This window comes from Periplaneta americana, chromosome 5, assembly GCF_040183065.1.
Source record: "Periplaneta americana isolate PAMFEO1 chromosome 5, P.americana_PAMFEO1_priV1, whole genome shotgun sequence".
In the NCBI taxonomy this organism is placed as follows: domain Eukaryota; kingdom Metazoa; phylum Arthropoda; class Insecta; order Blattodea; family Blattidae; genus Periplaneta; species Periplaneta americana.
The window spans coordinates 193,705,262-193,849,440 of record NC_091121.1 but is presented as its reverse complement, the minus strand read 5'-3'; positions in this window follow the sequence as shown (position 1 = coordinate 193,849,440).

The window sequence follows — 144,179 nt, the reverse complement described above, 5'->3', positions numbered from 1 at the left end:
AATAATGGCCATACCGAGGAACGGGATGCGGCCCTGTATTCCCCCTTGACTTACTTCTTACGCGATAGCATCAAAATGGCAATCGCGAACACTTTCTGATTTTCGAGAAAAAAAGGGTAAGGGTTTAGACCACCCTTCCGCCGGCATTCTTTCCGCCATAACTCCGCAGTACGTGTAGTCACAACAAAGCCGAGGGGTGCGTTGAATACAGCTCGTCGAACTCTATCCCCAGTATAAAGGACAACTCTCTATCCCCCTGCGTTTGGACGGGAGAGGCCGGCAAAGTTTCAAAAAATGGTCATTTTGACCTTCCAAAAGAGACTTTTTTCTACACAAGGGAAACGAAGCGGCTCAGAGACCCGCCCTTTTAACTGTAGCATCCCCGCATCCTTCCTAGTAATCTGCGCTAATATCCGGAAAATCCGCCGCACTTTTTTCTAGCCTTAATTTTTGGGTACCTGAAATATTTGAGTCCCTAATTCCGGAAATAATGGCCATACCGAGGAACGGGATGCGGCCCTGTATTCCCCCTTGACTTACTTCTTACGCGATAGCATCAAAATGGCAATCGCGAACACTTTCTGATTTTCGAGAAAAAAAGGGTAAGGGCTTAGACCACCCTTCCGCCGGCATTCTTTCCGCCATAAGTCCGCAGTACGTGTAGTCACAATAAAGCCGAGGGGTGCGTTGAATACAGCTCGTCGAACTCTATCTCCAGTATAAAGGACAACTCTCTATCCCCCTGCGTTTGGACAGGAGAGGCCGGCAAAGTTTCAAAAAATGGTCATTTTGACCTTCCAAAAGAGACTTTTTTCTACACGAGGGAAACGAAGCGGCTCAGAGACCCGCCCTTTTAACTGTAGCATCCCCGCATCCTTCCTAGTAATCTGCGCTAATATCCGGAAAATCCGCCGCACTTTTTTCTAGCCTTAATTTTTGGGTACCTGAAATATTTGAGTCCCTAATTCCGGAAATAATGGCCATACCGAGGAACGGGATGCGGCCCTGTATTCCCCCTTGACTTACTTCTTACGCGATAGCATCAAAATGGCAATCGCGAACACTTTCTGATTTTCGAGAAAAAAAGGGTAAGGGTTTAGACCACCCTTCCGCCGGCATTCTTTCCGCCATAACTCCGCAGTACGTGTAGTCACAACAAAGCCGAGGGGTGCGTTGAATACAGCTCGTCGAACTCTATCTCCAGTATAAAGGACAACTCTCTATCCCCCTGCGTTTGGACGGGAGAGGCCGGCAAAGTTTCAAAAAATGGTCATTTTGACCTTCCAAAAGAGACTTTTTTCTACACAAGGGAAACGAAGCGGCTCAGAGACCCGCCCTTTTAACTGTAGCATCCCCGCATCCTTCCTAGTAATCAGCGCTAATATCCGGAAAATCCGCCGCACTTTTTTCTAGCCTTAATTTTTGGGTACCTGAAATATTTGAGTCCCTAATTCCGGAAATAATGGCCATACCGAGGAACGGGATGCGGCCCTGTATTCCCCCTTGACTTACTTCTTACGCGATAGCATCAAAATGGCAATCGCGAACACTTTCTGATTTTCGAGAAAAAAAGGGTAAGGGTTTAGACCACCCTTCCGCCGGCATTCTTTCCGCCATAACTCCGCAGTACGTGTAGTCACAACAAAGCCGAGGGGTGCGTTGAATACAGCTCGTCGAACTCTATCTCCAGTATAAAGGACAACTCTCTATCCCCCTGCGTTTGGACGGGAGAGGCCGGCAAATTTTCAAAAAATGGTCATTTTGACCTTCCAAAAGAGACTTTTTTCTACACAAGGGAAACGAAGCGGCTCAGAGACCCGCCCTTTTAACTGTAGCATCCCCGCATCCTTCCTAGTAATCAGCGCTAATATCCGGAAAATCCGCCGCACTTTTTTCTAGCCTTAATTTTTGGGTACCTGAAATATTTGAGTCCCTAATTCCGGAAATAATGACCATACCGAGGAACGGGATGCGGCCCTGTATTCCCCCTTGACTTACTTCTTACGCGATAGCATCAAAATGGCAATCGCGAACACTTTCTGATTTTCGAGAAAAAAAGGGTAAGGGTTTAGACCACCCTTCCGCCGGCATTCTTTCCGCCATAACTCCGCAGTACGTGTAGTCACAACAAAGCCGAGGGGTGCGTTGAATACAGCTCGTCGAACTCTATCTCCAGTATAAAGGACAACTCTCTATCCCCCTGCGTTTGGACGGGAGAGGCCGGCAAAGTTTCAAAAAATGGTCATTTTGACCTTCCAAAAGAGACTTTTTTCTACACAAGGGAAACGAAGCGGCTCAGAGACCCGCCCTTTTAACTGTAGCATCCCCGCATCCTTCCTAGTAATCAGCGCTAATATCCGGAAAATCCGCCGCACTTTTTTCTAGCCTTAATTTTTGGGTACCTGAAATATTTGAGTCCCTAATTCCGGAAATAATGGCCATACCGAGGAACGGGATGCGGCCCTGTATTCCCCCTTGACTTACTTCTTACGCGATAGCATCAAAATGGCAATCGCGAACACTTTCTGATTTTCGAGAAAAAAAGGGTAAGGGCTTAGAACTCTATCTCCAGTATAAAGGACAACTCTCTATCCCCCTGCGTTTGGACAGGAGAGGCCGGCAAAGTTTCAAAAAATGGTCATTTTGACCTTCCAAAAGAGACTTTTTTCTACACGAGGGAAACGAAGCGGCTCAGAGACCCGCCCTTTTAACTGTAGCATCCCCGCATCCTTCCTAGTAATCTGCGCTAATATCCGGAAAATCCGCCGCACTTTTTTCTAGCCTTAATTTTTGGGTACCTGAAATATTTGAGTCCCTAATTCCGGAAATAATGGCCATACCGAGGAACGGGATGCGGCCCTGTATTCCCCCTTGACTTACTTCTTACGCGATAGCATCAAAATGGCAATCGCGAACACTTTCTGATTTTCGAGAAAAAAAGGGTAAGGGCTTAGACCACCCTTCCGCCGGCATTCTTTCCGCCATAACTCCGCAGTACGTGTAGTCACAACAAAGCCGAGGGGTGCGTTGAATACAGCTCGTCGAACTCTATCTCCAGTATAAAGGATAACTCTCTATCCCCCTGCGTTTGGACAGGAGAGGCCGCCAAAGTTTCACAAAATGGTCATTTTGACCTTCCAAAAGAGACTTTTTTCTACACTAGGGAAACGAAGCGGCTCAGAGACCCGCCCTTTTAACTGTAGCATCCCCGCATCCTTTCTAGTAATCTGCGCTAATATCCGGAAAATCCGCCGCACTTTTTTCTAGCCTTAATTTTTGGGTACCTGAAATATTTGAGTCCCTAATTCCGGAAATAATGGCCATACCGAGGAACGGGATGCGGCCCTGTATTCCCCCTTGACTTACTTCTTACGCGATAGCATCAAAATGGCAATCGCGAACACTTTCTGATTTTCGAGAGAAAAAGGGTAAGGGTTTAGACCACCCTTCCGCCGGCATTCTTTCCGCAATAACTCCGCAGTACGTGTGGTCACAACAAAGCCGAGGGGTGCGTTGAATACAGCTCGTCGAACTCTATCTCCAGTATAAAGGACAACTCTCTATCCCCCTGCGTTTGGACGGGAGAGGCGGCAAAGTTTCAAAAAATGGTCATTTTGACCTTCCAAAAGAGACTTTTTTCTACACAAGGGAAACGAAGCGGCTCAGAGACCCGCCCTTTTAACTGTAGCATCCCCGCATCCTTCCTAGTAATCAGCGCTAATATCCGGAAAATCCGCCGCACTTTTTTCTAGCCTTAATTTTTGGGTACCTGAAATATTTGAGTCCCTAATTCCGGAAATAATGGCCATACCGAGGAACGGGATGCGGCCCTGTATTCCCCCTTGACTTACTTCTTACGCGATAGCATCAAAATGGCAATCGCGAACACTTTCTGATTTTCGAGAAAAAAAGGGTAAGGTTTTAGACCACCCTTCGCCGGCATTCTTTCCGCCATAACTCCGCAGTACGTGTAGTCACAACAAAGCCGAGGGGTGCGTTGAATATAGCTCGTCGAACTCTATCTCCAGTATAAAGGACAACTCTCTATCCCCCTGAGTTTGGACGAGAGAGGCCGGCAAAGTTTCAAATAATGGTCATTTTGACCTTCCAAAAGAGACTTTTTTCTACACAAGGGAAACGAAGCGGCTCAGAGACCCGCCCTTTTAACTGTAGCATCCCCGCATCCTTCCTAGTAATCTGCGCTAATATCCGGAAAATCCGCCGCACTTTTTTCTAGCCTTAATTTTTGGGTACCTGAAATATTTGAGTCCCTAATTCCGGAAATAATGGCCATACCGAGGAACGGGATGCGGCCCTGTATTCCCCCTTGACTTACTTCTTACGCGATAGCATCAAAATGGCAATCGCGAACACTTTCTGATTTTCGAGAAAAAAAGGGTAAGGGTTTAGACCACCCTTCCGCCGGCATTCTTTCCGCCATAACTCCGCAGTACGTGTAGTCACAACAAAGCCGAGGGGTGCGTTGAATACAGCTCGTCGAACTCTATCTCCAGTATAAAGGACAACTCTCTATCCCCCTGCGTTTGGACGGGAGAGGCCGGCAAAGTTTCAAAAAATGGTCATTTTGACCTTCCAAAAGAGACTTTTTTCTACACAAGGGAAACGAAGCGGCTCAGAGACCCGCCCTTTTAACTGTAGCATCCCCGCATCCTTCCTAGTAATCAGCGCTAATATCCGGAAAATCCGCCGCACTTTTTTCTAGCCTTAATTTTTGGGTACCTGAAATATTTGAGTCCTAATTCCGGAAATAATGGCCATACCGAGGAACGGGATGCGGCCCTGTATTCCCCCTTGACTTACTTCTTACGCGATAGCATCAAAATGGCAATCGCGAACACTTTCTGATTTTCGAGAAAAAAAGGGTAAGGGTTTAGACCACCCTTCCGCCGGCATTCTTTCCGCCATAACTCCGCAGTACGTGTAGTCACAACAAAGCCGAGGGGTGCGTTGAATACAGCTCGTCGAACTCTATCTCCAGTATAAAGGACAACTCTCTATCCCCCTGCGTTTGGACGGGAGAGGCCGGCAAAGTTTCAAAAAATGGTCATTTTGACCTTCCAAAAGAGACTTTTTTCTACACAAGGGAAACAAAGCGGCTCAGAGACCCGCCCTTTTACTGTAGCATCCCCGCATCCTTCCTAGTAATCAGCGCTAATATCCGGAAAATCCGCCGCACTTTTTTCTAGCCTTAATTTTTGGGTACCTGAAATATTTGAGTCCCTAATTCCGGAAATAATGGCCATACCGAGGAACGGGATGCGGCCCTGTATTCCCCCTTGACTTACTTCTTACGCGATAGCATCAAAATGGCAATCGCGAACACTTTCTGATTTTCGAGAAAAAAAAGGGTAAGGGTTTAGACCACCCTTCCGCCGGCATTCTTTCCGCCATAACTCCGCAGTACGTGTAGTCACAACAAAGCCGAGGGGTGCGTTGAATACAGCTCGTCGAACTCTATCTCCAGTATAAAGGACAACTCTCTATCCCCCTGCGTTTGGACGGGAGAGGCCGGCAAAGTTTCAAAAAATGGTCATTTTGACTTCCAAAAGAGACTTTTTTCTACACAAGGGAAACGAAGCGGCTCAGAGACCCGCCCTTTTAACTGTAGCATCCCCGCATCCTTCCTAGTAATCTGCGCTAATATCCGGAAAATCCGCCGCACTTTTTTCTAGCCTTAATTTTTGGGTACCTGAAATATTTGAGTCCCTAATTCCGGAAATAATGGCCATACCGAGGAACGGGATGCGGCCCTGTATTCCCCCTTGACTTACTTCTTACGCGATAGCATCAAAATGGCAATCGCGAACACTTTCTGATTTTCGAGAAAAAAAGGGTAAGGGCTCACCCTTCCGCCGGCATTCTTTCCGCCATAAGTCCGCAGTACGTGTAGTCACAATAAAGCCGAGGGGTGCGTTGAATACAGCTCGTCGAACTCTATCTCCAGTATAAAGGACAACTCTCTATCCCCCTGCGTTTGGACAGGAGAGGCCGGCAAAGTTTCAAAAATGGTCATTTTGACCTTCCAAAAGAGACTTTTTTCTACACGAGGGAAACGAAGCGGCTCAGAGACCCGCCCTTTTAACTGTAGCATCCCCGCATCCTTCCTAGTAATCTGCGCTAATATCCGGAAAATCCGCCGCACTTTTTTCTAGCCTTAATTTTTGGGTACCTGAAATATTTGAGTCCCTAATTCCGGAAATAATGGTCATACCGAGGAACGGGATGCGGCCCTGTATTCCCCCTTGACTTACTTCTTACGCGATAGCATCAAAATGGCAATCGCGAACACTTTCTGATTTTCGAGAAAAAAAGGGTAAGGGTTTATACCACCCTTCCGCCGGCATTCTTTCCGCCATAACTCCGCAGTACGTGTAGTCACAACAAAGCCGAGGGGTGCGTTGAATACAGCTCGCCGAACTCTATCTCCAGTATAAAGGACAACTCTCTATCCCCCTGCGTTTGGACGGAGAGGCCGGCAAAGTTTCAAAAAATGGTCATTTTGACCTTCCAAAAGAGACTTTTTTCTACACAAGGGAAACGAAGCGGCTCAGAGACCCGCCCTTTTAACTGTAGCATCCCCGCATCCTTCTAGTAATCAGCGCTAATATCCGGAAAATCCGCCGCACTTTTTTTCTAGCCTTAATTTTTGGGTACCTGAAATATTTGAGTCCCTAATTCCGGAAATAATGGCCATACCGAGGAACGGGATGCGTCCCTGTAACCCCCCTTGACTTACTTCTTACGCGATAGCATCAAAATGGCAATCGCGAACACTTTCTGATTTTCGAGAAAAAAAGGGTAAGGGTTTAGACCACCCTTCCGCCGGCATTCTTTCCGCCATAACTCCGCAGTACGTGTAGTCACAACAAAGCCGAGGGTGTGCGTTGAATACAGCTCGTCGAACTCTATCTCCAGTATAAAGGACAACTCTCTATCCCCCTGAGTTTGGACGAGAGAGGCCGGCAAAGTTTCAAATAATGGTCATTTTGACCTTCCAAAAGAGACTTTTTTCTACACAAGGAAACGAAGCGGCTCAGAGACCCGCCCTTTTAACTGTAGCATCCCCGCATCCTTCCTAGTAATCTGCGCTAATATCCGGAAAATCCGCCGCACTTTTTTCTAGCCTTAATTTTTGGGTACCTGAAATATTTGAGTCCCTAATTCCGGAAATAATGGCCATACCGAGGAACGGGATGCGGCCCTGTATTCCCCCTTGACTTACTTCTTACGCGATAGCATCAAAATGGCAATCGCGAACACTTTCTGATTTTCGAGAAAAAAAGGGTAAGGGTTTAGACCACCCTTCCGCCGGCATTCTTTCCGCCATAACTCCGCAGTACGTGTAGTCACAACAAAGCCGAGGGGTGCGTTGAATACAGCTCGTCGAACTCTATCTCCAGTATAAAGGACAACTCTCTATCCCCCTGAGTTTGGACGAGAGAGGCCGGCAAAGTTTCAATAATGGTCATTTTGACGTTCCAAAAGAGACTTTTTTCTACACAAGGGAAACGAAGCGGCTCAGAGACCCGCCCTTTTAACTGTAGCATCCCGCATCCTTCCTAGTAATCTGCGCTAATATCCGGAAAATCCGCCCGCACTTTTTTCTAGCCTTAATTTTTGGGTACCTGAAATATTTGAGTCCCTAATTCCGGAAATAATGGCCATACCGAGGAACGGGATGCGGCCCTGTATTCCCCCTTGACTTACTTCTTACGCGATAGCATCAAAATGGCAATCGCGAACACTTTCTGATTTTCGAGAAAAAAAGGGTAAGGGTTTAGACCACCCTTCCGCCGGCATTCTTTCCGCCATAACTCCGCAGTACGTGTAGTCACAACAAAGCCGAGGGGTGCGTTGAATACAGCTCGTCGAACTCTATCTCCAGTATAAAGGACAACTCTCTATCCCCCTGCGTTTGGACGGGAGAGGCCGGCAAAGTTTCAAAAAATGGTCATTTTGACCTTCCAAAAGAGACTTTTTTCTACACAAGGGAAACGAAGCGGCTCAGAGACCCGCCCTTTTAACTGTAGCATCCCGCATCCTTCCTAGTAATCAGCGCTAATATCCGGAAAATCCGCCGCACTTTTTTCTAGCCTTAATTTTTGGGTACCTGAAATATTTGAGTCCCTAATTCCGGAAATAATGGCCATACCGAGGAACGGGATGCGGCCCTGTATTCCCCCTTGACTTACTTCTTACGCGATAGCATCAAAATGGCAATCGCGAACACTTTCTGATTTTCGAGAAAAAAAGGGTAAGGGTTTAGACCACCCTTCCGCCGGCATTCTTTCCGCCATAACTCCGCAGTACGTGTAGTCACAACAAAGCCGAGGGGTGCGTTGAATACAGCTCGTCGAACTCTATCTCCAGTATAAAGGACAACTCTCTATCCCCCTGCGTTTGGACGGGAGAGGCCGGCAAAGTTTCAAAAAATGGTCATTTTGACCTTCCAAAAGAGACTTTTTTCTACACAAGGGAAACAAAGCGGCTCAGAGACCCGCCCTTTTAACTGTAGCATCCCCGCATCCTTCCTAGTAATCAGCGCTAATATCCGGAAAATCCGCCGCACTTTTTTCTAGCCTTAATTTTTGGGTACCTGAAATATTTGAGTCCCTAATTCCGGAAATAATGGCCATACCGAGGAACGGATGCGGCCCTGTATTCCCCCTTGACTTACTTCTTACGCGATAGCATCAAAATGGCAATCGCGAACACTTTCTGATTTTCGAGAAAAAAAGGGTAAGGGTTTAGACCACCCTTCCGCGGCATTCTTTCCGCCATAACTCCGCAGTACGTGTAGTCACAACAAAGCCGAGGGGTGCGTTGAATACAGCTCGTCGAACTCTATCTCCAGTATAAAGGACAACTCTCTATCCCCCTGCGTTTGGACGGGAGAGGCCGGCAAAGTTTCAAAAAATGGTCATTTTGACCTTCCAAAAGAGACTTTTTTCTACACAAGGGAAACGAAGCGGCTCAGAGACCCGCCTTTTAACTGTAGCATCCCCGCATCCTTCCTAGTAATCTGCGCTAATATCCGGAAAATCCGCCGCACTTTTTTCTAGCCTTAATTTTTGGGTACCTGAAATATTTGAGTCCCTAATTCCGGAAATAATGGCCATACCGAGGAACGGGATGCGGCCCTGTATTCCCCCTTGACTTACTTCTTACGCGATAGCATCAAAATGGCAATCGCGAACACTTTCTGATTTTCGAGAAAAAAAGGGTAAGGGCTCACCCTTCCGCCGGCATTCTTTCCGCCATAAGTCCGCAGTACGTGTAGTCACAATAAAGCCGAGGGGTGCGTTGAATACAGCTCGTCGAACTCTATCTCCAGTATAAAGGACAACTCTCTATCCCCCTGCGTTTGGACAGGAGAGGCCGGCAAAGTTTCAAAAAATGGTCATTTTGACCTTCCAAAAGAGACTTTTTTCTACACGAGGGAAACGAAGCGGCTCAGAGACCCGCCCTTTTAACTGTAGCATCCCGCATCCTTCCTAGTAATCTGCGCTAATATCCGGAAAATCCGCCGCACTTTTTTCTAGCCTTAATTTTTGGGTACCTGAAATATTGAGTCCCTAATTCCGGAAATAATGGTCATACCGAGGAACGGGATGCGGCCCTGTATTCCCCCTTGACTTACTTCTTACGCGATAGCATCAAAATGGCAATCGCGAACACTTTCTGATTTTCGAGAAAAAAAGGGTAAGGGTTTATACCACCTTCCGCCGGCATTCTTTCCGCCATAACTCCGCAGTACGTGTAGTCACAACAAAGCCGAGGGGTGCGTTGAATACAGCTCGCCGAACTCTATCTCCAGTATAAAGGACAACTCTCTATCCCCCTGCGTTTGGACGGGAGAGGCCGGCAAAGTTTCAAAAAATGGTCATTTTGACCTTCCAAAAGAGACTTTTTTCTACACAAGGGAAACGAAGCGGCTCAGAGACCCGCCCTTTTAACTGTAGCATCCCCGCATCCTTCCTAGTAATCAGCGCTAATATCCGGAAAATCCGCCGCACTTTTTTCTAGCCTTAATTTTTGGGTACCTGAAATATTTGAGTCCCTAATTCCGGAAATAATGGCCATACCGAGGAACGGGATGCGTCCTGTAACCCCCCTTGACTTACTTCTTACGCGATAGCATCAAAATGGCAATCGCGAACACTTTCTGATTTTCGAGAAAAAAAGGGTAAGGGTTTAGACCACCCTTCCGCCGGCATTCTTTCCGCCATAACTCCGCAGTACGTGTAGTCACAACAAAGCCGAGGGGTGCGTTGAATACAGCTCGTCGAACTCTATCTCCAGTATAAAGGACAACTCTCTATCCCCCTGAGTTTGGACGAGAGAGGCCGGCAAAGTTTCAAATAATGGTCATTTTGACCTTCCAAAAGAGACTTTTTTCTACACAAGGGAAACGAAGCGGCTCAGAGACCCGCCCTTTTAACTGTAGCATCCCCGCATCCTTCCTAGTAATCTGCGCTAATATCCGGAAAATCCGCCGCACTTTTTCTAGCCTTAATTTTTGGGTACCTGAAATATTTGAGTCCCTAATTCCGGAAATAATGGCCATACCGAGGAACGGGATGCGGCCCTGTATTCCCCCTTGACTTACTTCTTACGCGATAGCATCAAAATGGCAATCGCGAACACTTTCTGATTTTCGAGAAAAAAAGGGTAAGGGTTTAGACCACCCTTCCGCCGGCATTCTTTCCGCCATAACTCCGCAGTACGTGTAGTCACAACAAAGCCGAGGGGTGCGTTGAATACAGCTCGTCGAACTCTATCTCCAGTATAAAGGACAACTCTCTATCCCCCTGCGTTTGGACGGGAGAGGCCGGCAAAGTTTCAAAAAATGGTCATTTTGACTTCCAAAAGAGACTTTTTTCTACACAAGGGAAACGAAGCGGCTCAGAGACCCGCCCTTTTAACTGTAGCATCCCCGCATCCTTCCTAGTAATCAGCGCTAATATCCGGAAAATCCGCCGCACTTTTTTCTAGCCTTAATTTTTGGGTACCTGAAATATTTGAGTCCCTAATTCCGGAAATAATGGCCATACCGAGGAACGGGATGCGGCCCTGTATTCCCCCTTGACTTACTTCTTACGCGATAGCATCAAAATGGCAATCGCGAACACTTTCTGATTTTCGAGAAAAAAAGGGTAAGGGTTTAGACCACCCTTCCGCCGGCATTCTTTCCGCCATAACTCCGCAGTACGTGTAGTCACAACAAAGCCGAGGGGTGCGTTGAATACAGCTCGTCGAACTCTATCTCCAGTATAAAGGACAACTCTCTATCCCCCTGCGTTTGGACGGAGAGGCCGGCAAAGTTTCAAAAAATGGTCATTTTGACCTTCCAAAAGAGACTTTTTTCTACACAAGGGAAACGAAGCGGCTCAGAGACCCGCCCTTTTAACTGTAGCATCCCGCATCCTTCCTAGTAATCAGCGCTAATATCCGGAAAATCCGCCGCACTTTTTTCTAGCCTTAATTTTTGGGTACCTGAAATATTTGAGTCCCTAATTCCGGAAATAATGGCCATACCGAGGAACGGGATGCGGCCCTGTATTCCCCCTTGACTTACTTCTTACGCGATAGCATCAAAATGGCAATCGCGAACACTTTCTGATTTTCGAGAAAAAAAGGGTAAGGGTTTAGACCACCCTTCCGCCGGCATTCTTTCCGCCATAACTCGCAGTACGTGTAGTCACAACAAAGCCGAGGGGTGCGTTGAATACAGCTCGTCGAACTCTATCTCCAGTATAAAGGACAACTCTCTATCCCCCTGCGTTTGGACGGGAGAGGCCGGCAAAGTTTCAAAAATGGTCATTTTGACCTTCCAAAAGAGACTTTTTTCTACACAAGGTACACAAGGGAAACGAAGCGGCTCAGAGACCCGCCCTTTTAACTGTAGCATCCCCGCATCCTTCCTAGTAATCTGCGCTAATATCCGGAAAATCCGCCGCACTTTTTTCTAGCCTTAATTTTTGGGTACCTGAAATATTTGAGTCCCTAATTCCGGAAATAATGGCCATACCGAGGAACGGGATGCGGCCCTGTATTCCCCCTTGACTTACTTCTTACGCGATAGCATCAAAATGGCAATCGCGAACACTTTCTGATTTTCGAGAAAAAAAGGTAAGGGCTTAGACCACCCTTCCGCCGGCATTCTTTCCGCCATAAGTCCGCAGTACGTGTAGTCACAATAAAGCCGAGGGGTGCGTTGAATACAGCTCGTCGAACTCTATCTCCAGTATAAAGGACAACTCTCTATCCCCCTGCGTTTGGACAGGAGAGGCCGGCAAAGTTTCAAAAAATGGTCATTTTGACCTTCCAAAAGAGACTTTTTTCTACACGAGGGAAACGAAGCGGCTCAGAGACCCGCCCTTTTAACTGTAGCATCCCCGCATCCTTCCTAGTAATCTGCGCTAATATCCGGAAAATCCGCCGCACTTTTTTCTAGCCTTAATTTTTGGGTACCTGAAATATTTGAGTCCCTAATTCCGGAAATAATGGCCATACCGAGGAACGGGATGCGGCCCTGTATTCCCCCTTGACTTACTTCTTACGCGATAGCATCAAAATGGCAATCGCGAACACTTTCTGATTTTCGAGAAAAAAAGGGTAAGGGTTTATACCACCCTTCCGCCGGCATTCTTTCCGCCATAACTCCGCAGTACGTGTAGTCACAACAAAGCCGAGGGGTGCGTTGAATACAGCTCGCCGAACTCTATCTCCAGTATAAAGGACAACTCTCTATCCCCCTGCGTTTGGACGGGAGAGGCCGGCAAAGTTTCAAAAAATGGTCATTTTGACCTTCCAAAAGAGACTTTTTTCTACACAAGGGAAACGAAGCGGCTCAGAGACCCGCCCTTTTAACTGTAGCATCCCCGCATCCTTCCTAGTAATCAGCGCTAATATCCGGAAAATCCGCCGCACTTTTTTCTAGCCTTAATTTTTGGGTACCTGAAATATTTGAGTCCCTAATTCCGGAAATAATGGCCATACCGAGGAACGGGATGCGTCCCTGTATTCCCCCTTGACTTACTTCTTACGCGATAGCATCAAAATGGCAATCGCGAACACTTTCTGATTTTCGAGAAAAAAAGGGTAAGGGTTTAGACCACCCTTCCGCCGGCATTCTTTCCGCCATAACTCCGCAGTACGTGTAGTCACAACAAAGCCGAGGGGTGCGTTGAATACAGCTCGTCGAACTCTATCTCCAGTATAAAGGACAACTCTCTATCCCCCTGAGTTTGGACGAGAGAGGCCGGCAAAGTTTCAAATAATGGTCATTTTGACCTTCCAAAAGAGACTTTTTTCTACACAAGGGAAACGAAGCGGCTCAGAGACCCGCCCTTTTAACTGTAGCATCCCCGCATCCTTCCTAGTAATCTGCGCTAATATCCGGAAAATCCGCCGCACTTTTTTCTAGCCTTAATTTTTGGGTACCTGAAATATTTGAGTCCCTAATTCCGGAAATAATGGCCATACCGAGGAACGGGATGCGGCCCTGTATTCCCCCTTGACTTACTTCTTACGCGATAGCATCAAAATGGCAATCGCGAACACTTTCTGATTTTCGAGAAAAAAAGGGTAAGGGTTTAGACCACCCTTCCGCCGGCATTCTTTCCGCCATAACTCCGCAGTACGTGTAGTCACAACAAAGCCGAGGGGTGCGTTGAATACAGCTCGTCGAACTCTATCTCCAGTATAAAGGACAACTCTCTATCCCCCTGAGTTTGGACGAGAGAGGCCGGCAAAGTTTCAAATAATGGTCATTTTGACCTTCCAAAAGAGACTTTTTTCTACACAAGGGAAACGAAGCGGCTCAGAGACCCGCCCTTTTAACTGTAGCATCCCCGCATCCTTCCTAGTAATCTGCGCTAATATCCGGAAAATCCGCCGCACTTTTTTCTAGCCTTAATTTTTGGGTACCTGAAATATTTGAGTCCCTAATTCCGGAAATAATGGCCATACCGAGGAACGGGATGCGGCCCTGTATTCCCCCTTGACTTACTTCTTACGCGATAGCATCAAAATGGCAATCGCGAACACTTTCTGATTTTCGAGAAAAAAAGGGTAAGGGTTTAGACCACCCTTCCGCCGGCATTCTTTCCGCCATAACTCCGCAGTACGTGTAGTCACAACAAAGCCGAGGGGTGCGTTGAATACAGCTCGTCGAACTCTATCTCCAGTATAAAGGACAACTCTCTATCCCCCTGCGTTTGGACGGGAGAGGCCGGCAAAGTTTCAAAAAATGGTCATTTTGACCTTCCAAATGAGACTTTTTTCTACACAAGGGAAACGAAGCGGCTCAGAGACCCGCCCTTTTAACTGTAGCATCCCCGCATCCTTCCTAGTAATCAGCGCTAATATCCGGAAAATCCGCCGCACTTTTTTCTAGCCTTAATTTTTGGGTACCTGAAATATTTGAGTCCCTAATTCCGGAAATAATGGCCATACCGAGGAACGGGATGCGGCCCTGTATTCCCCCTTGACTTACTTCTTACGCGATAGCATCAAAATAGCAATCGCGAACACTTTCTGATTTTCGAGAAAAAAAGGGTAAGGGCTTAGAACTCTATCTCCAGTATAAAGGACAACTCTCTATCCCCCTGCGTTTGGACAGGAGAGGCCGGCAAAGTTTCAAAAAATGGTCATTTTGACCTTCCAAAAGAGACTTTTTTCTACACGAGGGAAACGAAGCGGCTCAGAGACCCGCCCTTTTAACTGTAGCATCCCCGCATCCTTCCTAGTAATCTGCGCTAATATCCGGAAAATCCGCCGCACTTTTTTGTAGCCTTAATATTTGGGTACCTGAAATATTTGAGTCCCTAATTCCGGAAATAATGGCCATACCGAGGAACGGGATGCGGCCCTGTATTCCCCCTTGACTTACTTCTTACGCGATAGCATCAAAATGGCAATCGCGAACACTTTCTGATTTTCGAGAAAAAAAGGGTAAGGGCTTAGACCACCCTTCCGCCGGCATTCTTTCCGCCATAACTCCGCAGTACGTGTAGTCACAACAAAGCCGAGGGGTGCGTTGAATACAGCTCGTCGAACTCTATCTCCAGTATAAAGGACAACTCTCTATCCCCCTGCGTTTGGACAGGAGAGGCCGCCAAAGTTTCACAAAATGGTCATTTTGACCTTCCAAAAGAGACTTTTTTCTACACTAGGGAAACGAAGCGGCTCAGAGACCCGCCCTTTTAACTGTAGCATCCCCGCATCCTTTCTAGTAATCTGCGCTAATATCCGGAAAATCCGCCGCACTTTTTTCTAGCCTTAATTTTTGGGTACCTGAAATATTTGAGTCCCTAATTCCGGAAATAATGGCCATACCGAGGAACGGGATGCGGCCCTGTATTCCCCCTTGACTTACTTCTTACGCGATAGCATCAAAATGGCAATCGCGAACACTTTCTGATTTTCGAGAAAAAAAGGGTAAGGGTTTAGACCACCCTTCCGCCGGCATTCTTTCCGCCATAACTCCGCAGTACGTGTAGTCACAACAAAGCCGAGGGGTGCGTTGAATACAGCTCGTCGAACTCTATCTCCAGTATAAAGGACAACTCTCTATCCCCCTGCGTTTGGACGGGAGAGGCCGGCAAAGTTTCAAAAAATGGTCATTTTGACCTTCCAAAAGAGACTTTTTTCTACACAAGGGAAACGAAGCGGCTCAGAGACCCGCCCTTTCAACTGTAGCATCCCCGCATCCTTCCTAGTAATCAGCGCTAATATCCGGAAAATCCGCCGCACTTTTTTCTAGCCTTAATTTTTGGGTACCTGAAATATTTGAGTCCCTAATTCCGGAAATAATGGCCATACCGAGGAACGGGATGCGGCCCTGTATTCCCCCTTGACTTACTTCTTACGCGATAGCATCAAAATGGCAATCGCGAACACTTTCTGATTTTCGAGAAAAAAAGGGTAAGGGCTTAGAACTCTATCTCGAGTATAAAGGACAACTCTCTATCCCCCTGCGTTTGGACAGGAGAGGCCGGCAAAGTTTCAAAAAATGGTCATTTTGACCTTCCAAAAGAGACTTTTTTCTACACGAGGGAAACGAAGCGGCTCAGAGACCCGCCCTTTTAACTGTAGCATCCCCGCATCCTTCCTAGTAATCTGCGCTAATATCCGGAAAATCCGCCGCACTTTTTTCTAGCCTTAATTTTTGGGTACCTGAAATATTTGAGTCCCTAATTCCGGAAATAATGGCCATACCGAGGAACGGGATGCGGCCCTGTATTCCCCCTTGACTTACTTCTTACGCGATAGCATCAAAATGGCAATCGCGAACACTTTCTGATTTTCGAGAAAAAAAGGGTAAGGGTTTAGACCACCCTCCCGCCGGCATTCTTTCCGCCATAACTCCGCAGTACGTGTAGTCACAACAAAGCCGAGGGGTGCGTTGAATACAGCTCGTCGAACTCTATCTCCAGTATAAAGGACAACTCTCTATCCCCCTGCGTTTGGACGGGAGAGGCCGGCAAAGTTTCAAAAAATGGTCAATTTGACCTTCCAAAAGAGACTTTTTTCTACACAAGGGAAACGAAGCGGCTCAGAGACCCGCCCTTTTAACTGTAGCATCCCCGCATCCTTCCTAGTAATCAGCGCTAATATCCGGAAAATCCGCCGCACTTTTTTCTAGCCTTAATTTTTGGGTACCTGAAATATTTGAGTCCCTAATTCCGGAAATAATGGCCATACCGAGGAACGGGATGCGGCCCTGTATTCCCCCTTGACTTACTTCTTACGCGATAGCATCAAAATGGCAATCGCGAACACTTTCTGATTTTCGAGAAAAAAAGGGTAAGGGTTTAGACCACCCTTCCGCCGGCATTCTTTCCGCCATAACTCCGCAGTACGTGTAGTCACAACAAAGCCGAGGGGTGCGTTGAATACAGCTCGTCGAACTCTATCTCCAGTATAAAGGACAACTCTCTATCCCCCTGCGTTTGGACGGGAGAGGCCGGCAAAGTTTCAAAAAATGGTCATTTTGACCTTCCAAAAGAGACTTTTTTCTACACAAGGGAAACGAAGCGGCTCAGAGACCCGCCCTTTTAACTGTAGCATCCCCGCATCCTTCCTAGTAATGAGCGCTAATATCCGGAAAATCCGCCGCACTTTTTTCTAGCCTTAATTTTTGGGTACCTGAAATATTTGAGTCCCTAATTCCGGAAATAATGGCCATACCGAGGAACGGGATGCGGCCCTGTATTCCCCCTTGACTTACTTCTTACGCGATAGCATCAAAATGGCAATCGCGAACACTTTCTGATTTTCGAGAAAAAAAAGGGTAAGGGTTTAGACCACCCTTCCGCCGGCATTCTTTCCGCCATAACTCCGCAGTACGTGTAGTCACAACAAAGCCGAGGGGTGCGTTGAATACAGCTCGTCGAACTCTATCTCCAGTATAAAGGACAACTCTCTATCCCCCTGCGTTTGGACGGGAGAGGCCGGCAAAGTTTCAAAAAATGGTCATTTTGACCTTCCAAAAGAGACTTTTTTCTACACAAGGGAAACGAAGCGGCTCAGAGACCCGCCCTTTTCACTGTAGCATCCCCGCATCCTTCCTAGTAATCAGCGCTAATATCCGGAAAATCCGCCGCACTTTTTTCTAGCCTTAATTTTTGGGTACCTGAAATATTTGAGTCCCTAATTCCGGAAATAATGGCCATACCGAGGAACGGGATGCGGCCCTGTATTCCCCCTTGACTTACTTCTTACGCGATAGCATCAAAATGGCAATCGCGAACACTTTCTGATTTTCGAGAAAAAAAGGGTAAGGGTTTAGACCACCCTTCAGCCGGCATTCTTTCCGCCATAACTCCGCAGTACGTGTAGTCACAACAAAGCCGAGGGGTGCGTTGAATACAGCTCGTCGAACTCTATCTCCAGTATAAAGGACAACTCTCTATCCCCCTGCGTTTGGACGGGAGAGGCCGGCAAAGTTTCAAAAAATGGTCATTTTGACCTTCCAAAAGAGACTTTTTTCTACACAAGGGAAACGAAGCGGCTCAGAGACCCGCCCTTTTAACTGTAGCATCCCCGCATCCTTCCTAGTAATCAGCGCTAATATCCGGAAAATCCGCCGCACTTTTTTCTAGCCTTAATTTTTGGGTACCTGAAATATTTGAGTCCCTAATTCCGGAAATAATGGCCATACCGAGGAACGGGATGCGGCCCTGTATTCCCCCTTGACTTACTTCTTACGCGATAGCATCAAAATGGCAATCGCGAACACTTTCTGATTTTCGAGAAAAAAAGGGTAAGGGTTTAGACCACCCTTCAGCCGGCATTCTTTCCGCCATAACTCCGCAGTACGTGTAGTCACAACAAAGCCGAGGGGTGCGTTGAATACAGCTCGTCGAACTCTATCTCCAGTATAAAGGACAACTCTCTATCCCCCTGCGTTTGGACGGGAGAGGCCGGCAAAGTTTCAAAAAATGGTCATTTTGACCTTCCAAAAGAGACTTTTTTCTACACAAGGGAAACGAAGCGGCTCAGAGACCCGCCCTTTTAACTGTAGCATCCCCGCATCCTTCCTAGTAATCAGCGCTAATATCCGGAAAATCCGCCGCACTTTTTTCTAGCCTTAATTTTTGGGTACCTGAAATATTTGAGTCCCTAATTCCGGAAATAATGGCCATACCGAGGAACGGGATGCGGCCCTGTATTCCCCCTTGACTTACTTCTTACGCGATAGCATCAAAATGGCAATCGCGAACACTTTCTGATTTTCGAGAAAAAAAGGGTAAGGGTTTAGACCACCCTTCCGCCGGCATTCTTTCCGCCATAACTCCGCAGTACGTGTAGTCAAAACAAAGCCGAGGGGTGCGTTGAATACAGCTCGTCGAACTCTATCTCCAGTATAAAGGACAACTCTCTATCCCCCTGCGTTTGGACGGGAGAGGCCGGCAAAGTTTCAAAAAATGGTCATTTTGACCTTCCAAAAGAGACTTTTTTCTACACAAGGGAAACGAAGCGGCTCAGAGACCCGCCCTTTTAACTGTAGCATCCCCGCATCCTTCCTAGTAATCAGCGCTAATATCCGGAAAATCCGCCGCACTTTTTTCTAGCCTTAATTTTTGGGTACCTGAAATATTTGAGTCCCTAATTCCGGAAATAATGGCCATACCGAGGAACGGGATGCGGCCCTGTATACCCCCTTGACTTACTTCTTACGCGATAGCATCAAAATGGCAATCGCGAACACTTTCTGAATTTCGAGAAAAAAAGGGTAAGGGTTTAGACCACCCTTCCGCCGGCATTCTTTCCGCCATAACTCCGCAGTACGTGTAGTCACAACAAAGCCGAGGGGTGCGTTGAATACAGCTCGTCGAACTCTATCTCCAGTATAAAGGACAACTCTCTATCCCCCTGCGTTTGGACGGGAGAGGCCGGCAAAGTTTCAAAAAATGGTCATTTTGACCTTCCAAAAGAGACTTTTTTCTACACAAGGGAAACGAAGCGGCTCAGAGACCCGCCCTTTTAACTGTAGCATCCCCGCATCCTTCCTAGTAATCAGCGCTAATATCCGGAAAATCCGCCGCACTTTTTTCTAGCCTTAATTTTTGGGTACCTGAAATATTTGAGTCCCTAATTCCGGAAATAATGGCCATACCGAGGAACGGGATGCGGCCCTGTATTCCCCCTTGACTTACTTCTTACGCGATAGCATCAAAATGGCAATCGCGAACACTTTCTGATTTTCGAGAAAAAAAAGGGTAAGGGTTTAGACCACCCTTCCGCCGGCATTCTTTCCGCCATAACTCCGCAGTACGTGTAGTCACAATAAAGCCGAGGGGTGCGTTGAATACAGCTCGTCGAACTCTATCTCCAGTATAAAGGACAACTCTCTATCCCCCTGCGTTTGGACGGGAGAGGCCGGCAAAGTTTCAAAAAATGGTCATTTTGACCTTCCAAAAGAGACTTTTTTCTACACAAGGGAAACGAAGCGGCTCAGAGACCCGCCCTTTTAACTGTAGCATCCCCGCATCCTTCCTAGTAATCAGCGCTAATATCCGGAAAATCCGCCGCACTTTTTTCTAGCCTTAATTTTTGGGTACCTGAAATATTTGAGTCCCTAATTCCGGAAATAATGGCCATACCGAGGAACGGGATGCGGCCCTGTATTCCCCCTTGACTTACTTCTTACGCGATAGCATCAAAATGGCAATCGCGAACACTTTCTGATTTTCGAGAAAAAAAGGGTAAGGGTTTAGACCACCCTTCAGCCGGCATTCTTTCCGCCATAACTCCGCAGTACGTGTAGTCACAACAAAGCCGAGGGGTGCGTTGAATACAGCTCGTCGAACTCTATCTCCAGTATAAAGGACAACTCTCTATCCCCCTGCGTTTGGACGGGAGAGGCCGGCAAATTTTCAAAAAATGGTCATTTTGACCTTCCAAAAGAGACTTTTTTCTACACAACGGAAACGAAGCGGCTCAGAGACCCGCCCTTTTAACTGTAGCATCCCCGCATCCTTCCTAGTAATCAGCGCTAATATCCGGAAAATCCGCCGCACTTTTTTCTAGCCTTAATTTTTGGGTACCTGAAATATTTGAGTCCCTAATTCCGGAAATAATGGCCATACCGAGGAACGGGATGCGGCCCTGTATTCCCCCTTGACTTACTTCTTACGCGATAGCATCAAAATGGCAATCGCGAACACTTTCTGATTTTCGAGAAAAAAAGGGTAAGGGTTTAGACCACCCTTCCGCCGAACACTTTCTGATTTTCGAGAAAAAAAGGGTAAGGGTTTAGACCACCCTTCCGCCGGCATTCTTTCCGCCATAACTCCACAGTACGTGTGGTCACAACAAAGCCGAGGGATGCGTTGAATACAGCTCGTCGAACTCTATCTCCAGTATAAAGGACAACTCTCTATCCCCCTGCGTTTGGACGGGAGAGGCCGGCAAAGTTTCAAAAAATGGTCATTTTGACCTTCCAAAAGAGACTTTTTTCTACACAAGGGAAACGAAGCGGCTCAGAGACCCGCCCTTTTAACTGTAGCATCCCCGCATCCTTCCTAGTAATCAGCGCTAATATCCGGAAAATCCGCCGCACTTTTTTCTAGCCTTAATTTTTGGGTACCTGAAATATTTGAGTCCCTAATTCCGGAAATAATGGCCATACCGAGGAACGGGATGCGGCCCTGTATTCCCCCTTGACTTACTTCTTACGCGATAGCATCAAAATGGCAATCGCGAACACTTTCTGATTTTCGAGAAAAAAAGGGTAAGGGTTTAGACCACCCTTCCGCCGGCATTCTTTCCGCCATAACTCCGCAGTACGTGTGGTCACAACAAAGCCGAGGGATGCGTTGAATACAGCTCGTCGAACTCTATCTCCAGTATAAAGGACAACTCTCTATCCCCCTGCGTTTGGACGGGAGAGGCCGGCAAAGTTTCAAAAAATGGTCATTTTGACCTTCCAAAAGAGACTTTTTTCTACACAAGGGAAACGAAGCGGCTCAGAGACCCGCCCTTTTAACTGTAGCATCCCCGCATCCTTCCTAGTAATCAGCGCTAATATCCGGAAAATCCGCCGCACTTTTTTCTAGCCTTAATTTTTGGGTACCTGAAATATTTGAGTCCCTAATTCCGGAAATAATGGCCATACCGAGGACCGGGTTGCGGCCCTGTATTCCCCCTTGACTTACTTCTTACGCGATAGCATCAAAATGGCAATCGCGAACACTTTCTGATTTTCGAGAAAAAAAGGGTAAGGGTTTAGACCACCCTTCCGCCGGCATTCTTTCCGCCATAACTCCGCAGTACGTGTGGTCACAACAAAGCCGAGGGATGCGTTGAATACAGCTCGTCGAACTCTATCTCCAGTATAAAGGACAACTCTCTATCCCCCTGCGTTTGGACGGGAGAGGCCGGCAAAGTTTCAAAAAATGGTCATTTTGACCTTCCAAAAGAGACTTTTTTCTACACAAGGGAAACGAAGCGGCTCAGAGACCCGCCCTTTTAACTGTAGCATCCCCGCATCCTTCCTAGTAATCAGCGCTAATATCCGGAAAATCCGCCGCACTTTTTTCTAGCCTTAATTTTTGGGTACCTGAAATATTTGAGTCCCTAATTCCGGAAATAATGGCCATACCGAGGACCGGGTTGCGGCCCTGTATTCCCCCTTGACTTACTTCTTACGCGATAGCATCAAAATGGCAATCGCGAACACTTTCTGATTTTCGAGAAAAAAAGGGTAAGGGTTTAGACCACCCTTCCGCCGGCATTCTTTCCGCCATAACTCCGCAGTACGTGTGGTCACAACAAAGCCGAGGGATGCGTTGAATACAGCTCGTCGAACTCTATCTCCAGTATAAAGGACAACTCTCTATCCCCCTGCGTTTGGACGGGAGAGGCCGGCAAAGTTTCAAAAAATTGTCATTTTGACCTTCCAAAAGAGACTTTTTTCTACACAAGGGAAACGAAGCGGCTCAGAGACCCGCCCTTTTAACTGTAGCATCCCCGCATCCTTCCTAGTAATCAGCGCTAATATCCGGAAAATCCGCCGCACTTTTTTCTAGCCTTAATTTTTGGGTACCTGAAATATTTGAGTCCCTAATTCCGGAAATAATGGCCATACCGAGGAACGGGATGCGGCCCTGTATTCCCCCTTGACTTACTTCTTACGCGATCGCATCAAAATGGCAATCGCGAACACTTTCTGATTTTCGAGAAAAAAAGGGTAAGGGTTTAGACCACCCTTCAGCCGGCATTCTTTCCGCCATAACTCCGCAGTACGTGTAGTCACAACAAAGCCGAGGGGTGCGTTGAATACAGCTCGTCGAACTCTATCTCCAGTATAAAGGACAACTCTCTATCCCCCTGCGTTTGGACGGGAGAGGCCGGCAAAGTTTCAAAAAATGGTCATTTTGACCTTCCAAAAGAGACTTTTTTCTACACAACGGAAACGAAGCGGCTCGGAGACCCGCCCTTTTAACTGTAGCATCCCCGCATCCTTCCTAGTAATCAGCGCTAATATCCGGAAAATCCGCCGCACTTTTTTCTAGCCTTAATTTTTGGGTACCTGAAATATTTGAGTCCCTAATTCCGGAAATAATGGCCATACCGAGGAACGGGATGCGGCCCTGTATTCCCCCTTGACTTACTTCTTACGCGATAGCATCAAAATGGCAATCGCGAACACTTTCTGATTTTCGAGAAAAAAAGGGTAAGGGTTTAGACCACCCTTCCGCCGGCATTCTTTCCGCCATAACTCCGCAGTACGTGTAGTCACAACAAAGCCGAGGGGTGCGTTGAATACAGCTCGTCGAACTCTATCTCCAGTATAAAGGACAACTCTCTATCCCCCTGCGTTTGGACGGGAGAGGCCGGCAAAGTTTCAAAAAATGGTCATTTTGACCTTCCAAAAGAGACTTTTTTCTACACAAGGGAAACGAAGCGGCTCAGAGACCCGCCCTTTTAACTGTAGCATCCCCGCATCCTTCCTAGTAATCAGCGCTAATATCCGGAAAATCCGCCGCACTTTTTTCTAGCCTTAATTTTTGGGTACCTGAAATATTTGAGTCCCTAATTCCGGAAATAATGGCCATACCGAGGAACGGGATGCGGCCCTGTATTCCCCCTTGACTTACTTCTTACGCGATAGCATCAAAATGGCAATCGCGAACACTTTCTGATTTTCGAGAAAAAAAGGGTAAGGGCTTAGACCACCCTTCCGCCGGCATTCTTTCCGCCATAACTCCGCAGTACGTGTAGTCACAACAAAGCCGAGGGGTGCGTTGAATACAGCTCGTCGAACTCTATCTCCAGTATAAAGGACAACTCTCTATCCCCCTGCGTTTGGACGGGAGAGGCCGGCAAAGTTTCAAAAAATGGTCATTTTGACCTTCCAAAAGAGACTTTTTTCTACACAAGGGAAACGAAGCGGCTCAGAGACCCGCCCTTTTAACTGTAGCATCCCCGCATCCTTCCTAGTAATCAGCGCTAATATCCGGAAAATCCGCCGAACTTTTTTCTAGCCTTAATTTTTGGGTACCTGAAATATTTGAGTCCCTAATTCCGGAAATAATGGCCATACCGAGGAACGGGATGCGGCCCTGTATTCCCCCTTGACTTACTTCTTACGCGATAGCATCAAAATGGCAATCGCGAACACTTTCTGATTTTCGAGAAAAAAAGGGTAAGGGTTTAGACCACCCTTCAGCCGGCATTCTTTCCGCCATAACTCCGCAGTACGTGTAGTCACAACAAAGCCGAGGGGTGCGTTGAATACAGCTCGTCGAACTCTATCTCCTGTATAAAGGACAACTCTCTATCCCCCTGCGTTTGGACGGGAGAGGCCGGCAAAGTTTCAAAAAATGGTCATTTTGACCTTCCAAAAGAGACTTTTTTCTACACAAGGGAAACGAAGCGGCTCAGAGACCCGCCCTTTTAACTGTAGCATCCCCGCATCCTTCCTAGTAATCAGCGCTAATATCCGGAAAATCCGCCGCACTTTTTTCTAGCCTTAATTTTTGGGTACCTGAAATATTTGAGTCCCTAATTCCGGAAATAATGGCCATACCGAGGAACGGGATGCGGCCCTGTATTCCCCCTTGACTTACTTCTTACGCGATAGCATCAAAATGGCAATCGCGAACACTTTCTGATTTTCGAGAAAAAAAGGGTAAGGATTTAGACCACCCTTCCGCCGGCATTCTTTCCGCCATAACTCCGCAGTACGTGTAGTCACAACAAAGCCGAGGGGTGCGTTGAATACAGCTCGTCGAACTCTATCTCCAGTATAAAGGACAACTCTCTATCCCCCTGCGTTTGGACGGGAGAGGCCGGCAAAGTTTCAAAAAATGGTCATTTTGACCTTCCAAAAGAGACTTTTTTCTACACAAGGGAAACGAAGCGGCTCAGAGACCCGCCCTTTTAACTGTAGCATCCCCGCATCCTTCCTAGTAATCAGCGCTAATATCCGGAAAATCCGCCGCACTTTTTTCTAGCCTTAATTTTTGGGTACCTGAAATATTTGAGTCCCTAATTCCGGAAATAATGGCCATACCGAGGAACGGGATGCGGCCCTGTATTCCCCCTTGACTTACTTCTTACGCGATAGCATCAAAATGGCAATCGCGAACACTTTCTGATTTTCGAGAAAAAAAGGGTAAGGGCTTAGACCACCCTTCCGCCGGCATTCTTTCCGCCATAACTCCGCAGTACGTGTAGTCACAACAAAGCCGAGGGGTGCGTTGAATACAGCTCGTCGAACTCTATCTCCAGTATAAAGGACAACTCTCTATCCCCCTGCGTTTGGACGGGAGAGGCCGGCAAAGTTTCAAAAAATGGTCATTTTGACCTTCCAAAAGAGACTTTTTTCTACACAAGGGAAACGAAGCGGCTCAGAGACCCGCCCTTTTAACTGTAGCATCCCCGCATCCTTCCTAGTAATCAGCGCTAATATCCGGAAAATCCGCCGAACTTTTTTCTAGCCTTAATTTTTGGGTACCTGAAATATTTGAGTCCCTAATTCCGGAAATAATGGCCATACCGAGGAACGGGATGCGGCCCTGTATTCCCCCTTGACTTACTTCTTACGCGATAGCATCAAAATGGCAATCGCGAACACTTTCTGATTTTCGAGAAAAAAAGGGTAAGGGTTTAGACCACCCTTCAGCCGGCATTCTTTCCGCCATAACTCCGCAGTACGTGTAGTCACAACAAAGCCGAGGGGTGCGTTGAATACAGCTCGTCGAACTCTATCTCCAGTATAAAGGACAACTCTCTATCCCCCTGCGTTTGGACGGGAGAGGCCGGCAAAGTTTCAAAAAATGGTCATTTTGACCTTCCAAAAGAGACTTTTTTCTACACAAGGGAAACGAAGCGGCTCAGAGACCCGCCCTTTTAACTGTAGCATCCCCGCATCCTTCCTAGTAATCAGCGCTAATATCCGGAAAATCCGCCGAACTTTTTTCTAGCCTTAATTTTTGGGTACCTGAAATATTTGAGTCCCTAATTCCGGAAATAATGGCCATACCGAGGAACGGGATGCGGCCCTGTATTCCCCCTTGACTTACTTCTTACGCGATAGCATCAAAATGGCAATCGCGAACACTTTCTGATTTTCGAGAAAAAAAGGGTAAGGGTTTAGACCACCCTTCAGCCGGCATTCTTTCCGCCATAACTCCGCAGTACGTGTAGTCACAACAAAGCCGAGGGGTGCGTTGAATACAGCTCGTCGAACTCTATCTCCTGTATAAAGGACAACTCTCTATCCCCCTGCGTTTGGACGGGAGAGGCCGGCAAAGTTTCAAAAAATGGTCATTTTGACCTTCCAAAAGAGACTTTTTTCTACACAAGGGAAACGAAGCGGCTCAGAGACCCGCCCTTTTAACTGTAGCATCCCCGCATCCTTCCTAGTAATCAGCGCTAATATCCGGAAAATCCGCCGCACTTTTTTCTAGCCTTAATTTTTGGGTACCTGAAATATTTGAGTCCCTAATTCCGGAAATAATGGCCATACCGAGGAACGGGATGCGGCCCTGTATTCCCCCTTGACTTACTTCTTACGCGATAGCATCAAAATGGCAATCGCGAACACTTTCTGATTTTCGAGAAAAAAAGGGTAAGGGTTTAGACCACCCTTCCGCCGAACACTTTCTGATTTTCGAGAAAAAAAGGGTAAGGGTTTAGACCACCCTTCCGCCGGCATTCTTTCCGCCATAACTCCACAGTACGTGTGGTCACAACAAAGCCGAGGGATGCGTTGAATACAGCTCGTCGAACTCTATCTCCAGTATAAAGGACAACTCTCTATCCCCCTGCGTTTGGACGGGAGAGGCCGGCAAAGTTTCAAAAAATGGTCATTTTGACCTTCCAAAAGAGACTTTTTTCTACACAAGGGAAACGAAGCGGCTCAGAGACCCGCCCTTTTAACTGTAGCATCCCCGCATCCTTCCTAGTAATCAGCGCTAATATCCGGAAAATCCGCCGCACTTTTTTCTAGCCTTAATTTTTGGGTACCTGAAATATTTGAGTCCCTAATTCCGGAAATAATGGCCATACCGAGGAACGGGATGCGGCCCTGTATTCCCCCTTGACTTACTTCTTACGCGATAGCATCAAAATGGCAATCGCGAACACTTTCTGATTTTCGAGAAAAAAAGGGTAAGGGTTTAGACCACCCTTCCGCCGGCATTCTTTCCGCCATAACTCCGCAGTACGTGTGGTCACAACAAAGCCGAGGGATGCGTTGAATACAGCTCGTCGAACTCTATCTCCAGTATAAAGGACAACTCTCTATCCCCCTGCGTTTGGACGGGAGAGGCCGGCAAAGTTTCAAAAAATGGTCATTTTGACCTTCCAAAAGAGACTTTTTTCTACACAAGGGAAACGAAGCGGCTCAGAGACCCGCCCTTTTAACTGTAGCATCCCCGCATCCTTCCTAGTAATCAGCGCTAATATCCGGAAAATCCGCCGCACTTTTTTCTAGCCTTAATTTTTGGGTACCTGAAATATTTGAGTCCCTAATTCCGGAAATAATGGCCATACCGAGGACCGGGTTGCGGCCCTGTATTCCCCCTTGACTTACTTCTTACGCGATAGCATCAAAATGGCAATCGCGAACACTTTCTGATTTTCGAGAAAAAAAGGGTAAGGGTTTAGACCACCCTTCCGCCGGCATTCTTTCCGCCATAACTCCGCAGTACGTGTGGTCACAACAAAGCCGAGGGATGCGTTGAATACAGCTCGTCGAACTCTATCTCCAGTATAAAGGACAACTCTCTATCCCCCTGCGTTTGGACGGGAGAGGCCGGCAAAGTTTCAAAAAATGGTCATTTTGACCTTCCAAAAGAGACTTTTTTCTACACAAGGGAAACGAAGCGGCTCAGAGACCCGCCCTTTTAACTGTAGCATCCCCGCATCCTTCCTAGTAATCAGCGCTAATATCCGGAAAATCCGCCGCACTTTTTTCTAGCCTTAATTTTTGGGTACCTGAAATATTTGAGTCCCTAATTCCGGAAATAATGGCCATACCGAGGACCGGGTTGCGGCCCTGTATTCCCCCTTGACTTACTTCTTACGCGATAGCATCAAAATGGCAATCGCGAACACTTTCTGATTTTCGAGAAAAAAAGGGTAAGGGTTTAGACCACCCTTCCGCCGGCATTCTTTCCGCCATAACTCCGCAGTACGTGTGGTCACAACAAAGCCGAGGGATGCGTTGAATACAGCTCGTCGAACTCTATCTCCAGTATAAAGGACAACTCTCTATCCCCCTGCGTTTGGACGTGAGATGCCGGCAAAGTTTCAAAAAATTGTCATTTTGACCTTCCAAAAGAGACTTTTTTCTACACAAGGGAAACGAAGCGGCTCAGAGACCCGCCCTTTTAACTGTAGCATCCCCGCATCCTTCCTAGTAATCAGCGCTAATATCCGGAAAATCCGCCGCACTTTTTTCTAGCCTTAATTTTTGGGTACCTGAAATATTTGAGTCCCTAATTCCGGAAATAATGGCCATACCGAGGAACGGGATGCGGCCCTGTATTCCCCCTTGACTTACTTCTTACGCGATCGCATCAAAATGGCAATCGCGAACACTTTCTGATTTTCGAGAAAAAAAGGGTAAGGGTTTAGACCACCCTTCAGCCGGCATTCTTTCCGCCATAACTCCGCAGTACGTGTAGTCACAACAAAGCCGAGGGGTGCGTTGAATACAGCTCGTCGAACTCTATCTCCAGTATAAAGGACAACTCTCTATCCCCCTGCGTTTGGACGGGAGAGGCCGGCAAAGTTTCAAAAAATGGTCATTTTGACCTTCCAAAAGAGACTTTTTTCTACACAACGGAAACGAAGCGGCTCGGAGACCCGCCCTTTTAACTGTAGCATCCCCGCATCCTTCCTAGTAATCAGCGCTAATATCCGGAAAATCCGCCGCACTTTTTTCTAGCCTTAATTTTTGGGTACCTGAAATATTTGAGTCCCTAATTCCGGAAATAATGGCCATACCGAGGAACGGGATGCGGCCCTGTATTCCCCCTTGACTTACTTCTTACGCGATAGCATCAAAATGGCAATCGCGAACACTTTCTGATTTTCGAGAAAAAAAGGGTAAGGGTTTAGACCACCCTTCCGCCGGCATTCTTTCCGCCATAACTCCGCAGTACGTGTAGTCACAACAAAGCCGAGGGGTGCGTTGAATACAGCTCGTCGAACTCTATCTCCAGTATAAAGGACAACTCTCTATCCCCCTGCGTTTGGACGGGAGAGGCCGGCAAAGTTTCAAAAAATGGTCATTTTGACCTTCCAAAAGAGACTTTTTTCTACACAAGGGAAACGAAGCGGCTCAGAGACCCGCCCTTTTAACTGTAGCATCCCCGCATCCTTCCTAGTAATCAGCGCTAATATCCGGAAAATCCGCCGCACTTTTTTCTAGCCTTAATTTTTGGGTACCTGAAATATTTGAGTCCCTAATTCCGGAAATAATGGCCATACCGAGGAACGGGATGCGGCCCTGTATTCCCCCTTGACTTACTTCTTACGCGATAGCATCAAAATGGCAATCGCGAACACTTTCTGATTTTCGAGAAAAAAAGGGTAAGGGCTTAGACCACCCTTCCGCCGGCATTCTTTCCGCCATAACTCCGCAGTACGTGTAGTCACAACAAAGCCGAGGGGTGCGTTGAATACAGCTCGTCGAACTCTATCTCCAGTATAAAGGACAACTCTCTATCCCCCTGCGTTTGGACGGGAGAGGCCGGCAAAGTTTCAAAAAATGGTCATTTTGACCTTCCAAAAGAGACTTTTTTCTACACAAGGGAAACGAAGCGGCTCAGAGACCCGCCCTTTTAACTGTAGCATCCCCGCATCCTTCCTAGTAATCAGCGCTAATATCCGGAAAATCCGCCGAACTTTTTTCTAGCCTTAATTTTTGGGTACCTGAAATATTTGAGTCCCTAATTCCGGAAATAATGGCCATACCGAGGAACGGGATGCGGCCCTGTATTCCCCCTTGACTTACTTCTTACGCGATAGCATCAAAATGGCAATCGCGAACACTTTCTGATTTTCGAGAAAAAAAGGGTAAGGGTTTAGACCACCCTTCAGCCGGCATTCTTTCCGCCATAACTCCGCAGTACGTGTAGTCACAACAAAGCCGAGGGGTGCGTTGAATACAGCTCGTCGAACTCTATCTCCTGTATAAAGGACAACTCTCTATCCCCCTGCGTTTGGACGGGAGAGGCCGGCAAAGTTTCAAAAAATGGTCATTTTGACCTTCCAAAAGAGACTTTTTTCTACACAAGGGAAACGAAGCGGCTCAGAGACCCGCCCTTTTAACTGTAGCATCCCCGCATCCTTCCTAGTAATCAGCGCTAATATCCGGAAAATCCGCCGCACTTTTTTCTAGCCTTAATTTTTGGGTACCTGAAATATTTGAGTCCCTAATTCCGGAAATAATGGCCATACCGAGGAACGGGATGCGGCCCTGTATTCCCCCTTGACTTACTTCTTACGCGATAGCATCAAAATGGCAATCGCGAACACTTTCTGATTTTCGAGAAAAAAAGGGTAAGGATTTAGACCACCCTTCCGCCGGCATTCTTTCCGCCATAACTCCGCAGTACGTGTAGTCACAACAAAGCCGAGGGGTGCGTTGAATACAGCTCGTCGAACTCTATCTCCAGTATAAAGGACAACTCTCTATCCCCCTGCGTTTGGACGGGAGAGGCCGGCAAAGTTTCAAAAAATGGTCATTTTGACCTTCCAAAAGAGACTTTTTTCTACACAAGGGAAACGAAGCGGCTCAGAGACCCGCCCTTTTAACTGTAGCATCCCCGCATCCTTCCTAGTAATCAGCGCTAATATCCGGAAAATCCGCCGCACTTTTTTCTAGCCTTAATTTTTGGGTACCTGAAATATTTGAGTCCCTAATTCCGGAAATAATGGCCATACCGAGGAACGGGATGCGGCCCTGTATTCCCCCTTGACTTACTTCTTACGCGATAGCATCAAAATGGCAATCGCGAACACTTTCTGATTTTCGAGAAAAAAAGGGTAAGGGCTTAGACCACCCTTCCGCCGGCATTCTTTCCGCCATAACTCCGCAGTACGTGTAGTCACAACAAAGCCGAGGGGTGCGTTGAATACAGCTCGTCGAACTCTATCTCCAGTATAAAGGACAACTCTCTATCCCCCTGCGTTTGGACGGGAGAGGCCGGCAAAGTTTCAAAAAATGGTCATTTTGACCTTCCAAAAGAGACTTTTTTCTACACAAGGGAAACGAAGCGGCTCAGAGACCCGCCCTTTTAACTGTAGCATCCCCGCATCCTTCCTAGTAATCAGCGCTAATATCCGGAAAATCCGCCGAACTTTTTTCTAGCCTTAATTTTTGGGTACCTGAAATATTTGAGTCCCTAATTCCGGAAATAATGGCCATACCGAGGAACGGGATGCGGCCCTGTATTCCCCCTTGACTTACTTCTTACGCGATAGCATCAAAATGGCAATCGCGAACACTTTCTGATTTTCGAGAAAAAAAGGGTAAGGGTTTAGACCACCCTTCAGCCGGCATTCTTTCCGCCATAACTCCGCAGTACGTGTAGTCACAACAAAGCCGAGGGGTGCGTTGAATACAGCTCGTCGAACTCTATCTCCTGTATAAAGGACAACTCTCTATCCCCCTGCGTTTGGACGGGAGAGGCCGGCAAAGTTTCAAAAAATGGTCATTTTGACCTTCCAAAAGAGACTTTTTTCTACACAAGGGAAACGAAGCGGCTCAGAGACCCGCCCTTTTAACTGTAGCATCCCCGCATCCTTCCTAGTAATCAGCGCTAATATCCGGAAAATCCGCCGCACTTTTTTCTAGCCTTAATTTTTGGGTACCTGAAATATTTGAGTCCCTAATTCCGGAAATAATGGCCATACCGAGGAACGGGATGCGGCCCTGTATTCCCCCTTGACTTACTTCTTACGCGATAGCATCAAAATGGCAATCGCGAACACTTTCTGATTTTCGAGAAAAAAAGGGTAAGGATTTAGACCACCCTTCCGCCGGCATTCTTTCCGCCATAACTCCGCAGTACGTGTAGTCACAACAAAGCCGAGGGGTGCGTTGAATACAGCTCGTCGAACTCTATCTCCAGTATAAAGGACAACTCTCTATCCCCCTGCGTTTGGACGGGAGAGGCCGGCAAAGTTTCAAAAAATGGTCATTTTGACCTTCCAAAAGAGACTTTTTTCTACACAAGGGAAACGAAGCGGCTCAGAGACCCGCCCTTTTAACTGTAGCATCCCCGCATCCTTCCTAGTAATCAGCGCTAATATCCGGAAAATCCGCCGCACTTTTTTCTAGCCTTAATTTTTGGGTACCTGAAATATTTGAGTCCCTAATTCCGGAAATAATGGCCATACCGAGGAACGGGATGCGGCCCTGTATTCCCCCTTGACTTACTTCTTACGCGATAGCATCAAAATGGCAATCGCGAACACTTTCTGATTTTCGAGAAAAAAAGGGTAAGGGCTTAGACCACCCTTCCGCCGGCATTCTTTCCGCCATAACTCCGCAGTACGTGTAGTCACAACAAAGCCGAGGGGTGCGTTGAATACAGCTCGTCGAACTCTATCTCCAGTATAAAGGACAACTCTCTATCCCCCTGCGTTTGGACGGGAGAGGCCGGCAAAGTTTCAAAAAATGGTCATTTTGACCTTCCAAAAGAGACTTTTTTCTACACAAGGGAAACGAAGCGGCTCAGAGACCCGCCCTTTTAACTGTAGCATCCCCGCATCCTTCCTAGTAATCAGCGCTAATATCCGGAAAATCCGCCGAACTTTTTTCTAGCCTTAATTTTTGGGTACCTGAAATATTTGAGTCCCTAATTCCGGAAATAATGGCCATACCGAGGAACGGGATGCGGCCCTGTATTCCCCCTTGACTTACTTCTTACGCGATAGCATCAAAATGGCAATCGCGAACACTTTCTGATTTTCGAGAAAAAAAGGGTAAGGGTTTAGACCACCCTTCAGCCGGCATTCTTTCCGCCATAACTCCGCAGTACGTGTAGTCACAACAAAGCCGAGGGGTGCGTTGAATACAGCTCGTCGAACTCTATCTCCTGTATAAAGGACAACTCTCTATCCCCCTGCGTTTGGACGGGAGAGGCCGGCAAAGTTTCAAAAAATGGTCATTTTGACCTTCCAAAAGAGACTTTTTTCTACACAAGGGAAACGAAGCGGCTCAGAGACCCGCCCTTTTAACTGTAGCATCCCCGCATCCTTCCTAGTAATCAGCGCTAATATCCGGAAAATCCGCCGCACTTTTTTCTAGCCTTAATTTTTGGGTACCTGAAATATTTGAGTCCCTAATTCCGGAAATAATGGCCATACCGAGGAACGGGATGCGGCCCTGTATTCCCCCTTGACTTACTTCTTACGCGATAGCATCAAAATGGCAATCGCGAACACTTTCTGATTTTCGAGAAAAAAAGGGTAAGGATTTAGACCACCCTTCCGCCGGCATTCTTTCCGCCATAACTCCGCAGTACGTGTAGTCACAACAAAGCCGAGGGGTGCGTTGAATACAGCTCGTCGAACTCTATCTCCAGTATAAAGGACAACTCTCTATCCCCCTGCGTTTGGACGGGAGAGGCCGGCAAAGTTTCAAAAAATGGTCATTTTGACCTTCCAAAAGAGACTTTTTTCTACACAAGGGAAACGAAGCGGCTCAGAGACCCGCCCTTTTAACTGTAGCATCCCCGCATCCTTCCTAGTAATCAGCGCTAATATCCGGAAAATCCGCCGAACTTTTTTCTAGCCTTAATTTTTGGGTACCTGAAATATTTGAGTCCCTAATTCCGGAAATAATGGCCATACCGAGGAACGGGATGCGGCCCTGTATTCCCCCTTGACTTACTTCTTACGCGATAGCATCAAAATGGCAATCGCGAACACTTTCTGATTTTCGAGAAAAAAAGGGTAAGGGTTTAGACCACCCTTCAGCCGGCATTCTTTCCGCCATAACTCCGCAGTACGTGTAGTCACAACAAAGCCGAGGGGTGCGTTGAATACAGCTCGTCGAACTCTATCTCCTGTATAAAGGACAACTCTCTATCCCCCTGCGTTTGGACGGGAGAGGCCGGCAAAGTTTCAAAAAATGGTCATTTTGACCTTCCAAAAGAGACTTTTTTCTACACAAGGGAAACGAAGCGGCTCAGAGACCCGCCCTTTTAACTGTAGCATCCCCGCATCCTTCCTAGTAATCAGCGCTAATATCCGGAAAATCCGCCGCACTTTTTTCTAGCCTTAATTTTTGGGTACCTGAAATATTTGAGTCCCTAATTCCGGAAATAATGGCCATACCGAGGAACGGGATGCGGCCCTGTATTCCCCCTAGACTTACTTCTTACGCGATAGCATCAAAATGGCAATCGCGAACACTTTCTGATTTTCGAGAAAAAAAGGGTAAGGGTTTAGACCACCCTTCCGCCGGCATTTTTTCCGCCATAACTCCGCAGTACGTGTGGTCACAACAAAGCCGAGGGATGCGTTGAATACAGCTCGTCGAACTCTATCTCCAGTATAAAGGACAACTCTCTATCCCCCTGCGTTTGGACGGGAGAGGCCGGCAAAGTTTCAAAAAATGGTCATTTTGACCTTCCAAAAGAGAATTTTTTCTACACAAGGGAAACGAAGCGGCTCAGAGACCCGCCCTTTTAACTGTAGCATCCCCGCATCCTTCCTAGTAATCAGCGCTAATATCCGGAAAATCCGCCGCACTTTTTTCTAGCCTTAATTTTTGGGTACCTGAAATATTTGAGTCCCTAATTCCGGAAATAATGGCCATACCGAGGAACGGGATGCGGCCCTGTATTCCCCCTTGACTTACTTCTTACGCGATAGCATCAAAATGGCAATCGCGAACACTTTCTGATTTTCGAGAAAAAAAGGGTAAGGGCTTAGACCACCCTTCCGCCGGCATTCTTTCCGCCATAACTCCGCAGTACGTGTAGTCACAACAAAGCCGAGGGGTGCGTTGAATACAGCTCGTCGAACTCTATCTCCAGTATAAAGGCCAACTCTCTATCCCCCTGCGTTTGGACGGGAGAGGCCGGCAAATTTTCAAAAAATGGTCATTTTGACCTTCCAAAAGAGACTTTTTTCTACACAACGGAAACGAAGCGGCTCAGAGACCCGCCCTTTTAACTGTAGCATCCCCGCATCCTTCCTAGTAATCAGCGCTAATATCCGGAAAATCCGCCGCACTTTTTTCTAGCCTTAATTTTTGGGTACCTGAAATATTTGAGTCCCTAATTCCGGAAATAATGGCCATACCGAGGAACGGGATGCGGCCCTGTATTCCCCCTTGACTTACTTCTTACGCGATAGCATCAAAATGGCAATCGCGAACACTTTCTGATTTTCGAGAAAAAAAGACCACCCTTCCGCCGGCATTCTTTCCGCCATAACTCCGCAGTACGTGTAGTCACAACAAAGCCGAGGGGTGCGTTGAATACAGCTCGTCGAACTCTATCTCCAGTATAAAGGACAACTCTCTATCCCCCTGCGTTTGGACGGGAGAGGCCGGCAAAGTTTCAAAAAATGGTCATTTTGACCTTCCAAAAGAGACTTTTTTCTACACAAGGGAAACGAAGCGGCTCAGAGACCCGCCCTTTTAACTGTAGCATCCCCGCATCCTTCCTAGTAATCAGCGCTAATATCCGGAAAATCCGCCGCACTTTTTTCTAGCCTTAATTTTTGGGTACCTGAAATATTTGAGTCCCTAATTCCGGAAATAATGGCCATACCGAGGAACGGGATGCGGCCCTGTATTCCCCCTTGACTTACTTCTTACGCGATAGCATCAAAATGGCAATCGCGAACACTTTCTGATTTTCGAGAAAAAAAGGCTTCAGCCGGCATTCTTTCCGCCATAACTCCGCAGTACGTGTAGTCACAACAAAGCCGAGGGGTGCGTTGAATACAGCTCGTCGAACTCTATCTCCAGTATAAAGGACAACTCTCTATCCCCCTGCGTTTGGACGGGAGAGGCCGGCAAAGTTTCAAAAAATGGTCATTTTGACCTTCCAAAAGAGACTTTTTTCTACACAAGGGAAACGAAGCGGCTCAGAGACCCGCCCTTTTAACTGTAGCATCCCCGCATCCTTCCTAGTAATCAGCGCTAATATCCGGAAAATCCGCCGCACTTTTTTCTAGCCTTAATTTTTGGGTACCTGAAATATTTGAGTCCCTAATTCCGGAAATAATGGCCATACCGAGGAACGGGATGCGGCCCTGTATTCCCCCTTGACTTACTTCTTACGCGATAGCATCAAAATGGCAATCGCGAACACTTTCTGATTTTCGAGAAAAAAAGACCACCCTTCCGCCGGCATTCTTTCCGCCATAACTCCGCAGTACGTGTAGTCACAACAAAGCCGAGGGGTGCGTTGAATACAGCTCGTCGAACTCTATCTCCAGTATAAAGGACAACTCTCTATCCCCCTGCGTTTGGACGGGAGAGGCCGGCAAAGTTTCAAAAAATGGTCATTTTGACCTTCCAAAAGAGACTTTTTTCTACACAAGGGAAACGAAGCGGCTCAGAGACCCGCCCTTTTAACTGTAGCATCCCCGCATCCTTCCTAGTAATCAGCGCTAATATCCGGAAAATCCGCCGCACTTTTTTCTAGCCTTAATTTTTGGGTACCTGAAATATTTGAGTCCCTAATTCCGGAAATAATGGCCATACCGAGGAACGGGATGCGGCCCTGTATTCCCCCTTGACTTACTTCTTACGCGATAGCATCAAAATGGCAATCGCGAACACTTTCTGATTTTCGAGAAAAAAAGACCACCCTTCCGCCGGCATTCTTTCCGCCATAACTCCGCAGTACGTGTAGTCACAACAAAGCCGAGGGGTGCGTTGAATACAGCTCGTCGAACTCTATCTCCAGTATAAAGGACAACTCTCTATCCCCCTGCGTTTGGACGGGAGAGGCCGGCAAAGTTTCAAAAAATGGTCATTTTGACCTTCCAAAAGAGACTTTTTTCTACACAAGGGAAACGAAGCGGCTCAGAGACCCGCCCTTTTAACTGTAGCATCCCCGCATCCTTCCTAGTAATCAGCGCTAATATCCGGAAAATCCGCCGCACTTTTTTCTAGCCTTAATTTTTGGGTACCTGAAATATTTGAGTCCCTAATTCCGGAAATAATGGCCATACCGAGGACCGGGATGCGGCCCTGTATTCCCCCTTGACTTACTTCTTACGCGATAGCATCAAAATGGCAATCGCGAACACTTTCTGATTTTCGAGAAAAAAAGGGTAAGGGTTTAGACCACCCTTCCGCCGGCATTCTTTCCGCCATAACTCCGCAGTACGTGTGGTCACAACAAAGCCGAGGGATGCGTTGAATACAGCTCGTCGAACTCTATCTCCAGTATAAAGGACAACTCTCTATCCCCCTGCGTTTGGACGGGAGAGGCCGGCAAAGTTTCAAAAAATGGTCATTTTGACCTTCCAAAAGAGACTTTTTTCTACACAACGGAAACGAAGCGGCTCAGAGACCCGCCCTTTTAACTGTAGCATCCCCGCATCCTTCCTAGTAATCAGCGCTAATATCCGGAAAATCCGCCGCACTTTTTTCTAGCCTTAATTTTTGGGTACCTGAAATATTTGAGTCCCTAATTCCGGAAATAATGGCCATACCGAGGAACGGGATGCGGCCCTGTATTCCCCCTTGACTTACTTCTTACGCGATAGCATCAAAATGGCAATCGCGAACACTTTCTGATTTTCGAGAAAAAAAGGGTAAGGGTTTAGACCACCCTTCAGCCGGCATTCTTTCCGCCATAACTCCGCAGTACGTGTAGTCACAACAAAGCCGAGGGGTGCGTTGAATACAGCTCGTCGAACTCTATCTCCAGTATAAAGAACAACTCTCTATCCCCCTGCGTTTGGACGGGAGAGGCCGGCAAAGTTTCAAAAAATGGTCATTTTGACCTTCCAAAAGAGACTTTTTTCTACACAAGGGAAACGAAGCGGCTCAGAGACCCGCCCTTTTAACTGTAGCATCCCCGCATCCTTCCTAGTAATCAGCGCTAATATCCGGAAAATCCGCCGCACTTTTTTCTAGCCTTAATTTTTGGGTACCTGAAATATTTGAGTCCCTAATTCCGGAAATAATGGCCATACCGAGGACCGGGATGCGGCCCTGTATTCCCCCTTGACTTACTTCTTACGCGATAGCATCAAAATGGCAATCGCGAACACTTTCTGATTTTCGAGAAAAAAAGGGTAAGGGTTTAGACCACCCTTCCGCCGGCATTCTTTCCGCCATAACTCCGCAGTACGTGTGGTCACAACAAAGCCGAGGGATGCGTTGAATACAGCTCGTCGAACTCTATCTCCAGTATAAAGGACAACTCTCTATCCCCCTGCGTTTGGACGGGAGAGGCCGGCAAAGTTTCAAAAAATGGTCATTTTGACCTTCCAAAAGAGACTTTTTTCTACACAACGGAAACGAAGCGGCTCAGAGACCCGCCCTTTTAACTGTAGCATCCCCGCATCCTTCCTAGTAATCAGCGCTAATATCCGGAAAATCCGCCGCACTTTTTTCTAGCCTTAATTTTTGGGTACCTGAAATATTTGAGTCCCTAATTCCGGAAATAATGGCCATACCGAGGAACGGGATGCGGCCCTGTATTCCCCCTTGACTTACTTCTTACGCGATAGCATCAAAATGGCAATCGCGAACACTTTCTGATTTTCGAGAAAAAAAGGGTAAGGGTTTAGACCACCCTTCAGCCGGCATTCTTTCCGCCATAACTCCGCAGTACGTGTAGTCACAACAAAGCCGAGGGGTGCGTTGAATACAGCTCGTCGAACTCTATCTCCAGTATAAAGGACAACTCTCTATCCCCCTGCGTTTGGACGGGAGAGGCCGGCAAAGTTTCAAAAAATGGTCATTTTGACCTTCCAAAAGAGACTTTTTTCTACACAAGGGAAACGAAGCGGCTCAGAGACCCGCCCTTTTAACTGTAGCATCCCCGCATCCTTCCTAGTAATCAGCGCTAATATCCGGAAAATCCGCCGCACTTTTTTCTAGCCTTAATTTTTGGGTACCTGAAATATTTGAGTCCCTAATTCCGGAAATAATGGCCATACCGAGGACCGGGATGCGGCCCTGTATTCCCCCTTGACTTACTTCTTACGCGATAGCATCAAAATGGCAATCGCGAACACTTTCTGATTTTCGAGAAAAAAAGGGTAAGGGTTTAGACCACCCTTCCGCCGGCATTCTTTCCGCCATAACTCCGCAGTACGTGTGGTCACAACAAAGCCGAGGGATGCGTTGAATACAGCTCGTCGAACTCTATCTCCAGTATAAAGGACAACTCTCTATCCCCCTGCGTTTGGACGGGAGAGGCCGGCAAAGTTTCAAAAAATGGTCATTTTGACCTTCCAAAAGAGACTTTTTTCTACACAACGGAAACGAAGCGGCTCAGAGACCCGCCCTTTTAACTGTAGCATCCCCGCATCCTTCCTAGTAATCAGCGCTAATATCCGGAAAATCCGCCGCACTTTTTTCTAGCCTTAATTTTTGGGTACCTGAAATATTTGAGTCCCTAATTCCGGAAATAATGGCCATACCGAGGAACGGGATGCGGCCCTGTATTCCCCCTTGACTTACTTCTTACGCGATAGCATCAAAATGGCAATCGCGAACACTTTCTGATTTTCGAGAAAAAAAGGGTAAGGGTTTAGACCACCCTTCCGCCGGCATTCTTTCCGCCATAACTCCGCAGTACGTGTAGTCACAACAAAGCCGAGGGGTGCGTTGAATACAGCTCGTCGAACTCTATCTCCAGTATAAAGGACAACTCTCTATCCCCCTGCGTTTGGACGGGAGAGGCCGGCAAAGTTTCAAAAAATGGTCATTTTGACCTTCCAAAAGAGACTTTTTTCTACACAAGGGAAACGAAGCGGCTCAGAGACCCGCCCTTTTAACTGTAGCATCCCCGCATCCTTCCTAGTAATCAGCGCTAATATCCGGAAAATCCGCCGCACTTTTTTCTAGCCTTCATTTTTGGGTACCTGAAATATTTGAGTCCCTAATTCCGGAAATAATGGCCATACCGAGGAACGGGATGCGGCCCTGTATTCCCCCTTGACTTACTTCTTACGCGATAGCATCAAAATGGCAATCGCGAACACTTTCTGATTTTCGAGAAAAAAAGGGTAAGGGCTTAGACCACCCTTCCGCCGGCATTCTTTCCGCCATAACTCCGCAGTACGTGTAGTCACAACAAAGCCGAGGGGTGCGTTGAATACAGCTCGTCGAACTCTATCTCCAGTATAAAGGACAACTCTCTATCCCCTGCGTTTGGACGGGAGAGGCCGGCAAAGTTTCAAAAAATGGTCATTTTGACCTTCCAAAAGAGACTTTTTTCTACACAAGGGAAACGAAGCGGCTCAGAGACCCGCCCTTTTAACTGTAGCATCCCGCATCCTTCCTAGTAATCAGCGCTAATATCCGGAAAATCCGCCGAACTTTTTTCTAGCCTTAATTTTTGGGTACCTGAAATATTTGAGTCCCTAATTCCGGAAATAATGGCCATACCGAGGAACGGGATGCGGCCCTGTATTCCCCCTTGACTTACTTCTTACGCGATAGCATCAAAATGGCAATCGCGAACACTTTCTGATTTTCGAGAAAAAAAGGGTAAGGGTTTAGACCACCCTTCAGCCGGCATTCTTTCCGCCATAACTCCGCAGTACGTGTAGTCACAACAAAGCCGAGGGGTGCGTTGAATACAGCTCGTCGAACTCTATCTCCTGTATAAAGGACAACTCTCTATCCCCCTGCGTTTGGACGGGAGAGGCCGGCAAAGTTTCAAAAAATGGTCATTTTGACCTTCCAAAAGAGACTTTTTTCTACACAAGGGAAACGAAGCGGCTCAGAGACCCGCCCTTTTAACTGTAGCATCCCCGCATCCTTCCTAGTAATCAGCGCTAATATCCGGAAAATCCGCCGCACTTTTTTCTAGCCTTAATTTTTGGGTACCTGAAATATTTGAGTCCCTAATTCCGGAAATAATGGCCATACCGAGGAACGGGATGCGGCCCTGTATTCCCCCTTGACTTACTTCTTACGCGATAGCATCAAAATGGCAATCGCGAACACTTTCTGATTTTCGAGAAAAAAAGGGTAAGGATTTAGACCACCCTTCCGCCGGCATTCTTTCCGCCATAACTCCGCAGTACGTGTAGTCACAACAAAGCCGAGGGGTGCGTTGAATACAGCTCGTCGAACTCTATCTCCAGTATAAAGGACAACTCTCTATCCCCCTGCGTTTGGACGGGAGAGGCCGGCAAAGTTTCAAAAAATGGTCATTTTGACCTTCCAAAAGAGACTTTTTTCTACACAAGGGAAACGAAGCGGCTCAGAGACCCGCCCTTTTAACTGTAGCATCCCCGCATCCTTCCTAGTAATCAGCGCTAATATCCGGAAAATCCGCCGCACTTTTTTCTAGCCTTAATTTTTGGGTACCTGAAATATTTGAGTCCCTAATTCCGGAAATAATGGCCATACCGAGGAACGGGATGCGGCCCTGTATTCCCCCTTGACTTACTTCTTACGCGATAGCATCAAAATGGCAATCGCGAACACTTTCTGATTTTCGAGAAAAAAAGGGTAAGGGCTTAGACCACCCTTCCGCCGGCATTCTTTCCGCCATAACTCCGCAGTACGTGTAGTCACAACAAAGCCGAGGGGTGCGTTGAATACAGCTCGTCGAACTCTATCTCCAGTATAAAGGACAACTCTCTATCCCCCTGCGTTTGGACGGGAGAGGCCGGCAAAGTTTCAAAAAATGGTCATTTTGACCTTCCAAAAGAGACTTTTTTCTACACAAGGGAAACGAAGCGGCTCAGAGACCCGCCCTTTTAACTGTAGCATCCCCGCATCCTTCCTAGTAATCAGCGCTAATATCCGGAAAATCCGCCGAACTTTTTTCTAGCCTTAATTTTTGGGTACCTGAAATATTTGAGTCCCTAATTCCGGAAATAATGGCCATACCGAGGAACGGGATGCGGCCCTGTATTCCCCCTTGACTTACTTCTTACGCGATAGCATCAAAATGGCAATCGCGAACACTTTCTGATTTTCGAGAAAAAAAGGGTAAGGGCATTCTTTCCGCCATAACTCCGCAGTACGTGTAGTCACAACAAAGCCGAGGGGTGCGTTGAATACAGCTCGTCGAACTCTATCTCCTGTATAAAGGACAACTCTCTATCCCCCTGCGTTTGGACGGGAGAGGCCGGCAAAGTTTCAAAAAATGGTCATTTTGACCTTCCAAAAGAGACTTTTTTCTACACAAGGGAAACGAAGCGGCTCAGAGACCCGCCCTTTTAACTGTAGCATCCCCGCATCCTTCCTAGTAATCAGCGCTAATATCCGGAAAATCCGCCGCACTTTTTTCTAGCCTTAATTTTTGGGTACCTGAAATATTTGAGTCCCTAATTCCGGAAATAATGGCCATACCGAGGAACGGGATGCGGCCCTGTATTCCCCCTTGACTTACTTCTTACGCGATAGCATCAAAATGGCAATCGCGAACACTTTCTGATTTTCGAGAAAAAAAGGGTAAGGATTTAGACCACCCTTCCGCCGGCATTCTTTCCGCCATAACTCCGCAGTACGTGTAGTCACAACAAAGCCGAGGGGTGCGTTGAATACAGCTCGTCGAACTCTATCTCCAGTATAAAGGACAACTCTCTATCCCCCTGCGTTTGGACGGGAGAGGCCGGCAAAGTTTCAAAAAATGGTCATTTTGACCTTCCAAAAGAGACTTTTTTCTACACAAGGGAAACGAAGCGGCTCAGAGACCCGCCCTTTTAACTGTAGCATCCCCGCATCCTTCCTAGTAATCAGCGCTAATATCCGGAAAATCCGCCGCACTTTTTTCTAGCCTTAATTTTTGGGTACCTGAAATATTTGAGTCCCTAATTCCGGAAATAATGGCCATACCGAGGAACGGGATGCGGCCCTGTATTCCCCCTTGACTTACTTCTTACGCGATAGCATCAAAATGGCAATCGCGAACACTTTCTGATTTTCGAGAAAAAAAGGGTAAGGGCTTAGACCACCCTTCCGCCGGCATTCTTTCCGCCATAACTCCGCAGTACGTGTAGTCACAACAAAGCCGAGGGGTGCGTTGAATACAGCTCGTCGAACTCTATCTCCAGTATAAAGGACAACTCTCTATCCCCCTGCGTTTGGACGGGAGAGGCCGGCAAAGTTTCAAAAAATGGTCATTTTGACCTTCCAAAAGAGACTTTTTTCTACACAAGGGAAACGAAGCGGCTCAGAGACCCGCCCTTTTAACTGTAGCATCCCCGCATCCTTCCTAGTAATCAGCGCTAATATCCGGAAAATCCGCCGAACTTTTTTCTAGCCTTAATTTTTGGGTACCTGAAATATTTGAGTCCCTAATTCCGGAAATAATGGCCATACCGAGGAACGGGATGCGGCCCTGTATTCCCCCTTGACTTACTTCTTACGCGATAGCATCAAAATGGCAATCGCGAACACTTTCTGATTTTCGAGAAAAAAAGGGTAAGGGTTTAGACCACCCTTCAGCCGGCATTCTTTCCGCCATAACTCCGCAGTACGTGTAGTCACAACAAAGCCGAGGGGTGCGTTGAATACAGCTCGTCGAACTCTATCTCCTGTATAAAGGACAACTCTCTATCCCCCTGCGTTTGGACGGGAGAGGCCGGCAAAGTTTCAAAAAATGGTCATTTTGACCTTCCAAAAGAGACTTTTTTCTACACAAGGGAAACGAAGCGGCTCAGAGACCCGCCCTTTTAACTGTAGCATCCCCGCATCCTTCCTAGTAATCAGCGCTAATATCCGGAAAATCCGCCGCACTTTTTTCTAGCCTTAATTTTTGGGTACCTGAAATATTTGAGTCCCTAATTCCGGAAATAATGGCCATACCGAGGAACGGGATGCGGCCCTGTATTCCCCCTTGACTTACTTCTTACGCGATAGCATCAAAATGGCAATCGCGAACACTTTCTGATTTTCGAGAAAAAAAGGGTAAGGATTTAGACCACCCTTCCGCCGGCATTCTTTCCGCCATAACTCCGCAGTACGTGTAGTCACAACAAAGCCGAGGGGTGCGTTGAATACAGCTCGTCGAACTCTATCTCCAGTATAAAGGACAACTCTCTATCCCCCTGCGTTTGGACGGGAGAGGCCGGCAAAGTTTCAAAAAATGGTCATTTTGACCTTCCAAAAGAGACTTTTTTCTACACAAGGGAAACGAAGCGGCTCAGAGACCCGCCCTTTTAACTGTAGCATCCCCGCATCCTTCCTAGTAATCAGCGCTAATATCCGGAAAATCCGCCGAACTTTTTTCTAGCCTTAATTTTTGGGTACCTGAAATATTTGAGTCCCTAATTCCGGAAATAATGGCCATACCGAGGAACGGGATGCGGCCCTGTATTCCCCCTTGACTTACTTCTTACGCGATAGCATCAAAATGGCAATCGCGAACACTTTCTGATTTTCGAGAAAAAAAGGGTAAGGGTTTAGACCACCCTTCAGCCGGCATTCTTTCCGCCATAACTCCGCAGTACGTGTAGTCACAACAAAGCCGAGGGGTGCGTTGAATACAGCTCGTCGAACTCTATCTCCTGTATAAAGGACAACTCTCTATCCCCCTGCGTTTGGACGGGAGAGGCCGGCAAAGTTTCAAAAAATGGTCATTTTGACCTTCCAAAAGAGACTTTTTTCTACACAAGGGAAACGAAGCGGCTCAGAGACCCGCCCTTTTAACTGTAGCATCCCCGCATCCTTCCTAGTAATCAGCGCTAATATCCGGAAAATCCGCCGCACTTTTTTCTAGCCTTAATTTTTGGGTACCTGAAATATTTGAGTCCCTAATTCCGGAAATAATGGCCATACCGAGGAACGGGATGCGGCCCTGTATTCCCCCTTGACTTACTTCTTACGCGATAGCATCAAAATGGCAATCGCGAACACTTTCTGATTTTCGAGAAAAAAAGGGTAAGGATTTAGACCACCCTTCCGCCGGCATTCTTTCCGCCATAACTCCGCAGTACGTGTAGTCACAACAAAGCCGAGGGGTGCGTTGAATACAGCTCGTCGAACTCTATCTCCAGTATAAAGGACAACTCTCTATCCCCCTGCGTTTGGACGGGAGAGGCCGGCAAAGTTTCAAAAAATGGTCATTTTGACCTTCCAAAAGAGACTTTTTTCTACACAAGGGAAACGAAGCGGCTCAGAGACCCGCCCTTTTAACTGTAGCATCCCCGCATCCTTCCTAGTAATCAGCGCTAATATCCGGAAAATCCGCCGCACTTTTTTCTAGCCTTAATTTTTGGGTACCTGAAATATTTGAGTCCCTAATTCCGGAAATAATGGCCATACCGAGGAACGGGATGCGGCCCTGTATTCCCCCTTGACTTACTTCTTACGCGATAGCATCAAAATGGCAATCGCGAACACTTTCTGATTTTCGAGAAAAAAAGACCACCCTTCCGCCGGCATTCTTTCCGCCATAACTCCGCAGTACGTGTAGTCACAACAAAGCCGAGGGGTGCGTTGAATACAGCTCGTCGAACTCTATCTCCAGTATAAAGGACAACTCTCTATCCCCCTGCGTTTGGACGGGAGAGGCCGGCAAAGTTTCAAAAAATGGTCATTTTGACCTTCCAAAAGAGACTTTTTTTCTACACAAGGGAAACGAAGCGGCTCAGAGACCCGCCCTTTTAACTGTAGCATCCCCGCATCCTTCCTAGTAATCAGCGCTTAATATCCGGAAAATCCGCCGCACTTTTTTCTAGCCTTAATTTTTGGGTACCTGAAATATTTGAGTCCCTAATTCCGGAAATAATGGCCATACCGAGGAACGGGATGCGGCCCTGTATTCCCCCTAGACTTACTTCTTACGCGATAGCATCAAAATGGCAATCGCGAACACTTTCTGATTTTCGAGAAAAAAAGGGTAAGGGTTTAGACCACCCTTCCGCCGGCATTTTTTCCGCCATAACTCCGCAGTACGTGTGGTCACAACAAAGCCGAGGGATGCGTTGAATACAGCTCGTCGAACTCTATCTCCAGTATAAAGGACAACTCTCTATCCCCCTGCGTTTGGACGGGAGAGGCCGGCAAAGTTTCAAAAAATGGTCATTTTGACCTTCCAAAAGAGAATTTTTTCTACACAAGGGAAACGAAGCGGCTCAGAGACCCGCCCTTTTAACTGTAGCATCCCCGCATCCTTCCTAGTAATCAGCGCTAATATCCGGAAAATCCGCCGCACTTTTTTCTAGCCTTAATTTTTGGGTACCTGAAATATTTGAGTCCCTAATTCCGGAAATAATGGCCATACCGAGGAACGGGATGCGGCCCTGTATTCCCCCTTGACTTACTTCTTACGCGATAGCATCAAAATGGCAATCGCGAACACTTTCTGATTTTCGAGAAAAAAAGGGTAAGAGCTTAGACCACCCTTCCGCCGGCATTCTTTCCGCCATAACTCCGCAGTACGTGTAGTCACAACAAAGCCGAGGGGTGCGTTGAATACAGCTCGTCGAACTCTATCTCCAGTATAAAGGACAACTCTCTATCCCCCTGCGTTTGGACGGGAGAGGCCGGCAAAGTTTCAAAAAATGGTCATTTTGACCTTCCAAAAGAGACTTTTTTCTACACAACGGAAACGAAGCGGCTCAGAGACCCGCCCTTTTAACTGTAGCATCCCCGCATCCTTCCTAGTAATCAGCGCTAATATCCGGAAAATCCGCCGCACTTTTTTCTAGCCTTAATTTTTGGGTACCTGAAATATTTGAGTCCCTAATTCCGGAAATAATGGCCATACCGAGGAACGGGATGCGGCCCTGTATTCCCCCTTGACTTACTTCTTACGCGATAGCATCAAAATGGCAATCGCGAACACTTTCTGATTTTCGAGAAAAAAAGACCACCCTTCCGCCGGCATTCTTTCCGCCATAACTCCGCAGTACGTGTAGTCACAACAAAGCCGAGGGGTGCGTTGAATACAGCTCGTCGAACTCTATCTCCAGTATAAAGGACAACTCTCTATCCCCCTGCGTTTGGACGGGAGAGGCCGGCAAAGTTTCAAAAAATGGTCATTTTGACCTTCCAAAAGAGACTTTTTTCTACACAAGGGAAACGAAGCGGCTCAGAGACCCGCCCTTTTAACTGTAGCATCCCCGCATCCTTCCTAGTAATCAGCGCTAATATCCGGAAAATCCGCCGCACTTTTTTCTAGCCTTAATTTTTGGGTACCTGAAATATTTGAGTCCCTAATTCCGGAAATAATGGCCATACCGAGGAACGGGATGCGGCCCTGTATTCCCCCTTGACTTACTTCTTACGCGATAGCATCAAAATGGCAATCGCGAACACTTTCTGATTTTCGAGAAAAAAAGACCACCCTTCCGCCGGCATTCTTTCCGCCATAACTCCGCAGTACGTGTAGTCACAACAAAGCCGAGGGGTGCGTTGAATACAGCTCGTCGAACTCTATCTCCAGTATAAAGGACAACTCTCTATCCCCCTGCGTTTGGACGGGAGAGGCCGGCAAAGTTTCAAAAAATGGTCATTTTGACCTTCCAAAAGAGACTTTTTTCTACTCAAGGGAAACGAAGCGGCTCAGAGACCCGCCCTTTTAACTGTAGCATCCCCGCATCCTTCCTAGTAATCAGCGCTAATATCCGGAAAATCCGCCGCACTTTTTTCTAGCCTTAATTTTTGGGTACCTGAAATATTTGAGTCCCTAATTCCGGAAATAATGGCCATACCGAGGAACGGGATGCGGCCCTGTATTCCCCCTTGACTTACTTCTTACGCGATAGCATCAAAATGGCAATCGCGAACACTTTCTGATTTTCGAGAAAAAAAGGGTAAGGGTTTAGACCACCCTTCCGCCGGCATTCTTTCCGCCATAACTCCGCAGTACGTGTAGTCACAACAAAGCCGAGGGGTGCGTTGAATACAGCTCGTCGAACTCTATCTCCAGTATAAAGGACAACTCTCTATCCCCCTGCGTTTGGACGGGAGAGGCCGGCAAAGTTTCAAAAAATGGTCATTTTGACCTTCCAAAAGAGACTTTTTTCTACACAAGGGAAACGAAGCGGCTCAGAGACCCGCCCTTTTAACTGTAGCATCCCCGCATCCTTCCTAGTAATCAGCGCTAATATCCGGAAAATCCGCCGCACTTGTTTCTAGCCTTAATTTTTGGGTACCTGAAATATTTGAGTCCCTAATTCCGGAAATAATGGCCATACCGAGGAACGGGATGCGGCCCTGTATTCCCCCTTGACTTACTTCTTACGCGATAGCATCAAAATGGCAATCGCGAACACTTTCTGATTTTCGAGAAAAAAAGGGTAAGGGTTTAGACCACCCTTCAGCCGGCATTCTTTCCGCCATAACTCCGCAGTACGTGTAGTCACAACAAAGCCGAGGGGTGCGTTGAATACAGCTCGTCGAACTCTATCTCCAGTATAAAGGACAACTCTCTATCCCCCTGCGTTTGGACGGGAGAGGCCGGCAAAGTTTCAAAAAATGGTCATTTTGACCTTCCAAAAGAGACTTTTTTCTACACAAGGGAAACGAAGCGGCTCAGAGACCCGCCCTTTTAACTGTAGCATCCCCGCATCCTTCCTAGTAATCAGCGCTAATATCCGGAAAATCCGCCGCACTTTTTTCTAGCCTTAATTTTTGGGTACCTGAAATATTTGAGTCCCTAATTCCGGAAATAATGGCCATACCGAGGAACGGGATGCGGCCCTGTATTCCCCCTTGACTTACTTCTTACGCGATAGCATCAAAATGGCAATCGCGAACACTTTCTGATTTTCGAGAAAAAAAGACCACCCTTCCGCCGGCATTCTTTCCGCCATAACTCCGCAGTACGTGTAGTCACAACAAAGCCGAGGGGTGCGTTGAATACAGCTCGTCGAACTCTATCTCCAGTATAAAGGACAACTCTCTATCCCCCTGCGTTTGGACGGGAGAGGCCGGCAAAGTTTCAAAAAATGGTCATTTTGACCTTCCAAAAGAGACTTTTTTCTACACAAGGGAAACGAAGCGGCTCAGAGACCCGCCCTTTTAACTGTAGCATCCCCGCATCCTTCCTAGTAATCAGCGCTAATATCCGGAAAATCCGCCGCACTTTTTTCTAGCCTTAATTTTTGGGTACCTGAAATATTTGAGTCCCTAATTCCGGAAATAATGGCCATACCGAGGACCGGGATGCGGCCCTGTATTCCCCCTTGACTTACTTCTTACGCGATAGCATCAAAATGGCAATCGCGAACACTTTCTGATTTTCGAGAAAAAAAGGGTAAGGGTTTAGACCACCCTTCAGCCGGCATTCTTTCCGCCATAACTCCGCAGTACGTGTAGTCACAACAAAGCCGAGGGGTGCGTTGAATACAGCTCGTCGAACTCTATCTCCAGTATAAAGGACAACTCTCTATCCCCCTGCGTTTGGACGGGAGAGGCCGGCAAAGTTTCAAAAAATGGTCATTTTGACCTTCCAAAAGAGACTTTTTTCTACACAAGGGAAACGAAGCGGCTCAGAGACCCGCCCTTTTAACTGTAGCATCCCCGCATCCTTCCTAGTAATCAGCGCTAATATCCGGAAAATCCGCCGCACTTTTTTCTAGCCTTAATTTTTGGGTACCTGAAATATTTGAGTCCCTAATTCCGGAAATAATGGCCATACCGAGGACCGGGATGCGGCCCTGTATTCCCCCTTGACTTACTTCTTACGCGATAGCATCAAAATGGCAATCGCGAACACTTTCTGATTTTCGAGAAAAAAAGGGTAAGGGTTTAGACCACCCTTCCGCCGGCATTCTTTCCGCCATAACTCCGCAGTACGTGTGGTCACAACAAAGCCGAGGGATGCGTTGAATACAGCTCGTCGAACTCTATCTCCAGTATAAAGGACAACTCTCTATCCCCCTGCGTTTGGACGGGAGAGGCCGGCAAAGTTTCAAAAAATGGTCATTTTGACCTTCCAAAAGAGACTTTTTTCTACACAACGGAAACGAAGCGGCTCAGAGACCCGCCCTTTTAACTGTAGCATCCCCGCATCCTTCCTAGTAATCAGCGCTAATATCCGGAAAATCCGCCGCACTTTTTTCTAGCCTTAATTTTTGGGTACCTGAAATATTTGAGTCCCTAATTCCGGAAATAATGGCCATACCGAGGAACGGGATGCGGCCCTGTATTCCCCCTTGACTTACTTCTTACGCGATAGCATCAAAATGGCAATCGCGAACACTTTCTGATTTTCGAGAAAAAAAGGGTAAGGGTTTAGACCACCCTTCAGCCGGCATTCTTTCCGCCATAACTCCGCAGTACGTGTAGTCACAACAAAGCCGAGGGGTGCGTTGAATACAGCTCGTCGAACTCTATCTCCAGTATAAAGGACAACTCTCTATCCCCCTGCGTTTGGACGGGAGAGGCCGGCAAAGTTTCAAAAAATGGTCATTTTGACCTTCCAAAAGAGACTTTTTTCTACACAAGGGAAACGAAGCGGCTCAGAGACCCGCCCTTTTAACTGTAGCATCCCCGCATCCTTCCTAGTAATCAGCGCTAATATCCGGAAAATCCGCCGCACTTTTTTCTAGCCTTAATTTTTGGGTACCTGAAATATTTGAGTCCCTAATTCCGGAAATAATGGCCATACCGAGGAACGGGATGCGGCCCTGTATTCCCCCTTGACTTACTTCTTACGCGATAGCATCAAAATGGCAATCGCGAACACTTTCTGATTTTCGAGAAAAAAAGGGTAAGGGTTTAGACCACCCTTCAGCCGGCATTCTTTCCGCCATAACTCCGCAGTACGTGTAGTCACAACAAAGCCGAGGGGTGCGTTGAATACAGCTCGTCGAACTCTATCTCCAGTATAAAGGACAACTCTCTATCCCCCTGCGTTTGGACGGGAGAGGCCGGCAAAGTTTCAAAAAATGGTCATTTTGACCTTCCAAAAGAGACTTTTTTCTACACAAGGGAAACGAAGCGGCTCAGAGACCCGCCCTTTTAACTGTAGCATCCCCGCATCCTTCCTAGTAATCAGCGCTAATATCCGGAAAATCCGCCGCACTTTTTTCTAGCCTTAATTTTTGGGTACCTGAAATATTTGAGTCCCTAATTCCGGAAATAATGGCCATACCGAGGACCGGGATGCGGCCCTGTATTCCCCCTTGACTTACTTCTTACGCGATAGCATCAAAATGGCAATCGCGAACACTTTCTGATTTTCGAGAAAAAAAGGGTAAGGGTTTAGACCACCCTTCCGCCGGCATTCTTTCCGCCATAACTCCGCAGTACGTGTGGTCACAACAAAGCCGAGGGATGCGTTGAATACAGCTCGTCGAACTCTATCTCCAGTATAAAGAACAACTCTCTATCCCCCTGCGTTTGGACGGGAGAGGCCGGCAAAGTTTCAAAAAATGGTCATTTTGACCTTCCAAAAGAGACTTTTTTCTACACAAGGGAAACGAAGCGGCTCAGAGACCCGCCCTTTTAACTGTAGCATCCCCGCATCCTTCCTAGTAATCAGCGCTAATATCCGGAAAATCCGCCGCACTTTTTTCTAGCCTTAATTTTTGGGTACCTGAAATATTTGAGTCCCTAATTCCGGAAATAATGGCCATACCGAGGAACGGGATGCGGCCCTGTATTCCCCCTTGACTTACTTCTTACGCGATAGCATCAAAATGGCAATCGCGAACACTTTCTGATTTTCGAGAAAAAAAGGGTAAGGGTTTAGACCACCCTTCCGCCGGCATTCTTTCCGCCATAACTCCGCAGTACGTGTAGTCACAACAAAGCCGAGGGGTGCGTTGAATACAGCTCGTCGAACTCTATCTCCAGTATAAAGGACAACTCTCTATCCCCCTGCGTTTGGACGGGAGAGGCCGGCAAAGTTTCAAAAAATGGTCATTTTGACCTTCCAAAAGAGACTTTTTTCTACACAACGGAAACGAAGCGGCTCAGAGACCCGCCCTTTTAACTGTAGCATCCCCGCATCCTTCCTAGTAATCAGCGCTAATATCCGGAAAATCCGCCGCACTTTTTTCTAGCCTTAATTTTTGGGTACCTGAAATATTTGAGTCCCTAATTCCGGAAATAATGGCCATACCGAGGAACGGGATGCGGCCCTGTATTCCCCCTTGACTTACTTCTTACGCGATAGCATCAAAATGGCAATCGCGAACACTTTCTGATTTTCGAGAAAAAAAGGGTAAGGGTTTAGACCACCCTTCCGCCGGCATTCTTTCCGCCATAACTCCGCAGTACGTGTAGTCACAACAAAGCCGAGGGGTGCGTTGAATACAGCTCGTCGAACTCTATCTCCAGTATAAAGGACAACTCTCTATCCCCCTGCGTTTGGACGGGAGAGGCCGGCAAAGTTTCAAAAAATGGTCATTTTGACCTTCCAAAAGAGACTTTTTTCTACACAAGGGAAACGAAGCGGCTCAGAGACCCGCCCTTTTAACTGTAGCATCCCCGCATCCTTCCTAGTAATCAGCGCTAATATCCGGAAAATCCGCCGCACTTTTTTCTAGCCTTAATTTTTGGGTACCTGAAATATTTGAGTCCCTAATTCCGGAAATAATGGCCATACCGAGGACCGGGATGCGGCCCTGTATTCCCCCTTGACTTACTTCTTACGCGATAGCATCAAAATGGCAATCGCGAACACTTTCTGATTTTCGAGAAAAAAAGGGTAAGGGTTTAGACCACCCTTCCGCCGGCATTCTTTCCGCCATAACTCCGCAGTACGTGTGGTCACAACAAAGCCGAGGGATGCGTTGAATACAGCTCGTCGAACTCTATCTCCAGTATAAAGGACAACTCTCTATCCCCCTGCGTTTGGACGGGAGAGGCCGGCAAAGTTTCAAAAAATGGTCATTTTGACCTTCCAAAAGAGACTTTTTTCTACACAACGGAAACGAAGCGGCTCAGAGACCCGCCCTTTTAACTGTAGCATCCCCGCATCCTTCCTAGTAATCAGCGCTAATATCCGGAAAATCCGCCGCACTTTTTTCTAGCCTTAATTTTTGGGTACCTGAAATATTTGAGTCCCTAATTCCGGAAATAATGGCCATACCGAGGAACGGGATGCGGCCCTGTATTCCCCCTTGACTTACTTCTTACGCGATAGCATCAAAATGGCAATCGCGAACACTTTCTGATTTTCGAGAAAAAAAGGGTAAGGGTTTAGACCACCCTTCAGCCGGCATTCTTTCCGCCATAACTCCGCAGTACGTGTAGTCACAACAAAGCCGAGGGGTGCGTTGAATACAGCTCGTCGAACTCTATCTCCAGTATAAAGGACAACTCTCTATCCCCCTGCGTTTGGACGGGAGAGGCCGGCAAAGTTTCAAAAAATGGTCATTTTGACCTTCCAAAAGAGACTTTTTTCTACACAAGGGAAACGAAGCGGCTCAGAGACCCGCCCTTTTAACTGTAGCATCCCCGCATCCTTCCTAGTAATCAGCGCTAATATCCGGAAAATCCGCCGCACTTTTTTCTAGCCTTAATTTTTGGGTACCTGAAATATTTGAGTCCCTAATTCCGGAAATAATGGCCATACCGAGGACCGGGATGCGGCCCTGTATTCCCCCTTGACTTACTTCTTACGCGATAGCATCAAAATGGCAATCGCGAACACTTTCTGATTTTCGAGAAAAAAAGGGTAAGGGTTTAGACCACCCTTCCGCCGGCATTCTTTCCGCCATAACTCCGCAGTACGTGTGGTCACAACAAAGCCGAGGGATGCGTTGAATACAGCTCGTCGAACTCTATCTCCAGTATAAAGAACAACTCTCTATCCCCCTGCGTTTGGACGGGAGAGGCCGGCAAAGTTTCAAAAAATGGTCATTTTGACCTTCCAAAAGAGACTTTTTTCTACACAAGGGAAACGAAGCGGCTCAGAGACCCGCCCTTTTAACTGTAGCATCCCCGCATCCTTCCTAGTAATCAGCGCTAATATCCGGAAAATCCGTCGCACTTTTTTCTAGCCTTAATTTTTGGGTACCTGAAATATTTGAGTCCCTAATTCCGGAAATAATGGCCATACCGAGGAACGGGATGCGGCCCTGTATTCCCCCTTGACTTACTTCTTACGCGATAGCATCAAAATGGCAATCGCGAACACTTTCTGATTTTCGAGAAAAAAAGGGTAAGGGTTTAGACCACCCTTCAGCCGGCATTCTTTCCGCCATAACTCCGCAGTACGTGTAGTCACAACAAAGCCGAGGGGTGCGTTGAATACAGCTCGTCGAACTCTATCTCCAGTATAAAGGACAACTCTCTATCCCCCTGCGTTTGGACGGGAGAGGCCGGCAAAGTTTCAAAAAATGGTCATTTTGACCTTCCAAAAGAGACTTTTTTCTACACAACGGAAACGAAGCGGCTCAGAGACCCGCCCTTTTAACTGTAGCATCCCCGCATCCTTCCTAGTAATCAGCGCTAATATCCGGAAAATCCGCCGCACTTTTTTCTAGCCTTAATTTTTGGGTACCTGAAATATTTGAGTCCCTAATTCCGGAAATAATGGCCATACCGAGGAACGGGATGCGGCCCTGTATTCCCCCTTGACTTACTTCTTACGCGATAGCATCAAAATGGCAATCGCGAACACTTTCTGATTTTCGAGAAAAAAAGACCACCCTTCCGCCGGCATTCTTTCCGCCATAACTCCGCAGTACGTGTAGTCACAACAAAGCCGAGGGGTGCGTTGAATACAGCTCGTCGAACTCTATATCCAGTATAAAGGACAACTCTCTATCCCCCTGAGTTTGGACGGGAGAGGCCGGCAAAGTTTCAAAAAATGGTCATTTTGACCTTCCAAAAGAGACTTTTTTCTACACAAGGGAAACGAAGCGGCTCAGAGACCCGCCCTTTTAACTGTAGCATCCCCGCATCCTTCCTAGTAATCAGCGCTAATATCCGGAAAATCCGCCGCACTTTTTTCTAGCCTTAATTTTTGGGTACCTGAAATATTTGAGTCCCTAATTCCGGAAATAATGGCCATACCGAGGACCGGGATGCGGCCCTGTATTCCCCCTTGACTTACTTCTTACGCGATAGCATCAAAATGGCAATCGCGAACACTTTCTGATTTTCGAGAAAAAAAGGGTAAGGGTTTAGACCACCCTTCAGCCGGCATTCTTTCCGCCATAACTCCGCAGTACGTGTAGTCACAACAAAGCCGAGGGGTGCGTTGAATACAGCTCGTCGAACTCTATCTCCAGTATAAAGGACAACTCTCTATCCCCCTGCGTTTGGACGGGAGAGGCCGGCAAAGTTTCAAAAAATGGTCATTTTGACCTTCCAAAAGAGACTTTTTTCTACACAAGGGAAACGAAGCGGCTCAGAGACCCGCCCTTTTAACTGTAGCATCCCCGCATCCTTCCTAGTAATCAGCGCTAATATCCGGAAAATCCGCCGCACTTTTTTCTAGCCTTAATTTTTGGGTACCTGAAAGATTTGAGTCCCTAATTCCGGAAATAATGGCCATACCGAGGACCGGGATGCGGCCCTGTATTCCCCCTTGACTTACTTCTTACGCGATAGCATCAAAATGGCAATCGCGAACACTTTCTGATTTTCGAGAAAAAAAGGGTAAGGGTTTAGACCACCCTTCCGCCGGCATTCTTTCCGCCATAACTCCGCAGTACGTGTGGTCACAACAAAGCCGAGGGATGCGTTGAATACAGCTCGTCGAACTCTATCTCCAGTATAAAGGACAACTCTCTATCCCCCTGCGTTTGGACGGGAGAGGCCGGCAAAGTTTCAAAAAATGGTCATTTTGACCTTCCAAAAGAGACTTTTTTCTACACAACGGAAACGAAGCGGCTCAGAGACCCGCCCTTTTAACTGTAGCATCCCCGCATCCTTCCTAGTAATCAGCGCTAATATCCGGAAAATCCGCCGCACTTTTTTCTAGCCTTAATTTTTGGGTACCTGAAATATTTGAGTCCCTAATTCCGGAAATAATGGCCATACCGAGGAACGGGATGCGGCCCTGTATTCCCCCTTGACTTACTTCTTACGCGATAGCATCAAAATGGCAATCGCGAACACTTTCTGATTTTCGAGAAAAAAAGGGTAAGGGTTTAGACCACCCTTCAGCCGGCATTCTTTCCGCCATAACTCCGCAGTACGTGTAGTCACAACAAAGCCGAGGGGTGCGTTGAATACAGCTCGTCGAACTCTATCTCCAGTATAAAGGACAACTCTCTATCCCCCTGCGTTTGGACGGGAGAGGCCGGCAAAGTTTCAAAAAATGGTCATTTTGACCTTCCAAAAGAGACTTTTTTCTACACAAGGGAAACGAAGCGGCTCAGAGACCCGCCCTTTTAACTGTAGCATCCCCGCATCCTTCCTAGTAATCAGCGCTAATATCCGGAAAATCCGCCGCACTTTTTTCTAGCCTTAATTTTTGGGTACCTGAAATATTTGAGTCCCTAATTCCGGAAATAATGGCCATACCGAGGAACGGGATGCGGCCCTGTATTCCCCCTTGACTTACTTCTTACGCGATAGCATCAAAATGGCAATCGCGAACACTTTCTGATTTTCGAGAAAAAAAGGGTAAGGGTTTAGACCACCCTTCAGCCGGCATTCTTTCCGCCATAACTCCGCAGTACGTGTAGTCACAACAAAGCCGAGGGGTGCGTTGAATACAGCTCGTCGAACTCTATCTCCAGTATAAAGGACAACTCTCTATCCCCCTGCGTTTGGACGGGAGAGGCCGGCAAAGTTTCAAAAAATGGTCATTTTGACCTTCCAAAAGAGACTTTTTTCTACACAACGGAAACGAAGCGGCTCAGAGACCCGCCCTTTTAACTGTAGCATCCCCGCATCCTTCCTAGTAATCAGCGCTAATATCCGGAAAATCCGCCGCACTTTTTTCTAGCCTTAATTTTTGGGTACCTGAAATATTTGAGTCCCTAATTCCGGAAATAATGGCCATACCGAGGACCGGGATGCGGCCCTGTATTCCCCCTTGACTTACTTCTTACGCGATAGCATCAAAATGGCAATCGCGAACACTTTCTGATTTTCGAGAAAAAAAGACCACCCTTCCGCCGGCATTCTTTCCGCCATAACTCCGCAGTACGTGTAGTCACAACAAAGCCGAGGGGTGCGTTGAATACAGCTCGTCGAACTCTATCTCCAGTATAAAGGACAACTCTCTATCCCCCTGCGTTTGGACGGGAGAGGCCGGCAAAGTTTCAAAAAATGGTCATTTTGACCTTCCAAAAGAGACTTTTTTCTACACAAGGGAAACGAAGCGGCTCAGAGACCCGCCCTTTTAACTGTAGCATCCCCGCATCCTTCCTAGTAATCAGCGCTAATATCCGGAAAATCCGCCGCACTTTTTTCTAGCCTTAATTTTTGGGTACCTGAAATATTTGAGTCCCTAATTCCGGAAATAATGGCCATACCGAGGACCGGGATGCGGCCCTGTATTCCCCCTTGACTTACTTCTTACGCGATAGCATCAAAATGGCAATCGCGAACACTTTCTGATTTTCGAGAAAAAAAGGGTAAGGGTTTAGACCACCCTTCCGCCGGCATTCTTTCCGCCATAACTCCGCAGTACGTGTGGTCACAACAAAGCCGAGGGATGCGTTGAATACAGCTCGTCGAACTCTATCTCCAGTATAAAGGACAACTCTCTATCCCCCTGCGTTTGGACGGGAGAGGCCGGCAAAGTTTCAAAAAATGGTCATTTTGACCTTCCAAAAGAGACTTTTTTCTACACAACGGAAACGAAGCGGCTCAGAGACCCGCCCTTTTAACTGTAGCATCCCCGCATCCTTCCTAGTAATCAGCGCTAATATCCGGAAAATCCGCCGCACTTTTTTCTAGCCTTAATTTTTGGGTACCTGAAATATTTGAGTCCCTAATTCCGGAAATAATGGCCATACCGAGGAACGGGATGCGGCCCTGTATTCCCCCTTGACTTACTTCTTACGCGATAGCATCAAAATGGCAATCGCGAACACTTTCTGATTTTCGAGAAAAAAAGGGTAAGGGTTTAGACCACCCTTCAGCCGGCATTCTTTCCGCCATAACTCCGCAGTACGTGTAGTCACAACAAAGCCGAGGGGTGCGTTGAATACAGCTCGTCGAACTCTATCTCCAGTATAAAGGACAACTCTCTATCCCCCTGCGTTTGGACGGGAGAGGCCGGCAAAGTTTCAAAAAATGGTCATTTTGACCTTCCAAAAGAGACTTTTTTCTACACAAGGGAAACGAAGCGGCTCAGAGACCCGCCCTTTTAACTGTAGCATCCCCGCATCCTTCCTAGTAATCAGCGCTAATATCCGGAAAATCCGCCGCACTTTTTTCTAGCCTTAATTTTTGGGTACCTGAAATATTTGAGTCCCTAATTCCGGAAATAATGGCCATACCGAGGAACGGGATGCGGCCCTGTATTCCCCCTTGACTTACTTCTTACGCGATAGCATCAAAATGGCAATCGCGAACACTTTCTGATTTTCGAGAAAAAAAGGGTAAGGGTTTAGACCACCCTTCAGCCGGCATTCTTTCCGCCATAACTCCGCAGTACGTGTAGTCACAACAAAGCCGAGGGGTGCGTTGAATACAGCTCGTCGAACTCTATCTCCAGTATAAAGGACAACTCTCTATCCCCCTGCGTTTGGACGGGAGAGGCCGGCAAAGTTTCAAAAAATGGTCATTTTGACCTTCCAAAAGAGACTTTTTTCTACACAAGGGAAACGAAGCGGCTCAGAGACCCGCCCTTTTAACTGTAGCATCCCCGCATCCTTCCTAGTAATCAGCGCTAATATCCGGAAAATCCGCCGCACTTTTTTCTAGCCTTAATTTTTGGGTACCTGAAATATTTGAGTCCCTAATTCCGGAAATAATGGCCATACCGAGGACCGGGATGCGGCCCTGTATTCCCCCTTGACTTACTTCTTACGCGATAGCATCAAAATGGCAATCGCGAACACTTTCTGATTTTCGAGAAAAAAAGGGTAAGGGTTTAGACCACCCTTCCGCCGGCATTCTTTCCGCCATAACTCCGCAGTACGTGTGGTCACAACAAAGCCGAGGGATGCGTTGAATACAGCTCGTCGAACTCTATCTCCAGTATAAAGAACAACTCTCTATCCCCCTGCGTTTGGACGGGAGAGGCCGGCAAAGTTTCAAAAAATGGTCATTTTGACCTTCCAAAAGAGACTTTTTTCTACACAAGGGAAACGAAGCGGCTCAGAGACCCGCCCTTTTAACTGTAGCATCCCCGCATCCTTCCTAGTAATCAGCGCTAATATCCGGAAAATCCGCCGCACTTTTTTCTAGCCTTAATTTTTGGGTACCTGAAATATTTGAGTCCCTAATTCCGGAAATAATGGCCATACCGAGGAACGGGATGCGGCCCTGTATTCCCCCTTGACTTACTTCTTACGCGATAGCATCAAAATGGCAATCGCGAACACTTTCTGATTTTCGAGAAAAAAAGGGTAAGGGTTTAGACCACCCTTCCGCCGGCATTCTTTCCGCCATAACTCCGCAGTACGTGTAGTCACAACAAAGCCGAGGGGTGCGTTGAATACAGCTCGTCGAACTCTATCTCCAGTATAAAGGACAACTCTCTATCCCCCTGCGTTTGGACGGGAGAGGCCGGCAAAGTTTCAAAAAATGGTCATTTTGACCTTCCAAAAGAGACTTTTTTCTACACAACGGAAACGAAGCGGCTCAGAGACCCGCCCTTTTAACTGTAGCATCCCCGCATCCTTCCTAGTAATCAGCGCTAATATCCGGAAAATCCGCCGCACTTTTTTCTAGCCTTAATTTTTGGGTACCTGAAATATTTGAGTCCCTAATTCCGGAAATAATGGCCATACCGAGGAACGGGATGCGGCCCTGTATTCCCCCTTGACTTACTTCTTACGCGATAGCATCAAAATGGCAATCGCGAACACTTTCTGATTTTCGAGAAAAAAAGGGTAAGGGTTTAGACCACCCTTCCGCCGGCATTCTTTCCGCCATAACTCCGCAGTACGTGTAGTCACAACAAAGCCGAGGGGTGCGTTGAATACAGCTCGTCGAACTCTATCTCCAGTATAAAGGACAACTCTCTATCCCCCTGCGTTTGGACGGGAGAGGCCGGCAAAGTTTCAAAAAATGGTCATTTTGACCTTCCAAAAGAGACTTTTTTCTACACAAGGGAAACGAAGCGGCTCAGAGACCCGCCCTTTTAACTGTAGCATCCCCGCATCCTTCCTAGTAATCAGCGCTAATATCCGGAAAATCCGCCGCACTTTTTTCTAGCCTTAATTTTTGGGTACCTGAAATATTTGAGTCCCTAATTCCGGAAATAATGGCCATACCGAGGACCGGGATGCGGCCCTGTATTCCCCCTTGACTTACTTCTTACGCGATAGCATCAAAATGGCAATCGCGAACACTTTCTGATTTTCGAGAAAAAAAGGGTAAGGGTTTAGACCACCCTTCCGCCGGCATTCTTTCCGCCATAACTCCGCAGTACGTGTGGTCACAACAAACCCGAGGGATGCGTTGAATACAGCTCGTCGAACTCTATCTCCAGTATAAAGAACAACTCTCTATCCCCCTGCGTTTGGACGGGAGAGGCCGGCAAAGTTTCAAAAAATGGTCATTTTGACCTTCCAAAAGAGACTTTTTTCTACACAAGGGAAACGAAGCGGCTCAGAGACCCGCCCTTTTAACTGTAGCATCCCCGCATCCTTCCTAGTAATCAGCGCTAATATCCGGAAAATCCGCCGCACTTTTTTCTAGCCTTAATTTTTGGGTACCTGAAATATTTGAGTCCCTAATTCCGGAAATAATGGCCATACCGAGGAACGGGATGCGGCCCTGTATTCCCCCTTGACTTACTTCTTACGCGATAGCATCAAAATGGCAATCGCGAACACTTTCTGATTTTCGAGAAAAAAAGGGTAAGGGTTTAGACCACCCTTCCGCCGGCATTCTTTCCGCCATAACTCCGCAGTACGTGTAGTCACAACAAAGCCGAGGGGTGCGTTGAATACAGCTCGTCGAACTCTATCTCCAGTATAAAGGACAACTCTCTATCCCCCTGCGTTTGGACGGGAGAGGCCGGCAAAGTTTCAAAAAATGGTCATTTTGACCTTCCAAAAGAGACTTTTTTCTACACAACGGAAACGAAGCGGCTCAGAGACCCGCCCTTTTAACTGTAGCATCCCCGCATCCTTCCTAGTAATCAGCGCTAATATCCGGAAAATCCGCCGCACTTTTTTCTAGCCTTAATTTTTGGGTACCTGAAATATTTGAGTCCCTAATTCCGGAAATAATGGCCATACCGAGGAACGGGATGCGGCCCTGTATTCCCCCTTGACTTACTTCTTACGCGATAGCATCAAAATGGCAATCGCGAACACTTTCTGATTTTCGAGAAAAAAAGGGTAAGGGTTTAGACCACCCTTCCGCCGGCATTCTTTCCGCCATAACTCCGCAGTACGTGTAGTCACAACAAAGCCGAGGGGTGCGTTGAATACAGCTCGTCGAACTCTATCTCCAGTATAAAGGACAACTCTCTATCCCCCTGCGTTTGGACGGGAGAGGCCGGCAAAGTTTCAAAAAATGGTCATTTTGACCTTCCAAAAGAGACTTTTTTCTACACAAGGGAAACGAAGCGGCTCAGAGACCCGCCCTTTTAACTGTAGCATCCCCGCATCCTTCCTAGTAATCAGCGCTAATATCCGGAAAATCCGCCGCACTTTTTTCTAGCCTTAATTTTTGGGTACCTGAAATATTTGAGTCCCTAATTCCGGAAATAATGGCCATACCGAGGACCGGGATGCGGCCCTGTATTCCCCCTTGACTTACTTCTTACGCGATAGCATCAAAATGGCAATCGCGAACACTTTCTGATTTTCGAGAAAAAAAGGGTAAGGGTTTAGACCACCCTTCCGCCGGCATTCTTTCCGCCATAACTCCGCAGTACGTGTGGTCACAACAAAGCCGAGGGATGCGTTGAATACAGCTCGTCGAACTCTATCTCCAGTATAAAGGACAACTCTCTATCCCCCTGCGTTTGGACGGGAGAGGCCGGCAAAGTTTCAAAAAATGGTCATTTTGACCTTCCAAAAGAGACTTTTTTCTACACAACGGAAACGAAGCGGCTCAGAGACCCGCCCTTTTAACTGTAGCATCCCCGCATCCTTCCTAGTAATCAGCGCTAATATCCGGAAAATCCGCCGCACTTTTTTCTAGCCTTAATTTTTGGGTACCTGAAATATTTGAGTCCCTAATTCCGGAAATAATGGCCATACCGAGGAACGGGATGCGGCCCTGTATTCCCCCTTGACTTACTTCTTACGCGATAGCATCAAAATGGCAATCGCGAACACTTTCTGATTTTCGAGAAAAAAAGGGTAAGGGTTTAGACCACCCTTCAGCCGGCATTCTTTCCGCCATAACTCCGCAGTACGTGTAGTCACAACAAAGCCGAGGGGTGCGTTGAATACAGCTCGTCGAACTCTATCTCCAGTATAAAGGACAACTCTCTATCCCCCTGCGTTTGGACGGGAGAGGCCGGCAAAGTTTCAAAAAATGGTCATTTTGACCTTCCAAAAGAGACTTTTTTCTACACAAGGGAAACGAAGCGGCTCAGAGACCCGCCCTTTTAACTGTAGCATCCCCGCATCCTTCCTAGTAATCAGCGCTAATATCCGGAAAATCCGCCGCACTTTTTTCTAGCCTTAATTTTTGGGTACCTGAAATATTTGAGTCCCTAATTCCGGAAATAATGGCCATACCGAGGAACGGGATGCGGCCCTGTATTCCCCCTTGACTTACTTCTTACGCGATAGCATCAAAATGGCAATCGCGAACACTTTCTGATTTTCGAGAAAAAAAGGGTAAGGGTTTAGACCACCCTTCCGCCGGCATTCTTTCCGCCATAACTCCGCAGTACGTGTGGTCACAACAAAGCCGAGGGATGCGTTGAATACAGCTCGTCGAACTCTATCTCCAGTATAAAGGACAACTCTCTATCCCCCTGCGTTTGGACGGGAGAGGCCGGCAAAGTTTCAAAAAATGGTCATTTTGACCTTCCAAAAGAGACTTTTTTCTACACAACGGAAACGAAGCGGCTCAGAGACCCGCCCTTTTAACTGTAGCATCCCCGCATCCTTCCTAGTAATCAGCGCTAATATCCGGAAAATCCGCCGCACTTTTTTCTAGCCTTAATTTTTGGGTACCTGAAATATTTGAGTCCCTAATTCCGGAAATAATGGCCATACCGAGGAACGGGATGCGGCCCTGTATTCCCCCTTGACTTACTTCTTACGCGATAGCATCAAAATGGCAATCGCGAACACTTTCTGATTTTCGAGAAAAAAAGGGTAAGGGTTTAGACCACCCTTCAGCCGGCATTCTTTCCGCCATAACTCCGCAGTACGTGTAGTCACAACAAAGCCGAGGGGTGCGTTGAATACAGCTCGTCGAACTCTATCTCCAGTATAAAGGACAACTCTCTATCCCCCTGCGTTTGGACGGGAGAGGCCGGCAAAGTTTAAAAAAATGGTCATTTTGACCTTCCAAAAGAGACTTTTTTCTACACAAGGGAAACGAAGCGGCTCAGAGACCCGCCCTTTTAACTGTAGCATCCCCGCATCCTTCCTAGTAATCAGCGCTAATATCCGGAAAATCCGCCGCACTTTTTTCTAGCCTTAATTTTTGGGTACCTGAAAGATTTGAGTCCCTAATTCCGGAAATAATGGCCATACCGAGGACCGGGATGCGGCCCTGTATTCCCCCTTGACTTACTTCTTACGCGATAGCATCAAAATGGCAATCGCGAACACTTTCTGATTTTCGAGAAAAAAAGGGTAAGGGTTTAGACCACCCTTCCGCCGGCATTCTTTCCGCCATAACTCCGCAGTACGTGTGGTCACAACAAAGCCGAGGGATGCGTTGAATACAGCTCGTCGAACTCTATCTCCAGTATAAAGGACAACTCTCTATCCCCCTGCGTTTGGACGGGAGAGGCCGGCAAAGTTTCAAAAAATGGTCATTTTGACCTTCCAAAAGAGACTTTTTTCTACACAAGGGAAACGAAGCGGCTCAGAGACCCGCCCTTTTAACTGTAGCATCCCCGCATCCTTCCTAGTAATCAGCGCTAATATCCGGAAAATCCGCCGCACTTTTTTCTAGCCTTAATTTTTGGGTACCTGAAATATTTGAGTCCCTAATTCCGGAAATAATGGCCATACCGAGGAACGGGATGCGGCCCTGTATTCCCCCTTGACTTACTTCTTACGCGATAGCATCAAAATGGCAATCGCGAACACTTTCTGATTTTCGAGAAAAAAAGGGTAAGGGTTTAGACCACCCTTCAGCCGGCATTCTTTCCGCCATAACTCCGCAGTACGTGTAGTCACAACAAAGCCGAGGGGTGCGTTGAATACAGCTCGTCGAACTCTATCTCCAGTATAAAGGACAACTCTCTATCCCCCTGCGTTTGGACGGGAGAGGCCGGCAAAGTTTCAAAAAATGGTCATTTTGACCTTCCAAAAGAGACTTTTTTCTACACAAGGGAAACGAAGCGGCTCAGAGACCCGCCCTTTTAACTGTAGCATCCCCGCATCCTTCCTAGTAATCAGCGCTAATATCCGGAAAATCCGCCGCACTTTTTTCTAGCCTTAATTTTTGGGTACCTGAAATATTTGAGTCCCTAATTCCGGAAATAATGGCCATACCGAGGACCGGGATGCGGCCCTGTATTCCCCCTTGACTTACTTCTTACGCGATAGCATCAAAATGGCAATCGCGAACACTTTCTGATTTTCGAGAAAAAAAGACCACCCTTCAGCCGGCATTCTTTCCGCCATAACTCCGCAGTACGTGTAGTCACAACAAAGCCGAGGGGTGCGTTGAATACAGCTCGTCGAACTCTATCTCCAGTATAAAGGACAACTCTCTATCCCCCTGCGTTTGGACGGGAGAGGCCGGCAAAGTTTCAAAAAATGGTCATTTTGACCTTCCAAAAGAGACTTTTTTCTACACAAGGGAAACGAAGCGGCTCAGAGACCCGCCCTTTTAACTGTAGCATCCCCGCATCCTTCCTAGTAATCAGCGCTAATATCCGGAAAATCCGCCGCACTTTTTTCTAGCCTTAATTTTTGGGTACCTGAAATATTTGAGTCCCTAATTCCGGAAATAATGGCCATACCGAGGAACGGGATGCGGCCCTGTATTCCCCCTTGACTTACTTCTTACGCGATAGCATCAAAATGGCAATCGCGAACACTTTCTGATTTTCGAGAAAAAAAAATGACCACCCTTCAGCCGGCATTCTTTCCGCCATAACTCCGCAGTACGTGTAGTCACAACAAAGCCGAGGGGTGCGTTGAATACAGCTCGTCGAACTCTATCTCCAGTATAAAGGACAACTCTCTATCCCCCTGCGTTTGGACGGGAGAGGCCGGCAAAGTTTCAAAAAATGGTCATTTTGACCTTCCAAAAGAGACTTTTTTCTACACAAGGGAAACGAAGCGGCTCAGAGACCCGCCCTTTTAACTGTAGCATCCCCGCATCCTTCCTAGTAATCAGCGCTAATATCCGGAAAATCCGCCGCACTTTTTTCTAGCCTTAATTTTTGGGTACCTGAAATATTTGAGTCCCTAATTCCGGAAATAATGGCCATACCGAGGACCGGGATGCGGCCCTGTATTCCCCCTTGACTTACTTCTTACGCGATAGCATCAAAATGGCAATCGCGAACACTTTCTGATTTTCGAGAAAAAAAGGGTAAGGGTTTAGACCACCCTTCCGCCGGCATTCTTTCCGCCATAACTCCGCAGTACGTGTGGTCACAACAAAGCCGAGGGATGCGTTGAATACAGCTCGTCGAACTCTATCTCCAGTATAAAGAACAACTCTCTATCCCCCTGCGTTTGGACGGGAGAGGCCGGCAAAGTTTCAAAAAATGGTCATTTTGACCTTCCAAAAGAGACTTTTTTCTACACAAGGGAAACGAAGCGGCTCAGAGACCCGCCCTTTTAACTGTAGCATCCCCGCATCCTTCCTAGTAATCAGCGCTAATATCCGGAAAATCCGCCGCACTTTTTTCTAGCCTTAATTTTTGGGTACCTGAAATATTTGAGTCCCTAATTCCGGAAATAATGGCCATACCGAGGAACGGGATGCGGCCCTGTATTCCCCCTTGACTTACTTCTTACGCGATAGCATCAAAATGGCAATCGCGAACACTTTCTGATTTTCGAGAAAAAAAGACCACCCTTCCGCCGGCATTCTTTCCGCCATAACTCCGCAGTACGTGTAGTCACAACAAAGCCGAGGGGTGCGTTGAATACAGCTCGTCGAACTCTATCTCCAGTATAAAGGACAACTCTCTATCCCCCTGCGTTTGGACGGGAGAGGCCGGCAAAGTTTCAAAAAATGGTCATTTTGACCTTCCAAAAGAGACTTTTTTCTACACAACGGAAACGAAGCGGCTCAGAGACCCGCCCTTTTAACTGTAGCATCCCCGCATCCTTCCTAGTAATCAGCGCTAATATCCGGAAAATCCGCCGCACTTTTTTCTAGCCTTAATTTTTGGGTACCTGAAATATTTGAGTCCCTAATTCCGGAAATAATGGCCATACCGAGGAACGGGATGCGGCCCTGTATTCCCCCTTGACTTACTTCTTACGCGATAGCATCAAAATGGCAATCGCGAACACTTTCTGATTTTCGAGAAAAAAAGGGTAAGGGTTTAGACCACCCTTCCGCCGGCATTCTTTCCGCCATAACTCCGCAGTACGTGTAGTCACAACAAAGCCGAGGGGTGCGTTGAATACAGCTCGTCGAACTCTATCTCCAGTATAAAGGACAACTCTCTATCCCCCTGCGTTTGGACGGGAGAGGCCGGCAAAGTTTCAAAAAATGGTCATTTTGACCTTCCAAAAGAGACTTTTTTCTACACAAGGGAAACGAAGCGGCTCAGAGACCCGCCCTTTTAACTGTAGCATCCCCGCATCCTTCCTAGTAATCAGCGCTAATATCCGGAAAATCCGCCGCACTTTTTTCTAGCCTTAATTTTTGGGTACCTGAAATATTTGAGTCCCTAATTCCGGAAATAATGGCCATACCGAGGACCGGGATGCGGCCCTGTATTCCCCCTTGACTTACTTCTTACGCGATAGCATCAAAATGGCAATCGCGAACACTTTCTGATTTTCGAGAAAAAAAGGGTAAGGGTTTAGACCACCCTTCCGCCGGCATTCTTTCCGCCATAACTCCGCAGTACGTGTGGTCACAACAAAGCCGAGGGATGCGTTGAATACAGCTCGTCGAACTCTATCTCCAGTATAAAGGACAACTCTCTATCCCCCTGCGTTTGGACGGGAGAGGCCGGCAAAGTTTCAAAAAATGGTCATTTTGACCTTCCAAAAGAGACTTTTTTCTACACAACGGAAACGAAGCGGCTCAGAGACCCGCCCTTTTAACTGTAGCATCCCCGCATCCTTCCTAGTAATCAGCGCTAATATCCGGAAAATCCGCCGCACTTTTTTCTAGCCTTAATTTTTGGGTACCTGAAATATTTGAGTCCCTAATTCCGGAAATAATGGCCATACCGAGGAACGGGATGCGGCCCTGTATTCCCCCTTGACTTACTTCTTACGCGATAGCATCAAAATGGCAATCGCGAACACTTTCTGATTTTCGAGAAAAAAAGGGTAAGGGTTTAGACCACCCTTCAGCCGGCATTCTTTCCGCCATAACTCCGCAGTACGTGTAGTCACAACAAAGCCGAGGGGTGCGTTGAATACAGCTCGTCGAACTCTATCTCCAGTATAAAGGACAACTCTCTATCCCCCTGCGTTTGGACGGGAGAGGCCGGCAAAGTTTCAAAAAATGGTCATTTTGACCTTCCAAAAGAGACTTTTTTCTACACAAGGGAAACGAAGCGGCTCAGAGACCCGCCCTTTTAACTGTAGCATCCCCGCATCCTTCCTAGTAATCAGCGCTAATATCCGGAAAATCCGCCGCACTTTTTTCTAGCCTTAATTTTTGGGTACCTGAAATATTTGAGTCCCTAATTCCGGAAATAATGGCCATACCGAGGAACGGGATGCGGCCCTGTATTCCCCCTTGACTTACTTCTTACGCGATAGCATCAAAATGGCAATCGCGAACACTTTCTGATTTTCGAGAAAAAAAGGGTAAGGGTTTAGACCACCCTTCAGCCGGCATTCTTTCCGCCATAACTCCGCAGTACGTGTAGTCACAACAAAGCCGAGGGGTGCGTTGAATACAGCTCGTCGAACTCTATCTCCAGTATAAAGGACAACTCTCTATCCCCCTGCGTTTGGACGGGAGAGGCCGGCAAAGTTTCAAAAAATGGTCATTTTGACCTTCCAAAAGAGACTTTTTTCTACACAAGGGAAACGAAGCGGCTCAGAGACCCGCCCTTTTAACTGTAGCATCCCCGCATCCTTCCTAGTAATCAGCGCTAATATCCGGAAAATCCGCCGCACTTTTTTCTAGCCTTAATTTTTGGGTACCTGAAATATTTGAGTCCCTAATTCCGGAAATAATGGCCATACCGAGGACCGGGATGCGGCCCTGTATTCCCCCTTGACTTACTTCTTACGCGATAGCATCAAAATGGCAATCGCGAACACTTTCTGATTTTCGAGAAAAAAAGGGTAAGGGTTTAGACCACCCTTCCGCCGGCATTCTTTCCGCCATAACTCCGCAGTACGTGTGGTCACAACAAAGCCGAGGGATGCGTTGAATACAGCTCGTCGAACTCTATCTCCAGTATAAAGAACAACTCTCTATCCCCCTGCGTTTGGACGGGAGAGGCCGGCAAAGTTTCAAAAAATGGTCATTTTGACCTTCCAAAAGAGACTTTTTTCTACACAAGGGAAACGAAGCGGCTCAGAGACCCGCCCTTTTAACTGTAGCATCCCCGCATCCTTCCTAGTAATCAGCGCTAATATCCGGAAAATCCGTCGCACTTTTTTCTAGCCTTAATTTTTGGGTACCTGAAATATTTGAGTCCCTAATTCCGGAAATAATGGCCATACCGAGGAACGGGATGCGGCCCTGTATTCCCCCTTGACTTACTTCTTACGCGATAGCATCAAAATGGCAATCGCGAACACTTTCTGATTTTCGAGAAAAAAAGACCACCCTTCCGCCGGCATTCTTTCCGCCATAACTCCGCAGTACGTGTAGTCACAACAAAGCCGAGGGGTGCGTTGAATACAGCTCGTCGAACTCTATCTCCAGTATAAAGGACAACTCTCTATCCCCCTGAGTTTGGACGGGAGAGGCCGGCAAAGTTTCAAATAATGGTCATTTTGACCTTCCAAAAGAGACTTTTTTCTACACAAGGGAAACGAAGCGGCTCAGAGACCCGCCCTTTTAACTGTAGCATCCCCGCATCCTTCCTAGTAATCAGCGCTAATATCCGGAAAATCCGCCGCACTTTTTTCTAGCCTTAATTTTTGGGTACCTGAAATATTTGAGTCCCTAATTCCGGAAATAATGGCCATACCGAGGACCGGGATGCGGCCCTGTATTCCCCCTTGACTTACTTCTTACGCGATAGCATCAAAATGGCAATCGCGAACACTTTCTGATTTTCGAGAAAAAAAGGGTAAGGGTTTAGACCACCCTTCCGCCGGCATTCTTTCCGCCATAACTCCGCAGTACGTGTGGTCACAACAAAGCCGAGGGATGCGTTGAATACAGCTCGTCGAACTCTATCTCCAGTATAAAGGACAACTCTCTATCCCCCTGCGTTTGGACGGGAGAGGCCGGCAAAGTTTCAAAAAATGGTCATTTTGACCTTCCAAAAGAGACTTTTTTCTACACAACGGAAACGAAGCGGCTCAGAGACCCGCCCTTTTAACTGTAGCATCCCCGCATCCTTCCTAGTAATCAGCGCTAATATCCGGAAAATCCGCCGCACTTTTTTCTAGCCTTAATTTTTGGGTACCTGAAATATTTGAGTCCCTAATTCCGGAAATAATGGCCATACCGAGGAACGGGATGCGGCCCTGTATTCCCCCTTGACTTACTTCTTACGCGATAGCATCAAAATGGCAATCGCGAACACTTTCTGATTTTCGAGAAAAAAAGGGTAAGGGTTTAGACCACCCTTCAGCCGGCATTCTTTCCGCCATAACTCCGCAGTACGTGTAGTCACAACAAAGCCGAGGGGTGCGTTGAATACAGCTCGTCGAACTCTATCTCCAGTATAAAGGACAACTCTCTATCCCCCTGCGTTTGGACGGGAGAGGCCGGCAAAGTTTCAAAAAATGGTCATTTTGACCTTCCAAAAGAGACTTTTTTCTACACAAGGGAAACGAAGCGGCTCAGAGACCCGCCCTTTTAACTGTAGCATCCCCGCATCCTTCCTAGTAATCAGCGCTAATATCCGGAAAATCCGCCGCACTTTTTTCTAGCCTTAATTTTTGGGTACCTGAAAGATTTGAGTCCCTAATTCCGGAAATAATGGCCATACCGAGGACCGGGATGCGGCCCTGTATTCCCCCTTGACTTACTTCTTACGCGATAGCATCAAAATGGCAATCGCGAACACTTTCTGATTTTCGAGAAAAAAAGGGTAAGGGTTTAGACCACCCTTCCGCCGGCATTCTTTCCGCCATAACTCCGCAGTACGTGTGGTCACAACAAAGCCGAGGGATGCGTTGAATACAGCTCGTCGAACTCTATCTCCAGTATAAAGGACAACTCTCTATCCCCCTGCGTTTGGACGGGAGAGGCCGGCAAAGTTTCAAAAAATGGTCATTTTGACCTTCCAAAAGAGACTTTTTTCTACACAACGGAAACGAAGCGGCTCAGAGACCCGCCCTTTTAACTGTAGCATCCCCGCATCCTTCCTAGTAATCAGCGCTAATATCCGGAAAATCCGCCGCACTTTTTTCTAGCCTTAATTTTTGGGTACCTGAAATATTTGAGTCCCTAATTCCGGAAATAATGGCCATACCGAGGAACGGGATGCGGCCCTGTATTCCCCCTTGACTTACTTCTTACGCGATAGCATCAAAATGGCAATCGCGAACACTTTCTGATTTTCGAGAAAAAAAGGGTAAGGGGACCACCCTTCAGCCGGCATTCTTTCCGCCATAACTCCGCAGTACGTGTAGTCACAACAAAGCCGAGGGGTGCGTTGAATACAGCTCGTCGAACTCTATCTCCAGTATAAAGGACAACTCTCTATCCCCCTGCGTTTGGACGGGAGAGGCCGGCAAAGTTTCAAAAAATGGTCATTTTGACCTTCCAAAAGAGACTTTTTTCTACACAAGGGAAACGAAGCGGCTCAGAGACCCGCCCTTTTAACTGTAGCATCCCCGCATCCTTCCTAGTAATCAGCGCTAATATCCGGAAAATCCGCCGCACTTTTTTCTAGCCTTAATTTTTGGGTACCTGAAATATTTGAGTCCCTAATTCCGGAAATAATGGCCATACCGAGGAACGGGATGCGGCCCTGTATTCCCCCTTGACTTACTTCTTACGCGATAGCATCAAAATGGCAATCGCGAACACTTTCTGATTTTCGAGAAAAAAAGGGTAAGGGTTTAGACCACCCTTCAGCCGGCATTCTTTCCGCCATAACTCCGCAGTACGTGTAGTCACAACAAAGCCGAGGGGTGCGTTGAATACAGCTCGTCGAACTCTATCTCCAGTATAAAGGACAACTCTCTATCCCCCTGCGTTTGGACGGGAGAGGCCGGCAAAGTTTCAAAAAATGGTCATTTTGACCTTCCAAAAGAGACTTTTTTCTACACAAGGGAAACGAAGCGGCTCAGAGACCCGCCCTTTTAACTGTAGCATCCCCGCATCCTTCCTAGTAATCAGCGCTAATATCCGGAAAATCCGCCGCACTTTTTTCTAGCCTTAATTTTTGGGTACCTGAAATATTTGAGTCCCTAATTCCGGAAATAATGGCCATACCGAGGACCGGGATGCGGCCCTGTATTCCCCCTTGACTTACTTCTTACGCGATAGCATCAAAATGGCAATCGCGAACACTTTCTGATTTTCGAGAAAAAAAGGGTAAGGGGACCACCCTTCAGCCGGCATTCTTTCCGCCATAACTCCGCAGTACGTGTAGTCACAACAAAGCCGAGGGGTGCGTTGAATACAGCTCGTCGAACTCTATCTCCAGTATAAAGGACAACTCTCTATCCCCCTGCGTTTGGACGGGAGAGGCCGGCAAAGTTTCAAAAAATGGTCATTTTGACCTTCCAAAAGAGACTTTTTTCTACACAAGGGAAACGAAGCGGCTCAGAGACCCGCCCTTTTAACTGTAGCATCCCCGCATCCTTCCTAGTAATCAGCGCTAATATCCGGAAAATCCGCCGCACTTTTTTCTAGCCTTAATTTTTGGGTACCTGAAATATTTGAGTCCCTAATTCCGGAAATAATGGCCATACCGAGGAACGGGATGCGGCCCTGTATTCCCCCTTGACTTACTTCTTACGCGATAGCATCAAAATGGCAATCGCGAACACTTTCTGATTTTCGAGAAAAAAAGGGTAAGGGTTTAGACCACCCTTCAGCCGGCATTCTTTCCGCCATAACTCCGCAGTACGTGTAGTCACAACAAAGCCGAGGGGTGCGTTGAATACAGCTCGTCGAACTCTATCTCCAGTATAAAGGACAACTCTCTATCCCCCTGCGTTTGGACGGGAGAGGCCGGCAAAGTTTCAAAAAATGGTCATTTTGACCTTCCAAAAGAGACTTTTTTCTACACAAGGGAAACGAAGCGGCTCAGAGACCCGCCCTTTTAACTGTAGCATCCCCGCATCCTTCCTAGTAATCAGCGCTAATATCCGGAAAATCCGCCGCACTTTTTTCTAGCCTTAATTTTTGGGTACCTGAAATATTTGAGTCCCTAATTCCGGAAATAATGGCCATACCGAGGACCGGGATGCGGCCCTGTATTCCCCCTTGACTTACTTCTTACGCGATAGCATCAAAATGGCAATCGCGAACACTTTCTGATTTTCGAGAAAAAAAGGGTAAGGGTTTAGACCACCCTTCAGCCGGCATTCTTTCCGCCATAACTCCGCAGTACGTGTAGTCACAACAAAGCCGAGGGGTGCGTTGAATACAGCTCGTCGAACTCTATCTCCAGTATAAAGGACAACTCTCTATCCCCCTGCGTTTGGACGGGAGAGGCCGGCAAAGTTTCAAAAAATGGTCATTTTGACCTTCCAAAAGAGACTTTTTTCTACACAAGGGAAACGAAGCGGCTCAGAGACCCGCCCTTTTAACTGTAGCATCCCCGCATCCTTCCTAGTAATCAGCGCTAATATCCGGAAAATCCGCCGCACTTTTTTCTAGCCTTAATTTTTGGGTACCTGAAATATTTGAGTCCCTAATTCCGGAAATAATGGCCATACCGAGGAACGGGATGCGGCCCTGTATTCCCCCTTGACTTACTTCTTACGCGATAGCATCAAAATGGCAATCGCGAACACTTTCTGATTTTCGAGAAAAAAAGGGTAAGGGTTTAGACCACCCTTCAGCCGGCATTCTTTCCGCCATAACTCCGCAGTACGTGTAGTCACAACAAAGCCGAGGGGTGCGTTGAATACAGCTCGTCGAACTCTATCTCCAGTATAAAGGACAACTCTCTATCCCCCTGCGTTTGGACGGGAGAGGCCGGCAAAGTTTCAAAAAATGGTCATTTTGACCTTCCAAAAGAGACTTTTTTCTACACAAGGGAAACGAAGCGGCTCAGAGACCCGCCCTTTTAACTGTAGCATCCCCGCATCCTTCCTAGTAATCAGCGCTAATATCCGGAAAATCCGCCGCACTTTTTTCTAGCCTTAATTTTTGGGTACCTGAAATATTTGAGTCCCTAATTCCGGAAATAATGGCCATACCGAGGACCGGGATGCGGCCCTGTATTCCCCCTTGACTTACTTCTTACGCGATAGCATCAAAATGGCAATCGCGAACACTTTCTGATTTTCGAGAAAAAAAGGGTAAGGGTTTAGACCACCCTTCCGCCGGCATTCTTTCCGCCATAACTCCGCAGTACGTGTGGTCACAACAAAGCCGAGGGATGCGTTGAATACAGCTCGTCGAACTCTATCTCCAGTATAAAGAACAACTCTCTATCCCCCTGCGTTTGGACGGGAGAGGCCGGCAAAGTTTCAAAAAATGGTCATTTTGACCTTCCAAAAGAGACTTTTTTCTACACAAGGGAAACGAAGCGGCTCAGAGACCCGCCCTTTTAACTGTAGCATCCCCGCATCCTTCCTAGTAATCAGCGCTAATATCCGGAAAATCCGTCGCACTTTTTTCTAGCCTTAATTTTTGGGTACCTGAAATATTTGAGTCCCTAATTCCGGAAATAATGGCCATACCGAGGAACGGGATGCGGCCCTGTATTCCCCCTTGACTTACTTCTTACGCGATAGCATCAAAATGGCAATCGCGAACACTTTCTGATTTTCGAGAAAAAAAGGGTAAGGGTTTAGACCACCCTTCAGCCGGCATTCTTTCCGCCATAACTCCGCAGTACGTGTAGTCACAACAAAGCCGAGGGGTGCGTTGAATACAGCTCGTCGAACTCTATCTCCAGTATAAAGGACAACTCTCTATCCCCCTGCGTTTGGACGGGAGAGGCCGGCAAAGTTTCAAAAAATGGTCATTTTGACCTTCCAAAAGAGACTTTTTTCTACACAACGGAAACGAAGCGGCTCAGAGACCCGCCCTTTTAACTGTAGCATCCCCGCATCCTTCCTAGTAATCAGCGCTAATATCCGGAAAATCCGCCGCACTTTTTTCTAGCCTTAATTTTTGGGTACCTGAAATATTTGAGTCCCTAATTCCGGAAATAATGGCCATACCGAGGAACGGGATGCGGCCCTGTATTCCCCCTTGACTTACTTCTTACGCGATAGCATCAAAATGGCAATCGCGAACACTTTCTGATTTTCGAGAAAAAAAGACCACCCTTCCGCCGGCATTCTTTCCGCCATAACTCCGCAGTACGTGTAGTCACAACAAAGCCGAGGGGTGCGTTGAATACAGCTCGTCGAACTCTATCTCCAGTATAAAGGACAACTCTCTATCCCCCTGCGTTTGGACGGGAGAGGCCGGCAAAGTTTCAAAAAATGGTCATTTTGACCTTCCAAAAGAGACTTTTTTCTACACAAGGGAAACGAAGCGGCTCAGAGACCCGCCCTTTTAACTGTAGCATCCCCGCATCCTTCCTAGTAATCAGCGCTAATATCCGGAAAATCCGCCGCACTTTTTTCTAGCCTTAATTTTTGGGTACCTGAAATATTTGAGTCCCTAATTCCGGAAATAATGGCCATACCGAGGAACGGGATGCGGCCCTGTATTCCCCCTTGACTTACTTCTTACGCGATAGCATCAAAATGGCAATCGCGAACACTTTCTGATTTTCGAGAAAAAAAGGGTAAGGGTTTAGACCACCCTTCAGCCGGCATTCTTTCCGCCATAACTCCGCAGTACGTGTAGTCACAACAAAGCCGAGGGGTGCGTTGAATACAGCTCGTCGAACTCTATCTCCAGTATAAAGGACAACTCTCTATCCCCCTGCGTTTGGACGGGAGAGGCCGGCAAAGTTTCAAAAAATGGTCATTTTGACCTTCCAAAAGAGACTTTTTTCTACACAAGGGAAACGAAGCGGCTCAGAGACCCGCCCTTTTAACTGTAGCATCCCCGCATCCTTCCTAGTAATCAGCGCTAATATCCGGAAAATCCGCCGCACTTTTTTCTAGCCTTAATTTTTGGGTACCTGAAATATTTGAGTCCCTAATTCCGGAAATAATGGCCATACCGAGGAACGGGATGCGGCCCTGTATTCCCCCTTGACTTACTTCTTACGCGATAGCATCAAAATGGCAATCGCGAACACTTTCTGATTTTCGAGAAAAAAAGACCACCCTTCCGCCGGCATTCTTTCCGCCATAACTCCGCAGTACGTGTAGTCACAACAAAGCCGAGGGGTGCGTTGAATACAGCTCGTCGAACTCTATCTCCAGTATAAAGGACAACTCTCTATCCCCCTGCGTTTGGACGGGAGAGGCCGGCAAAGTTTCAAAAAATGGTCATTTTGACCTTCCAAAAGAGACTTTTTTCTACACAAGGGAAACGAAGCGGCTCAGAGACCCGCCCTTTTAACTGTAGCATCCCCGCATCCTTCCTAGTAATCAGCGCTAATATCCGGAAAATCCGCCGCACTTTTTTCTAGCCTTAATTTTTGGGTACCTGAAATATTTGAGTCCCTAATTCCGGAAATAATGGCCATACCGAGGACCGGGATGCGGCCCTGTATTCCCCCTTGACTTACTTCTTACGCGATAGCATCAAAATGGCAATCGCGAACACTTTCTGATTTTCGAGAAAAAAAGGGTAAGGGTTTAGACCACCCTTCCGCCGGCATTCTTTCCGCCATAACTCCGCAGTACGTGTGGTCACAACAAAGCCGAGGGATGCGTTGAATACAGCTCGTCGAACTCTATCTCCAGTATAAAGAACAACTCTCTATCCCCCTGCGTTTGGACGGGAGAGGCCGGCAAAGTTTCAAAAAATGGTCATTTTGACCTTCCAAAAGAGACTTTTTTCTACACAAGGGAAACGAAGCGGCTCAGAGACCCGCCCTTTTAACTGTAGCATCCCCGCATCCTTCCTAGTAATCAGCGCTAATATCCGGAAAATCCGTCGCACTTTTTTCTAGCCTTAATTTTTGGGTACCTGAAATATTTGAGTCCCTAATTCCGGAAATAATGGCCATACCGAGGAACGGGATGCGGCCCTGTATTCCCCCTTGACTTACTTCTTACGCGATAGCATCAAAATGGCAATCGCGAACACTTTCTGATTTTCGAGAAAAAAAGGGTAAGGGTTTAGACCACCCTTCAGCCGGCATTCTTTCCGCCATAACTCCGCAGTACGTGTAGTCACAACAAAGCCGAGGGGTGCGTTGAATACAGCTCGTCGAACTCTATCTCCAGTATAAAGGACAACTCTCTATCCCCCTGCGTTTGGACGGGAGAGGCCGGCAAAGTTTCAAAAAATGGTCATTTTGACCTTCCAAAAGAGACTTTTTTCTACACAACGGAAACGAAGCGGCTCAGAGACCCGCCCTTTTAACTGTAGCATCCCCGCATCCTTCCTAGTAATCAGCGCTAATATCCGGAAAATCCGCCGCACTTTTTTCTAGCCTTAATTTTTGGGTACCTGAAATATTTGAGTCCCTAATTCCGGAAATAATGGCCATACCGAGGAACGGGATGCGGCCCTGTATTCCCCCTTGACTTACTTCTTACGCGATAGCATCAAAATGGCAATCGCGAACACTTTCTGATTTTCGAGAAAAAAAGACCACCCTTCCGCCGGCATTCTTTCCGCCATAACTCCGCAGTACGTGTAGTCACAACAAAGCCGAGGGGTGCGTTGAATACAGCTCGTCGAACTCTATCTCCAGTATAAAGGACAACTCTCTATCCCCCTGCGTTTGGACGGGAGAGGCCGGCAAAGTTTCAAAAAATGGTCATTTTGACCTTCCAAAAGAGACTTTTTTCTACACAAGGGAAACGAAGCGGCTCAGAGACCCGCCCTTTTAACTGTAGCATCCCCGCATCCTTCCTAGTAATCAGCGCTAATATCCGGAAAATCCGCCGCACTTTTTTCTAGCCTTAATTTTTGGGTACCTGAAATATTTGAGTCCCTAATTCCGGAAATAATGGCCATACCGAGGAACGGGATGCGGCCCTGTATTCCCCCTTGACTTACTTCTTACGCGATAGCATCAAAATGGCAATCGCGAACACTTTCTGATTTTCGAGAAAAAAAGGGTAAGGGTTTAGACCACCCTTCAGCCGGCATTCTTTCCGCCATAACTCCGCAGTACGTGTAGTCACAACAAAGCCGAGGGGTGCGTTGAATACAGCTCGTCGAACTCTATCTCCAGTATAAAGGACAACTCTCTATCCCCCTGCGTTTGGACGGGAGAGGCCGGCAAAGTTTCAAAAAATGGTCATTTTGACCTTCCAAAAGAGACTTTTTTCTACACAAGGGAAACGAAGCGGCTCAGAGACCCGCCCTTTTAACTGTAGCATCCCCGCATCCTTCCTAGTAATCAGCGCTAATATCCGGAAAATCCGCCGCACTTTTTTCTAGCCTTAATTTTTGGGTACCTGAAATATTTGAGTCCCTAATTCCGGAAATAATGGCCATACCGAGGAACGGGATGCGGCCCTGTATTCCCCCTTGACTTACTTCTTACGCGATAGCATCAAAATGGCAATCGCGAACACTTTCTGATTTTCGAGAAAAAAAGACCACCCTTCCGCCGGCATTCTTTCCGCCATAACTCCGCAGTACGTGTAGTCACAACAAAGCCGAGGGGTGCGTTGAATACAGCTCGTCGAACTCTATCTCCAGTATAAAGGACAACTCTCTATCCCCCTGCGTTTGGACGGGAGAGGCCGGCAAAGTTTCAAAAAATGGTCATTTTGACCTTCCAAAAGAGACTTTTTTCTACACAAGGGAAACGAAGCGGCTCAGAGACCCGCCCTTTTAACTGTAGCATCCCCGCATCCTTCCTAGTAATCAGCGCTAATATCCGGAAAATCCGCCGCACTTTTTTCTAGCCTTAATTTTTGGGTACCTGAAATATTTGAGTCCCTAATTCCGGAAATAATGGCCATACCGAGGAACGGGATGCGGCCCTGTATTCCCCCTTGACTTACTTCTTACGCGATAGCATCAAAATGGCAATCGCGAACACTTTCTGATTTTCGAGAAAAAAAGGGTAAGGGTTTAGACCACCCTTCAGCCGGCATTCTTTCCGCCATAACTCCGCAGTACGTGTAGTCACAACAAAGCCGAGGGGTGCGTTGAATACAGCTCGTCGAACTCTATCTCCAGTATAAAGGACAACTCTCTATCCCCCTGCGTTTGGACGGGAGAGGCCGGCAAAGTTTCAAAAAATGGTCATTTTGACCTTCCAAAAGAGACTTTTTTCTACACAAGGGAAACGAAGCGGCTCAGAGACCCGCCCTTTTAACTGTAGCATCCCCGCATCCTTCCTAGTAATCAGCGCTAATATCCGGAAAATCCGCCGCACTTTTTTCTAGCCTTAATTTTTGGGTACCTGAAATATTTGAGTCCCTAATTCCGGAAATAATGGCCATACCGAGGAACGGGATGCGGCCCTGTATTCCCCCTTGACTTACTTCTTACGCGATAGCATCAAAATGGCAATCGCGAACACTTTCTGATTTTCGAGAAAAAAAGACCACCCTTCCGCCGGCATTCTTTCCGCCATAACTCCGCAGTACGTGTAGTCACAACAAAGCCGAGGGGTGCGTTGAATACAGCTCGTCGAACTCTATCTCCAGTATAAAGGACAACTCTCTATCCCCCTGCGTTTGGACGGGAGAGGCCGGCAAAGTTTCAAAAAATGGTCATTTTGACCTTCCAAAAGAGACTTTTTTCTACACAAGGGAAACGAAGCGGCTCAGAGACCCGCCCTTTTAACTGTAGCATCCCCGCATCCTTCCTAGTAATCAGCGCTAATATCCGGAAAATCCGCCGCACTTTTTTCTAGCCTTAATTTTTGGGTACCTGAAATATTTGAGTCCCTAATTCCGGAAATAATGGCCATACCGAGGAACGGGATGCGGCCCTGTATTCCCCCTTGACTTACTTCTTACGCGATAGCATCAAAATGGCAATCGCGAACACTTTCTGATTTTCGAGGAGAAAAAAAGGGTAAGGGTTTAGACCACCCTTCCGCCGGCATTCTTTCCGCCATAACTCCGCAGTACGTGTAGTCACAACAAAGCCGAGGGGTGCGTTGAATACAGCTCGTCGAACTCTATCTCCAGTATAAAGGACAACTCTCTATCCCCCTGCGTTTGGACGGGAGAGGCCGGCAAAGTTTCAAAAAATGGTCATTTTGACCTTCCAAAAGAGACTTTTTTCTACACAAGGGAAACGAAGCGGCTCAGAGACCCGCCCTTTTAACTGTAGCATCCCCGCATCCTTCCTAGTAATCAGCGCTAATATCCGGAAAATCCGCCGCACTTTTTTCTAGCCTTAATTTTTGGGTACCTGAAATATTTGAGTCCCTAATTCCGGAAATAATGGCCATACCGAGGACCGGGATGCGGCCCTGTATTCCCCCTTGACTTACTTCTTACGCGATAGCATCAAAATGGCAATCGCGAACACTTTCTGATTTTCGAGAAAAAAAGGGTAAGGGTTTAGACCACCCTTCCGCCGGCATTCTTTCCGCCATAACTCCGCAGTACGTGTGGTCACAACAAAGCCGAGGGGTGCGTTGAATACAGCTCGTCGAACTCTATCTCCAGTATAAAGGACAACTCTCTATCCCCCTGCGTTTGGACGGGAGAGGCCGGCAAAGTTTCAAAAAATGGTCATTTTGACCTTCCAAAAGAGACTTTTTTCTACACAAGGGAAACGAAGCGGCTCAGAGACCCGCCCTTTTAACTGTAGCATCCCCGCATCCTTCCTAGTAATCAGCGCTAATATCCGGAAAATCCGTCGCACTTTTTTCTAGCCTTAATTTTTGGGTACCTGAAATATTTGAGTCCCTAATTCCGGAAATAATGGCCATACCGAGGAACGGGATGCGGCCCTGTATTCCCCCTTGACTTACTTCTTACGCGATAGCATCAAAATGGCAATCGCGAACACTTTCTGATTTTCGAGACCACCCTTCAGCCGGCATTCTTTCCGCCATAACTCCGCAGTACGTGTAGTCACAACAAAGCCGAGGGGTGCGTTGAATACAGCTCGTCGAACTCTATCTCCAGTATAAAGGACAACTCTCTATCCCCCTGCGTTTGGACGGGAGAGGCCGGCAAAGTTTCAAAAAATGGTCATTTTGACCTTCCAAAAGAGACTTTTTTCTACACAAGGGAAACGAAGCGGCTCAGAGACCCGCCCTTTTAACTGTAGCATCCCCGCATCCTTCCTAGTAATCAGCGCTAATATCCGGAAAATCCGCCGCACTTTTTTCTAGCCTTAATTTTTGGGTACCTGAAATATTTGAGTCCCTAATTCCGGAAATAATGGCCATACCGAGGACCGGGATGCGGCCCTGTATTCCCCCTTGACTTACTTCTTACGCGATAGCATCAAAATGGCAATCGCGAACACTTTCTGATTTTCGAGAAAAAAAGGGTAAGGGTTTAGACCACCCTTCCGCCGGCATTCTTTCCGCCATAACTCCGCAGTACGTGTGGTCACAACAAAGCCGAGGGATGCGTTGAATACAGCTCGTCGAACTCTATCTCCAGTATAAAGAACAACTCTCTATCCCCCTGCGTTTGGACGGGAGAGGCCGGCAAAATTTCAAAAAATGGTCATTTTGACCTTCCAAAAGAGACTTTTTTCTACACAAGGGAAACGAAGCGGCTCAGAGACCCGCCCTTTTAACTGTAGCATCCCCGCATCCTTCCTAGTAATCAGCGCTAATATCCGGAAAATCCGTCGCACTTTTTTCTAGCCTTAATTTTTGGGTACCTGAAATATTTGAGTCCCTAATTCCGGAAATAATGGCCATACCGAGGAACGGGATGCGGCCCTGTATTCCCCCTTGACTTACTTCTTACGCGATAGCATCAAAATGGCAATCGCGAACACTTTCTGATTTTCGAGAAAAAAAGGGTAAGGGTTTAGACCACCCTTCAGCCGGCATTCTTTCCGCCATAACTCCGCAGTACGTGTAGTCACAACAAAGCCGAGGGGTGCGTTGAATACAGCTCGTCGAACTCTATCTCCAGTATAAAGGACAACTCTCTATCCCCCTGCGTTTGGACGGGAGAGGCCGGCAAAGTTTCAAAAAATGGTCATTTTGACCTTCCAAAAGAGACTTTTTTCTACACAAGGGAAACGAAGCGGCTCAGAGACCCGCCCTTTTAACTGTAGCATCCCCGCATCCTTCCTAGTAATCAGCGCTAATATCCGGAAAATCCGCCGCACTTTTTTCTAGCCTTAATTTTTGGGTACCTGAAATATTTGAGTCCCTAATTCTGGAAATAATGGCCATACCGAGGAACGGGATGCGGCCCTGTATTCCCCCTTGACTTACTTCTTACGCGATAGCATCAAAATGGCAATCGCGAACACTTTCTGATTTTCGAGAAAAAAAGACCACCCTTCCGCCGGCATTCTTTCCGCCATAACTCCGCAGTACGTGTAGTCACAACAAAGCCGAGGGGTGCGTTGAATACAGCTCGTCGAACTCTATCTCCAGTATAAAGGACAACTCTCTATCCCCCTGCGTTTGGACGGGAGAGGCCGGCAAAGTTTCAAAAAATGGTCATTTTGACCTTCCAAAAGAGACTTTTTTCTACACAAGGGAAACGAAGCGGCTCAGAGACCCGCCCTTTTAACTGTAGCATCCCCGCATCCTTCCTAGTAATCAGCGCTAATATCCGGAAAATCCGCCGCACTTTTTTCTAGCCTTAATTTTTGGGTACCTGAAATATTTGAGTCCCTAATTCCGGAAATAATGGCCATACCGAGGAACGGGATGCGGCCCTGTATTCCCCCTTGACTTACTTCTTACGCGATAGCATCAAAATGGCAATCGCGAACACTTTCTGATTTTCGAGAAAAAAAGGGTAAGGGTTTAGACCACCCTTCCGCCGGCATTCTTTCCGCCATAACTCCGCAGTACGTGTGGTCACAACAAAGCCGAGGGGTGCGTTGAATACAGCTCGTCGAACTCTATCTCCAGTATAAAGGACAACTCTCTATCCCCCTGCGTTTGGACGGGAGAGGCCGGCAAAGTTTCAAAAAATGGTCATTTTGACCTTCCAAAAGAGACTTTTTTCTACACAACGGAAACGAAGCGGCTCAGAGACCCGCCCTTTTAACTGTAGCATCCCCGCATCCTTCCTAGTAATCAGCGCTAATATCCGGAAAATCCGCCGCACTTTTTTCTAGCCTTAATTTTTGGGTACCTGAAATATTTGAGTCCCTAATTCCGGAAATAATGGCCATACCGAGGAACGGGATGCGGCCCTGTATTCCCCCTTGACTTACTTCTTACGCGATAGCATCAAAATGGCAATCGCGAACACTTTCTGATTTTCGAGAAAAAAAGGGTAAGGGTTTAGACCACCCTTCAGCCGGCATTCTTTCCGCCATAACTCCGCAGTACGTGTAGTCACAACAAAGCCGAGGGGTGCGTTGAATACAGCTCGTCGAACTCTATCTCCAGTATAAAGGACAACTCTCTATCCCCCTGCGTTTGGACGGGAGAGGCCGGCAAAGTTTCAAAAAATGGTCATTTTGACCTTCCAAAAGAGACTTTTTTCTACACAAGGGAAACGAAGCGGCTCAGAGACCCGCCCTTTTAACTGTAGCATCCCCGCATCCTTCCTAGTAATCAGCGCTAATATCCGGAAAATCCGCCGCACTTTTTTCTAGCCTTAATTTTTGGGTACCTGAAATATTTGAGTCCCTAATTCCGGAAATAATGGCCATACCGAGGAACGGGATGCGGCCCTGTATTCCCCCTTGACTTACTTCTTACGCGATAGCATCAAAATGGCAATCGCGAACACTTTCTGATTTTCGAGAAAAAAAGGGTAAGGGTTTAGACCACCCTTCAGCCGGCATTCTTTCCGCCATAACTCCGCAGTACGTGTAGTCACAACAAAGCCGAGGGGTGCGTTGAATACAGCTCGTCGAACTCTATCTCCAGTATAAAGGACAACTCTCTATCCCCCTGCGTTTGGACGGGAGAGGCCGGCAAAGTTTCAAAAAATGGTCATTTTGACCTTCCAAAAGAGACTTTTTTCTACACAAGGGAAACGAAGCGGCTCAGAGACCCGCCCTTTTAACTGTAGCATCCCCGCATCCTTCCTAGTAATCAGCGCTAATATCCGGAAAATCCGCCGCACTTTTTTCTAGCCTTAATTTTTGGGTACCTGAAATATTTGAGTCCCTAATTCCGGAAATAATGGCCATACCGAGGACCGGGATGCGGCCCTGTATTCCCCCTTGACTTACTTCTTACGCGATAGCATCAAAATGGCAATCGCGAACACTTTCTGATTTTCGAGAAAAAAAGGGTAAGGGTTTAGACCACCCTTCCGCCGGCATTCTTTCCGCCATAACTCCGCAGTACGTGTGGTCACAACAAAGCCGAGGGATGCGTTGAATACAGCTCGTCGAACTCTATCTCCAGTATAAAGAACAACTCTCTATCCCCCTGCGTTTGGACGGGAGAGGCCGGCAAAATTTCAAAAAATGGTCATTTTGACCTTCCAAAAGAGACTTTTTTCTACACAAGGGAAACGAAGCGGCTCAGAGACCCGCCCTTTTAACTGTAGCATCCCCGCATCCTTCCTAGTAATCAGCGCTAATATCCGGAAAATCCGTCGCACTTTTTTCTAGCCTTAATTTTTGGGTACCTGAAATATTTGAGTCCCTAATTCCGGAAATAATGGCCATACCGAGGAACGGGATGCGGCCCTGTATTCCCCCTTGACTTACTTCTTACGCGATAGCATCAAAATGGCAATCGCGAACACTTTCTGATTTTCGAGAAAAAAAGGGTAAGGGTTTAGACCACCCTTCAGCCGGCATTCTTTCCGCCATAACTCCGCAGTACGTGTAGTCACAACAAAGCCGAGGGGTGCGTTGAATACAGCTCGTCGAACTCTATCTCCAGTATAAAGGACAACTCTCTATCCCCCTGCGTTTGGACGGGAGAGGCCGGCAAAGTTTCAAAAAATGGTCATTTTGACCTTCCAAAAGAGACTTTTTTCTACACAACGGAAACGAAGCGGCTCAGAGACCCGCCCTTTTAACTGTAGCATCCCCGCATCCTTCCTAGTAATCAGCGCTAATATCCGGAAAATCCGCCGCACTTTTTTCTAGCCTTAATTTTTGGGTACCTGAAATATTTGAGTCCCTAATTCCGGAAATAATGGCCATACCGAGGAACGGGATGCGGCCCTGTATTCCCCCTTGACTTACTTCTTACGCGATAGCATCAAAATGGCAATCGCGAACACTTTCTGATTTTCGAGAAAAAAAGACCACCCTTCCGCCGGCATTCTTTCCGCCATAACTCCGCAGTACGTGTAGTCACAACAAAGCCGAGGGGTGCGTTGAATACAGCTCGTCGAACTCTATCTCCAGTATAAAGGACAACTCTCTATCCCCCTGCGTTTGGACGGGAGAGGCCGGCAAAGTTTCAAAAAATGGTCATTTTGACCTTCCAAAAGAGACTTTTTTCTACACAAGGGAAACGAAGCGGCTCAGAGACCCGCCCTTTTAACTGTAGCATCCCCGCATCCTTCCTAGTAATCAGCGCTAATATCCGGAAAATCCGCCGCACTTTTTTCTAGCCTTAATTTTTGGGTACCTGAAATATTTGAGTCCCTAATTCCGGAAATAATGGCCATACCGAGGAACGGGATGCGGCCCTGTATTCCCCCTTGACTTACTTCTTACGCGATAGCATCAAAATGGCAATCGCGAACACTTTCTGATTTTCGAGAAAAAAAGGGTAAGGGTTTAGACCACCCTTCCGCCGGCATTCTTTCCGCCATAACTCCGCAGTACGTGTAGTCACAACAAAGCCGAGGGGTGCGTTGAATACAGCTCGTCGAACTCTATCTCCAGTATAAAGGACAACTCTCTATCCCCCTGCGTTTGGACGGGAGAGGCCGGCAAAGTTTCAAAAAATGGTCATTTTGACCTTCCAAAAGAGACTTTTTTCTACACAAGGGAAACGAAGCGGCTCAGAGACCCGCCCTTTTAACTGTAGCATCCCCGCATCCTTCCTAGTAATCAGCGCTAATATCCGGAAAATCCGCCGCACTTTTTTCTAGCCTTAATTTTTGGGTACCTGAAATATTTGAGTCCCTAATTCCGGAAATAATGGCCATACCGAGGAACGGGATGCGGCCCTGTATTCCCCCTTGACTTACTTCTTACGCGATAGCATCAAAATGGCAATCGCGAACACTTTCTGATTTTCGAGAAAAAAAGGGTAAGGGTTTAGACCACCCTTCAGCCGGCATTCTTTCCGCCATAACTCCGCAGTACGTGTAGTCACAACAAAGCCGAGGGGTGCGTTGAATACAGCTCGTCGAACTCTATCTCCAGTATAAAGGACAACTCTCTATCCCCCTGCGTTTGGACGGGAGAGGCCGGCAAAGTTTCAAAAAATGGTCATTTTGACCTTCCAAAAGAGACTTTTTTCTACACAAGGGAAACGAAGCGGCTCAGAGACCCGCCCTTTTAACTGTAGCATCCCCGCATCCTTCCTAGTAATCAGCGCTAATATCCGGAAAATCCGCCGCACTTTTTTCTAGCCTTAATTTTTGGGTACCTGAAATATTTGAGTCCCTAATTCCGGAAATAATGGCCATACCGAGGAACGGGATGCGGCCCTGTATTCCCCCTTGACTTACTTCTTACGCGATAGCATCAAAATGGCAATCGCGAACACTTTCTGATTTTCGAGAAAAAAAGACCACCCTTCCGCCGGCATTCTTTCCGCCATAACTCCGCAGTACGTGTAGTCACAACAAAGCCGAGGGGTGCGTTGAATACAGCTCGTCGAACTCTATCTCCAGTATAAAGGACAACTCTCTATCCCCCTGCGTTTGGACGGGAGAGGCCGGCAAAGTTTCAAAAAATGGTCATTTTGACCTTCCAAAAGAGACTTTTTTCTACACAAGGGAAACGAAGCGGCTCAGAGACCCGCCCTTTTAACTGTAGCATCCCCGCATCCTTCCTAGTAATCAGCGCTAATATCCGGAAAATCCGCCGCACTTTTTTCTAGCCTTAATTTTTGGGTACCTGAAATATTTGAGTCCCTAATTCCGGAAATAATGGCCATACCGAGGAACGGGATGCGGCCCTGTATTCCCCCTTGACTTACTTCTTACGCGATAGCATCAAAATGGCAATCGCGAACACTTTCTGATTTTCGAGAAAAAAAGGGTAAGGGTTTAGACCACCCTTCCGCCGGCATTCTTTCCGCCATAACTCCGCAGTACGTGTAGTCACAACAAAGCCGAGGGGTGCGTTGAATACAGCTCGTCGAACTCTATCTCCAGTATAAAGGACAACTCTCTATCCCCCTGCGTTTGGACGGGAGAGGCCGGCAAAGTTTCAAAAAATGGTCATTTTGACCTTCCAAAAGAGACTTTTTTCTACACAAGGGAAACGAAGCGGCTCAGAGACCCGCCCTTTTAACTGTAGCATCCCCGCATCCTTCCTAGTAATCAGCGCTAATATCCGGAAAATCCGCCGCACTTTTTTCTAGCCTTAATTTTTGGGTACCTGAAATATTTGAGTCCCTAATTCCGGAAATAATGGCCATACCGAGGAACGGGATGCGGCCCTGTATTCCCCCTTGACTTACTTCTTACGCGATAGCATCAAAATGGCAATCGCGAACACTTTCTGATTTTCGAGAAAAAAAGGGTAAGGGTTTAGACCACCCTTCAGCCGGCATTCTTTCCGCCATAACTCCGCAGTACGTGTAGTCACAACAAAGCCGAGGGGTGCGTTGAATACAGCTCGTCGAACTCTATCTCCAGTATAAAGGACAACTCTCTATCCCCCTGCGTTTGGACGGGAGAGGCCGGCAAAGTTTCAAAAAATGGTCATTTTGACCTTCCAAAAGAGACTTTTTTCTACACAAGGGAAACGAAGCGGCTCAGAGACCCGCCCTTTTAACTGTAGCATCCCCGCATCCTTCCTAGTAATCAGCGCTAATATCCGGAAAATCCGCCGCACTTTTTTCTAGCCTTAATTTTTGGGTACCTGAAATATTTGAGTCCCTAATTCCGGAAATAATGGCCATACCGAGGAACGGGATGCGGCCCTGTATTCCCCCTTGACTTACTTCTTACGCGATAGCATCAAAATGGCAATCGCGAACACTTTCTGATTTTCGAGAAAAAAAGACCACCCTTCCGCCGGCATTCTTTCCGCCATAACTCCGCAGTACGTGTAGTCACAACAAAGCCGAGGGGTGCGTTGAATACAGCTCGTCGAACTCTATCTCCAGTATAAAGGACAACTCTCTATCCCCCTGCGTTTGGACGGGAGAGGCCGGCAAAGTTTCAAAAAATGGTCATTTTGACCTTCCAAAAGAGACTTTTTTCTACACAAGGGAAACGAAGCGGCTCAGAGACCCGCCCTTTTAACTGTAGCATCCCCGCATCCTTCCTAGTAATCAGCGCTAATATCCGGAAAATCCGCCGCACTTTTTTCTAGCCTTAATTTTTGGGTACCTGAAATATTTGAGTCCCTAATTCCGGAAATAATGGCCATACCGAGGAACGGGATGCGGCCCTGTATTCCCCCTTGACTTACTTCTTACGCGATAGCATCAAAATGGCAATCGCGAACACTTTCTGATTTTCGAGAAAAAAAGGGTAAGGGTTTAGACCACCCTTCAGCCGGCATTCTTTCCGCCATAACTCCGCAGTACGTGTAGTCACAACAAAGCCGAGGGGTGCGTTGAATACAGCTCGTCGAACTCTATCTCCAGTATAAAGGACAACTCTCTATCCCCCTGCGTTTGGACGGGAGAGGCCGGCAAAGTTTCAAAAAATGGTCATTTTGACCTTCCAAAAGAGACTTTTTTCTACACAAGGGAAACGAAGCGGCTCAGAGACCCGCCCTTTTAACTGTAGCATCCCCGCATCCTTCCTAGTAATCAGCGCTAATATCCGGAAAATCCGCCGCACTTTTTTCTAGCCTTAATTTTTGGGTACCTGAAATATTTGAGTCCCTAATTCCGGAAATAATGGCCATACCGAGGAACGGGATGCGGCCCTGTATTCCCCCTTGACTTACTTCTTACGCGATAGCATCAAAATGGCAATCGCGAACACTTTCTGATTTTCGAGAAAAAAAGACCACCCTTCCGCCGGCATTCTTTCCGCCATAACTCCGCAGTACGTGTAGTCACAACAAAGCCGAGGGGTGCGTTGAATACAGCTCGTCGAACTCTATCTCCAGTATAAAGGACAACTCTCTATCCCCCTGCGTTTGGACGGGAGAGGCCGGCAAAGTTTCAAAAAATGGTCATTTTGACCTTCCAAAAGAGACTTTTTTCTACACAAGGGAAACGAAGCGGCTCAGAGACCCGCCCTTTTAACTGTAGCATCCCCGCATCCTTCCTAGTAATCAGCGCTAATATCCGGAAAATCCGCCGCACTTTTTTCTAGCCTTAATTTTTGGGTACCTGAAATATTTGAGTCCCTAATTCCGGAAATAATGGCCATACCGAGGAACGGGATGCGGCCCTGTATTCCCCCTTGACTTACTTCTTACGCGATAGCATCAAAATGGCAATCGCGAACACTTTCTGATTTTCGAGGAGAAAAAAAGGGTAAGGGTTTAGACCACCCTTCCGCCGGCATTCTTTCCGCCATAACTCCGCAGTACGTGTAGTCACAACAAAGCCGAGGGGTGCGTTGAATACAGCTCGTCGAACTCTATCTCCAGTATAAAGGACAACTCTCTATCCCCCTGCGTTTGGACGGGAGAGGCCGGCAAAGTTTCAAAAAATGGTCATTTTGACCTTCCAAAAGAGACTTTTTTCTACACAAGGGAAACGAAGCGGCTCAGAGACCCGCCCTTTTAACTGTAGCATCCCCGCATCCTTCCTAGTAATCAGCGCTAATATCCGGAAAATCCGCCGCACTTTTTTCTAGCCTTAATTTTTGGGTACCTGAAATATTTGAGTCCCTAATTCCGGAAATAATGGCCATACCGAGGACCGGGATGCGGCCCTGTATTCCCCCTTGACTTACTTCTTACGCGATAGCATCAAAATGGCAATCGCGAACACTTTCTGATTTTCGAGAAAAAAAGGGTAAGGGTTTAGACCACCCTTCCGCCGGCATTCTTTCCGCCATAACTCCGCAGTACGTGTGGTCACAACAAAGCCGAGGGGTGCGTTGAATACAGCTCGTCGAACTCTATCTCCAGTATAAAGGACAACTCTCTATCCCCCTGCGTTTGGACGGGAGAGGCCGGCAAAGTTTCAAAAAATGGTCATTTTGACCTTCCAAAAGAGACTTTTTTCTACACAAGGGAAACGAAGCGGCTCAGAGACCCGCCCTTTTAACTGTAGCATCCCCGCATCCTTCCTAGTAATCAGCGCTAATATCCGGAAAATCCGTCGCACTTTTTTCTAGCCTTAATTTTTGGGTACCTGAAATATTTGAGTCCCTAATTCCGGAAATAATGGCCATACCGAGGAACGGGATGCGGCCCTGTATTCCCCCTTGACTTACTTCTTACGCGATAGCATCAAAATGGCAATCGCGAACACTTTCTGATTTTCGAGAAAAAAAGGGTAAGGGTTTAGACCACCCTTCAGCCGGCATTCTTTCCGCCATAACTCCGCAGTACGTGTAGTCACAACAAAGCCGAGGGGTGCGTTGAATACAGCTCGTCGAACTCTATCTCCAGTATAAAGGACAACTCTCTATCCCCCTGCGTTTGGACGGGAGAGGCCGGCAAAGTTTCAAAAAATGGTCATTTTGACCTTCCAAAAGAGACTTTTTTCTACACAAGGGAAACGAAGCGGCTCAGAGACCCGCCCTTTTAACTGTAGCATCCCCGCATCCTTCCTAGTAATCAGCGCTAATATCCGGAAAATCCGCCGCACTTTTTTCTAGCCTTAATTTTTGGGTATCTGAAATATTTGAGTCCCTAATTCCGGAAATAATGGCCATACCGAGGAACGGGATGCGGCCCTGTATTCCCCCTTGACTTACTTCTTACGCGATAGCATCAAAATGGCAATCGCGAACACTTTCTGATTTTCGAGAAAAAAAGACCACCCTTCCGCCGGCATTCTTTCCGCCATAACTCCGCAGTACGTGTAGTCACAACAAAGCCGAGGGGTGCGTTGAATACAGCTCGTCGAACTCTATCTCCAGTATAAAGGACAACTCTCTATCCCCCTGCGTTTGGACGGGAGAGGCCGGCAAAGTTTCAAAAAATGGTCATTTTGACCTTCCAAAAGAGACTTTTTTCTACACAAGGGAAACGAAGCGGCTCAGAGACCCGCCCTTTTAACTGTAGCATCCCCGCATCCTTCCTAGTAATCAGCGCTAATATCCGGAAAATCCGCCGCACTTTTTTCTAGCCTTAATTTTTGGGTACCTGAAATATTTGAGTCCCTAATTCCGGAAATAATGGCCATACCGAGGAACGGGATGCGGCCCTGTATTCCCCCTTGACTTACTTCTTACGCGATAGCATCAAAATGGCAATCGCGAACACTTTCTGATTTTCGAGAAAAAAAGGGTAAGGGTTTAGACCACCCTTCCGCCGGCATTCTTTCCGCCATAACTCCGCAGTACGTGTGGTCACAACAAAGCCGAGGGGTGCGTTGAATACAGCTCGTCGAACTCTATCTCCAGTATAAAGGACAACTCTCTATCCCCCTGCGTTTGGACGGGAGAGGCCGGCAAAGTTTCAAAAAATGGTCATTTTGACCTTCCAAAAGAGACTTTTTTCTACACAAGGGAAACGAAGCGGCTCAGAGACCCGCCCTTTTAACTGTAGCATCCCCGCATCCTTCCTAGTAATCAGCGCTAATATCCGGAAAATCCGCCGCACTTTTTTCTAGCCTTAATTTTTGGGTACCTGAAATATTTGAGTCCCTAATTCCGGAAATAATGGCCATACCGAGGACCGGGATGCGGCCCTGTATTCCCCCTTGACTTACTTCTTACGCGATAGCATCAAAATGGCAATCGCGAACACTTTCTGATTTTCGAGAAAAAAAGGGTAAGGGTTTAGACCACCCTTCCGCCGGCATTCTTTCCGCCATAACTCCGCAGTACGTGTGGTCACAACAAAGCCGAGGGATGCGTTGAATACAGCTCGTCGAACTCTATCTCCAGTATAAAGGACAACTCTCTATCCCCCTGCGTTTGGACGGGAGAGGCCGGCAAAGTTTCAAAAAATGGTCATTTTGACCTTCCAAAAGAGACTTTTTTCTACACAAGGGAAACGAAGCGGCTCAGAGACCCGCCCTTTTAACTGTAGCATCCCCGCATCCTTCCTAGTAATCAGCGCTAATATCCGGAAAATCCGCCGCACTTTTTTCTAGCCTTAATTTTTGGGTACCTGAAATATTTGAGTCCCTAATTCCGGAAATAATGGCCATACCGAGGAACGGGATGCGGCCCTGTATTCCCCCTTGACTTACTTCTTACGCGATAGCATCAAAATGGCAATCGCGAACACTTTCTGATTTTCGAGAAAAAAAGACCACCCTTCCGCCGGCATTCTTTCCGCCATAACTCCGCAGTACGTGTAGTCACAACAAAGCCGAGGGGTGCGTTGAATACAGCTCGTCGAACTCTATCTCCAGTATAAAGGACAACTCTCTATCCCCCTGCGTTTGGACGGGAGAGGCCGGCAAAGTTTCAAAAAATGGTCATTTTGACCTTCCAAAAGAGACTTTTTTCTACACAAGGGAAACGAAGCGGCTCAGAGACCCGCCCTTTTAACTGTAGCATCCCCGCATCCTTCCTAGTAATCAGCGCTAATATCCGGAAAATCCGCCGCACTTTTTTCTAGCCTTAATTTTTGGGTACCTGAAATATTTGAGTCCCTAATTCCGGAAATAATGGCCATACCGAGGACCGGGATGCGGCCCTGTATTCCCCCTTGACTTACTTCTTACGCGATAGCATCAAAATGGCAATCGCGAACACTTTCTGATTTTCGAGAAAAAAAGGGTAAGGGTTTAGACCACCCTTCAGCCGGCATTCTTTCCGCCATAACTCCGCAGTACGTGTAGTCACAACAAAGCCGAGGGGTGCGTTGAATACAGCTCGTCGAACTCTATCTCCAGTATAAAGGACAACTCTCTATCCCCCTGCGTTTGGACGGGAGAGGCCGGCAAAGTTTCAAAAAATGGTCATTTTGACCTTCCAAAAGAGACTTTTTTCTACACAAGGGAAACGAAGCGGCTCAGAGACCCGCCCTTTTAACTGTAGCATCCCCGCATCCTTCCTAGTAATCAGCGCTAATATCCGGAAAATCCGCCGCACTTTTTTCTAGCCTTAATTTTTGGGTATCTGAAATATTTGAGTCCCTAATTCCGGAAATAATGGCCATACCGAGGAACGGGATGCGGCCCTGTATTCCCCCTTGACTTACTTCTTACGCGATAGCATCAAAATGGCAATCGCGAACACTTTCTGATTTTCGAGAAAAAAAGACCACCCTTCCGCCGGCATTCTTTCCGCCATAACTCCGCAGTACGTGTAGTCACAACAAAGCCGAGGGGTGCGTTGAATACAGCTCGTCGAACTCTATCTCCAGTATAAAGGACAACTCTCTATCCCCCTGCGTTTGGACGGGAGAGGCCGGCAAAGTTTCAAAAAATGGTCATTTTGACCTTCCAAAAGAGACTTTTTTCTACACAAGGGAAACGAAGCGGCTCAGAGACCCGCCCTTTTAACTGTAGCATCCCCGCATCCTTCCTAGTAATCAGCGCTAATATCCGGAAAATCCGCCGCACTTTTTTCTAGCCTTAATTTTTGGGTACCTGAAATATTTGAGTCCCTAATTCCGGAAATAATGGCCATACCGAGGAACGGGATGCGGCCCTGTATTCCCCCTTGACTTACTTCTTACGCGATAGCATCAAAATGGCAATCGCGAACACTTTCTGATTTTCGAGAAAAAAAGGGTAAGGGTTTAGACCACCCTTCCGCCGGCATTCTTTCCGCCATAACTCCGCAGTACGTGTGGTCACAACAAAGCCGAGGGGTGCGTTGAATACAGCTCGTCGAACTCTATCTCCAGTATAAAGGACAACTCTCTATCCCCCTGCGTTTGGACGGGAGAGGCCGGCAAAGTTTCAAAAAATGGTCATTTTGACCTTCCAAAAGAGACTTTTTTCTACACAAGGGAAACGAAGCGGCTCAGAGACCCGCCCTTTTAACTGTAGCATCCCCGCATCCTTCCTAGTAATCAGCGCTAATATCCGGAAAATCCGCCGCACTTTTTTCTAGCCTTAATTTTTGGGTACCTGAAATATTTGAGTCCCTAATTCCGGAAATAATGGCCATACCGAGGACCGGGATGCGGCCCTGTATTCCCCCTTGACTTACTTCTTACGCGATAGCATCAAAATGGCAATCGCGAACACTTTCTGATTTTCGAGAAAAAAAGGGTAAGGGTTTAGACCACCCTTCCGCCGGCATTCTTTCCGCCATAACTCCGCAGTACGTGTGGTCACAACAAAGCCGAGGGATGCGTTGAATACAGCTCGTCGAACTCTATCTCCAGTATAAAGGACAACTCTCTATCCCCCTGCGTTTGGACGGGAGAGGCCGGCAAAGTTTCAAAAAATGGTCATTTTGACCTTCCAAAAGAGACTTTTTTCTACACAAGGGAAACGAAGCGGCTCAGAGACCCGCCCTTTTAACTGTAGCATCCCCGCATCCTTCCTAGTAATCAGCGCTAATATCCGGAAAATCCGCCGCACTTTTTTCTAGCCTTAATTTTTGGGTACCTGAAATATTTGAGTCCCTAATTCCGGAAATAATGGCCATACCGAGGAACGGGATGCGGCCCTGTATTCCCCCTTGACTTACTTCTTACGCGATAGCATCAAAATGGCAATCGCGAACACTTTCTGATTTTCGAGAAAAAAAGACCACCCTTCCGCCGGCATTCTTTCCGCCATAACTCCGCAGTACGTGTAGTCACAACAAAGCCGAGGGGTGCGTTGAATACAGCTCGTCGAACTCTATCTCCAGTATAAAGGACAACTCTCTATCCCCCTGCGTTTGGACGGGAGAGGCCGGCAAAGTTTCAAAAAATGGTCATTTTGACCTTCCAAAAGAGACTTTTTTCTACACAAGGGAAACGAAGCGGCTCAGAGACCCGCCCTTTTAACTGTAGCATCCCCGCATCCTTCCTAGTAATCAGCGCTAATATCCGGAAAATCCGCCGCACTTTTTTCTAGCCTTAATTTTTGGGTACCTGAAATATTTGAGTCCCTAATTCCGGAAATAATGGCCATACCGAGGAACGGGATGCGGCCCTGTATTCCCCCTTGACTTACTTCTTACGCGATAGCATCAAAATGGCAATCGCGAACACTTTCTGATTTTCGAGGAGAAAAAAAGGGTAAGGGTTTAGACCACCCTTCCGCCGGCATTCTTTCCGCCATAACTCCGCAGTACGTGTAGTCACAACAAAGCCGAGGGGTGCGTTGAATACAGCTCGTCGAACTCTATCTCCAGTATAAAGGACAACTCTCTATCCCCCTGCGTTTGGACGGGAGAGGCCGGCAAAGTTTCAAAAAATGGTCATTTTGACCTTCCAAAAGAGACTTTTTTCTACACAAGGGAAACGAAGCGGCTCAGAGACCCGCCCTTTTAACTGTAGCATCCCCGCATCCTTCCTAGTAATCAGCGCTAATATCCGGAAAATCCGCCGCACTTTTTTCTAGCCTTAATTTTTGGGTACCTGAAATATTTGAGTCCCTAATTCCGGAAATAATGGCCATACCGAGGAACGGGATGCGGCCCTGTATTCCCCCTTGACTTACTTCTTACGCGATAGCATCAAAATGGCAATCGCGAACACTTTCTGATTTTCGAGAAAAAAAGACCACCCTTCCGCCGGCATTCTTTCCGCCATAACTCCGCAGTACGTGTAGTCACAACAAAGCCGAGGGGTGCGTTGAATACAGCTCGTCGAACTCTATCTCCAGTATAAAGGACAACTCTCTATCCCCCTGCGTTTGGACGGGAGAGGCCGGCAAAGTTTCAAAAAATGGTCATTTTGACCTTCCAAAAGAGACTTTTTTCTACACAAGGGAAACGAAGCGGCTCAGAGACCCGCCCTTTTAACTGTAGCATCCCCGCATCCTTCCTAGTAATCAGCGCTAATATCCGGAAAATCCGCCGCACTTTTTTCTAGCCTTAATTTTTGGGTACCTGAAATATTTGAGTCCCTAATTCCGGAAATAATGGCCATACCGAGGAACGGGATGCGGCCCTGTATTCCCCCTTGACTTACTTCTTACGCGATAGCATCAAAATGGCAATCGCGAACACTTTCTGATTTTCGAGAAAAAAAGACCACCCTTCCGCCGGCATTCTTTCCGCCATAACTCCGCAGTACGTGTAGTCACAACAAAGCCGAGGGGTGCGTTGAATACAGCTCGTCGAACTCTATCTCCAGTATAAAGGACAACTCTCTATCCCCCTGCGTTTGGACGGGAGAGGCCGGCAAAGTTTCAAAAAATGGTCATTTTGACCTTCCAAAAGAGACTTTTTTCTACACAAGGGAAACGAAGCGGCTCAGAGACCCGCCCTTTTAACTGTAGCATCCCCGCATCCTTCCTAGTAATCAGCGCTAATATCCGGAAAATCCGCCGCACTTTTTTCTAGCCTTAATTTTTGGGTACCTGAAATATTTGAGTCCCTAATTCCGGAAATAATGGCCATACCGAGGAACGGGATGCGGCCCTGTATTCCCCCTTGACTTACTTCTTACGCGATAGCATCAAAATGGCAATCGCGAACACTTTCTGATTTTCGAGGAGAAAAAAAGGGTAAGGGTTTAGACCACCCTTCCGCCGGCATTCTTTCCGCCATAACTCCGCAGTACGTGTAGTCACAACAAAGCCGAGGGGTGCGTTGAATACAGCTCGTCGAACTCTATCTCCAGTATAAAGGACAACTCTCTATCCCCCTGCGTTTGGACGGGAGAGGCCGGCAAAGTTTCAAAAAATGGTCATTTTGACCTTCCAAAAGAGACTTTTTTCTACACAAGGGAAACGAAGCGGCTCAGAGACCCGCCCTTTTAACTGTAGCATCCCCGCATCCTTCCTAGTAATCAGCGCTAATATCCGGAAAATCCGCCGCACTTTGTTCTAGCCTTAATTTTTGGGTACCTGAAATATTTGAGTCCCTAATTCCGGAAATAATGGCCATACCGAGGAACGGGATGCGGCCCTGTATTCCCCCTTGACTTACTTCTTACGCGATAGCATCAAAATGGCAATCGCGAACACTTTCTGATTTTCGAGAAAAAAAGACCACCCTTCCGCCGGCATTCTTTCCGCCATAACTCCGCAGTACGTGTAGTCACAACAAAGCCGAGGGGTGCGTTGAATACAGCTCGTCGAACTCTATCTCCAGTATAAAGGACAACTCTCTATCCCCCTGCGTTTGGACGGGAGAGGCCGGCAAAGTTTCAAAAAATGGTCATTTTGACCTTCCAAAAGAGACTTTTTTCTACACAAGGGAAACGAAGCGGCTCAGAGACCCGCCCTTTTAACTGTAGCATCCCCGCATCCTTCCTAGTAATCAGCGCTAATATCCGGAAAATCCGCCGCACTTTTTTCTAGCCTTAATTTTTGGGTACCTGAAATATTTGAGTCCCTAATTCCGGAAATAATGGCCATACCGAGGAACGGGATGCGGCCCTGTATTCCCCCTTGACTTACTTCTTACGCGATAGCATCAAAATGGCAATCGCGAACACTTTCTGATTTTCGAGAAAAAAAGGGTAAGGGTTTAGACCACCCTTCCGCCGGCATTCTTTCCGCCATAACTCCGCAGTACGTGTAGTCACAACAAAGCCGAGGGGTGCGTTGAATACAGCTCGTCGAACTCTATCTCCAGTATAAAGGACAACTCTCTATCCCCCTGCGTTTGGACGGGAGAGGCCGGCAAAGTTTCAAAAAATGGTCATTTTGACCTTCCAAAAGAGACTTTTTTCTACACAAGGGAAACGAAGCGGCTCAGAGACCCGCCCTTTTAACTGTAGCATCCCCGCATCCTTCCTAGTAATCAGCGCTAATATCCGGAAAATCCGTCGCACTTTTTTCTAGCCTTAATTTTTGGGTACCTGAAATATTTGAGTCCCTAATTCCGGAAATAATGGCCATACCGAGGAACGGGATGCGGCCCTGTATTCCCCCTTGACTTACTTCTTACGCGATAGCATCAAAATGGCAATCGCGAACACTTTCTGATTTTCGAGAAAAAAAGGGTAAGGGTTTAGACCACCCTTCAGCCGGCATTCTTTCCGCCATAACTCCGCAGTACGTGTAGTCACAACAAAGCCGAGGGGTGCGTTGAATACAGCTCGTCGAACTCTATCTCCAGTATAAAGGACAACTCTATCCCCCTGCGTTTGGACGGGAGAGGCCGGCAAAGTTTCAAAAAATGGTCATTTTGACCTTCCAAAAGAGACTTTTTTCTACACAACGGAAACGAAGCGGCTCAGAGACCCGCCCTTTTAACTGTAGCATCCCCGCATCCTTCCTAGTAATCAGCGCTAATATCCTGAAAATCCGCCGCACTTTTTTCTAGCCTTAATTTTTGGGTACCTGAAATATTTGAGTCCCTAATTCCGGAAATAATGGCCATACCGAGGAACGGGATGCGGCCCTGTATTCCCCCTTGACTTACTTCTTACGCGATAGCATCAAAATGGCAATCGCGAACACTTTCTGATTTTCGAGAAAAAAAGGGTAAGGGTTTAGACCACCCTTCCGCCGGCATTCTTTCCGCCATAACTCCGCAGTACGTGTAGTCACAACAAAGCCGAGGGGTGCGTTGAATACAGCTCGTCGAACTCTATCTCCAGTATAAAGGACAACTCTCTATCCCCCTGCGTTTGGACGGGAGAGGCCGGCAAAGTTTCAAAAAATGGTCATTTTGACCTTCCAAAAGAGACTTTTTTCTACACAAGGGAAACGAAGCGGCTCAGAGACCCGCCCTTTTAACTGTAGCATCCCCGCATCCTTCCTAGTAATCAGCGCTAATATCCGGAAAATCCGCCGCACTTTTTTCTAGCCTTAATTTTTGGGTACCTGAAATATTTGAGTCCCTAATTCCGGAAATAATGGCCATACCGAGGACCGGGATGCGGCCCTGTATTCCCCCTTGACTTACTTCTTACGCGATAGCATCAAAATGGCAATCGCGAACACTTTCTGATTTTCGAGAAAAAAAGGGTAAGGGTTTAGACCACCCTTCCGCCGGCATTCTTTCCGCCATAACTCCGCAGTACGTGTGGTCACAACAAAGCCGAGGGATGCGTTGAATACAGCTCGTCGAACTCTATCTCCAGTATAAAGGACAACTCTCTATCCCCCTGCGTTTGGACGGGAGAGGCCGGCAAAGTTTCAAAAAATGGTCATTTTGACCTTCCAAAAGAGACTTTTTTCTACACAAGGGAAACGAAGCGGCTCAGAGACCCGCCCTTTTAACTGTAGCATCCCCGCATCCTTCCTAGTAATCAGCGCTAATATCCGGAAAATCCGTCGCACTTTTTTCTAGCCTTAATTTTTGGGTACCTGAAATATTTGAGTCCCTAATTCCGGAAATAATGGCCATACCGAGGAACGGGATGCGGCCCTGTATTCCCCCTTGACTTACTTCTTACGCGATAGCATCAAAATGGCAATCGCGAACACTTTCTGATTTTCGAGAAAAAAAGGGTAAGGGTTTAGACCACCCTTCAGCCGGCATTCTTTCCGCCATAACTCCGCAGTACGTGTAGTCACAACAAAGCCGAGGGGTGCGTTGAATACAGCTCGTCGAACTCTATCTCCAGTATAAAGGACAACTCTCTATCCCCCTGCGTTTGGACGGGAGAGGCCGGCAAAGTTTCAAAAAATGGTCATTTTGACCTTCCAAAAGAGACTTTTTTCTACACAACGGAAACGAAGCGGCTCAGAGACCCGCCCTTTTAACTGTAGCATCCCCGCATCCTTCCTAGTAATCAGCGCTAATATCCTGAAAATCCGCCGCACTTTTTTCTAGCCTTAATTTTTGGGTACCTGAAATATTTGAGTCCCTAATTCCGGAAATAATGGCCATACCGAGGAACGGGATGCGGCCCTGTATTCCCCCTTGACTTACTTCTTACGCGATAGCATCAAAATGGCAATCGCGAACACTTTCTGATTTTCGAGAAAAAAAGGGTAAGGGTTTAGACCACCCTTCAGCCGGCATTCTTTCCGCCATAACTCCGCAGTACGTGTAGTCACAACAAAGCCGAGGGGTGCGTTGAATACAGCTCGTCGAACTCTATCTCCAGTATAAAGGACAACTCTCTATCCCCCTGCGTTTGGACGGGAGAGGCCGGCAAAGTTTCAAAAAATGGTCATTTTGACCTTCCAAAAGAGACTTTTTTCTACACAAGGGAAACGAAGCGGCTCAGAGACCCGCCCTTTTAACTGTAGCATCCCCGCATCCTTCCTAGTAATCAGCGCTAATATCCGGAAAATCCGCCGCACTTTTTTCTAGCCTTAATTTTTGGGTACCTGAAATATTTGAGTCCCTAATTCCGGAAATAATGGCCATACCGAGGAACGGGATGCGGCCCTGTATTCCCCCTTGACTTACTTCTTACGCGATAGCATCAAAATGGCAATCGCGAACACTTTCTGATTTTCGAGAAAAAAAGGGTAAGGGTTTAGACCACCCTTCCGCCGGCATTCTTTCCGCCATAACTCCGCAGTACGTGTGGTCACAACAAAGCCGAGGGGTGCGTTGAATACAGCTCGTCGAACTCTATCTCCAGTATAAAGGACAACTCTCTATCCCCCTGCGTTTGGACGGGAGAGGCCGGCAAAGTTTCAAAAAATGGTCATTTTGACCTTCCAAAAGAGACTTTTTTCTACACAAGGGAAACGAAGCGGCTCAGAGACCCGCCCTTTTAACTGTAGCATCCCCGCATCCTTCCTAGTAATCAGCGCTAATATCCGGAAAATCCGCCGCACTTTTTTCTAGCCTTAATTTTTGGGTACCTGAAATATTTGAGTCCCTAATTCCGGAAATAATGGCCATACCGAGGACCGGGATGCGGCCCTGTATTCCCCCTTGACTTACTTCTTACGCGATAGCATCAAAATGGCAATCGCGAACACTTTCTGATTTTCGAGAAAAAAAGGGTAAGGGTTTAGACCACCCTTCCGCCGGCATTCTTTCCGCCATAACTCCGCAGTACGTGTGGTCACAACAAAGCCGAGGGATGCGTTGAATACAGCTCGTCGAACTCTATCTCCAGTATAAAGGACAACTCTCTATCCCCCTGCGTTTGGACGGGAGAGGCCGGCAAAGTTTCAAAAAATGGTCATTTTGACCTTCCAAAAGAGACTTTTTTCTACACAAGGGAAACGAAGCGGCTCAGAGACCCGCCCTTTTAACTGTAGCATCCCCGCATCCTTCCTAGTAATCAGCGCTAATATCCGGAAAATCCGCCGCACTTTTTTCTAGCCTTAATTTTTGGGTACCTGAAATATTTGAGTCCCTAATTCCGGAAATAATGGCCATACCGAGGAACGGGATGCGGCCCTGTATTCCCCCTTGACTTACTTCTTACGCGATAGCATCAAAATGGCAATCGCGAACACTTTCTGATTTTCGAGAAAAAAAGACCACCCTTCCGCCGGCATTCTTTCCGCCATAACTCCGCAGTACGTGTAGTCACAACAAAGCCGAGGGGTGCGTTGAATACAGCTCGTCGAACTCTATCTCCAGTATAAAGGACAACTCTCTATCCCCCTGCGTTTGGACGGGAGAGGCCGGCAAAGTTTCAAAAAATGGTCATTTTGACCTTCCAAAAGAGACTTTTTTCTACACAAGGGAAACGAAGCGGCTCAGAGACCCGCCCTTTTAACTGTAGCATCCCCGCATCCTTCCTAGTAATCAGCGCTAATATCCGGAAAATCCGCCGCACTTTTTTCTAGCCTTAATTTTTGGGTACCTGAAATATTTGAGTCCCTAATTCCGGAAATAATGGCCATACCGAGGAACGGGATGCGGCCCTGTATTCCCCCTTGACTTACTTCTTACGCGATAGCATCAAAATGGCAATCGCGAACACTTTCTGATTTTCGAGGAGAAAAAAAGGGTAAGGGTTTAGACCACCCTTCCGCCGGCATTCTTTCCGCCATAACTCCGCAGTACGTGTAGTCACAACAAAGCCGAGGGGTGCGTTGAATACAGCTCGTCGAACTCTATCTCCAGTATAAAGGACAACTCTCTATCCCCCTGCGTTTGGACGGGAGAGGCCGGCAAAGTTTCAAAAAATGGTCATTTTGACCTTCCAAAAGAGACTTTTTTCTACACAAGGGAAACGAAGCGGCTCAGAGACCCGCCCTTTTAACTGTAGCATCCCCGCATCCTTCCTAGTAATCAGCGCTAATATCCGGAAAATCCGCCGCACTTTGTTCTAGCCTTAATTTTTGGGTACCTGAAATATTTGAGTCCCTAATTCCGGAAATAATGGCCATACCGAGGAACGGGATGCGGCCCTGTATTCCCCCTTGACTTACTTCTTACGCGATAGCATCAAAATGGCAATCGCGAACACTTTCTGATTTTCGAGAAAAAAAGACCACCCTTCCGCCGGCATTCTTTCCGCCATAACTCCGCAGTACGTGTAGTCACAACAAAGCCGAGGGGTGCGTTGAATACAGCTCGTCGAACTCTATCTCCAGTATAAAGGACAACTCTCTATCCCCCTGCGTTTGGACGGGAGAGGCCGGCAAAGTTTCAAAAAATGGTCATTTTGACCTTCCAAAAGAGACTTTTTTCTACACAAGGGAAACGAAGCGGCTCAGAGACCCGCCCTTTTAACTGTAGCATCCCCGCATCCTTCCTAGTAATCAGCGCTAATATCCGGAAAATCCGCCGCACTTTTTTCTAGCCTTAATTTTTGGGTACCTGAAATATTTGAGTCCCTAATTCCGGAAATAATGGCCATACCGAGGAACGGGATGCGGCCCTGTATTCCCCCTTGACTTACTTCTTACGCGATAGCATCAAAATGGCAATCGCGAACACTTTCTGATTTTCGAGAAAAAAAGGGTAAGGGTTTAGACCACCCTTCCGCCGGCATTCTTTCCGCCATAACTCCGCAGTACGTGTAGTCACAACAAAGCCGAGGGGTGCGTTGAATACAGCTCGTCGAACTCTATCTCCAGTATAAAGGACAACTCTCTATCCCCCTGCGTTTGGACGGGAGAGGCCGGCAAAGTTTCAAAAAATGGTCATTTTGACCTTCCAAAAGAGACTTTTTTCTACACAAGGGAAACGAAGCGGCTCAGAGACCCGCCCTTTTAACTGTAGCATCCCCGCATCCTTCCTAGTAATCAGCGCTAATATCCGGAAAATCCGTCGCACTTTTTTCTAGCCTTAATTTTTGGGTACCTGAAATATTTGAGTCCCTAATTCCGGAAATAATGGCCATACCGAGGAACGGGATGCGGCCCTGTATTCCCCCTTGACTTACTTCTTACGCGATAGCATCAAAATGGCAATCGCGAACACTTTCTGATTTTCGAGAAAAAAAGGGTAAGGGTTTAGACCACCCTTCAGCCGGCATTCTTTCCGCCATAACTCCGCAGTACGTGTAGTCACAACAAAGCCGAGGGGTGCGTTGAATACAGCTCGTCGAACTCTATCTCCAGTATAAAGGACAACTCTCTATCCCCCTGCGTTTGGACGGGAGAGGCCGGCAAAGTTTCAAAAAATGGTCATTTTGACCTTCCAAAAGAGACTTTTTTCTACACAACGGAAACGAAGCGGCTCAGAGACCCGCCCTTTTAACTGTAGCATCCCCGCATCCTTCCTAGTAATCAGCGCTAATATCCTGAAAATCCGCCGCACTTTTTTCTAGCCTTAATTTTTGGGTACCTGAAATATTTGAGTCCCTAATTCCGGAAATAATGGCCATACCGAGGAACGGGATGCGGCCCTGTATTCCCCCTTGACTTACTTCTTACGCGATAGCATCAAAATGGCAATCGCGAACACTTTCTGATTTTCGAGAAAAAAAGGGTAAGGGTTTAGACCACCCTTCAGCCGGCATTCTTTCCGCCATAACTCCGCAGTACGTGTAGTCACAACAAAGCCGAGGGGTGCGTTGAATACAGCTCGTCGAACTCTATCTCCAGTATAAAGGACAACTCTCTATCCCCCTGCGTTTGGACGGGAGAGGCCGGCAAAGTTTCAAAAAATGGTCATTTTGACCTTCCAAAAGAGACTTTTTTCTACACAACGGAAACGAAGCGGCTCAGAGACCCGCCCTTTTAACTGTAGCATCCCCGCATCCTTCCTAGTAATCAGCGCTAATATCCTGAAAATCCGCCGCACTTTTTTCTAGCCTTAATTTTTGGGTACCTGAAATATTTGAGTCCCTAATTCCGGAAATAATGGCCATACCGAGGAACGGGATGCGGCCCTGTATTCCCCCTTGACTTACTTCTTACGCGATAGCATCAAAATGGCAATCGCGAACACTTTCTGATTTTCGAGAAAAAAAGGGTAAGGGTTTAGACCACCCTTCAGCCGGCATTCTTTCCGCCATAACTCCGCAGTACGTGTAGTCACAACAAAGCCGAGGGGTGCGTTGAATACAGCTCGTCGAACTCTATCTCCAGTATAAAGGACAACTCTCTATCCCCCTGCGTTTGGACGGGAGAGGCCGGCAAAGTTTCAAAAAATGGTCATTTTGACCTTCCAAAAGAGACTTTTTTCTACACAAGGGAAACGAAGCGGCTCAGAGACCCGCCCTTTTAACTGTAGCATCCCCGCATCCTTCCTAGTAATCAGCGCTAATATCCGGAAAATCCGCCGCACTTTTTTCTAGCCTTAATTTTTGGGTACCTGAAATATTTGAGTCCCTAATTCCGGAAATAATGGCCATACCGAGGAACGGGATGCGGCCCTGTATTCCCCCTTGACTTACTTCTTACGCGATAGCATCAAAATGGCAATCGCGAACACTTTCTGATTTTCGAGAAAAAAAGACCACCCTTCCGCCGGCATTCTTTCCGCCATAACTCCGCAGTACGTGTAGTCACAACAAAGCCGAGGGGTGCGTTGAATACAGCTCGTCGAACTCTATCTCCAGTATAAAGGACAACTCTCTATCCCCCTGCGTTTGGACGGGAGAGGCCGGCAAAGTTTCAAAAAATGGTCATTTTGACCTTCCAAAAGAGACTTTTTTCTACACAAGGGAAACGAAGCGGCTCAGAGACCCGCCCTTTTAACTGTAGCATCCCCGCATCCTTCCTAGTAATCAGCGCTAATATCCGGAAAATCCGCCGCACTTTTTTCTAGCCTTAATTTTTGGTACCTGAAATATTTGAGTCCCTAATTCCGGAAATAATGGCCATACCGAGGACCGGGATGCGGCCCTGTATTCCCCCTTGACTTACTTCTTACGCGATAGCATCAAAATGGCAATCGCGAACACTTTCTGATTTTCGAGAAAAAAAGGGTAAGGGTTTAGACCACCCTTCCGCCGGCATTCTTTCCGCCATAACTCCGCAGTACGTGTGGTCACAACAAAGCCGAGGGATGCGTTGAATACAGCTCGTCGAACTCTATCTCCAGTATAAAGGACAACTCTCTATCCCCCTGCGTTTGGACGGGAGAGGCCGGCAAAGTTTCAAAAAATGGTCATTTTGACCTTCCAAAAGAGACTTTTTTCTACACAAGGGAAACGAAGCGGCTCAGAGACCCGCCCTTTTAACTGTAGCATCCCCGCATCCTTCCTAGTAATCAGCGCTAATATCCGGAAAATCCGCCGCACTTTTTTCTAGCCTTAATTTTTGGGTACCTGAAATATTTGAGTCCCTAATTCCGGAAATAATGGCCATACCGAGGAACGGGATGCGGCCCTGTATTCCCCCTTGACTTACTTCTTACGCGATAGCATCAAAATGGCAATCGCGAAAACTTTCTGATTTTCGAGAAAAAAAGACCACCCTTCCGCCGGCATTCTTTCCGCCATAACTCCGCAGTACGTGTAGTCACAACAAAGCCGAGGGGTGCGTTGAATACAGCTCGTCGAACTCTATCTCCAGTATAAAGGACAACTCTCTATCCCCCTGCGTTTGGACGGGAGAGGCCGGCAAAGTTTCAAAAAATGGTCATTTTGACCTTCCAAAAGAGACTTTTTTCTACACAAGGGAAACGAAGCGGCTCAGAGACCCGCCCTTTTAACTGTAGCATCCCCGTATCCTTCCTAGTAATCAGCGCTAATATCCGGAAAATCCGCCGCACTTTTTTCTAGCCTTAATTTTTGGTACCTGAAATATTTGAGTCCCTAATTCCGGAAATAATGGCCATACCGAGGACCGGGATGCGGCCCTGTATTCCCCCTTGACTTACTTCTTACGCGATAGCATCAAAATGGCAATCGCGAACACTTTCTGATTTTCGAGAAAAAAAGGGTAAGGGTTTAGACCACCCTTCCGCCGGCATTCTTTCCGCCATAACTCCGCAGTACGTGTGGTCACAACAAAGCCGAGGGATGCGTTGAATACAGCTCGTCGAACTCTATCTCCAGTATAAAGGACAACTCTCTATCCCCCTGCGTTTGGACGGGAGAGGCCGGCAAAGTTTCAAAAAATGGTCATTTTGACCTTCCAAAAGAGACTTTTTTCTACACAAGGGAAACGAAGCGGCTCAGAGACCCGCCCTTTTAACTGTAGCATCCCCGCATCCTTCCTAGTAATCAGCGCTAATATCCGGAAAATCCGCCGCACTTTTTTCTAGCCTTAATTTTTGGGTACCTGAAATATTTGAGTCCCTAATTCCGGAAATAATGGCCATACCGAGGAACGGGATGCGGCCCTGTATTCCCCCTTGACTTACTTCTTACGCGATAGCATCAAAATGGCAATCGCGAACACTTTCTGATTTTCGAGAAAAAAAGACCACCCTTCCGCCGGCATTCTTTCCGCCATAACTCCGCAGTACGTGTAGTCACAACAAAGCCGAGGGGTGCGTTGAATACAGCTCGTCGAACTCTATCTCCAGTATAAAGGACAACTCTCTATCCCCCTGCGTTTGGACGGGAGAGGCCGGCAAAGTTTCAAAAAATGGTCATTTTGACCTTCCAAAAGAGACTTTTTTCTACACAAGGGAAACGAAGCGGCTCAGAGACCCGCCCTTTTAACTGTAGCATCCCCGCATCCTTCCTAGTAATCAGCGCTAATATCCGGAAAATCCGCCGCACTTTTTTCTAGCCTTAATTTTTGGGTACCTGAAATATTTGAGTCCCTAATTCCGGAAATAATGGCCATACCGAGGACCGGGATGCGGCCCTGTATTCCCCCTTGACTTACTTCTTACGCGATAGCATCAAAATGGCAATCGCGAACACTTTCTGATTTTCGAGAAAAAAAGGGTAAGGGTTTAGACCACCCTTCCGCCGGCATTCTTTCCGCCATAACTCCGCAGTACGTGTAGTCACAACAAAGCCGAGGGATGCGTTGAATACAGCTCGTCGAACTCTATCTCCAGTATAAAGGACAACTCTCTATCCCCCTGCGTTTGGACGGGAGAGGCCGGCAAAGTTTCAAAAAATGGTCATTTTGACCTTCCAAAAGAGACTTTTTTCTACACAAGGGAAACGAAGCGGCTCAGAGACCCGCCCTTTTAACTGTAGCATCCCCGCATCCTTCCTAGTAATCAGCGCTAATATCCGGAAAATCCGCCGCACTTTTTTCTAGCCTTAATTTTTGGGTACCTGAAATATTTGAGTCCCTAATTCCGGAAATAATGGCCATACCGAGGACCGGGATGCGGCCCTGTATTCCCCCTTGACTTACTTCTTACGCGATAGCATCAAAATGGCAATCGCGAACACTTTCTGATTTTCGAGAAAAAAAGGGTAAGGGTTTAGACCACCCTTCCGCCGGCATTCTTTCCGCCATAACTCCGCAGTACGTGTGGTCACAACAAAGCCGAGGGATGCGTTGAATACAGCTCGTCGAACTCTATCTCCAGTATAAAGGACAACTCTCTATCCCCCTGCGTTTGGACGGGAGAGGCCGGCAAAGTTTCAAAAAATGGTCATTTTGACCTTCCAAAAGAGACTTTTTTCTACACAACGGAAACGAAGCGGCTCAGAGACCCGCCCTTTTAACTGTAGCATCCCCGCATCCTTCCTAGTAATCAGCGCTAATATCCTGAAAATCCGCCGCACTTTTTTCTAGCCTTAATTTTTGGGTACCTGAAATATTTGAGTCCCTAATTCCGGAAATAATGGCCATACCGAGGAACGGGATGCGGCCCTGTATTCCCCCTTGACTTACTTCTTACGCGATAGCATCAAAATGGCAATCGCGAACACTTTCTGATTTTCGAGAAAAAAAGGGTAAGGGTTTAGACCACCCTTCCGCCGGCATTCTTTCCGCCATAACTCCGCAGTACGTGTAGTCACAACAAAGCCGAGGGGTGCGTTGAATACAGCTCGTCGAACTCTATCTCCAGTATAAAGGACAACTCTCTATCCCCCTGCGTTTGGACGGGAGAGGCCGGCAAAGTTTCAAAAAATGGTCATTTTGACCTTCCAAAAGAGACTTTTTTCTACACAAGGGAAACGAAGCGGCTCAGAGACCCGCCCTTTTAACTGTAGCATCCCCGCATCCTTCCTAGTAATCAGCGCTAATATCCGGAAAATCCGCCGCACTTTTTTCTAGCCTTAATTTTTGGGTACCTGAAATATTTGAGTCCCTAATTCCGGAAATAATGGCCATACCGAGGACCGGGATGCGGCCCTGTATTCCCCCTTGACTTACTTCTTACGCGATAGCATCAAAATGGCAATCGCGAACACTTTCTGATTTTCGAGAAAAAAAGGGTAAGGGTTTAGACCACCCTTCCGCCGGCATTCTTTCCGCCATAACTCCGCAGTACGTGTGGTCACAACAAAGCCGAGGGATGCGTTGAATACAGCTCGTCGAACTCTATCTCCAGTATAAAGGACAACTCTCTATCCCCCTGCGTTTGGACGGGAGAGGCCGGCAAAGTTTCAAAAAATGGTCATTTTGACCTTCCAAAAGAGACATTTTTCTACACAAGGGAAACGAAGCGGCTCAGAGACCCGCCCTTTTAACTGTAGCATCCCCGCATCCTTCCTAGTAATCAGCGCTAATATCCGGAAAATCCGCCGCACTTTTTTCTAGCCTTAATTTTTGGGTACCTGAAATATTTGAGTCCCTAATTCCGGAAATAATGGCCATACCGAGGAACGGGATGCGGCCCTGTATTCCCCCTTGACTTACTTCTTACGCGATAGCATCAAAATGGCAATCGCGAACACTTTCTGATTTTCGAGAAAAAAAGACCACCCTTCCGCCGGCATTCTTTCCGCCATAACTCCGCAGTACGTGTAGTCACAACAAAGCCGAGGGGTGCGTTGAATACAGCTCGTCGAACTCTATCTCCAGTATAAAGGACAACTCTCTATCCCCCTGCGTTTGGACGGGAGAGGCCGGCAAAGTTTCAAAAAATGGTCATTTTGACCTTCCAAAAGAGACTTTTTTCTACACAAGGGAAACGAAGCGGCTCAGAGACCCGCCCTTTTAACTGTAGCATCCCCGCATCCTTCCTAGTAATCAGCGCTAATATCCGGAAAATCCGCCGCACTTTTTTCTAGCCTTAATTTTTGGGTACCTGAAATATTTGAGTCCCTAATTCCGGAAATAATGGCCATACCGAGGACCGGGATGCGGCCCTGTATTCCCCCTTGACTTACTTCTTACGCGATAGCATCAAAATGGCAATCGCGAACACTTTCTGATTTTCGAGAAAAAAAGGGTAAGGGTTTAGACCACCCTTCCGCCGGCATTCTTTCCGCCATAACTCCGCAGTACGTGTGGTCACAACAAAGCCGAGGGATGCGTTGAATACAGCTCGTCGAACTCTATCTCCAGTATAAAGGACAACTCTCTATCCCCCTGCGTTTGGACGGGAGAGGCCGGCAAAGTTTCAAAAAATGGTCATTTTGACCTTCCAAAAGAGACTTTTTTCTACACAAGGGAAACGAAGCGGCTCAGAGACCCGCCCTTTTAACTGTAGCATCCCCGCATCCTTCCTAGTAATCAGCGCTAATATCCGGAAAATCCGCCGCACTTTTTTCTAGCCTTAATTTTTGGGTACCTGAAATATTTGAGTCCCTAATTCCGGAAATAATGGCCATACCGAGGAACGGGATGCGGCCCTGTATTCCCCCTTGACTTACTTCTTACGCGATAGCATCAAAATGGCAATCGCGAACACTTTCTGATTTTCGAGAAAAAAAGGGTAAGGGTTTAGACCACCCTTCCGCCGGCATTCTTTCCGCCATAACTCCGCAGTACGTGTAGTCACAACAAAGCCGAGGGGTGCGTTGAATACAGCTCGTCGAACTCTATCTCCAGTATAAAGGACAACTCTCTATCCCCCTGCGTTTGGACGGGAGAGGCCGGCAAAGTTTCAAAAAATGGTCATTTTGACCTTCCAAAAGAGACTTTTTTCTACACAAGGGAAACGAAGCGGCTCAGAGACCCGCCCTTTTAACTGTAGCATCCCCGCATCCTTCCTAGTAATCAGCGCTAATATCCGGAAAATCCGCCGCACTTTTTTCTAGCCTTAATTTTTGGGTACCTGAAATATTTGAGTCCCTAATTCCGGAAATAATGGCCATACCGAGGACCGGGATGCGGCCCTGTATTCCCCCTTGACTTACTTCTTACGCGATAGCATCAAAATGGCAATCGCGAACACTTTCTGATTTTCGAGAAAAAAAGGGTAAGGGTTTAGACCACCCTTCCGCCGGCATTCTTTCCGCCATAACTCCGCAGTACGTGTGGTCACAACAAAGCCGAGGGATGCGTTGAATACAGCTCGTCGAACTCTATCTCCAGTATAAAGGACAACTCTCTATCCCCCTGCGTTTGGACGGGAGAGGCCGGCAAAGTTTCAAAAATGGTCATTTTGACCTTCCAAAAGAGACTTTTTTCTACACAACGGAAACGAAGCGGCTCAGAGACCCGCCCTTTTAACTGTAGCATCCCCGCATCCTTCCTAGTAATCAGCGCTAATATCCTGAAAATCCGCCGCACTTTTTTCTAGCCTTAATTTTTGGGTACCTGAAATATTTGAGTCCCTAATTCCGGAAATAATGGCCATACCGAGGAACGGGATGCGGCCCTGTATTCCCCCTTGACTTACTTCTTACGCGATAGCATCAAAATGGCAATCGCGAACACTTTCTGATTTTCGAGAAAAAAAGGGTAAGGGTTTAGACCACCCTTCCGCCGGCATTCTTTCCGCCATAACTCCGCAGTACGTGTAGTCACAACAAAGCCGAGGGGTGCGTTGAATACAGCTCGTCGAACTCTATCTCCAGTATAAAGGACAACTCTCTATCCCCCTGCGTTTGGACGGGAGAGGCCGGCAAAGTTTCAAAAAATGGTCATTTTGACCTTCCAAAAGAGACTTTTTTCTACACAAGGGAAACGAAGCGGCTCAGAGACCCGCCCTTTTAACTGTAGCATCCCCGCATCCTTCCTAGTAATCAGCGCTAATATCCGGAAAATCCGCCGCACTTTTTTCTAGCCTTAATTTTTGGGTACCTGAAATATTTGAGTCCCTAATTCCGGAAATAATGGCCATACCGAGGACCGGGATGCGGCCCTGTATTCCCCCTTGACTTACTTCTTACGCGATAGCATCAAAATGGCAATCGCGAACACTTTCTGATTTTCGAGAAAAAAAGGGTAAGGGTTTAGACCACCCTTCCGCCGGCATTCTTTCCGCCATAACTCCGCAGTACGTGTGGTCACAACAAAGCCGAGGGATGCGTTGAATACAGCTCGTCGAACTCTATCTCCAGTATAAAGGACAACTCTCTATCCCCCTGCGTTTGGACGGGAGAGGCCGGCAAAGTTTCAAAAAATGGTCATTTTGACCTTCCAAAAGAGACTTTTTTCTACACAAGGGAAACGAAGCGGCTCAGAGACCCGCCCTTTTAACTGTAGCATCCCCGCATCCTTCCTAGTAATCAGCGCTAATATCCGGAAAATCCGCCGCACTTTTTTCTAGCCTTAAATTTTGGGTACCTGAAATATTTGAGTCCCTAATTCCGGAAATAATGGCCATACCGAGGAACGGGATGCGGCCCTGTATTCCCCCTTGACTTACTTCTTACGCGATAGCATCAAAATGGCAATCGCGAACACTTTCTGATTTTCGAGAAAAAAAGACCACCCTTCCGCCGGCATTCTTTCCGCCATAACTCCGCAGTACGTGTAGTCACAACAAAGCCGAGGGGTGCGTTGAATACAGCTCGTCGAACTCTATCTCCAGTATAAAGGACAACTCTCTATCCCCCTGCGTTTGGACGGGAGAGGCCGGCAAAGTTTCAAAAAATGGTCATTTTGACCTTCCAAAAGAGACTTTTTTCTACACAAGGGAAACGAAGCGGCTCAGAGACCCGCCCTTTTAACTGTAGCATCCCCGCATCCTTCCTAGTAATCAGCGCTAATATCCGGAAAATCCGCCGCACTTTTTTCTAGCCTTAATTTTTGGGTACCTGAAATATTTGAGTCCCTAATTCCGGAAATAATGGCCATACCGAGGACCGGGATGCGGCCCTGTATTCCCCCTTGACTTACTTCTTACGCGATAGCATCAAAATGGCAATCGCGAACACTTTCTGATTTTCGAGAAAAAAAGGGTAAGGGTTTAGACCACCCTTCCGCCGGCATTCTTTCCGCCATAACTCCGCAGTACGTGTGGTCACAACAAAGCCGAGGGATGCGTTGAATACAGCTCGTCGAACTCTATCTCCAGTATAAAGGACAACTCTCTATCCCCCTGCGTTTGGACGGGAGAGGCCGGCAAAGTTTCAAAAAATGGTCATTTTGACCTTCCAAAAGAGACTTTTTTCTACACAAGGGAAACGAAGCGGCTCAGAGACCCGCCCTTTTAACTGTAGCATCCCCGCATCCTTCCTAGTAATCAGCGCTAATATCCGGAAAATCCGTCGCACTTTTTTCTAGCCTTAATTTTTGGGTACCTGAAATATTTGAGTCCCTAATTCCGGAAATAATGGCCATACCGAGGAACGGGATGCGGCCCTGTATTCCCCCTTGACTTACTTCTTACGCGATAGCATCAAAATGGCAATCGCGAACACTTTCTGATTTTCGAGAAAAAAAGGGTAAGGGTTTAGACCACCCTTCAGCCGGCATTCTTTCCGCCATAACTCCGCAGTACGTGTAGTCACAACAAAGCCGAGGGGTGCGTTGAATACAGCTCGTCGAACTCTATCTCCAGTATAAAGGACAACTCTCTATCCCCCTGCGTTTGGACGGGAGAGGCCGGCAAAGTTTCAAAAAATGGTCATTTTGACTTTCCAAAAGAGACTTTTTTCTACACAACGGAAACGAAGCGGCTCAGAGACCCGCCCTTTTAACTGTAGCATCCCCGCATCCTTCCTAGTAATCAGCGCTAATATCCTGAAAATCCGCCGCACTTTTTTCTAGCCTTAATTTTTGGGTACCTGAAATATTTGAGTCCCTAATTCCGGAAATAATGGCCATACCGAGGAACGGGATGCGGCCCTGTATTCCCCCTTGACTTACTTCTTACGCGATAGCATCAAAATGGCAATCGCGAACACTTTCTGATTTTCGAGAAAAAAAGGGTAAGGGTTTAGACCACCCTTCAGCCGGCATTCTTTCCGCCATAACTCCGCAGTACGTGTAGTCACAACAAAGCCGAGGGGTGCGTTGAATACAGCTCGTCGAACTCTATCTCCAGTATAAAGGACAACTCTCTATCCCCCTGCGTTTGGACGGGAGAGGCCGGCAAAGTTTCAAAAAATGGTCATTTTGACCTTCCAAAAGAGACTTTTTTCTACACAAGGGAAACGAAGCGGCTCAGAGACCCGCCCTTTTAACTGTAGCATCCCCGCATCCTTCCTAGTAATCAGCGCTAATATCCGGAAAATCCGCCGCACTTTTTTCTAGCCTTAATTTTTGGGTACCTGAAATATTTGAGTCCCTAATTCCGGAAATAATGGCCATACCGAGGAACGGGATGCGGCCCTGTATTCCCCCTTGACTTACTTCTTACGCGATAGCATCAAAATGGCAATCGCGAACACTTTCTGATTTTCGAGAAAAAAAGACCACCCTTCCGCCGGCATTCTTTCCGCCATAACTCCGCAGTACGTGTAGTCACAACAAAGCCGAGGGGTGCGTTGAATACAGCTCGTCGAACTCTATCTCCAGTATAAAGGACAACTCTCTATCCCCCTGCGTTTGGACGGGAGAGGCCGGCAAAGTTTCAAAAAATGGTCATTTTGACCTTCCAAAAGAGACTTTTTTCTACACAAGGGAAACGAAGCGGCTCAGAGACCCGCCCTTTTAACTGTAGCATCCCCGCATCCTTCCTAGTAATCAGCGCTAATATCCGGAAAATCCGCCGCACTTTTTTCTAGCCTTAATTTTTGGGTACCTGAAATATTTGAGTCCCTAATTCCGGAAATAATGGCCATACCGAGGAACGGGATGCGGCCCTGTATTCCCCCTTGACTTACTTCTTACGCGATAGCATCAAAATGGCAATCGCGAACACTTTCTGATTTTCGAGAAAAAAAGGGTAAGGGTTTAGACCACCCTTCCGCCGGCATTCTTTCCGCCATAACTCCGCAGTACGTGTAGTCACAACAAAGCCGAGGGGTGCGTTGAATACAGCTCGTCGAACTCTATCTCCAGTATAAAGGACAACTCTCTATCCCCCTGCGTTTGGACGGGAGAGGCCGGCAAAGTTTCAAAAAATGGTCATTTTGACCTTCCAAAAGAGACTTTTTTCTACACAAGGGAAACGAAGCGGCTCAGAGACCCGCCCTTTTAACTGTAGCATCCCCGCATCCTTCCTAGTAATCAGCGCTAATATCCGGAAAATCCGCCGCACTTTTTTCTAGCCTTAATTTTTGGGTACCTGAAATATTTGAGTCCCTAATTCCGGAAATAATGGCCATACCGAGGACCGGGATGCGGCCCTGTATTCCCCCTTGACTTACTTCTTACGCGATAGCATCAAAATGGCAATCGCGAACACTTTCTGATTTTCGAGAAAAAAAGGGTAAGGGTTTAGACCACCCTTCCGCCGGCATTCTTTCCGCCATAACTCCGCAGTACGTGTGGTCACAACAAAGCCGAGGGATGCGTTGAATACAGCTCGTCGAACTCTATCTCCAGTATAAAGGACAACTCTCTATCCCCCTGCGTTTGGACGGGAGAGGCCGGCAAAGTTTCAAAAAATGGTCATTTTGACCTTCCAAAAGAGACTTTTTTCTACACAAGGGAAACGAAGCGGCTCAGAGACCCGCCCTTTTAACTGTAGCATCCCCGCATCCTTCCTAGTAATCAGCGCTAATATCCGGAAAATCCGCCGCACTTTTTTCTAGCCTTAATTTTTGGGTACCTGAAATATTTGAGTCCCTAATTCCGGAAATAATGGCCATACCGAGGAACGGGATGCGGCCCTGTATTCCCACTTGACTTACTTCTTACGCGATAGCATCAAAATGGCAATCGCGAACACTTTCTGATTTTCGAGAAAAAAAGACCACCCTTCCGCCGGCATTCTTTCCGCCATAACTCCGCAGTACGTGTAGTCACAACAAAGCCGAGGGGTGCGTTGAATACAGCTCGTCGAACTCTATCTCCAGTATAAAGGACAACTCTCTATCCCCCTGCGTTTGGACGGGAGAGGCCGGCAAAGTTTCAAAAAATGGTCATTTTGACCTTCCAAAAGAGACTTTTTTCTACACAAGGGAAACGAAGCGGCTCAGAGACCCGCCCTTTTAACTGTAGCATCCCCGCATCCTTCCTAGTAATCAGCGCTAATATCCGGAAAATCCGCCGCACTTTTTTCTAGCCTTAATTTTTGGGTACCTGAAATATTTGAGTCCCTAATTCCGGAAATAATGGCCATACCGAGGAACGGGATGCGGCCCTGTATTCCCCCTTGACTTACTTCTTACGCGATAGCATCAAAATGGCAATCGCGAACACTTTCTGATTTTCGAGAAAAAAAGGGTAAGGGTTTAGACCACCCTTCCGCCGGCATTCTTTCCGCCATAACTCCGCAGTACGTGTAGTCACAACAAAGCCGAGGGGTGCGTTGAATACAGCTCGTCGAACTCTATCTCCAGTATAAAGGACAACTCTCTATCCCCCTGCGTTTGGACGGGAGAGGCCGGCAAAGTTTCAAAAAATGGTCATTTTGACCTTCCAAAAGAGACTTTTTTCTACACAAGGGAAACGAAGCGGCTCAGAGACCCGCCCTTTTAACTGTAGCATCCCCGCATCCTTCCTAGTAATCAGCGCTAATATCCGGAAAATCCGCCGCACTTTTTTCTAGCCTTAATTTTTGGGTACCTGAAATATTTGAGTCCCTAATTCCGGAAATAATGGCCATACCGAGGACCGGGATGCGGCCCTGTATTCCCCCTTGACTTACTTCTTACGCGATAGCATCAAAATGGCAATCGCGAACACTTTCTGATTTTCGAGAAAAAAAGGGTAAGGGTTTAGACCACCCTTCCGCCGGCATTCTTTCCGCCATAACTCCGCAGTACGTGTGGTCACAACAAAGCCGAGGGATGCGTTGAATACAGCTCGTCGAACTCTATCTCCAGTATAAAGGACAACTCTCTATCCCCCTGCGTTTGGACGGGAGAGGCCGGCAACGTTTCAAAAAATGGTCATTTTGACCTTCCAAAAGAGACTTTTTTCTACACAAGGGAAACGAAGCGGCTCAGAGACCCGCCCTTTTAACTGTAGCATCCCCGCATCCTTCCTAGTAATCAGCGCTAATATCCGGAAAATCCGCCGCACTTTTTTCTAGCCTTAATTTTTGGGTACCTGAAATATTTGAGTCCCTAATTCCGGAAATAATGGCCATACCGAGGAACGGGATGCGGCCCTGTATTCCCCCTTGACTTACTTCTTACGCGATAGCATCAAAATGGCAATCGCGAACACTTTCTGATTTTCGAGAAAAAAAGACCACCCTTCCGCCGGCATTCTTTCCGCCATAACTCCGCAGTACGTGTAGTCACAACAAAGCCGAGGGGTGCGTTGAATACAGCTCGTCGAACTCTATCTCCAGTATAAAGGACAACTCTCTATCCCCCTGCGTTTGGACGGGAGAGGCCGGCAAAGTTTCAAAAAATGGTCATTTTGACCTTCCAAAAGAGACTTTTTTCTACACAAGGGAAACGAAGCGGCTCAGAGACCCGCCCTTTTAACTGTAGCATCCCCGCATCCTTCCTAGTAATCAGCGCTAATATCCGGAAAATCCGCCGCACTTTTTTCTAGCCTTAATTTTTGGGTACCTGAAATATTTGAGTCCCTAATTCCGGAAATAATGGCCATACCGAGGAACGGGATGCGGCCCTGTATTCCCCCTTGACTTACTTCTTACGCGATAGCATCAAAATGGCAATCGCGAACACTTTCTGATTTTCGAGAAAAAAAGGGTAAGGGTTTAGACCACCCTTCCGCCGGCATTCTTTCCGCCATAACTCCGCAGTACGTGTGGTCACAACAAAGCCGAGGGATGCGTTGAATACAGCTCGTCGAACTCTATCTCCAGTATAAAGGACAACTCTCTATCCCCCTGCGTTTGGACGGGAGAGGCCGGCAAAGTTTCAAAAAATGGTCATTTTGACCTTCCAAAAGAGACTTTTTTCTACACAACGGAAACGAAGCGGCTCAGAGACCCGCCCTTTTAACTGTAGCATCCCCGCATCCTTCCTAGTAATCAGCGCTAATATCCTGAAAATCCGCCGCACTTTTTTCTAGCCTTAATTTTTGGGTACCTGAAATATTTGAGTCCCTAATTCCGGAAATAATGGCCATACCGAGGAACGGGATGCGGCCCTGTATTCCCCCTTGACTTACTTCTTACGCGATAGCATCAAAATGGCAATCGCGAACACTTTCTGATTTTCGAGAAAAAAAGGGTAAGGGTTTAGACCACCCTTCCGCCGGCATTCTTTCCGCCATAACTCCGCAGTACGTGTAGTCACAACAAAGCCGAGGGGTGCGTTGAATACAGCTCGTCGAACTCTATCTCCAGTATAAAGGACAACTCTCTATCCCCCTGCGTTTGGACGGGAGAGGCCGGCAAAGTTTCAAAAAATGGTCATTTTGACCTTCCAAAAGAGACTTTTTTCTACACAAGGGAAACGAAGCGGCTCAGAGACCCGCCCTTTTAACTGTAGCATCCCCGCATCCTTCCTAGTAATCAGCGCTAATATCCGGAAAATCCGCCGCACTTTTTTCTAGCCTTAATTTTTGGGTACCTGAAATATTTGAGTCCCTAATTCCGGAAATAATGGCCATACCGAGGACCGGGATGCGGCCCTGTATTCCCCCTTGACTTACTTCTTACGCGATAGCATCAAAATGGCAATCGCGAACACTTTCTGATTTTCGAGAAAAAAAGGGTAAGGGTTTAGACCACCCTTCCGCCGGCATTCTTTCCGCCATAACTCCGCAGTACGTGTGGTCACAACAAAGCCGAGGGATGCGTTGAATACAGCTCGTCGAACTCTATCTCCAGTATAAAGGACAACTCTCTATCCCCCTGCGTTTGGACGGGAGAGGCCGGCAAAGTTTCAAAAAATGGTCATTTTGACCTTCCAAAAGAGACTTTTTTCTACACAAGGGAAACGAAGCGGCTCAGAGACCCGCCCTTTTAACTGTAGCATCCCCGCATCCTTCCTAGTAATCAGCGCTAATATCCGGAAAATCCGCCGCACTTTTTTCTAGCCTTAATTTTTGGGTACCTGAAATATTTGAGTCCCTAATTCCGGAAATAATGGCCATACCGAGGAACGGGATGCGGCCCTGTATTCCCCCTTGACTTACTTCTTACGCGATAGCATCAAAATGGCAATCGCGAACACTTTCTGATTTTCGAGAAAAAAAGACCACCCTTCCGCCGGCATTCTTTCCGCCATAACTCCGCAGTACGTGTAGTCACAACAAAGCCGAGGGGTGCGTTGAATACAGCTCGTCGAACTCTATCTCCAGTATAAAGGACAACTCTCTATCCCCCTGCGTTTGGACGGGAGAGGCCGGCAAAGTTTCAAAAAATGGTCATTTTGACCTTCCAAAAGAGACTTTTTTCTACACAAGGGAAACGAAGCGGCTCAGAGACCCGCCCTTTTAACTGTAGCATCCCCGCATCCTTCCTAGTAATCAGCGCTAATATCCGGAAAATCCGCCGCACTTTTTTCTAGCCTTAATTTTTGGGTACCTGAAATATTTGAGTCCCTAATTCCGGAAATAATGGCCATACCGAGGAACGGGATGCGGCCCTGTATTCCCCCTTGACTTACTTCTTACGCGATAGCATCAAAATGGCAATCGCGAACACTTTCTGATTTTCGAGAAAAAAAGGGTAAGGGTTTAGACCACCCTTCCGCCGGCATTCTTTCCGCCATAACTCCGCAGTACGTGTAGTCACAACAAAGCCGAGGGGTGCGTTGAATACAGCTCGTCGAACTCTATCTCCAGTATAAAGGACAACTCTCTATCCCCCTGCGTTTGGACGGGAGAGGCCGGCAAAGTTTCAAAAAATGGTCATTTTGACCTTCCAAAAGAGACTTTTTTCTACACAAGGGAAACGAAGCGGCTCAGAGACCCGCCCTTTTAACTGTAGCATCCCCGCATCCTTCCTAGTAATCAGCGCTAATATCCGGAAAATCCGCCGCACTTTTTTCTAGCCTTAATTTTTGGGTACCTGAAATATTTGAGTCCCTAATTCCGGAAATAATGGCCATACCGAGGACCGGGATGCGGCCCTGTATTCCCCCTTGACTTACTTCTTACGCGATAGCATCAAAATGGCAATCGCGAACACTTTCTGATTTTCGAGAAAAAAAGGGTAAGGGTTTAGACCACCCTTCCGCCGGCATTCTTTCCGCCATAACTCCGCAGTACGTGTGGTCACAACAAAGCCGAGGGATGCGTTGAATACAGCTCGTCGAACTCTATCTCCAGTATAAAGGACAACTCTCTATCCCCCTGCGTTTGGACGGGAGAGGCCGGCAAAGTTTCAAAAAATGGTCATTTTGACCTTCCAAAAGAGACTTTTTTCTACACAAGGGAAACGAAGCGGCTCAGAGACCCGCCCTTTTAACTGTAGCATCCCCGCATCCTTCCTAGTAATCAGCGCTAATATCCGGAAAATCCGCCGCACTTTTTTCTAGCCTTAATTTTTGGGTACCTGAAATATTTGAGTCCCTAATTCCGGAAATAATGGCCATACCGAGGAACGGGATGCGGCCCTGTATTCCCCCTTGACTTACTTCTTACGCGATAGCATCAAAATGGCAATCGCGAACACTTTCTGATTTTCGAGAAAAAAAGGGTAAGGGTTTAGACCACCCTTCCGCCGGCATTCTTTCCGCCATAACTCCGCAGTACGTGTAGTCACAACAAAGCCGAGGGGTGCGTTGAATACAGCTCGTCGAACTCTATCTCCAGTATAAAGGACAACTCTCTATCCCCCTGCGTTTGGACGGGAGAGGCCGGCAAAGTTTCAAAAAATGGTCATTTTGACCTTCCAAAAGAGACTTTTTTCTACACAAGGGAAACGAAGCGGCTCAGAGACCCGCCCTTTTAACTGTAGCATCCCCGCATCCTTCCTAGTAATCAGCGCTAATATCCGGAAAATCCGCCGCACTTTTTTCTAGCCTTAATTTTTGGGTACCTGAAATATTTGAGTCCCTAATTCCGGAAATAATGGCCATACCGAGGACCGGGATGCGGCCCTGTATTCCCCCTTGACTTACTTCTTACGCGATAGCATCAAAATGGCAATCGCGAACTACTTTTCTGATTTTCGAGAAAAAAAGGGTAAGGGTTTAGACCACCCTTCCGCCGGCATTCTTTCCGCCATAACTCCGCAGTACGTGTGGTCACAACAAAGCCGAGGGATGCGTTGAATACAGCTCGTCGAACTCTATCTCCAGTATAAAGGACAACTCTCTATCCCCCTGCGTTTGGACGGGAGAGGCCGGCAACGTTTCAAAAAATGGTCATTTTGACCTTCCAAAAGAGACTTTTTTCTACACAAGGGAAACGAAGCGGCTCAGAGACCCGCCCTTTTAACTGGCATCCCCGCATCCTTCCTAGTAATCAGCGCTAATATCCGGAAAATCCGCCGCACTTTTTTCTAGCCTTAATTTTTGGGTACCTGAAATATTTGAGTCCCTAATTCCGGAAATAATGGCCATACCGAGGAACGGGATGCGGCCCTGTATTCCCCTTGACTTACTTCTTACGCGATAGCATCAAAATGGCAATCGCGAACACTTTCTGATTTTCGAGAAAAAAAGACCACCCTTCCGCCGGCATTCTTTCCGCCATAACTCCGCAGTACGTGTAGTCACAACAAAGCCGAGGGGTGCGTTGAATACAGCTCGTCGAACTCTATCTCCAGTATAAAGGACAACTCTCTATCCCCCTGCGTTTGGACGGGAGAGGCCGGCAAAGTTTCAAAAAATGGTCATTTTGACCTTCCAAAAGAGACTTTTTTCTACACAAGGGAAACGAAGCGGCTCAGAGACCCGCCCTTTTAACTGTAGCATCCCCGCATCCTTCCTAGTAATCAGCGCTAATATCCGGAAAATCCGCCGCACTTTTTTCTAGCCTTAATTTTTGGGTACCTGAAATATTTGAGTCCCTAATTCCGGAAATAATGGCCATACCGAGGAACGGGATGCGGCCCTGTATTCCCCCTTGACTTACTTCTTACGCGATAGCATCAAAATGTCAATCGCGAACACTTTCTGATTTTCGAGAAAAAAAGGGTAAGGGTTTAGACCACCCTTCCGCCGGCATTCTTTCCGCCATAACTCCGCAGTACGTGTGGTCACAACAAAGCCGAGGGATGCGTTGAATACAGCTCGTCGAACTCTATCTCCAGTATAAAGGACAACTCTCTATCCCCCTGCGTTTGGACGGGAGAGGCCGGCAAAGTTTCAAAAAATGGTCATTTTGACCTTCCAAAAGAGACTTTTTTCTACACAACGGAAACGAAGCGGCTCAGAGACCCGCCCTTTTAACTGTAGCATCCCCGCATCCTTCCTAGTAATCAGCGCTAATATCCTGAAAATCCGCCGCACTTTTTTCTAGCCTAATTTTTGGGTACCTGAAATATTTGAGTCCCTAATTCCGGAAATAATGGCCATACCGAGGAACGGGATGCGGCCCTGTATTCCCCCTTGACTTACTTCTTACGCGATAGCATCAAAATGGCAATCGCGAACACTTTCTGATTTTCGAGAAAAAAAGGGTAAGGGTTTAGACCACCCTTCCGCCGGCATTCTTTCCGCCATAACTCCGCAGTACGTGTAGTCACAACAAAGCCGAGGGGTGCGTTGAATACAGCTCGTCGAACTCTATCTCCAGTATAAAGGACAACTCTCTATCCCCCTGCGTTTGGACGGGAGAGGCCGGCAAAGTTTCAAAAAATGGTCATTTTGACCTTCCAAAAGAGACTTTTTTTCTACACAAGGGAAACGAAGGCGGCTCAGAGACCCGCCCTTTTAACTGTAGCATCCCCGCATCCTTCCTAGTAATCAGCGCTAATATCCGGAAAATCCGCCGCACTTTTTTCTAGCCTTAATTTTTGGGTACCTGAAATATTTGAGTCCCTAATTCCGGAAATAATGGCCATACCGAGGACCGGGATGCGGCCCTGTATTCCCCCTTGACTTACTTCTTACGCGATAGCATCAAAATGGCAATCGCGAACACTTTCTGATTTTCGAGAAAAAAAGGGTAAGGGTTTAGACCACCCTTCCGCCGGCATTCTTTCCGCCATAACTCCGCAGTACGTGTGGTCACAACAAAGCCGAGGGATGCGTTGAATACAGCTCGTCGAACTCTATCTCCAGTATAAAGGACAACTCTCTATCCCCCTGCGTTTTGGACGGGAGAGGCCGGCAAAGTTTCAAAAAATGGTCATTTTGACCTTCCAAAAGAGACTTTTTTCTACACAAGGGAAACGAAGCGGCTCAGAGACCCGCCCTTTTAACTGTAGCATCCCCGCATCCTTCCTAGTAATCAGCGCTAATATCCGGAAAATCCGCCGCACTTTTTTCTAGCCTTAATTTTTGGGTACCTGAAATATTTGAGTCCCTAATTCCGGAAATAATGGCCATACCGAGGAACGGGATGCGGCCCTGTATTCCCCTTGACTTACTTCTTACGCGATAGCATCAAAATGGCAATCGCGAACACTTTCTGATTTTCGAGAAAAAAAGACCACCCTTCCGCCGGCATTCTTTCCGCCATAACTCCGCAGTACGTGTAGTCACAACAAAGCCGAGGGGTGCGTTGAATACAGCTCGTCGAACTCTATCTCCAGTATAAAGGACAACTCTCTATCCCCCTGCGTTTGGACGGGAGAGGCCGGCAAAGTTTCAAAAAATGGTCATTTTGACCTTCCAAAAGAGACTTTTTTCTACACAAGGGAAACGAAGCGGCTCAGAGACCCGCCCTTTTAACTGTAGCATCCCCGCATCCTTCCTAGTAATCAGCGCTAATATCCGGAAAATCCGCCGCACTTTTTTCTAGCCTTAATTTTTGGGTACCTGAAATATTTGAGTCCCTAATTCCGGAAATAATGGCCATACCGAGGAACGGGATGCGGCCCTGTATTCCCCCTTGACTTACTTCTTACGCGATAGCATCAAAATGGCAATCGCGAACACTTTCTGATTTTCGAGAAAAAAAGGGTAAGGGTTTAGACCACCCTTCCGCCGGCATTCTTTCCGCCATAACTCCGCAGTACGTGTAGTCACAACAAAGCCGAGGGGTGCGTTGAATACAGCTCGTCGAACTCTATCTCCAGTATAAAGGACAACTCTCTATCCCCCTGCGTTTGGACGGGAGAGGCCGGCAAAGTTTCAAAAAATGGTCATTTTGACCTTCCAAAAGAGACTTTTTTCTACACAAGGGAAACGAAGCGGCTCAGAGACCCGCCCTTTTAACTGTAGCATCCCCGCATCCTTCCTAGTAATCAGCGCTAATATCCGGAAAATCCGCCGCACTTTTTTCTAGCCTTAATTTTTGGGTACCTGAAATATTTGAGTCCCTAATTCCGGAAATAATGGCCATACCGAGGACCGGGATGCGGCCCTGTATTCCCCCTTGACTTACTTCTTACGCGATAGCATCAAAATGGCAATCGCGAACACTTTCTGATTTTCGAGAAAAAAAGGGTAAGGGTTTAGACCACCCTTCCGCCGGCATTCTTTCCGCCATAACTCCGCAGTACGTGTGGTCACAACAAAGCCGAGGGATGCGTTGAATACAGCTCGTCGAACTCTATCTCCAGTATAAAGGACAACTCTCTATCCCCCTGCGTTTGGACGGGAGAGGCCGGCAAAGTTTCAAAAAATGGTCATTTTGACCTTCCAAAAGAGACTTTTTTCTACACAAGGGAAACGAAGCGGCTCAGAGACCCGCCCTTTTAACTGTAGCATCCCCGCATCCTTCCTAGTAATCAGCGCTAATATCCGGAAAATCCGCCGCACTTTTTTCTAGCCTTAATTTTTGGGTACCTGAAATATTTGAGTCCCTAATTCCGGAAATAATGGCCATACCGAGGAACGGGATGCGGCCCTGTATTCCCCCTTGACTTACTTCTTACGCGATAGCATCAAAATGGCAATCGCGAACACTTTCTGATTTTCGAGAAAAAAAGACCACCCTTCCGCCGGCATTCTTTCCGCCATAACTCCGCAGTACGTGTAGTCACAACAAAGCCGAGGGGTGCGTTGAATACAGCTCGTCGAACTCTATCTCCAGTATAAAGGACAACTCTCTATCCCCCTGCGTTTGGACGGGAGAGGCCGGCAAAGTTTCAAAAAATGGTCATTTTGACCTTCCAAAAGAGACTTTTTTCTACACAAGGGAAACGAAGCGGCTCAGAGACCCGCCCTTTTAACTGTAGCATCCCCGCATCCTTCCTAGTAATCAGCGCTAATATCCGGAAAATCCGCCGCACTTTTTTCTAGCCTTAATTTTTGGGTACCTGAAATATTTGAGTCCCTAATTCCGGAAATAATGGCCATACCGAGGAACGGGATGCGGCCCTGTATTCCCCCTTGACTTACTTCTTACGCGATAGCATCAAAATGGCAATCGCGAACACTTTCTGATTTTCGAGAAAAAAAGGGTAAGGGTTTAGACCACCCTTCCGCCGGCATTCTTTCCGCCATAACTCCGCAGTACGTGTAGTCACAACAAAGCCGAGGGGTGCGTTGAATACAGCTCGTCGAACTCTATCTCCAGTATAAAGGACAACTCTCTATCCCCCTGCGTTTGGACGGGAGAGGCCGGCAAAGTTTCAAAAAATGGTCATTTTGACCTTCCAAAAGAGACTTTTTTCTACACAAGGGAAACGAAGCGGCTCAGAGACCCGCCCTTTTAACTGTAGCATCCCCGCATCCTTCCTAGTAATCAGCGCTAATATCCGGAAAATCCGCCGCACTTTTTTCTAGCCTTAATTTTTGGGTACCTGAAATATTTGAGTCCCTAATTCCGGAAATAATGGCCATACCGAGGACCGGGATGCGGCCCTGTATTCCCCCTTGACTTACTTCTTACGCGATAGCATCAAAATGGCAATCGCGAACACTTTCTGATTTTCGAGAAAAAAAGGGTAAGGGTTTAGACCACCCTTCCGCCGGCATTCTTTCCGCCATAACTCCGCAGTACGTGTGGTCACAACAAAGCCGAGGGATGCGTTGAATACAGCTCGTCGAACTCTATCTCCAGTATAAAGGACAACTCTCTATCCCCCTGCGTTTGGACGGGAGAGGCCGGCAAAGTTTCAAAAATGGTCATTTTGACCTTCCAAAAGAGACTTTTTTCTACACAACGGAAACGAAGCGGCTCAGAGACCCGCCCTTTTAACTGTAGCATCCCCGCATCCTTCCTAGTAATCAGCGCTAATATCCTGAAAATCCGCCGCACTTTTTTCTAGCCTTAATTTTTGGGTACCTGAAATATTTGAGTCCCTAATTCCGGAAATAATGGCCATACCGAGGAACGGGATGCGGCCCTGTATTCCCCCTTGACTTACTTCTTACGCGATAGCATCAAAATGGCAATCGCGAACACTTTCTGATTTTCGAGAAAAAAAGGGTAAGGGTTTAGACCACCCTTCCGCCGGCATTCTTTCCGCCATAACTCCGCAGTACGTGTAGTCACAACAAAGCCGAGGGGTGCGTTGAATACAGCTCGTCGAACTCTATCTCCAGTATAAAGGACAACTCTCTATCCCCCTGCGTTTGGACGGGAGAGGCCGGCAAAGTTTCAAAAAATGGTCATTTTGACCTTCCAAAAGAGACTTTTTTCTACACAAGGGAAACGAAGCGGCTCAGAGACCCGCCCTTTTAACTGTAGCATCCCCGCATCCTTCCTAGTAATCAGCGCTAATATCCGGAAAATCCGCCGCACTTTTTTCTAGCCTTAATTTTTGGGTACCTGAAATATTTGAGTCCCTAATTCCGGAAATAATGGCCATACCGAGGACCGGGATGCGGCCCTGTATTCCCCCTTGACTTACTTCTTACGCGATAGCATCAAAATGGCAATCGCGAACACTTTCTGATTTTCGAGAAAAAAAGGGTAAGGGTTTAGACCACCCTTCCGCCGGCATTCTTTCCGCCATAACTCCGCAGTACGTGTGGTCACAACAAAGCCGAGGGATGCGTTGAATACAGCTCGTCGAACTCTATCTCCAGTATAAAGGACAACTCTCTATCCCCCTGCGTTTGGACGGGAGAGGCCGGCAAAGTTTCAAAAAATGGTCATTTTGACCTTCCAAAAGAGACTTTTTTCTACACAAGGGAAACGAAGCGGCTCAGAGACCCGCCCTTTTAACTGTAGCATCCCCGCATCCTTCCTAGTAATCAGCGCTAATATCCGGAAAATCCGCCGCACTTTTTTCTAGCCTTAATTTTTGGGTACCTGAAATATTTGAGTCCCTAATTCCGGAAATAATGGCCATACCGAGGAACGGGATGCGGCCCTGTATTCCCCCTTGACTTACTTCTTACGCGATAGCATCAAAATGGCAATCGCGAACACTTTCTGATTTTCGAGAAAAAAAGACCACCCTTCCGCCGGCATTCTTTCCGCCATAACTCCGCAGTACGTGTAGTCACAACAAAGCCGAGGGGTGCGTTGAATACAGCTCGTCGAACTCTATCTCCAGTATAAAGGACAACTCTCTATCCCCCTGCGTTTGGACGGGAGAGGCCGGCAAAGTTTCAAAAAATGGTCATTTTGACCTTCCAAAAGAGACTTTTTTCTACACAAGGGAAACGAAGCGGCTCAGAGACCCGCCCTTTTAACTGTAGCATCCCCGCATCCTTCCTAGTAATCAGCGCTAATATCCGGAAAATCCGCCGCACTTTTTTCTAGCCTTAATTTTTGGGTACCTGAAATATTTGAGTCCCTAATTCCGGAAATAATGGCCATACCGAGGACCGGGATGCGGCCCTGTATTCCCCCTTGACTTACTTCTTACGCGATAGCATCAAAATGGCAATCGCGAACACTTTCTGATTTTCGAGAAAAAAAGGGTAAGGGTTTAGACCACCCTTCAGCCGGCATTCTTTCCGCCATAACTCCGCAGTACGTGTAGTCACAACAAAGCCGAGGGGTGCGTTGAATACAGCTCGTCGAACTCTATCTCCAGTATAAAGGACAACTCTCTATCCCCCTGCGTTTGGACGGGAGAGGCCGGCAAAGTTTCAAAAAATGGTCATTTTGACTTTCCAAAAGAGACTTTTTTCTACACAACGGAAACGAAGCGGCTCAGAGACCCGCCCTTTTAACTGTAGCATCCCCGCATCCTTCCTAGTAATCAGCGCTAATATCCTGAAAATCCGCCGCACTTTTTTCTAGCCTTAATTTTTGGGTACCTGAAATATTTGAGTCCCTAATTCCGGAAATAATGGCCATACCGAGGAACGGGATGCGGCCCTGTATTCCCCCTTGACTTACTTCTTACGCGATAGCATCAAAATGGCAATCGCGAACACTTTCTGATTTTCGAGAAAAAAAGGGTAAGGGTTTAGACCACCCTTCAGCCGGCATTCTTTCCGCCATAACTCCGCAGTACGTGTAGTCACAACAAAGCCGAGGGGTGCGTTGAATACAGCTCGTCGAACTCTATCTCCAGTATAAAGGACAACTCTCTATCCCCCTGCGTTTGGACGGGAGAGGCCGGCAAAGTTTCAAAAAATGGTCATTTTGACCTTCCAAAAGAGACTTTTTTCTACACAAGGGAAACGAAGCGGCTCAGAGACCCGCCCTTTTAACTGTAGCATCCCCGCATCCTTCCTAGTAATCAGCGCTAATATCCGGAAAATCCGCCGCACTTTTTTCTAGCCTTAATTTTTGGGTACCTGAAATATTTGAGTCCCTAATTCCGGAAATAATGGCCATACCGAGGAACGGGATGCGGCCCTGTATTCCCCCTTGACTTACTTCTTACGCGATAGCATCAAAATGGCAATCGCGAACACTTTCTGATTTTCGAGAAAAAAAGACCACCCTTCCGCCGGCATTCTTTCCGCCATAACTCCGCAGTACGTGTAGTCACAACAAAGCCGAGGGGTGCGTTGAATACAGCTCGTCGAACTCTATCTCCAGTATAAAGGACAACTCTCTATCCCCCTGCGTTTGGACGGGAGAGGCCGGCAAAGTTTCAAAAAATGGTCATTTTGACCTTCCAAAAGAGACTTTTTTCTACACAAGGGAAACGAAGCGGCTCAGAGACCCGCCCTTTTAACTGTAGCATCCCCGCATCCTTCCTAGTAATCAGCGCTAATATCCGGAAAATCCGCCGCACTTTTTTCTAGCCTTAATTTTTGGGTACCTGAAATATTTGAGTCCCTAATTCCGGAAATAATGGCCATACCGAGGAACGGGATGCGGCCCTGTATTCCCCCTTGACTTACTTCTTACGCGATAGCATCAAAATGGCAATCGCGAACACTTTCTGATTTTCGAGAAAAAAAGGGTAAGGGTTTAGACCACCCTTCCGCCGGCATTCTTTCCGCCATAACTCCGCAGTACGTGTAGTCACAACAAAGCCGAGGGGTGCGTTGAATACAGCTCGTCGAACTCTATCTCCAGTATAAAGGACAACTCTCTATCCCCCTGCGTTTGGACGGGAGAGGCCGGCAAAGTTTCAAAAAATGGTCATTTTGACCTTCCAAAAGAGACTTTTTTCTACACAAGGGAAACGAAGCGGCTCAGAGACCCGCCCTTTTAACTGTAGCATCCCCGCATCCTTCCTAGTAATCAGCGCTAATATCCGGAAAATCCGCCGCACTTTTTTCTAGCCTTAATTTTTGGGTACCTGAAATATTTGAGTCCCTAATTCCGGAAATAATGGCCATACCGAGGACCGGGATGCGGCCCTGTATTCCCCCTTGACTTACTTCTTACGCGATAGCATCAAAATGGCAATCGCGAACACTTTCTGATTTTCGAGAAAAAAAGGGTAAGGGTTTAGACCACCCTTCCGCCGGCATTCTTTCCGCCATAACTCCGCAGTACGTGTGGTCACAACAAAGCCGAGGGATGCGTTGAATACAGCTCGTCGAACTCTATCTCCAGTATAAAGGACAACTCTCTATCCCCCTGCGTTTGGACGGGAGAGGCCGGCAAAGTTTCAAAAAATGGTCATTTTGACCTTCCAAAAGAGACTTTTTTCTACACAAGGGAAACGAAGCGGCTCAGAGACCCGCCCTTTTAACTGTAGCATCCCCGCATCCTTCCTAGTAATCAGCGCTAATATCCGGAAAATCCGCCGCACTTTTTTCTAGCCTTAATTTTTGGGTACCTGAAATATTTGAGTCCCTAATTCCGGAAATAATGGCCATACCGAGGAACGGGATGCGGCCCTGTATTCCCCCTTGACTTACTTCTTACGCGATAGCATCAAAATGGCAATCGCGAACACTTTCTGATTTTCGAGAAAAAAAGACCACCCTTCCGCCGGCATTCTTTCCGCCATAACTCCGCAGTACGTGTAGTCACAACAAAGCCGAGGGGTGCGTTGAATACAGCTCGTCGAACTCTATCTCCAGTATAAAGGACAACTCTCTATCCCCCTGCGTTTGGACGGGAGAGGCCGGCAAAGTTTCAAAAAATGGTCATTTTGACCTTCCAAAAGAGACTTTTTTCTACACAAGGGAAACGAAGCGGCTCAGAGACCCGCCCTTTTAACTGTAGCATCCCCGCATCCTTCCTAGTAATCAGCGCTAATATCCGGAAAATCCGCCGCACTTTTTTCTAGCCTTAATTTTTGGGTACCTGAAATATTTGAGTCCCTAATTCCGGAAATAATGGCCATACCGAGGAACGGGATGCGGCCCTGTATTCCCCCTTGACTTACTTCTTACGCGATAGCATCAAAATGGCAATCGCGAACACTTTCTGATTTTCGAGGAGAAAAAAAGGGTAAGGGTTTAGACCACCCTTCCGCCGGCATTCTTTCCGCCATAACTCCGCAGTACGTGTAGTCACAACAAAGCCGAGGGGTGCGTTGAATACAGCTCGTCGAACTCTATCTCCAGTATAAAGGACAACTCTCTATCCCCCTGCGTTTGGACGGGAGAGGCCGGCAAAGTTTCAAAAAATGGTCATTTTGACCTTCCAAAAGAGACTTTTTTCTACACAAGGGAAACGAAGCGGCTCAGAGACCCGCCCTTTTAACTGTAGCATCCCCGCATCCTTCCTAGTAATCAGCGCTAATATCCGGAAAATCCGCCGCACTTTTTTCTAGCCTTAATTTTTGGGTACCTGAAATATTTGAGTCCCTAATTCCGGAAATAATGGCCATACCGAGGACCGGGATGCGGCCCTGTATTCCCCCTTGACTTACTTCTTACGCGATAGCATCAAAATGGCAATCGCGAACACTTTCTGATTTTCGAGAAAAAAAGGGTAAGGGTTTAGACCACCCTTCAGCCGGCATTCTTTCCGCCATAACTCCGCAGTACGTGTAGTCACAACAAAGCCGAGGGGTGCGTTGAATACAGCTCGTCGAACTCTATCTCCAGTATAAAGGACAACTCTCTATCCCCCTGCGTTTGGACGGGAGAGGCCGGCAAAGTTTCAAAAAATGGTCATTTTGACCTTCCAAAAGAGACTTTTTTCTACACAAGGGAAACGAAGCGGCTCAGAGACCCGCCCTTTTAACTGTAGCATCCCCGCATCCTTCCTAGTAATCAGCGCTAATATCCGGAAAATCCGCCGCACTTTTTTCTAGCCTTAATTTTTGGGTACCTGAAATATTTGAGTCCCTAATTCCGGAAATAATGGCCATACCGAGGAACGGGATGCGGCCCTGTATTCCCCCTTGACTTACTTCTTACGCGATAGCATCAAAATGGCAATCGCGAACACTTTCTGATTTTCGAGAAAAAAAGACCACCCTTCCGCCGGCATTCTTTCCGCCATAACTCCGCAGTACGTGTAGTCACAACAAAGCCGAGGGGTGCGTTGAATACAGCTCGTCGAACTCTATCTCCAGTATAAAGGACAACTCTCTATCCCCCTGCGTTTGGACGGGAGAGGCCGGCAAAGTTTCAGAAAATGGTCATTTTGACCTTCCAAAAGAGACTTTTTTCTACACAAGGGAAACGAAGCGGCTCAGAGACCCGCCCTTTTAACTGTAGCATCCCCGCATCCTTCCTAGTAATCAGCGCTAATATCCGGAAAATCCGCCGCACTTTTTTCTAGCCTTAATTTTTGGGTACCTGAAATATTTGAGTCCCTAATTCCGGAAATAATGGCCATACCGAGGAACGGGATGCGGCCCTGTATTCCCCCTTGACTTACTTCTTACGCGATAGCATCAAAATGGCAATCGCGAACACTTTCTGATTTTCGAGAAAAAAAGACCACCCTTCCGCCGGCATTCTTTCCGCCATAACTCCGCAGTACGTGTAGTCACAACAAAGCCGAGGGGTGCGTTGAATACAGCTCGTCGAACTCTATCTCCAGTATAAAGGACAACTCTCTATCCCCCTGCGTTTGGACGGGAGAGGCCGGCAAAGTTTCAGAAAATGGTCATTTTGACCTTCCAAAAGAGACTTTTTTCTACACAAGGGAAACGAAGCGGCTCAGAGACCCGCCCTTTTAACTGTAGCATCCCCGCATCCTTCCTAGTAATCAGCGCTAATATCCGGAAAATCCGCCGCACTTTTTTCTAGCCTTAATTTTTGGGTACCTGAAATATTTGAGTCCCTAATTCCGGAAATAATGGCCATACCGAGGAACGGGATGCGGCCCTGTATTCCCCCTTGACTTACTTCTTACGCGATAGCATCAAAATGGCAATCGCGAACACTTTCTGATTTTCGAGAAAAAAAGGGTAAGGGTTTAGACCACCCTTCCGCCGGCATTCTTTCCGCCATAACTCCGCAGTACGTGTAGTCACAACAAAGCCGAGGGGTGCGTTGAATACAGCTCGTCGAACTCTATCTCCAGTATAAAGGACAACTCTCTATCCCCCTGCGTTTGGACGGGAGAGGCCGGCAAAGTTTCAAAAAATGGTCATTTTGACCTTCCAAAAGAGACTTTTTTCTACACAAGGGAAACGAAGCGGCTCAGAGACCCGCCCTTTTAACTGTAGCATCCCCGCATCCTTCCTAGTAATCAGCGCTAATATCCGGAAAATCCGCCGCACTTTTTTCTAGCCTTAATTTTTGGGTACCTGAAATATTTGAGTCCCTAATTCCGGAAATAATGGCCATACCGAGGAACGGGATGCGGCCCTGTATTCCCCCTTGACTTACTTCTTACGCGATAGCATCAAAATGGCAATCGCGAACACTTTCTGATTTTCGAGGAGAAAAAAAGGGTAAGGGTTTAGACCACCCTTCCGCCGGCATTCTTTCCGCCATAACTCCGCAGTACGTGTAGTCACAACAAAGCCGAGGGGTGCGTTGAATACAGCTCGTCGAACTCTATCTCCAGTATAAAGGACAACTCTCTATCCCCCTGCGTTTGGACGGGAGAGGCCGGCAAAGTTTCAAAAAATGGTCATTTTGACCTTCCAAAAGAGACTTTTTTCTACACAAGGGAAACGAAGCGGCTCAGAGACCCGCCCTTTTAACTGTAGCATCCCCGCATCCTTCCTAGTAATCAGCGCTAATATCCGGAAAATCCGCCGCACTTTTTTCTAGCCTTAATTTTTGGGTACCTGAAATATTTGAGTCCCTAATTCCGGAAATAATGGCCATACCGAGGAACGGGATGCGGCCCTGTATTCCCCCTTGACTTACTTCTTACGCGATAGCATCAAAATGGCAATCGCGAACACTTTCTGATTTTCGAGAAAAAAAGACCACCCTTCCGCCGGCATTCTTTCCGCCATAACTCCGCAGTACGTGTAGTCACAACAAAGCCGAGGGGTGCGTTGAATACAGCTCGTCGAACTCTATCTCCAGTATAAAGGACAACTCTCTATCCCCCTGCGTTTGGACGGGAGAGGCCGGCAAAGTTTCAGAAAATGGTCATTTTGACCTTCCAAAAGAGACTTTTTTCTACACAAGGGAAACGAAGCGGCTCAGAGACCCGCCCTTTTAACTGTAGCATCCCCGCATCCTTCCTAGTAATCAGCGCTAATATCCGGAAAATCCGCCGCACTTTTTTCTAGCCTTAATTTTTGGGTACCTGAAATATTTGAGTCCCTAATTCCGGAAATAATGGCCATACCGAGGAACGGGATGCGGCCCTGTATTCCCCCTTGACTTACTTCTTACGCGATAGCATCAAAATGGCAATCGCGAACACTTTCTGATTTTCGAGAAAAAAAGACCACCCTTCCGCCGGCATTCTTTCCGCCATAACTCCGCAGTACGTGTAGTCACAACAAAGCCGAGGGGTGCGTTGAATACAGCTCGTCGAACTCTATCTCCAGTATAAAGGACAACTCTCTATCCCCCTGCGTTTGGACGGGAGAGGCCGGCAAAGTTTCAGAAAATGGTCATTTTGACCTTCCAAAAGAGACTTTTTTCTACACAAGGGAAACGAAGCGGCTCAGAGACCCGCCCTTTTAACTGTAGCATCCCCGCATCCTTCCTAGTAATCAGCGCTAATATCCGGAAAATCCGCCGCACTTTTTTCTAGCCTTAATTTTTGGGTACCTGAAATATTTGAGTCCCTAATTCCGGAAATAATGGCCATACCGAGGAACGGGATGCGGCCCTGTATTCCCCCTTGACTTACTTCTTACGCGATAGCATCAAAATGGCAATCGCGAACACTTTCTGATTTTCGAGAAAAAAAGGGTAAGGGTTTAGACCACCCTTCCGCCGGCATTCTTTCCGCCATAACTCCGCAGTACGTGTAGTCACAACAAAGCCGAGGGGTGCGTTGAATACAGCTCGTCGAACTCTATCTCCAGTATAAAGGACAACTCTCTATCCCCCTGCGTTTGGACGGGAGAGGCCGGCAAAGTTTCAAAAAATGGTCATTTTGACCTTCCAAAAGAGACTTTTTTCTACACAAGGGAAACGAAGCGGCTCAGAGACCCGCCCTTTTAACTGTAGCATCCCCGCATCCTTCCTAGTAATCAGCGCTAATATCCGGAAAATCCGCCGCACTTTTTTCTAGCCTTAATTTTTGGGTACCTGAAATATTTGAGTCCCTAATTCCGGAAATAATGGCCATACCGAGGAACGGGATGCGGCCCTGTATTCCCCCTTGACTTACTTCTTACGCGATAGCATCAAAATGGCAATCGCGAACACTTTCTGATTTTCGAGGAGAAAAAAAGGGTAAGGGTTTAGACCACCCTTCCGCCGGCATTCTTTCCGCCATAACTCCGCAGTACGTGTAGTCACAACAAAGCCGAGGGGTGCGTTGAATACAGCTCGTCGAACTCTATCTCCAGTATAAAGGACAACTCTCTATCCCCCTGCGTTTGGACGGGAGAGGCCGGCAAAGTTTCAAAAAATGGTCATTTTGACCTTCCAAAAGAGACTTTTTTCTACACAAGGGAAACGAAGCGGCTCAGAGACCCGCCCTTTTAACTGTAGCATCCCCGCATCCTTCCTAGTAATCAGCGCTAATATCCGGAAAATCCGCCGCACTTTTTTCTAGCCTTAATTTTTGGGTACCTGAAATATTTGAGTCCCTAATTCCGGAAATAATGGCCATACCGAGGAACGGGATGCGGCCCTGTATTCCCCCTTGACTTACTTCTTACGCGATAGCATCAAAATGGCAATCGCGAACACTTTCTGATTTTCGAGAAAAAAAGGGTAAGGGTTTAGACCACCCTTCAGCCGGCATTCTTTCCGCCATAACTCCGCAGTACGTGTAGTCACAACAAAGCCGAGGGGTGCGTTGAATACAGCTCGTCGAACTCTATCTCCAGTATAAAGGACAACTCTCTATCCCCCTGCGTTTGGACGGGAGAGGCCGGCAAAGTTTCAAAAAATGGTCATTTTGACCTTCCAAAAGAGACTTTTTTCTACACAAGGGAAACGAAGCGGCTCAGAGACCCGCCCTTTTAACTGTAGCATCCCCGCATCCTTCCTAGTAATCAGCGCTAATATCCGGAAAATCCGCCGCACTTTTTTCTAGCCTTAATTTTTGGGTACCTGAAATATTTGAGTCCCTAATTCCGGAAATAATGGCCATACCGAGGAACGGGATGCGGCCCTGTATTCCCCCTTGACTTACTTCTTACGCGATAGCATCAAAATGGCAATCGCGAACACTTTCTGATTTTCGAGAAAAAAAGACCACCCTTCCGCCGGCATTCTTTCCGCCATAACTCCGCAGTACGTGTAGTCACAACAAAGCCGAGGGGTGCGTTGAATACAGCTCGTCGAACTCTATCTCCAGTATAAAGGACAACTCTCTATCCCCCTGCGTTTGGACGGGAGAGGCCGGCAAAGTTTCAAAAAATGGTCATTTTGACCTTCCAAAAGAGACTTTTTTCTACACAAGGGAAACGAAGCGGCTCAGAGACCCGCCCTTTTAACTGTAGCATCCCCGCATCCTTCCTAGTAATCAGCGCTAATATCCGGAAAATCCGCCGCACTTTTTTCTAGCCTTAATTTTTGGGTACCTGAAATATTTGAGTCCCTAATTCCGGAAATAATGGCCATACCGAGGAACGGGATGCGGCCCTGTATTCCCCCTTGACTTACTTCTTACGCGATAGCATCAAAATGGCAATCGCGAACACTTTCTGATTTTCGAGAAAAAAAGGGTAAGGGTTTAGACCACCCTTCCGCCGGCATTCTTTCCGCCATAACTCCGCAGTACGTGTAGTCACAACAAAGCCGAGGGGTGCGTTGAATACAGCTCGTCGAACTCTATCTCCAGTATAAAGGACAACTCTCTATCCCCCTGCGTTTGGACGGGAGAGGCCGGCAAAGTTTCAAAAAATGGTCATTTTGACCTTCCAAAAGAGACTTTTTTCTACACAAGGGAAACGAAGCGGCTCAGAGACCCGCCCTTTTAACTGTAGCATCCCCGCATCCTTCCTAGTAATCAGCGCTAATATCCGGAAAATCCGCCGCACTTTTTTCTAGCCTTAATTTTTGGGTACCTGAAATATTTGAGTCCCTAATTCCGGAAATAATGGCCATACCGAGGACCGGGATGCGGCCCTGTATTCCCCCTTGACTTACTTCTTACGCGATAGCATCAAAATGGCAATCGCGAACACTTTCTGATTTTCGAGAAAAAAAGGGTAAGGGTTTAGACCACCCTTCCGCCGGCATTCTTTCCGCCATAACTCCGCAGTACGTGTGGTCACAACAAAGCCGAGGGATGCGTTGAATACAGCTCGTCGAACTCTATCTCCAGTATAAAGGACAACTCTCTATCCCCCTGCGTTTGGACGGGAGAGGCCGGCAAAGTTTCAAAAAATGGTCATTTTGACCTTCCAAAAGAGACTTTTTTCTACACAAGGGAAACGAAGCGGCTCAGAGACCCGCCCTTTTAACTGTAGCATCCCCGCATCCTTCCTAGTAATCAGCGCTAATATCCGGAAAATCCGCCGCACTTTTTTCTAGCCTTAATTTTTGGGTACCTGAAATATTTGAGTCCCTAATTCCGGAAATAATGGCCATACCGAGGAACGGGATGCGGCCCTGTATTCCCCCTTGACTTACTTCTTACGCGATAGCATCAAAATGGCAATCGCGAACACTTTCTGATTTTCGAGAAAAAAAGACCACCCTTCCGCCGGCATTCTTTCCGCCATAACTCCGCAGTACGTGTAGTCACAACAAAGCCGAGGGGTGCGTTGAATACAGCTCGTCGAACTCTATCTCCAGTATAAAGGACAACTCTCTATCCCCCTGCGTTTGGACGGGAGAGGCCGGCAAAGTTTCAAAAAATGGTCATTTTGACCTTCCAAAAGAGACTTTTTTCTACACAAGGGAAACGAAGCGGCTCAGAGACCCGCCCTTTTAACTGTAGCATCCCCGCATCCTTCCTAGTAATCAGCGCTAATATCCGGAAAATCCGCCGCACTTTTTTCTAGCCTTAATTTTTGGGTACCTGAAATATTTGAGTCCCTAATTCCGGAAATAATGGCCATACCGAGGACCGGGATGCGGCCCTGTATTCCCCCTTGACTTACTTCTTACGCGATAGCATCAAAATGGCAATCGCGAACACTTTCTGATTTTCGAGAAAAAAAGGGTAAGGGTTTAGACCACCCTTCCGCCGGCATTCTTTCCGCCATAACTCCGCAGTACGTGTGGTCACAACAAAGCCGAGGGATGCGTTGAATACAGCTCGTCGAACTCTATCTCCAGTATAAAGGACAACTCTCTATCCCCCTGCGTTTGGACGGGAGAGGCCGGCAAAGTTTCAAAAAATGGTCATTTTGACCTTCCAAAAGAGACTTTTTTCTACACAAGGGAAACGAAGCGGCTCAGAGACCCGCCCTTTTAACTGTAGCATCCCCGCATCCTTCCTAGTAATCAGCGCTAATATCCGGAAAATCCGCCGCACTTTTTTCTAGCCTTAATTTTTGGGTACCTGAAATATTTGAGTCCCTAATTCCGGAAATAATGGCCATACCGAGGAACGGGATGCGGCCCTGTATTCCCCCTTGACTTACTTCTTACGCGATAGCATCAAAATGGCAATCGCGAACACTTTCTGATTTTCGAGAAAAAAAGACCACCCTTCCGCCGGCATTCTTTCCGCCATAACTCCGCAGTACGTGTAGTCACAACAAAGCCGAGGGGTGCGTTGAATACAGCTCGTCGAACTCTATCTCCAGTATAAAGGACAACTCTCTATCCCCCTGCGTTTGGACGGGAGAGGCCGGCAAAGTTTCAAAAAATGGTCATTTTGACCTTCCAAAAGAGACTTTTTTCTACACAAGGGAAACGAAGCGGCTCAGAGACCCGCCCTTTTAACTGTAGCATCCCCGCATCCTTCCTAGTAATCAGCGCTAATATCCGGAAAATCCGCCGCACTTTTTTCTAGCCTTAATTTTTGGGTACCTGAAATATTTGAGTCCCTAATTCCGGAAATAATGGCCATACCGAGGAACGGGATGCGGCCCTGTATTCCCCCTTGACTTACTTCTTACGCGATAGCATCAAAATGGCAATCGCGAACACTTTCTGATTTTCGAGAAAAAAAGGGTAAGGGTTTAGACCACCCTTCCGCCGGCATTCTTTCCGCCATAACTCCGCAGTACGTGTAGTCACAACAAAGCCGAGGGGTGCGTTGAATACAGCTCGTCGAACTCTATCTCCAGTATAAAGGACAACTCTCTATCCCCCTGCGTTTGGACGGGAGAGGCCGGCAAAGTTTCAAAAAATGGTCATTTTGACCTTCCAAAAGAGACTTTTTTCTACACAAGGGAAACGAAGCGGCTCAGAGACCCGCCCTTTTAACTGTAGCATCCCCGCATCCTTCCTAGTAATCAGCGCTAATATCCGGAAAATCCGCCGCACTTTTTTCTAGCCTTAATTTTTGGGTACCTGAAATATTTGAGTCCCTAATTCCGGAAATAATGGCCATACCGAGGACCGGGATGCGGCCCTGTATTCCCCCTTGACTTACTTCTTACGCGATAGCATCAAAATGGCAATCGCGAACACTTTCTGATTTTCGAGAAAAAAAGGGTAAGGGTTTAGACCACCCTTCCGCCGGCATTCTTTCCGCCATAACTCCGCAGTACGTGTGGTCACAACAAAGCCGAGGGATGCGTTGAATACAGCTCGTCGAACTCTATCTCCAGTATAAAGGACAACTCTCTATCCCCCTGCGTTTGGACGGGAGAGGCCGGCAAAGTTTCAAAAAATGGTCATTTTGACCTTCCAAAAGAGACTTTTTTCTACACAAGGGAAACGAAGCGGCTCAGAGACCCGCCCTTTTAACTGTAGCATCCCCGCATCCTTCCTAGTAATCAGCGCTAATATCCGGAAAATCCGCCGCACTTTTTTCTAGCCTTAATTTTTGGGTACCTGAAATATTTGAGTCCCTAATTCCGGAAATAATGGCCATACCGAGGAACGGGATGCGGCCCTGTATTCCCCCTTGACTTACTTCTTACGCGATAGCATCAAAATGGCAATCGCGAACACTTTCTGATTTTCGAGAAAAAAAGACCACCCTTCCGCCGGCATTCTTTCCGCCATAACTCCGCAGTACGTGTAGTCACAACAAAGCCGAGGGGTGCGTTGAATACAGCTCGTCGAACTCTATCTCCAGTATAAAGGACAACTCTCTATCCCCCTGCGTTTGGACGGGAGAGGCCGGCAAAGTTTCAAAAAATGGTCATTTTGACCTTCCAAAAGAGACTTTTTTCTACACAAGGGAAACGAAGCGGCTCAGAGACCCGCCCTTTTAACTGTAGCATCCCCGCATCCTTCCTAGTAATCAGCGCTAATATCCGGAAAATCCGCCGCACTTTTTTCTAGCCTTAATTTTTGGGTACCTGAAATATTTGAGTCCCTAATTCCGGAAATAATGGCCATACCGAGGACCGGGATGCGGCCCTGTATTCCCCCTTGACTTACTTCTTACGCGATAGCATCAAAATGGCAATCGCGAACACTTTCTGATTTTCGAGAAAAAAAGGGTAAGGGTTTAGACCACCCTTCCGCCGGCATTCTTTCCGCCATAACTCCGCAGTACGTGTGGTCACAACAAAGCCGAGGGATGCGTTGAATACAGCTCGTCGAACTCTATCTCCAGTATAAAGGACAACTCTCTATCCCCCTGCGTTTGGACGGGAGAGGCCGGCAAAGTTTCAAAAAATGGTCATTTTGACCTTCCAAAAGAGACTTTTTTCTACACAAGGGAAACGAAGCGGCTCAGAGACCCGCCCTTTTAACTGTAGCATCCCCGCATCCTTCCTAGTAATCAGCGCTAATATCCGGAAAATCCGCCGCACTTTTTTCTAGCCTTAATTTTTGGGTACCTGAAATATTTGAGTCCCTAATTCCGGAAATAATGGCCATACCGAGGAACGGGATGCGGCCCTGTATTCCCCCTTGACTTACTTCTTACGCGATAGCATCAAAATGGCAATCGCGAACACTTTCTGATTTTCGAGAAAAAAAGACCACCCTTCCGCCGGCATTCTTTCCGCCATAACTCCGCAGTACGTGTAGTCACAACAAAGCCGAGGGGTGCGTTGAATACAGCTCGTCGAACTCTATCTCCAGTATAAAGGACAACTCTCTATCCCCCTGCGTTTGGACGGGAGAGGCCGGCAAAGTTTCAAAAAATGGTCATTTTGACCTTCCAAAAGAGACTTTTTTCTACACAAGGGAAACGAAGCGGCTCAGAGACCCGCCCTTTTAACTGTAGCATCCCCGCATCCTTCCTAGTAATCAGCGCTAATATCCGGAAAATCCGCCGCACTTTTTTCTAGCCTTAATTTTTGGGTACCTGAAATATTTGAGTCCCTAATTCCGGAAATAATGGCCATACCGAGGAACGGGATGCGGCCCTGTATTCCCCCTTGACTTACTTCTTACGCGATAGCATCAAAATGGCAATCGCGAACACTTTCTGATTTTCGAGAAAAAAAGACCACCCTTCCGCCGGCATTCTTTCCGCCATAACTCCGCAGTACGTGTAGTCACAACAAAGCCGAGGGGTGCGTTGAATACAGCTCGTCGAACTCTATCTCCAGTATAAAGGACAACTCTCTATCCCCCTGCGTTTGGACGGGAGAGGCCGGCAAAGTTTCAAAAAATGGTCATTTTGACCTTCCAAAAGAGACTTTTTTCTACACAAGGGAAACGAAGCGGCTCAGAGACCCGCCCTTTTAACTGTAGCATCCCCGCATCCTTCCTAGTAATCAGCGCTAATATCCGGAAAATCCGCCGCACTTTTTTCTAGCCTTAATTTTTGGGTACCTGAAATATTTGAGTCCCTAATTCCGGAAATAATGGCCATACCGAGGAACGGGATGCGGCCCTGTATTCCCCCTTGACTTACTTCTTACGCGATAGCATCAAAATGGCAATCGCGAACACTTTCTGATTTTCGAGAAAAAAAGGGTAAGGGTTTAGACCACCCTTCCGCCGGCATTCTTTCCGCCATAACTCCGCAGTACGTGTAGTCACAACAAAGCCGAGGGGTGCGTTGAATACAGCTCGTCGAACTCTATCTCCAGTATAAAGGACAACTCTCTATCCCCCTGCGTTTGGACGGGAGAGGCCGGCAAAGTTTCAAAAAATGGTCATTTTGACCTTCCAAAAGAGACTTTTTTCTACACAAGGGAAACGAAGCGGCTCAGAGACCCGCCCTTTTAACTGTAGCATCCCCGCATCCTTCCTAGTAATCAGCGCTAATATCCGGAAAATCCGCCGCACTTTTTTCTAGCCTTAATTTTTGGGTACCTGAAATATTTGAGTCCCTAATTCCGGAAATAATGGCCATACCGAGGACCGGGATGCGGCCCTGTATTCCCCCTTGACTTACTTCTTACGCGATAGCATCAAAATGGCAATCGCGAACACTTTCTGATTTTCGAGAAAAAAAGGGTAAGGGTTTAGACCACCCTTCCGCCGGCATTCTTTCCGCCATAACTCCGCAGTACGTGTGGTCACAACAAAGCCGAGGGATGCGTTGAATACAGCTCGTCGAACTCTATCTCCAGTATAAAGGACAACTCTCTATCCCCCTGCGTTTGGACGGGAGAGGCCGGCAAAGTTTCAAAAAATGGTCATTTTGACCTTCCAAAAGAGACTTTTTTCTACACAAGGGAAACGAAGCGGCTCAGAGACCCGCCCTTTTAACTGTAGCATCCCCGCATCCTTCCTAGTAATCAGCGCTAATATCCGGAAAATCCGTCGCACTTTTTTCTAGCCTTAATTTTTGGGTACCTGAAATATTTGAGTCCCTAATTCCGGAAATAATGGCCATACCGAGGAACGGGATGCGGCCCTGTATTCCCCCTTGACTTACTTCTTACGCGATAGCATCAAAATGGCAATCGCGAACACTTTCTGATTTTCGAGAAAAAAAGGGTAAGGGTTTAGACCACCCTTCAGCCGGCATTCTTTCCGCCATAACTCCGCAGTACGTGTAGTCACAACAAAGCCGAGGGGTGCGTTGAATACAGCTCGTCGAACTCTATCTCCAGTATAAAGGACAACTCTCTATCCCCCTGCGTTTGGACGGGAGAGGCCGGCAAAGTTTCAAAAAATGGTCATTTTGACCTTCCAAAAGAGACTTTTTTCTACACAACGGAAACGAAGCGGCTCAGAGACCCGCCCTTTTAACTGTAGCATCCCCGCATCCTTCCTAGTAATCAGCGCTAATATCCTGAAAATCCGCCGCACTTTTTTCTAGCCTTAATTTTTGGGTACCTGAAATATTTGAGTCCCTAATTCCGGAAATAATGGCCATACCGAGGAACGGGATGCGGCCCTGTATTCCCCCTTGACTTACTTCTTACGCGATAGCATCAAAATGGCAATCGCGAACACTTTCTGATTTTCGAGAAAAAAAGGGTAAGGGTTTAGACCACCCTTCCGCCGGCATTCTTTCCGCCATAACTCCGCAGTACGTGTAGTCACAACAAAGCCGAGGGGTGCGTTGAATACAGCTCGTCGAACTCTATCTCCAGTATAAAGGACAACTCTCTATCCCCCTGCGTTTGGACGGGAGAGGCCGGCAAAGTTTCAAAAAATGGTCATTTTGACCTTCCAAAAGAGACTTTTTTCTACACAAGGGAAACGAAGCGGCTCAGAGACCCGCCCTTTTAACTGTAGCATCCCCGCATCCTTCCTAGTAATCAGCGCTAATATCCGGAAAATCCGCCGCACTTTTTTCTAGCCTTAATTTTTGGGTACCTGAAATATTTGAGTCCCTAATTCCGGAAATAATGGCCATACCGAGGACCGGGATGCGGCCCTGTATTCCCCCTTGACTTACTTCTTACGCGATAGCATCAAAATGGCAATCGCGAACACTTTCTGATTTTCGAGAAAAAAAGGGTAAGGGTTTAGACCACCCTTCCGCCGGCATTCTTTCCGCCATAACTCCGCAGTACGTGTGGTCACAACAAAGCCGAGGGATGCGTTGAATACAGCTCGTCGAACTCTATCTCCAGTATAAAGGACAACTCTCTATCCCCCTGCGTTTGGACGGGAGAGGCCGGCAAAGTTTCAAAAAATGGTCATTTTGACCTTCCAAAAGAGACTTTTTTCTACACAAGGGAAACGAAGCGGCTCAGAGACCCGCCCTTTTAACTGTAGCATCCCCGCATCCTTCCTAGTAATCAGCGCTAATATCCGGAAAATCCGCCGCACTTTTTTCTAGCCTTAATTTTTGGGTACCTGAAATATTTGAGTCCCTAATTCCGGAAATAATGGCCATACCGAGGAACGGGATGCGGCCCTGTATTCCCCCTTGACTTACTTCTTACGCGATAGCATCAAAATGGCAATCGCGAACACTTTCTGATTTTCGAGAAAAAAAGACCACCCTTCCGCCGGCATTCTTTCCGCCATAACTCCGCAGTACGTGTAGTCACAACAAAGCCGAGGGGTGCGTTGAATACAGCTCGTCGAACTCTATCTCCAGTATAAAGGACAACTCTCTATCCCCCTGCGTTTGGACGGGAGAGGCCGGCAAAGTTTCAAAAAATGGTCATTTTGACCTTCCAAAAGAGACTTTTTTCTA